This window comes from Vanellus vanellus (genome assembly GCF_965231255.1).
Source record: "Vanellus vanellus genome assembly, chromosome: Z".
NCBI classification, from domain to species: domain Eukaryota; kingdom Metazoa; phylum Chordata; class Aves; order Charadriiformes; family Charadriidae; genus Vanellus; species Vanellus vanellus.
Window position 1 is genome coordinate 20,387,428 of NC_138908.1, and position 144,179 is coordinate 20,531,606.

The window sequence follows — 144,179 nt, forward strand, 5'->3', positions numbered from 1 at the left end:
AATGTCTCTTGCTCTCTTCTTCACTACTAAGGTAAATTGATTATCAACTGTCTGTCAAGCATAGCACTCTTCTGACAAGAATCCTCACTCAACTGTAAGCATAGGATAAGTGTTGGAGGCTACTTACTGCAAATGACAGTGTTGAATTTTATGTTATTATAGATTATTATATTACTGAATATCCTGCATGGTGCATATTTTTACCACTCCAAAGAATTTACTCTTGAAAACCTAAGAAATTTGTCTTGCTAGTGCATTCTAATGGTTTTAAACTGATCTAGCCTGGATTCTTTCCTTCTTCGTTTGCTTTCATTGCAGTATCAGAGAAACATTTTAAAGTCTTAAATCCGTTGCTTAAATTGGACAGTGTCCAAAGACTAAGCAAGACATAATTTATTTTGGAATATTTTACTTTTTTTTTCTACCTCTTTACTTCACTATTGACATAATGGATTTTAGTTTTGCCACTGCCTTCAATCTAAATGCTATTAGGTTTTAAAAGTGATGTGTAAAAATCAATAGTATTCACTTACAGTTCCAGATAAGCAAAATTTAGCAGTCCCTGTACTTTTTCTTTTGCATCCTCTTGAAAAAATTAGAATGAATCAATTGGGATTATATTGGAATGCAACCAGAATAACTAGATTGCAAAGGACACTGCTTTCAAGACATACATTTTTAGTAATATACAGACTTGTAAGAAGATGACTTCCATATCATTCCACAGGGTACATAAATATATTGTATGAATTTGCAAGTTAATACCTTCTGCTGTAACCTAATATTTCCAAGCCCCAAAAATCTCTCTGCAGAAAATCAATAAGGCCTCAGTGTCTAAAAAAAAGGTATTTATCTAATAATTTAATATATTTATTTCAAATTCTGGAGGCTTCTATTAGTTGCTAATTCAGAAAGTATTTCTACGATGTTCTGGTGCTTGTCCTTTTCTTGGATAATGTTTTAGTGGTAAAATGTTAAGTGAATGATCTAGCAGTGTAAATTAAAATGACATCTATTACATTATTACATCTAAATTACATTAAAATAACATCTAAAAATTACATCTAAAATAACATTAAAATAAATTAAAATAACATCTAAAAGCATATTCTAAAGTGATTGAAAACTTTACTTGTATTGCTGAGATGAGAGTGTTAAATCATAGATGCAGATGTCTTTCCAGGGGTTGTTTTTTTTTTTTTAATCTACAGTTTTAGATTTATAGAAATCCACTGAAAGTACTGAAATATTACCAGAAACTTTTTTTGTTTTTAAAGCAAGAATTTTGCAGATTTTTTTTCCTAGTTTATTAATCCAAAGAATGTTATGAAAACTTTCTTACTGGTGCTGTGTATTATCAAGAAAAGTATGGAGCGTTATAGAGTATCAGCAGCATGTACTTTTGCTTCATCTGTTTTAAAATGTGAATCACACTCACATTGAGGAGGGATCTCTTGCACAGAGTAATCTACCTTTTACTTGCATGTAACCAGGACTCCAAATAGGAATTTCTGGGACTGAAGTCAAGGGCACAGTTCCCATTGGCACTGGTGGGTGGTGGACTCTACCCAGGGTGTTACGCAAGATCACATGAATACCTCAGAACCAAAGGCTGAAGTGTATGTTAGTGAGAAGCATTCTTTGACAACAAAATATACACTGGAGAATGTTGACTTATGAGATGATCCTAAAACTGAAAAAGCAGTAATGTAAAAATGTTTCATTTCACTGAATATCTGCATATTTAAATATGGTTTACTCACAGTGGGCTTTCACTGTATTGTATTCTGGTGACAAGTTTTTGTGATTTCTTAACACTAAAAAATTTCTCCTTTGGTTTTATATTATCGAGCGATTTTTTAACATGCTAAAAATGATAACCCTTACCCTGCTGAGCCTGAAAAATGCAAGCAGTCCTACTGAAGTCAACAGGATAATTCATGTAGAAGAAAGCTATTCATATGCTTGAGAGTGCTCAGCTCTTAATTTTTTTGCATGACTTCTTCTCAATAATGAGAATGCATATAACTTTACAATTGACTCGCAGTCATTCCGCATGGTAGAGAAATGTATGTCCTCCAGATCTCAAAACCTGATTATACCTGATGACTATTTCACATTTTCATTCCATGACAAAACAAAATAATCACATATATTCCTGGAGAAAAATAATTTTACATGAATAAAAATAATTAACTTTCAAGTGAAGGGTGGATTAAATTATTAGAGAAGTGAGTGAACATACATATTTTTTCATAATTCCCCTGAAGGTTAATCCTACACACACTATTTCTTTTTTTAATGTAAACCTGCGCAAAGGTAAAAAGAAGTTGACTGACAGCACATTGTCTTGTCCTGGCCTTTGTTCCTGGACTGCTGAGTTTACACTTACTTGTGTGCTTCTACTACTTACTGTTTTGGAACATTTTTCATTGTATGTGTATTTGTAATTAGGCCTTTACAACTGTATCTTTTGGGTGCTTACATCTAAATATAAAATAACTCTAATAAATTAATTCAATTTCCATACACTCCAATGCTTGATGGCATTTCAACTTTCAACAGTTTCTCCATTGACTTTAAAAGGGTTTTAGATTAGGACATTAATTCATTTCTTTCAGATCAAGCTATTTCAATATTAACTTACTTAGTTCCATCTTCCTGTTTTTTACTATAGGAGTACAGCTGCAACTATTGATTGTATACTTTTTCTAAACTTAACTTATAGGTCTACCATTTTCTGTTAGAGCTGGCAAGCAACATAACAATATAAATATCATCCACTTAAAGAAAATGAAGCTTTTTCTTGGTGGTCCCTGTTTTTTCAATAGTATAGAATTTATAGATTGACATAGTACTGAAGGCAAGAGTGAATTTTGGCCTATATTCCCAATTACAAGGCCATGGAAATCTTTTAGGAAAAGTTTAGACAAGCATCTGCTTGAGTTCACATAGGTATAGTCTTGAAACAGTGGGAAATTATGATCTCTAAGGGCTTCTTAGAGGATTATTTTTTAATGTAACTGTTTCTAATTGTCAGATGCCTACAATACATGTATTGACAATTTAAAATTGATTATTTCAAGGTGTAATTATTTTATGATTTCAAGCAATTACACGAGTATAGGTCACAAAAATAAGGAACAAATTTATCACAAGTGAAAAAGCAGTGTTAGGCAAAGTTGGATAAAATGCTGTATATTTTGCTAAAAAGGCTAAAAAGCTGAAGGGGTGAAATGTTTCCTTTGAATAGTGGTACTGTTCAGATGGAGAATAAAAGAATGTTCAGTTCTTTTATCCTTTGACTGAATGTTAAAAATACACTATTAAAATACACTATTTAATTTTGCAATATTGTTTGTAGACACAAAAAATATTTCCCCTTGCTGTAATTGCTGAGCTTTTACGTTTGTTTGTTTGTTTCAATGCTCTAAATGACTGAGAAAGTAGTCTAAGCGTTGATATAAAAAGTTTTACAGTGAGGTCAGAATGGATAGCATATTAACAGAATAGGAAGAATAAGAAAAGACTTCATAATTTCTACAAATTCTTATGATTCTACAATTGAGAATTCACTCTATGGAAATAGAATTTGTGTAGAGTATATGGAAATTTATATAATTTGAATGATAATAGCAGAGATAAAGCTAAATATACATTTTTCAGTATACAATGTAGCATATACCACAAGCAGTGGTACAGCCTACGGCTTGACAGGAACATGTAATAAATTTTATATAGATTCCAAATTATATCTCTACAAGTCTCTAGTCCATGAAATTACTGTAATAGAAATAGCAGTAGAAAAATTGCAGTGGTAAGATAACTCAGAACATTTAAATTGATATTACTGAAAAATACAGCATTATTTACAGATAATTATAAATGTTACTAAAACTACAACTGGAAGGAAAATTGTGAAATTATTTCTGCAGGATTTATGTCAGGAATAAACAGCTGTAAAGTGGATCAGATCATAAAATTTGGAGGATGCACCGCCCCAGGAGAGAACCACATAAATGTGTACTGGACATATTAGAAAATATTAAAATAGAAGGATGTTACCTCTGAAACCTTGTCACGGCTCAGGGTGGTCCTTTGAACCCTTTCCACTCTTTTTCTTTGATATCTGTTTTCAGCTACAGACATGCTCTGATAGAATCCAAGCCTTATTCTTCATTACTTGTCTTCTGGAGTCTGGAGGGATTGTTCAGGCATAAGGATAGTTCATTACGTTTCATTCAGGAGCATAGAGTATTCAGTCTAGCTTGTGTGGTTATTCATATAGTTCCTTGTTTAGATTTTGCAAACTTCAGTGACGCCTTGATAACTTAGATCCTTACACTTTTTCTTTTTTTCCTTCTGGCATTTCTGATTCTGATTCTACATCAGATGATGTAGAATGCATACATTTCATGCTGCCAGAGCTTTTATTAACTACACTAGGAACAGATAAGCCACCCTTTTCTCACAACAAAAGTGTGTGGGTCCAGACCCTTTAAAGCATTTCCTTCCTCCTCTCTCCCTCCTCCTGGCAGAAGATATTTCCCATATTTTCTTTCTCCTAACACTTATTTTCATTATTCCTTAAGTTCAACAACTCCAAGAATCTTAGAGAGGCACATCCTCATAGATAGCTTCTATGTCCTACTGTCCGTGGAGTGGTCATTCATACTCTTGTTTGCCACTTAAGGTACACAGTGGCACTAGGATTGAACGCCCTTACACAGTGTGGATTCTACCTAAAACTATGCCACATGGTATTCTTTTGCCACATGGAAAAACAAAGATATGGACTTATGGCCAATTTGAATGGAAAAAAAATAATTTCAATGCAGTGTTTTGAAAAAAGTAAACTGCTTACTCTTTGAAAAGAGTGAATTTTTTTGAGTCAGATATACAGAGATAAATCTTCAGTGGTATGTTGGCTTCCTGTTCCAAACATAATATGAAGGAATTTCCAGTTTGCTTAAGATAAATGTCATCATTCACCCTTTTACCTTACACTGCCACTTCACTTTTTCAAAACAAAAAATAACTAAAAACCCAAGATCGATCTATGTTTTAAATGTATCTTAGAAATGTATACCAATCTGATTGTTTAGATGGTCTAACGATAAAACTTCCTGGACAACACTGCACCTTGTAAGACCAAATCACATAGCAGTTGAAATGCCAGATGAACTTCAAGACAAATGTAGAGTGAAAAAAACAATCCTAGTGTCACATACAAAATGGTGGGCTGATCATAATTGCGCAGGAGTTGGATCTCCGTTTATAAAACATCTGTGCAAAACTTCAGCTTAATGTTCTATAAAGGCCAAAAAAAGAAAAATGGATGTTAAGAAACCAGTTTGAGCATAGGAAAAAACATGGACCTGTTGGAGTGGGTGCAGAGGAAGGCCACAAAGGTGATCAGAGGGTGGGAGCACCTCTCCTGTGAGGACAGGCTGAAACAGTTGGGGTTTTTCAGGCTGGAGAAGAGAAGGCTCCAGGGAGATCTTATTGCGGCCTTCCAGTACCTAAAGGGGGCCTACAGGAGAGCTGGGAAAGGACTTTTTACTAGGGCATGTAGAGATAAGATGAGACGGAATGGCTTCAAACTGGAAGTAGGTAGATTTAGATTAGATATTAGGAAGAAATTTTTCACTTTGAGGGTGGTGAGGCACTGGAACAGGTTGCCCAGGGAAGTTGTGGATGCCCCATCCCTGGAGGTGTTTAAGGCCAGGTTGGATGGGTCTTTGAGCAACCTGGTCTAGTGGGAGGTGTCCCTGCTTATGGTACGGGGGTTGGAACTAGATGATCTTCAAGGTCCCTTCTAACCTAAACCATTCTATGATTCTATGACTCTAAGAATTACTTGAAAAGTGACATGATATAAAACAGGGGGATCTTTCTGATCCCCTTATCTCAGACAAGATGTACTAGACCTAGAAGAGATTCAGAGAAGGGTAACAAGGATGACCAAAACATGGAATAGCTTCTTTACAAGGAACAATTGAATAAGGTAGGATTTTTCAGTCTGGAAAAAAAAAAAGGCAGTTTAATAAGGGTTATGGCAGAGGTTGCAAAATCACTGGCAGCATAAATTCAGCAGGACTTCTAACAAAAGAGCCAAGGCCGGGAGAAGCCAAGTTCAAAACAAGCAAAATCCGTCAGACAGCAGCTAAGTTTTATGTGAATCTCCTCACTGCAGGATGCTGTCAATACAAAAACTCAACATTAGTCCCCCAGCGGTGCAGGGGGAAGGGGAACAGAGGTTGCAGTCAGTTCATCATACTTGGTCTCTGCTGCTCCTTCCTCCTCAGGGGGACGATTCCTCACACTCTTCCCTGGCTCCAGCGTGGGGTACCTCCCACCGGAGACAGTCCACCACAAACTTCTCCAATGTGGGTCCTTCCTACAAGCTGCAGTGTGTGTCCTTTCCACAGGGTGCAGTCCTTCAGGAACAGACTGTTCCAGCGTGGGTGTCCCATGGGACCACAGGTCCTGCCAGGAGCCTGCTCCAGTGTGGGCTTCCCATGAGGTCACAGCCTTCTTCAGGTATCTACCTGCTGCAGTATGGGGTCCTCCATGGGCTGCAGGTGGATATCTGCTCCACCGTGGACCTCCATGGGCTACAAGGGGAGAGCCTGCCTCACCATGGTCTTCGCCATGGGCTACAGGGGAATCTCTGCTCCAGCACCTGGAACACCTCCTCCCTCTCCTTCTTCACTGACCTTGGTGTCTGTAGAGCTGTTTCTCTCACATATTCTCACTCCTCTCTCCCATCTGCTGTTGCACGGTGTTTTTTTTCCCCCTTCTTAAATATGTTCTCACATAGGTGCCACCACTGTCACTGATGGGCTCAGCCTTTGCTAGCACTGGGTCCATCTTGGAGCTAGGTGGCATTGGCTCTATTGGACATGGGGGCAGCTTCTGGCATCTTCTCACAGAAGTCACCCCTGTAGCCCTCCCTCTACCAAAACCTTGCCACGCAAACCCAATACATAAACAGAAAAAACAAAGGAGTTCCCTGACCTGAAAGTAATCAGTGACTAGGAACGTACATGGGGGCAGTTTCATATGTGACTATGTTCTTACTAACTCCTTGGCATTGTTGGTTCAGGTCCTTTGAACAAATAAGGAGGTAGCTGGGGAATACTGGTTGCTTTTGTTTTCCTGTAAAGGCCAAGGGTGTGTTTCCAAAGATGCTGCAGGTTTCCGGTCTTGCTGGTTCCCATGGAAATCCCTCAGTATGGCTTTAAGTCAGTCTGGTGTTATCTTTTTGTTAGCTTACCTTTTTGTTAGTTTTTTTTTCAGATGGCATTTCTATGAATACAAAGCATCTGCAATGTATTTTATCAAAGTAATTTTCCTCACAGAATGGGGAATTTTTGTAAAAGTGAACTTTTTTTAAGATGAAAATGTGAAGCATGTGATGGTACCTCTGGACAGTGACACATCTTTGTCTTCAGAAAGTAAAGGAGGGAAAATTAAAAAATATAAAGCTAGTCAATTCAGGGATCCACTAGCTGCTTCAAGCCAGTAACATTCCAATGCCTCATATAAACCAGGATACATTTTACCTTTGCAACCTTTACAGAGGGAATACAACTAAGGATTAAATGTGATCCATAGAACTAGAAATTTGCTTATGCGATTTTGGATTGACAAAAAAATCTATCTTCAATTTAATGGATTAAAATAATACCTGGGACACTCCCCCTCCCTCAAAAAAAACCCAAAAGTATAGTAAGTTACGTACAGCAACCTATTTGTAAATAAAAAGCTCACATTGTATTTATCTCTGTACCCTTCCCACACAATCCAATTTTTTTAGAAAAAATTGCCAGAATTTCCAGATTACAAATGTAAGGATTTTCAAAGAATAGCAGTTCATAGAAATGTCCTTGATCTTGTCACAGTAATCATCATCCCCCGAGCTTAGCATTTTACTGACTATACTATTAATTTTCATGAATAAAGAAGACAAGTTCTGTGGAAATAGCCATGTTTTCAGCACATCATTAGTAAGTTTCAGAAGAAAATTATATAATAGCAGTAACACAGAGCACATAAGGAGACTTTTATTGAATTAATGTAAAGTCAATGATGTTAAGGAAGCCAAGCAATTAGTACCTCATCCCTTATGCTCCATCTGACGGTATAAATGATTTCTATTTCTGGATGGAGCAGGAAATCTTGTTTTGCCCTGCAAATCCATGTGAATCCAATTTCCAGAAATTTAATACTCATATCTTAAAAAGATACATAGGTCTTCTTTAGGGTTAATGCTCAAATAAAACAAAAGTTCAAAGCTTTCTAATTCATAACCAGTGGAAGAAACTCTTAAAAAATCAATAGCATAGATAGAAACATAAATAAAGCCATGAGAATCTCCTTTCAAATGCGAGTTAGCAGCAAAGTCATTTTTTTAGGGTCACATTCTGCCTTGACTTCCTATCTGTGAAATCCGGTTCATTGATCTCGACTTTCAGAGAAAATATAAAATACAGTGATCAATCGAGTGCAATACAAATCTGAATATGAATTTTATTACTAGTTATTTCCAACAGGAAAGCAAGACTTAGGTGATGATGGATATGATTTGCTTCTCTTTAACATTTAATGAGACATAAGCATTCCCAATCATTTTGATAAGAGCCAGTATAATGGCACACAAATCAGTGAATTCTCTAACTTCTACTATACAAAAACCACTTGGTCTAGGCAGCACAGCCACAATTCTGCCATGTATCTCTGTATCTGATTGATTCCTCAATTTCAGAAAAAAATATTTAGGGCCAATGGGCAGAATGCTATTGATTCTGTGGACACCTAGAAAGCCAAAAAGAGGAAAATGGAAAACCTGTAGAATCTGTTCTCCTTGTTTAGTAGAGTGGCAGACTTGAGAATCTTTATCATCTTCCATTAATCAAACAACTGGTTTTATAGAAAGGACAAAATGGAAATGTACTCACACTGTGTAGAAGGCTGGAAAATGACTCCTAGAACGTAAAGAAGGAACACAAGTGGCATAGCTTTTGGTATGTAAGGGTAAAGGACAAAAGGAACCCTTGTGATTTTGGATAGTCAAAATCAGGTTACACAAAGAATTAATGGCAGATACAGACTCCAAAAGATTTCTAAGGAAAGGTGGCACACAGGAGGCTTTTGTGTTGAAATGGAGAAAGCCCTTGATGTGTGCAAAAATCTGTCTTACAGAGATTACGAAATATGTGATCTCCTAATAAGTAACAAGATATTCTTCATAATGTCAGGTGACATGGAAAGAAAAATAATTTGCTTTGGGAAAGACCTGCAGTGATTCAGCAAACTAATTAATGAATCCCTTCATCTGAGTACAGTTCTGCTCCCCCACGTGCTTTCCATTGAAATGATGTCCTACTATATTTGGTGACCTGTGACCATACTCAATACAATAGCACACAAATTAACTTGGTGCTAATATGAAACATTTTGTCTCATCTCTCAGACCGAGAGAGTTTCATGGGAAGCAGACAGAATACAGATAGTGGTGTGATTTCCTTTGGAAAACACTGAAAGCCATCATCTGACATGTGGGGAAGGGTAACAGCTCTAAGAGATGGTGAGAGGGAGGCAGAAGTGTCTACAGAAAAAAAAAAGTGTATTCTGCATTTTTACCAGCTGCTTCTAATAAACCTTCCTTTTTCTGTTTTGTTTTTCACATAACCTATTCTGGAAATGATTAGGGGGCAGAGTGGGTGAGTCAGTTACTGAGGAACAGCAGTTAGAACAATGGTTGGAAAATGTAAATTTTGTGTTGCAGAAGAGTCGCATTGTTAGTACTCTTTGTGTGCTAAGAATTAGTGCTTTGTGACTAATTCACCGTTGATTTTATAAGGTAGAATTCAAACAATTCATAAACTAGAGAACAGGATTCGGGGGCAAGAAGGGTAAAAATCTAGATTCAGGTAAAGGACTATTCATTGCTCCTCTTCAAGGGAAAGGCTTAGGAAGAACTACAAATACTGGTGAAGCCAGATTGTGAATCATTTAGCAGCTGGCATAAAAAAACAAGTAAAATTTATAGTGTAGTTTTTGATATATTAGCAAATGCAGCATTTTAAAAACCCTGGAACTTGACTAATTGCTATTATGAAAGGAAGTGGAAATATTGTGGAACAGCTTGGAACACATAAATAGTTTATTTGTACTCCCTGACTCTTACATTAAGAGAGCAAAATAAACACAAAGATGCAGTGCCTGAAAAATATTGAAGATGTTTACATCATAGCATTGTTTCTTCTGTTTTGTTTGATTTTTTTTTTTTTTTTAATTCAACTTGCAGAGTTATGGAGACATTTCTAAAACATATTGGGAACAGAAAATGTGGTAAAGAGAATATCAGGAAGTTTATACTACTGAAAAAAAAAGTTACACTAAAAAACCCCCTCTTTATATTAATAAAAGAAAGCTCCATTTGTAAAAGTCTGGATCAGCTTTAAATCAAGTTAATTACACTTGGAATCATAGAAAGAAAATAAAGAAAGAGCTTTAGAACAAAATCAATATATTTATTTCTAAATATTCCAACACAAGGATCTAGTGTTACTTTCAACAGTTACCGGGAAGCTTAACTTTGAAAGCGCTTATGGGACAGAAAACCTTTTCAAATACCTCTTAAAAATTTTGCAGAAATCTTTCTATCCATTTTTCTTTTCCCTAAACTTTGAGCTTTGACTATCACTTTTACCTAAATGAAAAAATACATAACTTCTGTTCAACCTCTTGGATTACCATTGGTTGAAGCAGGTCTGATTAAATGCTTAAAACAACCAAAATCCTCTCTATACATGACACAGCCTCTGATCAACAATCAGATCACTTATCACTATCTCAAACTTGAGAATTCTAACATTTTGCCGAAGCGCCTCTGTTTCTGTACCTCATCACGTGCTTCTCATGCACATGGCCTTTCCAGGCCTTTCGCTTCACTTGACTCACAATTTTTCGTTCTACAGTTTAATGGGCTAATTACCCAGTTGTACTAAAATAGATTTTGATGCTGTTGAGGCATGGCACCAGTGAAGATCTACATGTCCTCTTTCTGCTTTTTTGGTGCAACTCTGATTTTCACCAGTTTTTAAAAGCTCATGAGCCAGCAATCTGAGATCGCAGCCCAGAAGGCCAACCGTATCCTGCGCTGCATCAAAAGAAGGGTGGCCAACAGCTCAAAGGAAGCGATTCTGCCCCTCTACTCCACTCTTGTGAGACCCCACCTGGAGTACTGCATCCAGCTCTGGAGTTCCCAACATAAGAAGGACATGGACCTGCTAGAGCGTGTCCAGAGGAGAGCCACGAGGATGATCCGAGGGCTGGAGCACCTCTCTTATGAGGAGAGGCTGAAAGAGTTGGGGCTGTTCAGTCTGGAGAAGAGAAGGCTCCGAGGAGATCTTATTGCGGCCTTCCAGTCCCTAAAGGGGGCCTACAGGAGAGCTGGTGAAGGACTTTTTACTAGGGCATGTAGTGATAGGACGAGGGGGAATGTCATTAAACTGGAAGAGGGCAGGTTTAGTTTAAACATTAGGAAGAAGTTTTTCACTTTGAGGGTGGTAAGGCACTGGAACAGGTTGCCCAGAGAGGTTGTTGAGGCCCCATCCCTGGAGGTGTTCAAGGCCAGGCTGGACGTGGCCTTGGGCAATGTGGTCTAGTGGGAGGTGTCCCTGCCTATGGCAGGGAGGTTGGAACTCGATGATCTTAAAGTTCGTTTCCAACCTAAACCATTCTATGATTCTATGATTGTTGTCCATTAGTTTAGAAGGGATCAGCCTGAGTACAGCACTTTTTCGCATCTCTCCCTCATGTAAGAGTACTCCCCCCAAGGTTATAGGGAATTCTTCTGAAGAAAAATTGAGAACAGCAAACTGCTGAGAAGTCAGCTCAACCAACAACTTCTGGATTATGGAGAGAAAGTAGTATATGTAATATTTGTATGTGGGTCAGATGACATAAACAGCTGAAGCCTGTTTTTGCTTTTTTATATGAAGTAATGACATTCCATCAACTGCTTAATGTTGTATGATGTATGAGGATGACGTATTACAGGGATTCTCAAACTGCACATGCTTTTTGCCACCATCATTAGCAATGACAGCACTATAACAGCAATTGCCGAAGTTCCTGCTTCTTTGCTGGACCCCAGTCATGCACGGCAGAAGGCAAGCTCCACCTTTCTCTCACATGGTGTTAACAAGTCTAGGTTCCTTGCTGTGCTTTCTATATTCAGAAGAGGACTATAAAAGGCTCCTTGTGGTCCTGAAATTTTGCAACCTACAAGTGTACCTCAACCCCAATCTGCAATGCTAAGTCCAGCCAGGTAGGGCTTTCTCCTTCACAAACAGTGAGTGCTGCCAAACTGCATGAACTTTAGAACAAATGAAAAGTACGCAGTGTTGTTTGTTTTCTCTGTTTGTAGGCACACATTTACAGCAGCCAGGAACAGATCCCCTCCACTGCCTCTCCGCATAGGGCTAAAAGTTGCCTAAGTGCTGGCTCATGACTGTAGTTTACTATGTTGCAGTAATTTAGCACACACTGGGAGCTCTTAGTCTAGAACAAAAAACGTAAGCTAAAGGTTAGTCAAACAGAATTTAGATGATCCATAACAAAGAATTAATTTACTGCAGCAACTTATATTACTGCCTGTTTAGCTCTATTTTTAGGTGTTGAGATCTTCTTAGGTACATGGATTAAGTTACAGGATCCTGAATGGCAGGAATTTGAAAGGACTGTGATCAAGATACCACAGCAAGAGCAATCATTCTAAATGAGCTTGACTGGCTCAAGTTGTGAGACAGTGGAAAAAAGACTGATATTTAGAACTGAATATGAGTTTAAAACATTGGATGGAAGGAGGATACACATGATTATTTCTTCCACATGTGTGAAAAGAACACACATCTTCACAAAATAGAAGAGCTGCTGTTAAGGGAAATCTGAACTGTAATACTTAAACGCCAGAAGCTATGCCTGTGGGTTTTTTTTTAGTGCAAGTTCTTAACTTACTAGTATCTAGTATTTTAACATGCCATGGCGGAATAAGTTAATCAGAAAAACACTCCATAAATGGAATTGTGTAGGCTTCTGGAAACAGCTGTTGTAATCTCAGTGCAAAATGATGAATATAAAAATGAAAGGTGAAATTTCAGACAGAATGAAATACCTTGTCAACTTTATGATAAAGTACTTTTTAAATATAAAATGCTTTGGAAAGTTAACAGGCGTGGTATCTTGCAAGCTCTGTTATTTTGCTTTATGTGCAGGAATTTTCAAAGGATTCCATGAAGGCAATAATGCTCAGCCTAGGATTAAACAGTGGAAGTACTTTTTCCTTCACTTGGAACAGCATTCATGCATGTACATTGCAAGGTACATCACATTATAAAGTTGAAGCCACAGCATTTCTTTCCTATTTTATGTACTTGACATACAGCATGGTATGTCTGAGTTGTTCTTAATGATTAAGAGTAGAAACACATTTTGCATGTAGCAATTACCCACTTTCTTCGCCACTGCAGCCTAACAGACTGTAATTCTAACCACCCCAACCAGAGATGTACTTTTTGCTTAAAATTCTGAGACGTGGAAGACATCTTTCCCTTTTGCCTTATGTTCTTCACATAAATCCTACAATTACAGGTTGTTAAGTAATCTGTTGAGCTGAACTAAACACCAATGAATTGGAATTTTTTTTTAAGTCAGAAATCGTAACTTAACTGGAAAAATACTCTACAGCTTTTACATAAAAATAAGTCTCCACTTGTTGTTAGGTTACAACAGCCTGTTTAGAAAAGGTCAGGAAAGGCACTATTATTATTAGTGAGCATGTATCCATTTCTGATTACAGTTGATAGAAAATTTGAGGACAGATTCTACAAGATAAATGTGGAATCACAGGAACACAAGACTTGTTTTTGTCTCTGCTCAGTTGCTTGTAAGAGTGGAATGCTTAAGTGTCTGACAGGACACTGCCATACTAATTGGGACTAAGTACATGCTCACTCCTTTTCAATAAAACCACCTTTTACAGAGGGGAAACTTAATACAAAAGAGCACAAACCTCTCTGCATTGTCCCAAGACTACCTCCTGTATGATGCTAGAGATGACCAGGTGAATTGTTGGAAGAAAGATGTTATGAAGGTGAATGTGTGCTCCCTGTGGTAGACAAGGAGTTATACATTTCTGCAAATGAATGACAATGACAGTTACTGAGGTCTGCCTTATATATCAGCACATCACAAAATACTGGATGGATGGATACAGGATGATTATCAATGGGCTTAAATTACAAGATCACAGTTAAACATAAGCAAAATCTTTCTTAATGGGAGTAACAGCACAGATTGCCTGTGGAGGTTTTTTGGCAAAGATAATTGAATGTCTACTGAGACTAGGAAATGTACACTTTAAGAAAAGAAGACTGAGCAAATTACTTCTTAAAGTCTCTTGCAGCTATATTGTTTTTAATTCTTTGTTCTGCAAGGATTTCTAGAAGGTTCTGGAAAGATGCAAAATTTCCCTACAAAAATGATTTGGGCAAGCAATACTCAAGACCTGTCAGAAGTTCCAATGCTTATCCTTTGCATCTTTTCTCCTCCATATATATGATGGCTGTAAAACAAGTTGTTGATAAACTTTTAAAGCTATTTTTAAAATAGCTTTAAAATGAAAAAAAAAAAAACCCACAACTTTTACTTAAAACCCGAGACACTCAGTGACCTAAATGTTCCTCTCTGCTGATCGAAGAACAATAAAAGGGCCTGAAGATCTTTTCTTTTGCAGAAGTGTTGGCACGAAGCCTATTATATAGCACGGATAAGTCTATTTTTTGACATTTACATGGTAGGTGTCGCAGCCGTCAAGCGAGAGCGAGGGTTCTGATTTCCCCGTTTCCTTCAGGGACACGGAGGGAACGCCCGAGGCCTGACCGAGGCAGGCAGTGAGTGTAACCTCACCCATCGGTACCTACAGCGCCAACCAACCAGCCTTACACCTACCAAACGTGGGGACTACAAGATGGGCAACAGCATTGAGGACAAAACTACCAAATGTGAGCAATTCAACGTCAAAGGATATTGGCGTTTTGGGGTCTGGTGCCCCGCAGGGAATTAAGGAGACCTCTATTTCCAGGCGCACCGCGACTGTGGTCTGCAACTGACTCAGCCGCGCCCGGGCACAGGGCAGTCTCTGGCAGCCACACCTTCCCATTTTATGCAGCTACCTTTGCCCCTGCTAAGGAGAGCGGCAAAGCGCATCAGCTCACCGAGGCTTAAGGCAAGGGAGGCGAGCTGCTGAGGCGGCGTGGCTCGCGGGCACAGCCCGCCGCCGCCTCCTTTCAACCAGCTCTCGAACTTTTGAGGGGAAACAGCGGGGTCGGCACGGCGGGGATCGGCAGTCAGCTGCCGCCCGGTGCCCAAAGCGCACCCAAGCACCGTCCCCCGGCCGGACTCCTTCGGGCCCTTCCGCCCGGCGCTGGGTGACCCTCACCCGCCCCTCAACGCTGAGGAGGACCGAGCGGCGACGGCAACCACCGCCCGCACCGCGCCTCATCCCCGCCCCCCCGCGCTGCCACGCCCAGCCCCTTCCTCACTGGCTATCTCCTCTGCCCACCAGCGAGCCCCGCCCCCCCGAGGCCTGGCGTTCTCTTCTCGTCTCTCGAGTGGTCGGTGTGCCCTGTCAATCTCTGGCGCGGAGGCCGCGACACGCCGATCGCTCCCGCCTCTCTCCGAGGTCCCGCCCATGCGCCCCCTTCCCATCCGGGCGGCGGCGCGGCCGACCCTCCTTCTCCCCGGGGCTCCTGCCGCGGTGGGAAGGGGCGGGCGCTCTGGGCTGCTGCTGCTGCTTCCCCGCCGCCTCGGAACGGCTCTCCAGCTGGCCTCATCTCGCAGCTTCCGCGGTAGGGCAGGGGCAGGGACCCGTGCCCAGAAGTGGAGGAGCTCGCCGCCGATTCTGCCAGCCGGGCGCCGAGCCTCCCTCCCCGTCGCACGGCGGAGCCGGCTCTCCTCAGCCCTTCCGCGGAGCCGGTGGGTAGCTGGCCCCGAGCCGCCGTTCGGAGGGGCGTCTATTGTGGTGGCCGAGGCCTTCCCCCAGTAGCCGCGGGGTGGTGGCGGGGAGGGGTGGGGGGCAGCTCCGCTCATTCCTCCCGGTGTGCGGCGGGAGGGCGCCGGGGGGGGCTGCGCGCCCCTCCGCTGGGGCCAGCCGGGCCGCGCGGGCCGCGGTGGTGCCGGCAGCGCGGAGCCGGGGCTTGGCGGGTGTCGGGGGCCCCCTCGCTTTCCCCTAGTTTCTCCCCCGGGTGGCAAAAGCTGTCGCTGCGAGACCTGCGGCCGCCCGCCCCTGCGGAAGACGCGCTGCCGCCGGGTGGTTCGGCTGCCTGAGCAAGTCGCCAGTTTCGGTGGTGTTGGCTGGGGTTAGTCCGACCCAGAGCTGGGCTGTTCTGTTTTTTTGTTTTTTTTTTTTTAGGAACAAGTAAGTTCGTTTTCCTGTTCTGTTAGAAGCGGGTTGCTTGGAATGCGTTCGTACTGCCTTCGTTAGTAGCAGGTTAGAGGCAAACTTTTAAAAAGTTATTTACAAACGCACTCTGAATATAGTGGTTTTAAGTTGGATTCATTAAAATGTCGGAGTGATATTTCAGGCGATTTTGCTGTGAAAGTTTTAAAGAGCTTATTTTCAGGCTTCCCTGGTGACTGCTGACAAACCCTTAATGGGTGTTAAAGTGACATGCTGTGGGTAAAAAGAGTTGGAATATAATCGAAGATTTTTTTTCTTAATGCATTTAGTATGTAAGATATTTTGTAAGTACGTACGTGGTTACGAATATATACTGTGTAAAATTATCATTTATTTTGCATGTTCTTAAGCATGATCATAAGTGAAGCACCCGGTTAAGCGTATTAAGTGTTGCTACCTGGGTTATGACTACTTGTGGGGATAAACAACTTATCTGCACTGTAGACTTACATCTTTTCTGGACACTAATAAATGCGTAGCAGATGCATTTTACCCTGAGCTGCGTTGGGATCTCAAAATCCAGGATGGGAGTAATGCAATTTTCCTTTAAGAGGGAAAAGATAAGATAGAGGTTTCTTTGTTAACTATGTTTTAGGAGATTCCTTCTACTGACCTCAACATCCTTTTGTCAGTTTCTTTTGAATGGAGAAGTTTCAACAAGTGAAACAGTATTTGCAATGGAAATAAGTGGTATTTTGTTGTGCTGGCCTGAAATAGAGAAATTACCTGGCAAACACCAGACTAGTTAATCAGCTGAGAATGACTTTCAGCTAGTCATATGAATCTTTTTTGTCTTGCTACTGTACTTTTGAATCAGATGTATTTGCTTATAAAATGTAAATGAATTTCAGAATCTAGAATGCCAGTTCTGATACAGTGATATATCACACTTTCCGTAGGTTTTTTCCTACATGAAAAAGATAAAGATAAAAAAGATAAAAGATATTCAGGCTTAGTTAGGAGATTCAACCTGTTTGTTTAGAAGACTTGCAGGCCCTGTCTTAATAACCTGTCTGAAGTTATTCTTCCCTAAAAAAAGAAAAACGTCACTGAACCTGCAAAAGAGTTTTTCCTCATCCAGTTTACTTTTGTAAAATTAAGAAGACTGAATTTATTTTCTGTGGTAATCTTTTACTTTTTAATAGCCTAACTAGATTAAATACATTTTTAAAGCTGATGCAGTGTATCAAAACTTGTAGTGTCCCAACTGAATCTGCAAAGTGTGTCCTATGAAAATAGGATTGTTTATGCTTCAGTAATGACTATGCTAAGTGGTTATATGATTAAAAGTATCGAAGTTACATGTATTTGTAACATCTTTTTTCTCAAAGTTTTTGTTAATAAAATATTAGGAAGTCTATTGATGCTGAAGATAATATTCGTTTAGTTATGACTTTGAGACAACAATATCAAATGTGAGGAACAGGGAAGTGGCAGTGGCTGCTTTTCTCCAGTATCTTATAATTGCAAAAAACAACTTTCTGAAGAGCAGGGTACTGATCAGCTGTACTAACTGTATCTAACTTTTCTTATTAGGTCACACCAGCTAAATCTTTTTGTTCAGCCTGTTGTAAACAAAATATATAGCTACTTCGTGTTCTTTAGGTTTTTCTTTTTACTTTTAGCAGATTGTTTTGGAATGGCATACACAAAAGTAATAATGTAGTTAAAGGCACACACAAACCACAGGAGGAACAAAGTTGTAGAGGAATTTGGAATGCTACTTCTTCACAGTTTAAGCTCACTGATTCAACTGGAAACTAGTTGCAAGGGTTTTCAGTCAATTCTATGTACCCCACCTACAGTTGTATGAGCAAAAGAGCTGACACAGTGCTTAGGGGAAGATTGGGACAATGGGACAATGTATGGGACAATGTTTTTCTGCAGCAAGCTGTGGTTAGATGATCTTAGACTGGTTGTGATATCTGGGGGTTATTTAGCAATGAAAATGGGATGGATGTACCTCCTAAGGAGCAACTAATGTACGCTGGAAGAGTAGGCAAAAGTATAAGAATTACAACATGTTGTTTGCTTTGTTTCTGGGTCTTTAACATTCTTTCAAAAGTGTTTTGGGAATTCTATTTAATTGTTTTCCCTGATCTATTAAAAGGTCAAAAAGGAACTTTTGTCTAATTGTCGCATAATTTCTGGTAATTTGAATTTTTTTTTTTTTTTTTTTTTTTTGCTATGCATGCATTTTAATGCTTCCTTGATGCTGCTGCAGAACCAAAACGGTGAAATCAAGCCTGCTGCTGAGCTGGTTTTTGAGAGTAGTTCTGAGTAACCTCCTAGACTGAGGTACTAGGGGTTTATGGTCCACAGCTGAAATAGTTCAGTGAAGAAAAATGTGTGTGTTTAAGTTAAATAGTTGTGTAAATAAAAGCAGACTAGTCAGAAAGTAGTTAAAAGCTAGGCTGATGATCACAGATAAAGACAGTGACCAGAACATCTATCCCTTCCTGTGACCTTAGGTAAGCCACTTATAATTTAATGTCTCCTCTTCAGCATAGGGAGAATGTAGAAGAGGAGATACTGCACACCAGTCTATGCTGTAGAATTGGTTTGGATTTTGGTTACTTGGAGAGCTTTCTGAAAGCAGTACTTTCAAAGGAAGTTCTGAAACTCTTAGGAAGTGGTAAAGTACTCAGCTATGTTCCAAAAACATAGATGAATTTATATTGATCAGACTTAGCTCACCTGTTGTATTTATTTCTAAAGTTTGATAGATAATATGTTCATTACCTTAAAAGAATGAGTGTCAGGAGTTGCACACACACCACCCGAGTCTTTCACTGCTGGGACCAGGGTACTTTCACAGCTGATGGGTGACCCTTCTGACTCCTCACACTCACACACACTTACTCTCTGGCGTGCTCCCTCCTTCTTCAGGCTCGACCCTAGATTTTCCACAGCATCAGATTTTATAAAAACAAGTAACTTAATTGAAAGGTACAGCAGCAGGGTCAGCCTGGGTTGGGTGCCTCCAGAGAGGGACCTCGAATGAAGAAACCCCTGGGCCATGACACCCCTGTGATCTATACACCCACCCCTCACGCACACTTCACATGTCCTTTAGTCCAATGGTCATTTTTGGTCTGGGGTCTTCTAACACCTTCTTGGGGTCTTTTTCTGTGTCCAGGCAGGCTGGCCGTTGACTGCTCTCACCTTGTTGATTTTCAGTCTCTGCTGATGGTTGTCACCTCCTTATCTTCTGGTTTATCCTTCTTGAGCACCTGTGCTCCCTGGCAGAACTTGGGGAGTGGAAAAGTCCCAGACTCAGGGAAAACACTACCAAAACCTCAGTGTGTTATCAACATTTTTCTTACACTAAAAGACTAAACACAGCACTGTACCAGCTGCTAGGAAAATTACTAAGAAAATTAACTCTATTGTGGCCTAAAGGCTGCAGCAAATCTAGCTACTCATGCTAAGTAGAGCTAAGCACACAGCATAAATCACACCATATTGTAACCCTAAGTAATTTATTCTAATTAAAATTTACTTATTTAAGCTAAACAACTAATATCTGTCAACACTAAGAGAAGGTGCAGAGAGTATTTGTAAACAGTAAAAATGCAATGCATTCAGAATATTGCAAATGTGTTTACTAGTGCATTCTCCTAGGATGTTTATTGAACTGCATTATCCTTCATCTGATGCATACAGTGTTTTTGTTTGAACACATATCACTGTACTTATACCTCATCCACTATTCTCTCGTTAATTCCTTTATGTGGTGTTTTTGAGTATAGCTACATATAAAGGCTCAGCGTATATTTTAGGAAAGCTTTTTAATACAGGATAGATAACAACCACTTTCGACAGTTCAAAGAGACGTATTTTATACGTAAGTGTATCCTGTAGGTATGGAAAGATGACTTTTTTTTGCTATTTGTGTGTCTAGTATCATATTGTTGCCTTGTGCAGTGGAGTTAGGAATGGGAGGAGACATATTAGTAAGTCAGAACTGTCTTTGCAAAAATGTTCACTCGAGGAACTGTAGATCACAGAAGTCCATGACAGACACACAAGTAAGATTTGCATACTTTGAGTAGATTTATTACTTAATCTGACTTCATGTAGAACATCACTAATGTAATTGCAACAGTGTTCTCCTGTGCTTTATGATCTTCCCTGTAAGTTTACTAACCTGTTTAACTTTTAGTGTACCAAGACTTTTTAATAACTGTTTTACTTAGCTAAAATCTGGTGTAATTTAATCTTATTTTCCTAGAAAGGATTTTTTTCCCAGATTACATGGATGTAATTGCCTGTATGGGAACTTATACTCCTCAGCAACCACATGTTTAAATTATGTTATTTTTGATTAAGACAGGATGTGGAGTATTACAATGGAGGGTAATGTCCTCTTCAGTAGTACAAAAATACAGAGATGTTTTATGACAGGCAGGGCCTAGATTCCAGTTTAAAGTACATGGTTTGTCACGCTTTCTTGTAGTCTCTGTGGTTTTTCATTGAGTAATTGTTGAGGTGTCATGCTCTTTATTCAGTAAACCGTATACAATAACAAAGTAGATGGAACAGTTTCAAACAGAAGCATAGTTAACGGGGTGGGGTGATGTTTGGGCGGCCGTTAGCCTATGGGGGTCATTGAGAACAAGCCTGCTGTCTTTTAAGAGATGTGCTAAACCTGTTGTGAAACAGCAGTCATTGAGATTGTTGGGCTCTTGGGAAGGTCACTCTTGCTTTGCCACTGTCTCTTGTTGACTCATCGTCTGTTCAGTAGCAAGTTACTGTTAAGCGTGTGAATGTTCTACTCCATTAGTGAGTCTAATGGCTTTGTAGAGGTGTTTGAGCACCCAAGGCTGGTCTGAAGTAAGCCACAGGAGCAGCAGGTATCTGTGGCCAGATACAGCAGGAGAAGAGAATCATCATGTTGATGCTTATATTGTCTAATTGCATTTTTGAAAACAAAATTTCAGACTTCGCTTGCATTTCTGTATGTAAAGACATGAAAGACCTTTCATGTTTCAGCAGCTCTTTAATGTAATGTTATAAAGCAATCTTACAAAGGTATTCAGTGTTGCTTTAGAGGAGTTCCACTAGCTTAAAATGAAGTACATAATTAATTTCAGATATTGCTGATACTGTTGATGTCAGTTTAAATGTAGATAATGTCCATATAAATACAGGTATCTTAAATTCTGCAGTAATCTTGGGAAGATGAAGTAATATTGTAGAGATTGCAGTAAGGGACATGATTGCTCTAAGGGCCATGGGAGACATGTTTCACTTTAGCCTAGACAGTTAGTATTTTCTTACTTGTGCCTTGCAAACACTGGCTTCTGAAAAGAAGGAAATTCAGTATAAAACATTCTTCCTTTCTCTTTCTGTGGAAGATTGCCTCAAACAATTGCTACTCATTAATTTCTTAGAGTATTCCAGGAGCAGGTTGCTCAATGTATCATATCATGAAAGTTTTTACTTCTGTTTAACGTTTGCTGCCAATTGACAGACATCTCTAAATCTGGAGAGATAACAAATGGTGAAACTCAAATTTACAGGTAACAGTAAATAGGCCGTGACGAATTTTACTAGCAGACAACAGGAAGGCAGAATGGCTAAATTTACTCTTAAGCTTTTGCCAGACTGAGAGGTAAATATCTTGGCTTTCCAGAAATGCTCCTTTAGTGTTTGCTTTAGTGTTTTTTTTTTTTAATTTTCTGACTGAATTCTAAGTAAAATCTATTGATTGTACCTGGAATTTTCTTCTGAAAAACAAAACAAAAACAAAAAACAAACCCACAACCAAACCAACATCTGTTTTTTTTTTAAGGAAATAAGGTATTTTTGATCTGCAGTTCTCTTATCTGCTGCCTATACAAATCTGGAACTTGTTGGGCAGTTTTAGCCAAGCTTAGATTTTTATGCCTCTGAAGGTATGTTCCTATAAGCTTCATAAAAACCAATTTAGATAGAGTAGATATGTATTAACTATCCACAGTGAAGGATGTTCTCTGTTCTGTGTGGTAGTAGCTTGAGAGCTGTTTAGCTTGCAGCGTGTAGTAACTGGTCAAGCAATGGTGCATGTCTTCTCTTTGCTGAGTGAGAATTGAAGGTAAGAGTTTTATTGTGGAAGAAACTAAGAGTTTTGCAAAAAGAGAGCTCAAGATGTAACAGAGGGAGGCCTCGGAATACTGTGGAAACATGGGAGAGATCCAGCAAGCTGAAGTTACTGCCATGAGGTTTTGCGGGTGTTGAACACTGCTCTGTAGAGAGTTAAGCTTAGCTAATGTAGTTGCTTTCGAGAAACAGTCAGTTTAGTCTGGATCTTAGTCTCCTGAAGTAGTAAATTAAGACTTTACTACACAGTGCCCACGTGAAGATACTGACATTTTTCTCATTTTAGTTCATGATAATTTTGTTTCAAATTAAAATTGGTGTAATTAGTTAATTGCCATCAGATCTTGGCAAAACTGATGTCAGTAGCATACAGGTTATTTTGTTCTGAGAACTTTTCATTTACACTAGATGACTTAATATTCAGTATTGTTTGGTTTTGTATAAAACTTTGGGAGACTTGTTTTTTTCCACAGCATTTCATAGGAGGTCATTGGTTTAAGTCTGTTTTATGTTAGATGACTAATGATGAATTTAAGATCTTAGCTGTGGCTATCACTTTTTCTTTAAATTCATGTCACTATGCATGTCACTTATGTGTTCAGTATGACGGTGGCAAGCTTGATTCAAATTGGTGTGGTGTCCAAGGCTTTTTTATCTATAACACTTTATTCCATATTAAATCTATAAAACAAGAAAAAACTTTATGGAAGGTTTTTGTGGAATATAATGTTGTAGTTTAGTTTTAATAAAGACATTTTAGGTAGACAGTACAGTGAAATCCATGCATGTGAGGGGAGAGTTGCAAGTATATCTGATAGTAAAGTATTTGGAATTCGTTGCCGTAGAAGGTACCTATCTAACTTACGCAGACTATTAAAACAACAGACTCATTTGATTGCCATGTAGTTTGTTATTGTCAGAAAAACTTGACAGATTCATAGTTGCAAAACTTACTCTGCAGACATTTTCCAGTACTGTGGGTTATCCCTTTCCTTACATGCAGAGTTGGCAGGATCATCTATGGTTAACATCTGTTGTAAGGTTGTATATTTTCAGTGGCAGAAACATTGTCAAATTAAGTCTGAAGTCTTTCATGCTAGTTTCTGCCTCAAACAGAAATAGAAATAGTTTGGATTAAACCACTTGGCTGATTTGGAAAATAAACATTGGGAAAGACCTACCAATATGGGGGGAGTGGGGAAAAAAAAAAAAAACCAAACCCAAAAACGGAACAAAACCAAAGAAAAACTCTCACCAACTACCTCACTTGCTAATGAGTCCTGATACTGTTAAGTTAAAGCATGTATTGGAGATCTGGTGGGGTGGTTTTTTAGTCTCTTTGTTGTTACTTAGTCAAGTTTTGCTGAGGTCTAAGGCTTTTGGAAACACTATTTATAACAGTCCAACAGAGCTGACTGTTTGGAAGAAATTCTACAAAAATTAAGTCCTGACTGTGTTCAAGTATGGGCTGCATGAATGGAAGAAAACTTCTCTGGAACCTGCTTGTTCACATTGATGTAAGATAGCTGTACTGCTGGGCACTGGGATTTAACACAAAGTGACTGTCCGGCTTGTGATTTCTGCGTTTTCTTTGCTTCTACCCGGGAAAAGGAGGAAACACATGACTTCGGCAGTAAGTGGGTGACTGGGCCTGTGACTTGGGCTTTGTTTGAGCTGCAGTACAAAAGAGTTATTTCCCACTTTTCAGATTCCAGTTCGTGTATCCAGACTGGCCACGTACGGAAGAGCACTCTTTGAGCTGCAGTTCAGTATAGTTGTAGTTGGACTAAAGTAGAAGGAGAGATACAGGAGGAAAAACCCCCAAGTGATTCAGGTACAGTTGAGAGGGCAAGTGAATTTTGGTAAGGTCAGAATGAGAAAAGGCAGAGCTACTAAAGCATGCTCTCAGTAGTTCTGTTGTGTCAAAACCTGTGAAACTTAAGTTTGTGCCTCTGGAGGTCTGGCCTAATAAAAAGGAATAATGTTCAATGCTACTGGTAATAGATGACTGTCTTGCGGGATCAAATCATGATCTGCCAGGCATGAGCATGTGATGTCTTATTTCCTAGGCTTGTTTTTCAGGAGTGTAATACGGTAGTTAATGTCTGATGTGACTGCAGTTGCAAGTTGAAAAATTCCAGAGTTAAAATCATTTAACTTGAATTTGACTCCCCTCTTAAGTTCTTACGGTAGAATATGACCATGTAATTAAAGATAAGAGTGACGAGGAATTGGTCTCAGTGAATTAAATTGACTTTTCATTTTGAAAACTGTTATTCACAATCACTATGGAATGCTAGAGCACACTACGTACTTTATCCTTTCAAAAACCTAACCTGAAAACAGAATTAGTATCTTTTGGACTCTTAGAAAATGTTTCTTTTTTTTTTTTTCCCACATAGCACTGGAGTGCTTCACCATTGTGCTTAATTTTGTCTTCAGACATAGTTAGGGTGTGAGATGAAATGTAATGCTATCCTTGCTTTGTTTTCTAACTTTTAGATATGTTCAACTTTACAGTTTCTTTAGCCTAGCTTTAAGCTAATCTATACCTTTCAGTTCTGCTATAACAGTTGAGTGCTGATGGTACAATGCTTGATGTAGAAAACTGAAACATCCATTATGTAGCATTAGCTTTCTGTCAGCTGTGGAAAATATAGCCCATTTAAATGTGCGAGGGGGTGGTGTTGGAAAAGTGAAATCTCAAATTACTGGAATGCTACTTAACCATGAATTACCTCCTTTCTCTGCTCTTTGGTAAATAAGCTTTGATACTATCATTATTAGATTTTTTAATTATTCCTTTTATTCCTGTTAATTATTCCTAATATCACTTCTTTCTGAAAACTGACTTTCAACTGTTCCTTTAAAATGATGATTATGTGATCATTCAAGAAGGATACATGCACAAAAAATTTTAACAAAGTAAATGCATTCACTTGCGTGGAATTCTAAGGTGAAGTTGGTGGGATTTTGTGGTGAAATCCTACAATGAAGTGTGACTTGTGGATTAGGGCCAAACTTTTCTTCTAGGTCAGTGAGAAAATATAAATGTTTAAGCACTGAACAGAAAATAGGAGTCTTCAGTTGATGTTCTTTTAAAGTGTACAGAGATGAAGAGATTGCTTAGGGATCTTAATTGTTACATAACTATTCCAGTCTGTCATTTGGGTAAAAATTATGTTGAGTTAGGGTGACCCTGAGGACTGTACATGTCTTCTGATGTGACAGTAGTTTGACCGGAACTGGCAGTTGGGTTGTGGAGAAGGCTGCATGATTGTTGGTTAGGTAGTAGTCTTTCCAGTGACAAAATTAAATGTACAGATCAGATACTAAAGTCTGGATATTGATAGCCCTCAGATTTCTTCAAGTGACTTTAAACCTTGGTACAAGAAAAATTACGGTAGCTTAACTGGAATGGACTTTTTAAACAACCTTCAATATAGATAAGGTATATTTTTGGTTAGGTTTTGTATGGAGGAAGATTTAATTAAAATGTGTTAATAAATAAAGCTGTTTTTTCTGTTAGATTTCATGTATTAAACAAGGATTATACTTGGCCATGTGCAGTTTGTTGATGAACTTTCCCTAGCAGAATAGTTATATACATGCAAGTTTAAAAGCTCCTTCTAGAATCTTTAACTAATTACATTCACTAAAAATAGTGTGTGGCAGTGGATACTGTAAGAGGGAAATGTAATTTCGGATTTTTTTTTTTTATATGCAACTTGACAGGAAAACTTGATTTCTTAGAAGGCTTGGCTGTGTAAATTTTTGTTCGTGAGAATGCCACTCAGACTCACCTTGACACTTTGAGTTAGGCTGCTTATTTGAATGAATCTCATTTGTACGTGTTTGTGGACTGAGACTGTGTGTGTGTAGACTTGTGTTCAATTACATAAAACTTTGTTGTGTGGGGAGAATCTTACAAGTAAATAAATAGATTTTTTTTGTTAAAAATTCATCTTTTTGGGGAATGCTGATAATCTCACATGCATGCCAAAAAATGGATGGTGCCTGAACAGTACAGTGGTCTGAGGCAGTCACAGAAAGTGATCAGAAGAATCTGTGGAAGACTTTTAAACTTTTTAGTAAAAAAAGACAAAAGTGATAATGTAGAAGGTACTTGAGATATAAACACGGCATTGTTGGAAATGCTGGTAATGCAAACAAAATTTAAGTGCGCTTGTGATCTGTTAGTTGCCTTGGAGTGCTGAAGAGCACAAATCAAAATAAAAATGCTTTGAGGCCATGTATACTGAGAAACAAATTGCACAGCTGAGCTCCTGCATGATCTGTTATAAGGCAATTTCAAAGGCAAATGAAATCTGTTTGCCTTCTTAAGTAAACGTGTATCTTCTGAAGTGCGAAGAGTCTGGTCCACATGTGATCAAGAAGTAATAGTTACTGTGGTGGTTTTTCTTCTTTGCTACTGAAACTCTAGGAACCATTTCCCACTGATTAATATATTGCATACTTTTTCTTTGTGGGATCAGGTCTTCAGTATTTTGAAAGGCAAGCTTTCTAGGAAGAAATATGAATGTGTTTTTTTTCTTACATGAAGCTGAAAAAGTTCATCCTTGTTTCTTGGATTAGTTCACATGTGCTGCAAAGTATTACTGTTTGTTTTTTTTGGGGGGGTGGGGTGGGATGGGGAAGAATGGTGTTGCTTCTGAGGATCTGTATATTCCTTTTAGAGTATTTTTAAGGTAGTTGTTTACCTGAGTCAAATCAGAATGATAAGTACCTAAGGAATGGGAAAATGAAGCATTCTTAAATGAATTACCTAACATCTGAAAGTACGATGAATCTTGAGGTGTGCTAGAAGTGGTAGAAAGGAAAGAGCAGATAATGTCAAACTGTATTTTGTATTTTATGTTAAAAGATTTTAAAATCTAGAAAATCGGGCTGCGTTAGACTTGCAAAAGTTAGACTGAAATTCCCCATATATGTCAAGTGGATTATGTTGTTGTGAACAAAATGTGATACTGATGAATGTGTCTTCATTAAGTTGAGGTTACATTTAGAGAACATCTAAGAAATGTGACATGATACAGTAATGAACAACTTCAATACAGGTTATTGATAGCTGGAGAGAGAAATTGTCAAAAATTTGTTTGGAAGTTTTTTGTTGTGGTTTTTTTTTTTTTTTCAAAGCTCATGTCATGAGTAAATAGCCTCTGTGGAAGTTCTATGTACTGAATATTTCAGCACTCTCATTTTGACTTTAGTTGTGACTAATGATTTTGTCTTTTTTTTATGCTTCTGAAATCTGAAAAAAAATGAGATGATATTCTTAAGCCAAAATCAGATTGGTTATGTTTAATTGAGTTATGCAATGAACCTTTTAACAATCTGTTTTTATTTTGGCGTTTCTACATGAAAGTATTTTTCTTCTCAGGCTCAAATTAGTGAGAAAAGGAAATAACCATCAAAGTGGTGTGATACCAATATCATAAGCATCTATTTGTATGAAAAATAAAGCTATAGACAAATTTATTTGTAATATAAATTGTTGGAATAGCTACTCTACTTTTTTGGATCACATGAAGGTCATGTGAAGGTTTGAATTTTTCTCACTAGACTAAATTGAAAGTAATTAAATATTTAATGATTGAAGAGTGGATTTATTTTTCATTTTAAATAAACTATGACTCTCTCTAAATTTATATAAAATTTAGTAATATTTTCCAATTTAAATTCTATCCCAAGAGGTTTTTGGGGTTAGAAACTGCTGTCCTAAGCTTTCCAGGGCTCTTCCATTGTGAAGCTTTTTCCTCTGGATTTGAAATTTGATGGGTGTCGTCTTTTCCTGGAGACATCTATATGAAAATGAATAAAGATGGTGCAGTCATCTTAGAGCTAGGCTAGAAAGAACAGCTTAATTTTTCCATGAGGTATACAAACATTACCAGAAATAGCTGATTAGATATTTGAATTGTGTATTGATTACCTCACAACAAAGCTGTCATTCTGAGCATGATTTCAGATTTGTAGTATGAATTGCTGTTTTTCTACTGTTAAATACTTGTAAAGGAGTTTTGCTGAATAAAATTCTGTGTTACTCTATCTGTGGTCCAAATGTATTTGTAACATTCAAATGAATATTGGAAATTGAACGTAACTGTTCTCCATCTGAAATAAGAGATACTTAGTAGGTGAATTATTGCATAAAAACTATGTGTAATGTTAGAGGAAAGCTGTTGGGAATATGTGGCAGAGGCTCTAGAAACTTTCTCTGAACTCTTCTAGAAGATGTGAGGAGAAACTTTGCTGCTAGATTAATGTCAGTGCCAAATACCATGAGACCTTGACAGTTGAAGTATGTGAACAAAGAAGCTTGAGGGGTGAGGAAAAACTGAAGGTGTATGAAAATGGTAGGAGCCTGGGTGAACTTTTAAATGTTTTGTGCTTAAGCCAGAGGTGTGTCTTTTCTGTCTTTCCTTTTGTTTCATGGAATCTTGTCTTTTCCTCCCTAGCTCTTGTGCTACTGTATGCTTTTTCTAAAGCTAGAGAAAAATGTTAGTATACTGATAGTAGCAGTGATATAGGATGTTTCAATTAAACTCTGAAAGGTAATGCATATGACACCTAAGGGAGGAGTTATGATTGCATGTTTGATTTAATTTTGTCACTTCTGGACAGTGGAATGTTCTCTTAATAGGTTTATTTAAGAGTAAATCTGGAAGGTGGAAAAGGAAAGAAGTAGCTAGTAAGTTTCTACTTGAAAGGCGACTTGCACAGTAGTATGTAAACACTGTTATGACATACCTTGGAGTAAGTAAACTTGCATGAATTACAATGCTGCTGCAGGCTTAGCCATTTGGGAGAAAGGTGCTTAAATGAGGTTGGTTGTGTGTTTTTTTTTTTTTGTTTGTTTGTTTTTTTTTTACCTGGCCTTATATAGAGTCCTAGAAAGTCTTTATTACTGCAGAGTAGGGTTCTTATTATGTGGCTTATAGTCTTTGGTAGTGTTAGTTGGGATGTTTTCCACTGAGATTTAGAGATGTGTAAATATATCTGTAATCTGGGGATGTTTAAAATGTTTTCTGGGTGTCACTTCTTCCTGTGTACCAATCTCTGTTTTAGAATTTGAATTTTATCAGCCTGCCACTTTCTGGCAATGATTTGATTTTGACACTAAAGCAAACTTTGAATGGGATGTTCTTTTGTCAGTGTGTCTGTACAAGAAATTAGAAATACTTGTGTGATAATAGAACTCAACAGTGCGTTAAAATTGCTGAGCCCAACTGGGGTTTTGAGATATTTTTCGCACCAGTAGATGTGAAAGAAACTGTGTGTGTGTGTGTGTATGATCTTTGGTAGTGGAACAACCTGAAGAACTGGCCATTGTTTCCAGGGCACTTGAAAAAGGATAACTTTAATATGAATAGATGATTTGATCAGATTTTTATAGCCTTGTGTAATTATCCTTTTTTTCTTATAGCTGGTGTTGCACTGCTCTACTAGGTTTTGAAAACTGAATCAAGGAGGAAAAAATTAAGAGGATTTAAATAAAGAGTAAAGATTGTTTTGGTTGACAGATTTTCTGTAGCAGCATATGGTTACTTGATATATAATATGTTCTTTTGGGTGATGTGTGAACTTGAAACAATAGCAGCAAAGCTGTTGAATAGACAGAGTGTATAATGGAACAGAAGGCAGAATAGAGCCTGAATATGTCTTTCTAACTCACCCATTTATTTACCATATATATAATATTGCTGTATTTTTCTTCAGAGCGTTTGAACAGTTTTCTTTAAAAGCTTAGGCAAATACACTTTAGGTATAAATTGTTCAGAGATCATAATCTATTCATTAGAGGAAGAAAAATACTGACATTTTCGCACAGTGAATTCATTTGAAAGTGAGATATGTGCTTAATTTCAATTTCTGTATGTCTAGTTCTGTATGTATTCTTAGACTTTTCAGTGTTCTGAGTCCTTCAGGTTTATACAACCATGCAACCTGAATTTAAATAAAAAATAGTTTGAGTATAGTGATGAATTGAAACATCATTTTTTACACACCCGTATAGTTCCATTAAGACTCATTCAGTTGCTCTCTAGAATTTTATGCAGCAGAGACAGTGCAAAGCAAACTTTTAAACACATTGGATTTTCTCAGTTGGAATCTCCTTGTTCTGCATTCTGTAGAGTAAAAATGTCCCTTCAAGGAAATAGTTGTCTGTCCTCTTCAAATATCACAAAATTGCTCATCTAACCTCTCAACAGTAGAGGTCTTTAGGGAATTGTTGGTTTAGTCCTTGCCTTGGCTTTGTTGACGGAGTACTAATTCAGAAAGAACATTACTGAAGTTGTGAGGTCAAGTGCACAGATGTTTGGATGTGATAATACCTGTAGGTGAATGACAAGCATGTTCATTTAATGGAGTACGAGAATTGAGCAAAACCTCCTTGGGTTTGAGAATTGAGCTGGGATTAACTACTCAGCAGAGTTAGCAGTTTAGCTACACCAGTGTGATGGTGAATCCAAGCTAGTAAGTTTTGCTTTTGATTTCTTACCTCAAATGTGGTAAAGTCAGTACTGGCAGAAATAGTTAGTTCTCTGTGGACCCAACGAATGGAGTTTTCCTCACGTGCTTCTTGATTGCAAGATGATTTTGTTTCAAGATGGTATTACTGTAGTCTTGTGACTAAGTTTATATTTATTTGGTTAACGTGACTGTACGTTCTGCATTTAAGTTGTATATTGACACAGAGCAGTAGCCTGGCTGTCTTTTGCTGTTGACTTTAATTTATGTTTCTGTGACTGAGTCTGAGCTTCCTTTTACTCTTCTGCAGATGTTAGGTGTATGACTACTGTCAGTCAACTGAAGCATGTATCTTAGCTATTGTCTTCACTGTTCATGCTTGTCTTTACCATTCCTCTACTTGCTTTGGGAATGTCTATTAAATTCCATCAAATAAATAAAGCCTCTATTAGCTGATGTTAGTTTTGCACCTCAGTTACTCTGACTGCTTCCTTACAGGTCTTCCTGTAAGGAAGTTTCACCTTTTATCCTCAATCTGTATGTATTGTAGATCTAATTTCTAAGATCTAATTACCTTTCCTGCCACGTAATACCACTTTGACTTTTTTCATAGCTTCCTTTGCTTTCTCTTCCTCTTCATACTTAACATAGTCATTCACTCCTGTGACGTTGCTTTGTTAACTTGACTTTGGTGGTGTGTTTGCCAGCGCATGGATATTTAATCATATATTTTTTGAGCAAGAATGCTTATTTAAATCCTAACAATATTCCCCGATGTCTGGCTGAAGCTTATGGGTCAAGTGTGCTCGTTTATGTAGGCAGAGTTGAAAAATGAAAACTAAACAGAAAATCAAGCTGTGAAAAGAGGATGGGGAAAGCACGTTTTTTCAGGCAGATTTCATGTGAGGATAACATAGCCCACATAAGTAGCACATAGCAAGACAAGGATTATGCAAGTCATTGAGAATGCTTACATTGTACATGTTATTTTATGACTTAAGATGAAACACACTGTTGAATAGTGTCAGACTTCTCAGTCCTAAAAATTATGTTGAGTCTTTGAAACAAATTTGCTGAATCTTCCTTAACAGTCTAGGAAAACTAATACAATTCCCATAACTTGTATTTTACTTTCATTCTGTATCAGAAGTTTTTGCATGCCCAAGTAATTACAAATACTATATCTATATATCTATATCTTTGCCTTTTAGTGCTTTTTGTCTAGAAAGTGGGGATTATGGTAAAGAAAAGACATTGCCATCAGCAATATAACTGTCATAGGTAAGTGCAGTGTAAATAAATAAAAACCCTATGAATGACTTTTGTATTTCTAAGGTAAATACTTCATAAAATGTTGTACAGGAACTTCAATATGAAGAAAATCTAAGGGTTCTCCGTATTTCAAATTAGCTGCAGGTTATTTTATGAGGAAATGTTGTAAGAGAACACTTGTATCCTGGAGAGACTGTGACAGGAATGCTTGTGTGTCTTCCTTCTGACATGTAGTGTGTGAAAAATATATGGGGCTCCTCATGTTTGTTTAGCTTGAATCTGATAAAAGATGCTAATGTCAGTATATATAAAAAAGCTGTCTGTAATGTAATTGCAATATATGTTGGTTCAACAGGAGAAGAGGAAAGGGTGTAAGTTACCATAGAATAGATTTGTCTGTATAATAGATGCACTTTTGGAAACTGAAATTTATGCTGTTTATAATGTATATGGTTTCATGCATTGTTGCCTTAAATTTCAGTAAAACACTCAATAAAACATTACATAAATATAGAATCATAGAATGGTGTAGGTTGGAAGGGACCTTGAAGATCATCGAGTTCCAACCTCCCTGCCATAGGCAGGGATGCCTCCCACTAGACCAGGTTGCCCAAGGCCACGTCCAGCCTGGTCTTGAACACCTCCAGGGATGGGGCCTCAACAACCTCTCTGGGCAACCTGTTCCAGTGCCTTACCACCCTCAAAGTGAAAAACTTCTTCCTAATGGTCAATCTGAACCTGCCCTCTTCTAGTTTTAAAGCCATTCCCCCTTGTCCTATCACTACATGCTCTAGTAAAAAGTCCTTCCCCAGCTCTCCTGTAGGCCCCCTTTAGGGACTGGAAGGCTGCAATAAGGTCTCCCTGGAGCCTTCTCTTCTCCAGGCTGAACAGCCCCAACTGTTTCAGCCTGTCCTCATAGGAGAGGTGCTCCAGCCCTCGGATCATCCTTGTTGCTCTGCTCTGGACATGCTCTAGCAGGTCCATGTCCTTCTTATGTTGGGGATGCCAGAGCTGGATGCAGTACTCCAGGTGGGGTCTCACAAGAGTGGAGTAGAGGGGCAGAATCGCTTCCTTTGAGCTGTTGGCCACCCTTCTTTTGATGCAGCGCAGGATACGGTTGGCCTTCTGGTCTGCGATTGCACATTGCTGGCTCCTGTTGAGTTTGTTGTCAATTAGCACTCCCAGGCCCTTCTCCTTAGGGCTGCTCTCTAGCCATTTTCTGCCGAGCCTGTATTTGTTCTTGGGATTGCCCTGACCCAGATGTAGGACCTTGGCCTTGTTGAGCTGCATGATGTTGTCTCGGGCCCACCTCTGCAGCCTGTCCAGGTCCCTCTGGATGGCATCCTTCCCCTCCTGTGTGTCTGCCTTGCCAAAGAGCTTGGTATCATCGGCCAGCTTGCTGAGGGTGCACTAGACCCCACTGTCCATGTTGCCAACAAAGATATTGAACAGTACAGGTCCCAGTACCGACGACCCCTGAGGAGCACCACTCGTCATTGGTCTCCAGTTGGACATCGGGCTGTTGACCGCAACTCTTTGAGTGTGACCGTCCATCCAGCTCTTTATCTACCGAGTGGTCCATTACAAGAGGACCACTCGGTGGATAAAGAGGGACAAGAGGGATGGCTCCCACGGTGGGGAGCTCGACCAGAACAGGCTGACTGGGGGACTCAGATGGGATATTGGGCGGATCGGAGCCTTGAGAGATGGGTACTAGGGTAGAATGCTGCAATTTTTGGGCACCCGTTTGTGCCCCATTGACTATTAACGCTGGTCACTGCCTCCCCCACCCACTCATCCCATCCCAGTTTGTGTGGTTTTAGGAAGCGTTTGAGCAGCCCGATGGTCCGTTCCACAATCCCGTTTGCTTGTGGATAGTATGGACTGTGGAACACTCCCAAATTCCTTCCTGAGCTGTCCACTCTTGGACCATTTTGGCGATCAAGTGTGAGCCATTATCCGACCAGATGGTTTGTGGTTTGGGAATGGGGGAGCTACCCTGATCATGGGGGGAAGCTGGGGGGGTCTCCCTATTCAAATTTGCATCATCTTGGATAGGCAGTATTTTAGCAGTCCCTTCTGTCACAGAAAAAATCTTGCAATAGTGTTCTCTTTGAGCATACCATTTCCTTACGGAGGCCTGCTGAGCCACCCCGTTGGGGGTGGGGTCCCTGTTACAACTGCTTTGATCACCTTGAACGGGCCCGAAGAACTATGGGTTGTTTCAGAATAGTTCATTCAGCCTCCCATAAAGCTAAGCTAATCACAAACAACCCCTTTTCACAAGTAATGTATCGTTTTTTGTTGTCCTTGAAACTGCGTGAGTAAACCTATAGGTTTTCTGGCACCAGTATAGATTAGGGGCGGACCTGCTGGGAAGTAGCTCGGAGGAGAAGGATCTGGGGGTCATGGTAGACAGTAAATTATCCATGGCCCAGCAATGTGCCCTTGTTGCCAAAAAGGCCAATGGAATCCTGGGCTGCATAGGAAAGAGTGTGGCCAGTAGGTCGAGGGAGGTCATTCTCCCCCTCTACTCTGCACTGGTGAGGCCACAACTGGAATACTGTGTCCAGTTTTGGGCTCCCCAGTTCAAGAGGGACAGGGAACTGCTGGAGCGAGTCCAGCGAAGGGCAACTAAGATGATTAAGGGATTGGAGCATCTTCCTTATGAGGAAAGGCTGAGAGAGCTGGGACTCTTTAGCCTGGAGAAGAGAAGGCTGAGGGGAGACCTTATTATGGCGTACAAGTATCTAAAGGGTGGGTTGAAGGAGGATGGAGCCAGGCTCTTTTCAGTGGTTCCCAGTGACAGGACAAGGGGTAATGGGCACAAGTTAGAACACAGGAAGTTCCGTTCAAATACACGGAAAAGCTTCTTTACGGTGAGGGTGACAGAGCACTGGCACAGGCTGCCCAGGGAGGTTGTGGAGTCCCCTTCTCTGGAGATTTTCAAGACCCGCCTGGATGCAGTCCTGAGTAATCCTGCTTTGGCAGGGGAGTTGGACTAGATGATCTCTAGGGGTCCCTTCCAACTCTGAAAAATTCTGTGATTCTGTGAAAATCCGATGGGCTGGACGGACCTGTCGGGCCCCTTTTGTGACAGATGAATGGAGAGCCCTGTCCAGGCAAATCCCCATTCATTCTGAATCGGATCAGTGGGATGGATTTGCCCTAAAGCTTGATAGGCATTTGCTTCAAAAACTAGTAGTTGCAAGGCTTCAGCATGAACTGGGGCCCGTTCCCACTGAGCCCTTTTCCTCAGTAAGTCATATAATAGTCTGGCAACAATTGAAAAGTTTGGGATGTGTTTTCTCCAAAACATGAGCAGCTCCAGAGCGTGTTGTAAATCCTTTTTGGATTCCGGCGTTTTAATGGACTCTAACGAGGATAGGGTATCCGGGGGAATGCAGGTCATGCCCCCTCCACCAGAGTCCTAAAAATTTTACCTCGCTGGAGGGAGCTTGGATTTTTTCGGGTGGGATTGTCAGTCCTGTCTGTTCCAAATGGGCAGTGATATCGCGTTGCGTTTTTTCAATGCCCTCTACCTGGCTCCCTCCCACAAGCACGTCATCTATATACTGGTAAATTTTAATTCCTGCTTGTATGGGAATGGTTTCAAGTTCTTGATGGGCTAGTGTGGGGGAGTGTTTGTATCTCAGAGGCAGCCGAGTAAACGTATATTGTTGCCCCTCCCACGTGAAGGCAAAGCGCTCCTGGTCCTCAGGTCTCAGCGGAACCATAAAAAACTTGCCTTTGACATCGATGGTTGCCATCACCGGGTGGGATTGTTCCTGAATGGTTGCGATTAACTCAGCGATGTTTGGCACAGCAGCCGTTAATGGGCCCGTATTGTTATTGAGGCGCCGATAATCTACGGTCAATCTCCATTTACCATTAGGTTTTCTCACGGGCCATACGGGAGAATTGACGGGGGACTGTGCCGGGACTATGACCCCCAGCTCCTTCAGATCCTCTAACACGGGGGTGATGCCCTCCCTCGCTCCCAGGGGTGACGGGTAGGGTTTCACGCTAGTCAAGCGGGAAGGGGGGAGGGGAGGCGCCGCTTGTAGCAGGCGCACTGACACACTGAAACTCTCGGTTAGACTTCTAACCTGAGGAACACCGAACGACCATGAGTTCCCTTGGGTGTCCTGCCACTGTCTTCCCTTCAGAACACCCATTCCCAGGAGATTCATTTGAAAGGGCCCTGTAGCCGCCATGGTGTCCACCGGACTTTCCTCTCCTGGTAGCCACGAGGTTACCGGAGTCACAGGCACAGATTGGGTTTTCCCTAAGGCATTTAGTACTTTTAGCTGTTTAGAAAGGGTTGAGATACTGCACTGTTCCGCTTCAGTCTTTAATTGCCGTAATTTGGGCCCCTGTATCAATTAAAAAGGTCACAGGCCTTTTCCTTGGCCTTACTGCAACCGTAATTAATAAGTCTTCCTTATTATTGCAGGTGAGTCACCTAATAAACATCCACCCTCTGCCTCCCCCTTCACCCTGAGAGGGTGGAGGATTTAGTTTTCTGCCACCTTCTCGTTTCTCTTGAACCCTTCCCCTGTGTTGTGTCCTCAGTTAGTGCTGAAGGTGGGTTCAGTCTGGGTGGGGGTCTTTGTCCAGACCACCTCTGCACCAGGAGCTCTAACTTTTTGGTCTGGAGCCCGTCCATTAAGTCTCGGGGCACACCCTTTCGCAGTTCCATTTGCCACAATTCTGCCGGATCAGAGGTCTCTCTTTTTTGGTTAGATCAGGGCTTCTTCCAGAAAAAAGCAATGATTTATTTGCTGGCTCCTCTGCCTGCACGGCTCTAGTTTCTGTGGTAGGTCCGACCCACTGGCCCATATTTCCTCCTGTAATTTATCAATTCCTGAGCTACTTTCCCTCAGGTCCATACCTTCCCCCCTCCTCCGCCGCTGCTGCTCAGGGGTTACCATCCCCCCTAGGGCAGCTGCAATTTGCTCTTCCCGAGATACATTTTGAATCCTCCCCTGCAATTGGATCACAATAGGTTTTAGTGAGTTGGGGAGTCCTCTTATCAGGAATGTTACTTGCTCGGGATCTACTGGTAATAACATTGGGGAGCTTAGGTTTGGTCTGAGTTCCTGATCATACATCATTTGTAGGCAAGCCGCCTTCTGTACACTCTCCAATAGGTGATCGACAACCATTTATAGCTAGAGGATCCCCCCTCTCCAATGGGTTCAGGCCCTCTGCCCAATATGTGGCTCTCTGGGTCAGAGACCATGGGGCTTGGCGGTTGCCCGTTGTGAGGAAGACGCCGAGGCCCCAGTATCCCTCTGCTTCTTTTTCTGATAACATGATTCCATCTCCCCTGACAGGGATATCCTCCACACCTATTTGGTTTTGGATTCCCTTGCTGTCCTAGTGAAATCTTTCCATTGTTTGGCCAATTCAGTGGCGGTAAAGGGGATTTCTGGGGGCAACCTGGGGGCAGTTGTCGCTATCGTCCTCGTGTATGCTGTTTTTACTAGTGGCTACATATGGGGGGGGGGTCATCTATGGCATCTTTTTATCTTTTTAAATCCTCCTGATAAATTAGGCGTACCCCTTTTCCCTCTGGCATCACCTTTGTCTCACCAAGGGTGTCTGCCTCTCTCAGGAACTGAAATTTTAGCTCCTCTTTCAATATTAAATTTTGGCGCTTCTCTTCCTCTAGCGCCTGCTTGGTTTCCAAGTAATTGTTCCTGCAACAGTGCTACTGCAGCTTGTATTGAGGCAACCACCGCCTCTGCTTGGTGGGGCGCCTGCCTCCTGTCCTCCACTGCAGCTGCCAAGCATGCTCCTAGCACAGCACAAATGATAGCTTTCCCTTTTCCCTTTCTAACTCTAGCTTCTTTATGCAAGACCACTATTCAGTCTGCAGTACTTTGCAGTTGGAACCAATGGTCCCGTGCCCAATCTTGTCCTGAGAGTGAGGGGCGAGAGCGAAACGTTTCCAAAAAATCATACAATTTTTTCTGTTTCTTCAGAAAAATCACCCGCCTTCTGGGTGGCCATGTCCTACAAAGGAGAGTTCGTCCCACGAGGGTCAAACAAAGAAAAATCCAAGGTTCCCCTGTACACTCCCAGGAGGCCAAACCATAACTTACTAATAAACAACAAATGGCCTACAAAGGGGATATCTTCCTGAGGAGGTCACACCATAAAATTCAGGTTTTCCCTATACTTCCTCAGGAGGCCAAACTATAAACTAGTGTATAAGTTTTAACGGAAAAATCTCAACGTTCACTCCTTCCTTACACTTCTTTTTGTCTCCAGCTGCTTCCCTCCTGGGAGAGCAGAACCGCGGATCAGAACTCTGCACTCACTTCGCACTTGTCAGTATGTCTCATTCACACCCAGTCACTCAGCACACCAGAAGGTTGTATGACACTCTTGTCTCAAGGGAACCTGTCCGTGATGCCATTTTAAATGTCCCGATCCAGTGTCAGGAAGGTTTCGTTATAATCCCAAGGACGAGATTAAGAAGCTGAAGTCGGTCAAATGTGGTACAACCTTTTACTTAATTCTCTTAACAGAACTGCGGAAGAGTGGTAAAAAGGGAGGCAAAGGGGAAAGGAAAGGGAGGTAAGGAAGAAAACAGAAAGAGGGAGAAAGTTCACTACTGCCACCCTGAGTCCAATGGTTTTCTGCTGACTCTGTCTGAAGTTGTATAGTCTGGGTTCTGGGGAAGCGTGCAGCAGGGAGGCGAGGAGAACAAAGAGAGAGAGGCTGAAGAAGCCTGCCAAAAGCCTTATGTAGGGATCTTGCTCATGTGCAGATCGACTGGAAGCACTGGTCCCTACAAGCCTTTTCCTACTCTTTTTTTACCGTGGTCCCTGCACAGGCACATGAGGTCATCCACTTCCAAAACAGTGAAGAAGATGGTCCTCCTGGAAGATGTCAGCATGGTGGCAATGTTGAGACAAAATCGCATCTGGTATTGGTTCTCTACACTGTCCCAGGTAGCCAGTTCTTGCCTTTCCTTCTGGAAAGGGCCCGCCTCTTCCCTATTCTTTCTTTTCTTGCTGACATACTTAAAGAAGGATTTTTTTTGTTTGTCTTAATGTCTCTGGCCAGATTTAGTTCTATCTGGGCTTTAGCTTGTCTAACCTGGTCCCTGGCTGCTCAAACAATTCCTCTGTATTCCTCCCAGGCTACCCACCCCTGTTTCCACTCCCTCTAGGCCTCCTTTTTGCTTTTGATCCTGTCCAGGAGCTCCTTGTTCATCCATGCAGGTCTTCTGGCTTTTCTGCCTGCCTTCCTCTTTATAGGGATGCATCGCTCCTGAGCTTGGAGGAGGTGATCCTTGAATATTAACCAACTTTCTTGGGTCCTTCTTCCCTCTAGCGCTTCATCCCATGGCACCATACCAAGTAGATTCTTCAAGAGGCCAAAGTCAGCTCTCCCAAATCCAGGGTGGTCAGTTTGCACACTTTCCTTGCTGCCTCGAGGATCTCAAACTCGACCATTTCATGGTCACTACAGCCCAGGCTACCCTTGAGTTTAACACTGTCCACCAGCCTCTCCTTGTTGGTAAGAACAAGGTTCAGCATAGCTCCTCTCCTTGTTGGCTTCTCAGCCACTTGGAGAAGGAAGTTGACGTCAATGCAATCCAAGAACCTCCTGGATTGCCTATGCCTGGCTGTGTTACCCTTCCAACAGATGTCGGGGTGGAAAACATGTAAGAAAGGGTGAGAGAAGAGTGAGAATATGAGAAACAGCTCTGCAATCACCAAGGTCAGTGAAGAAGGAGGGGAAGAGGTGCTCCAGGCACTGGAGCAGAGATTCCCCTGCAGCCCCTGGAGAAGACTGTGGTGATGCTGGTTGTCATGTCCTGAAGGCAGCTGCAGCCTGTGGAGAAGCGCCCACACAGGAACAGGTTTTCTGGCAGGACCTGCAGCCTGTGGAGAAGAGCCCACACTGGAGCAGGTTTGCTGGCAGGACGTGTGCCCCATGGGGGACCCATGCTAGAGCAGTCTGTTCCTGAAGGCCTGTGCCCCATGGTGAGGACTCGACGCTGGAGACACTGGAGTAGGGGAACAGTGTGAGGAGGCAGGAGGAGCAGAGAGGAGTGGTTACGGACTGACCACAACCCCCTTTCCCTGTCCCCTTTGACGCTCAGGGGAAGTGGAGGAGGTAGCGGAGTGGCAAGTGAAAGAGTGAAGTTGAGCCTGAGAAGAGGGGTGGGGTAAAGTGTTTTTAGCTTTGTCTTTGTTTCTCACCATCTTGCCCGATTTTAACTGGCAATAAATTAATCTTGCTCAAGTCAAGTCTGTTTTGCTTGTGACTGTACTTGGTGAGTGATGTCCCTGTCTTGACCTTAAGCCATGAGCTTTTTTGTCTTACTTTATTCCCATTGTCCTTTTGAGAAGGGGGAGTGAGAGAGTGGCTGGATGGGCATCTCACCAAAGATTTAAAAAAAAAAAAAAAAAAGGGGGGGGGGGGGGGGGGCAAAAAGATTTCTCATAAATTAGCTCAGTTTTTGAAGCTAATTAAAACTTAAACTACTGTAACTTCAGTGTCAAAGCGAATATGAGAATTAAAAAACACTGGCAATAGTTTGTTTGACAGCATTCTGTTCCAAATTGACCATTTCAATTAATAAATTATACATTATCAATTGCTTAAAAGAGCATCTGATTTGATTTAAGTGTGTAGTGCTATATAATAAGACATTTTCAGTGTCTGAGCCTGTGTGTGTATTGAGTAATCAGGAAAAAGCTCACTTGATGAAGACTGTAGTATTAGTATAAATTGACTTGAGAAAGTCTGTTGCCATTACTGCCTATTTAAGCTAGTATCTAAAATATTACTGTTAAATTGTAGAAAAAAGTATTTGGGCATGCAGATAGGATATTTTTAAAATGAAGATTATAAACATATTGCAAGTCTTCATCTCTGGTAACTTTATATTGTTCAGGGGTGGGCTTGGTTATTATTTGGACTTTACAAATTAAAGATCTTCCTATGATTATAGATAGATTAAAAATATGTTGTGCAAATTAATTTCTCACTGGCAAGGTTTCAGTGTCGTGTTAACTACTAGGCTTCATCTGGACAAGCACACAGAGCTGCTAATATGCTTTGCATAAATACTAAATAATCTGTCCTTGAGCTCCCAGCTTGGCTTCTCTGGTACTGTTTTATTGCTACATGAACTGAAACTGTGAGATTGGAAACTCCCCCGGTGATGATGGCTCACAACTGATTTCTTAGAGATGACCATTGCCTTGCTGCTGCTGCTGAATTTCTGGTGCCAGTTGTCCTCATGTTGCCTGCATGTTATTTTGTGCTCCTGATGCATCATGACTGACTTCTCAGCACACTCAGAACCCAGCCTGTTACAGCTGTTTTCTGCTCAGTTAGCAAGGCTGTGCTGTGCTCAGGTGATAGTTAAATACAAAGACAAAATGGGGGAATCTGAAATAAATGACAAAACTAGAACTGTGTTTTCCTTCTAAAATGAAGTTGTGAATACAATTTTAAACTCATTTGACATGTGATTAGATATTGTATATGTGTCAACAGGTAAGCTATGGAAAACTTCTAAGCTAAGAATCCTATTAACTCTGAAATCGGATTTGGATTTCTTCAGGTTTGCCTACATACCCAGTCCCTGCTGTAGTCAGACTACTCTGTTGTGGAGCCCATTGCTATCGTTGGTATGAACTATTAGTGCCTTTCACTGTTCCAAGATATATCTTTCAGCACTTGGTAGTATGAAGATTTTGGTATGTGGAACATAGTGCCAGGAAGTTTGGCCTTCCACTGCTACTAAGATTACCAAAGTATTGTGTTAGTAACTGTCTCTTTGCTGGTGGCAGTACTATGCTGTGCTTAAGTGCACTGCTTCTATTTGCCATGAACCCTGTGTATTAGTAATAAAAATTCTAGGATGGTTTATCTCGTTATTTGTCACCGGAGAACTGGTAAGATATGGAACATAAATCTTTTTTCTTTGGTAGTTAAAATATTTATGCATTCTGCTGTGTCAAATGTACTGACCTTCTTTCTAAGTACTAAATGGTGCCCTTGAATTCCTACCTCAACACACTCCACTTCTAGTTTTCTTATTTCTTCCCTAGCTTTTGTAGCACAGTGGGTGAGGAAAAATTACCTGTTGCTTCCCATTGAGTCTATTCCTCCAAGATCTGTCGTTTGGAAAGTGACTTTAAGGGTATCGAGTGGTGGTGCTTGAACCTGCGAGATTGTTGTAGCCAAATACATTTGTCTTTTTTTCTCTTAAATGCCTCTGTCTATACCATACCACACTACTGCTTTCATTACTCACTGCTGAAGTCCTTTTCCCTTGCAATAAGCAAGTATACTTGGACTGGAACCTGCATTTGCATTTTTTGATTGTTCTCAGAACAAGTCGGTTTTTTTCCCATTTCATAGTAGGGTGCTCATATTTCTTTGCTAAACAAATTTCCACGTGCTTCACTGTTGAGGTGATAGGTTAGTCAGCTGTTGGTTAGTGATTTTTAAATATTGTCTAGTTATGACCATGCTATGAATATTCATGATTCAGCAGATGCAATTATTTGTGTGGTTGTTCATATTCTTTGGTATCTTTTCTCTACTGGATCTTTGATTTTTAAAATGTTGTAATAAGCTATGATGTGAGTAATAATTTTACTTTGTGAGAAATGGATTTAAGAGATGAAAGTGTCTTCAGTTCAAAGTGTTTAAAATAAGCTTCTGATGACTATCTTTAGGCTGTAGCACATGAAATATGTATTTTTATTTTTTTTTTTTTCAGAGGACGTTTTCTTGTATGGCAGTGGATTCCCAACACTGAAGCAAATGTAGCAAAATAATTTTGAACAGATATTTAACTCATCCTGAAATGTTGGCTATGTAGTAGCCAACTATCTTCTGAATTCTTGGTTTTTAAACCCCTATTGTCAAACAGAAAACAATAACCACTATTCTTATGGGCAAGATGAAAATGAAAGGTTTCTTTATTGCAGTAGTAAGTTGTCGTGGTTTAGGCCAAAATCCACTACTGGAGACCTGAGGGACTGACAGATGCTCCCCTCTACCCCTCTTCAAAGAGAGAGGCAGAGGAGGAAAAAGAGACTGAGTTTAGAAGAAACTAAACTACTTCAATGAAATATTAATAATAAAATAAAATGAAATAATGAAAAATATACAAAACCGTGTCAAGCTCCTGAGGTGACAGTCACGTCATGGGCTGGCACTGGGGCAGTCCCAGGCGGGACTCAGTGACGGACGGGAACTGGATTCCGGATCCGGATTCTGGATCAGGACCACAGGCAGATGAACAGAGTCCTCCTCAGACGTCGGCCATTGAAGGAAGAGAGAGGACCCTTTGATCCCTCAGCTTTTATACTGAGCATGAGGCAAATGGGATGGGATACCCTGTGGGTCAGTTCTGGGTCACCTGTCCTGTCCGCTCCTCCCTGCAGGTGGGACCCCACTATGCTTTTCCGCTTCCGACCCTCCAATGGGGCAAATAACAAAGTTGGTTGGCCTTGGGGGTTATAGCAATAAGTATAAGCATGAGCTTCTCTGCATACCATGGCTGGGCATCAGCTATAAACAATTGGTCTTATTCTGAGAGTGAACACTGTCTGCGCAATATGCAGATAATTTCAGTAGTTAGAAGAGGCCCAGCTAAGAAGCAAAGTTACTGAACAAAATTGATTCTGTTTTACCTCAAACCAGGACATAAGTTAACATTATGTTTTTGCTGAAATCCATGTTGGAATTAGTGTCTGGGCAATGATGCTAAATGGTGGGCAGTGGGAGTGGGGAAGCAAATTTATGACGTAACTAAGTGGGGCAGGGGAGAATAAGTAAATATATTTTATTTTCAAATTCTAGGAGTTACTGAGAGAACTGAAGTGTCATTGCCATGAGTTTATAAGTTGTGCATCCTTGAAATTATCATAGAATCATAGAATGGTTTAGGTTGGAAGGGACCTTGAAGATCATCGAATTCCAAGCCCCCTGCCATAGGCAGGGATGCCTCCCACTAGACCAGGTTGCCCAAGGCCACGTCCAGCCTGGCCCTAAACACCTCCAGGGATGGGGCCTCAACAACCTCTCTGGGCAACCTGTTCCAGTGCCTTACCACCCTCAAAGTGAAAAACCTCTTCCTAATGTTAAACTGAACCTGCCCTCTTCTAGTTTTAAAGCCATTCCCCCTCGTCCTATCTGTACATGCCCTAGTAAAAAGTCCTTCACCAGCTCTCCTGTAGGCCCCCTTTAGGGACTGGAAGGCTGCAATAAGGTCTCCCTGGAGCCTTCTCTTCTCCAGGCTGAACAGCCCCAACTGTTTCAGCCTGTCCTCATAGGAGAGGTGCTCCAACCCTCGGATCATCCTCGTGGCTCTCTGGATGCGCTCCAGCAGGTCCATGTCCTTCTTATGTTGGGGATGCCAGAGCTGGATGCAGTACTCCAGGTGGGGTCTCACGAGAGTGGAGTAGAGGGGCAGAATCACTTCCTTTGAGCTGTTGGCCACCCTTCTTTTGATGCAGCGCAGGATACGTTTGGCCTTCTGGTCTGCGATTGCACATTGCTGGCTCCTGTTGAGTTTGTTGTCAATCAGCACTCCCAGGCCCTTCTCCTTAGGGCTGCTCTCTAGCCATTTTCTGCCGAGCCTGTATTTGTTCTTGGGATTGCCCTGACCGTCCATCTAGTTCTTTATCCACCGAGTAGTCGGTTTGTCAAATCCTTGTCTCTCCAATTTAGAGACCAGGATGTTGTGTGGGATGGTGTTGTTATATTTCAGAAAAGATAATGGAATAGTTTTACATTTTAGTATCTTTCTATAACTTCAGTTACCATGCAGCTTGAGCATTTCCTTAGGTGAACAGATACTACTGGGGAGGGAACCAGAAATAAATGCGTTCTTTTTCATAGGTGGCATAAGATGCAATAAGAGTCTAAATGCCAATTTTAAGTGTGTTTACTTGTGGCTTTATAGGGTTGTTCTGGGTTGTTATTTTTTTTTTTTTTTAATGTCGGTTGCATTAAGCCTTGATATTTTTTAGCTCACTTCAGTCACACAAGTATCTCTTGCCCTTATGTGCTAGGATCAGAGGCTTTAACCTTACAGTAGTGCTTTTCATAAAGACCTGTAAAGCAAACGTAATTCATTATAGCTTAATTGTATGACTTGTTGAAGGGAGAGGTCATTTTGTAGAAGAATCTTACTGTCTTGCATAACTTTGTTCTTTTTTAACAGAATTCCTATAAATACTAGGAAATATTGCTGGTGGTGTGCATTCTGGGGATATATTCTTACTACAGACACTACCAAGGCTTTGCGAATGGGATGAACACGCTGCTGTTGACTGCTTACTGACAGTAACCAGCTGGGCACGTCACTGCTGATGTTTTCATACTCACATTTTCCCATTGGAGTTTGGCCGTACTGATCTTTAAAAAAGAGGAAGATATCAAAGTGGAGTACCGTAAACTTGACATGGATAATAAAAAGAAAGACAAGGACAAGCCAGATGAAAGAATGGGACGGCCTAGTGGGAGGTCAGGTCATAATCCACGTGGAACTGGTTCTTCAAATTCTGGAGTGCTAATGGTTGGACCTAACTTCAGAGTTGGCAAAAAAATTGGATGCGGTAACTTTGGAGAGCTACGATTAGGTAAGATCCTTGTTTATTTCAGTTTACATTTTTCAAGGCCATTGTATGCAGTCTAGGCATGAAAATGTCTACATGAATACGACATATTGGTCTTCAAACTACTTTCAAGCTTCAGATAGGTTAAATTTGTCTTGCACGTCTTTTGTGGCTTGACCCTGGTCAGTGCAAGCCCTATCATGTATTAAGAATCTCTGTGGCAGGAAACTATGAGACTAAAAATGTTTCATAACTGACTGAATTCAGGACAGCACTGCACACAGTCATCTCTTCTAAGATGCTGGAAATTATTTCATGGTTATTGTATTTTGCTAACTTTCCTGGCTTCCTGAAGCATTTTATTCAGACAGATTTGGGGCTAAGTGAATGTGAAACACATTCTCCTCCTGTGGGTGTGGCTGATAGTACTATGGTCTTGGAGATCTCTTGGAGACAGTGTAGCAGGCACTAGAGTGTTTTTAGTCGCAGCAAACCCTTGGATTCCTTGGTTTCCTTTCCATCATCATCAGCGTAGTAAAGGCTATAAACAGTGAGCTGCTGTTAGACAGGGGAAGTGAGAACCCATCTGTAGAGAGAATCTGGAGATTCAGTCCCTTAGTTCCCTGCTGAACAGATTGATGAAAATCAAAAGATGAAGGGACAGACTGAGAAGGACTTGTGGAATTTTTAAGAACTTGGGTAGCAAAGCTGGAAATATTACCACTTACTAAAATATACATTAAATGATAGGTGTGTGCTTTTGGAAGACAAATATTTAGTTTGGGGGACTTAAATTTCCATGATGACAGCATGATTAGCCAAGGTTTTCAAGATCTGGGAATTCTGTGTGTGTTAACAAATACAACTTGACCTTTAATGGCAAGAATTTATCCGAGTATTCCTGGAAGGCTTGAGTTAATGCATGCTGTCAAGGTTTAAAGAGAAATGGGTTCAAAAGTAGGGTATTTGATAGTAGGGTGGGCTGTGTAGCTGTTGTGTTTCTGTTGATCATCTACCTCTTGTAGAACTACTATTCATTTTCCTTCAGACAATATTTTTAATATAATGCTTGCATAAAATATAACGTTTATATATACATGTTTATACCATGCTTAAAATATAACATTTTTAATATAGTGCTTCTGGGGGCCTTATATCTAGTCTGAGTCAGAATGTAAACAAGCTTAGGCTATTAATACTGTAGAGGGATGAAAGATAACATTGCTGGAGCTCTGACTGAGGTTACTGAATTTAACACAGGCTCAATAAGAGGTACTCTTGTTATTCCTATTAATAGTTAAACAGGATTGATGTATTTTGACCTTTGCAGTGTTATATATGTGCCTCTGCAGTTCGCAAGTCAAGCTGAAACTGTCTTCAACTTGTTCTAAACTTTCTAAACTGGCTTTGAATGATATTTTTTCTTTTAAATCTCTCCATGAACAAAATTAAACTGGTGTAATTCACATCTACTACTGAAAGCAATTGTAAACTATATTAAAGTTAAATTTTTTTCCTGTCTGTTATCTTGGAGTGGTCACAACTTACAGAGTGGATTATCTATTTCAGATCAATATCAGATTAACTCACTTTCTTGCAGCAGATACAGAGTGAAATCATCTATTTCATTCTAAATGCAATATTAAAGTAGTTAAGACTTAAAGTCTGATAGTACAGAAATAAAATAGGACAAACAAGTAAAAGAAGTAGGAGGAAGATAATAGTGTAGTGTACTGTCCTGTCAGCCACCAGGGCGAGTGCGGGCTTTGTCTGTTTAACATCTACTTTTTTGGCATATGTAGCAGATATTTCAGATCCTTGTTTATTGTTATTTCTGGGGTAAGATGCCTTAAATGTTTGTTACTGAAAGCAGGAGTTAAGATTGGTATTACATGTTCTGGTTTAAATTTGTTATCTTTATGTACTACAGTAGCAAGTAACTGAAAGCGGGCATCCCTCCTACAAAGATGTGCACAAGCACTTAATTTATTTTATGTACTGCTGCAAACTGGAGTATATTTTGAGCATGTGTCTTAGGGTCAAATCTTAAAGACTTAATGGAGGAATAAAGTTGTTAGAGTGGTGAAGTTGCACTTCAGGTGATAAAAATTCAGTTATAAATCAGTAGCCATTGTAGATCTAGTGGCTTGTGGATCAAATGGCCATATCTACCAAATGAGTGTCTGATATGCAACCATTAACTTGCAAAAGAACTAAATTGTTTTGAATATTGAGCTGTTAAGATTAAGGCTTGTCCAAGTTACAGTTAAGATAAACCCATGGGGTAGTAAAAGAGAGCTTGTTGCTGCTGCATGTGATGCATTACAAAAAACCTGTTCTGTGCTTAGAGACAGATCAGCAATGATGTCAAATCTGCTATCCTCAAGAGACAATTGTCTTGAATCACCACATAAAGTTCTGAAGTTTCTTCGGAATGTCCCTTCTGATGTTTCTTCAAAATGATTAAACCTGTCACTACTGCATTTGTTTACTGGAACACAATATCCAGTCTCTTAACTGTAACGGGATTTGTTAGCTACTCCAGTAGCTGACTTATATGTCTAATAGACTCAATGAGCAGGGCCCCTGCAAGAGTTCCTTTTAATGTCTTCTAGATTGTGACAGAATGCAAAGATACAGAAGCAACTTCAAACAAAGTTCACTTTTTGTCAAAAATGTAATTCAAATGATCACAAGATAAGAAATAACTACTTAAGGTGCCAGAATTTCCACTTTAGTCCCTGGATAGGTCTTAGAATTATCCATTCTTTTGGTGGGCATGCTGCCCATACTGATTCTGTGTTTATTATTGTACAGCCTTCAAGTAACTTGCTTTTTGTAAAGTTGATCCCTTAGCAGACGTGATTTTAATACATCTTTTTTCAGCTTTGCAAGAGTACTCTATTTTTAAAAATAAGGGTTAGAGTTGAGTTCATAGTCTTTGACTATAAATGTAACAGTCTTTGCAGGGAACCTTTTTGTCTTGATCCATGTCTTCTACCTGTTTGATTTCTTTAACAAAACTGAGCTAAACATGAGAAATTCAGACCTGAGTAATATTACAGAAAAAAAAGTAGGTTTGTCCTTAAAAATAATACACACAACTCATTTGAAGACTGTAGAAGAAAAGAAAAAGTGTCAGAAATTACTTTTTCTTTTATCTGCTATTTTTTAATTTTACACCTATAAAGCTTGTTTAATATTTTAGTCATTGCATACAATTTGAAGTAATGCTAGTTGAAATATCCTTATCCAGTTACAGAATCACTTTTAAAGCAGCAGATATATTTTCCAAATGGTTTAAGAATTTCTCAGTAATATTCTTGCCCTGTTTGTCCTGTCTTTAAGCTTAGTGAATTACAGACTTGAGGGGGAAAAAATAGTCCTAGTTAATTCTAACTTTAGTTAGTGCCTGGTGTTCCAAAACCATATGATAATTTTAAAATAAATTTTAAATAGTTTTCAGCAATAAATGTGAAAATGTAGAATATCACATAGTGATTTACCGATTTTCAAACTTTTCTAGTGAATAAAAATTTTGCAAACTTGGTGAAATAAGTGGAATTCTCTCTCAGTGAAACTACCACTTCTCACACAATTCAAGAGTAAAGTTGTCTTTGGAGTATGGTTTCAGACTAATAAAGCCACATTTTTTAAGTCAATACCAGAACACCTAGCACCTTAGATCAAAAATGTTTCATAGATTTTCTTTAGGTTTAAATGACATTTTACTTGAACAGGAAAACCAATGTCTCACATTCTTGTTTTTGTTCTTTTTTTCAAGGAAAAAATTTATACACAAATGAATATATGGCAATTAAGCTGGTAAGTTCATTTACTTATTTTTAAAGTATTTGGGATGAGAAGCTAATTAGAATTTTCCTTGTATAGATAGTGGTTTGATTTCCTTAATTGAAATCCTTAATAGTCCTGTATGTTTTCAACTGGGTAGATGAAAGCAGTTAGTGATAGATGTAATTATATGCTTTGGCTGTATTGAGTAAACCCAGTGTTAATTGTTGTCAGTGTTCTCAGAGCTAACCTATATTTGTAAAGTTGATGATAATTGGCTGTTACTTCAAGGGTACTCTCAGCAGTCTTCGTAGTAGATTGCTTTTTTGTGCAACAAGTAGAAGAACACCAAATTTAATATGAATCTGACACTCTGACAATCTGTTGTGTTTGCAGTGATGTTGTAACAAAAATGTATCCTTCACTTACAAACATGGTACACTTGGATATTTTTTTAGTATGTCATTGTTCTGCTTTTTTCCGAATCTTTCATCAGAACTGCTCAGATTACTTTGTGTTTTGCTTCTGGATACTTTTAACTTCTTGGTAAATGACTGTTTTTGCAACCAAAGTATTTCAAGATTGAACACCTGAATTTACTTTTTGTCATTGAAGGAATTTTAGGACTCCCATTAATTTCTTGCGGCTGCAGTAGGGCAGAAGTTTTTTCCATAGCATAGTATGGTGAATTTCTAGTTCCATAAAGTGAAAGTTCATCTATGGAAACAGAAATACATGGCTCTAGATGGGGAATCTCAAAAGCATTACAAATATATAAAATAACCCCTGAAAAATATTTCTATCACTACTTTACTAGGCTACTACTTCAACCCATTTTAACTGTCAAAGATGCTGTTCGGTGGCAACTTCTACTTTGTTTCCAAATTACTCAATCCTACAGCTGTTCATTTACAGCTGTGCAAAAAGCTTGAAATATCATTATTGAATAACTTACTTTTGAAGTCAATAAAGAACCAGTGTAGTAAAGTATGTCTGTAATTTACTACTAGTGCTTAAAGAACTCTGAATATGTAGTTAATTTTTCGAGTTGTCCTCTTACATTAGTGGTACGAAAAGCTATAGTGTCTTTGCAGTAAACAACAGGTGGAAGGAATCGTTGTGGAAATCAACACTGGAGTTTGCATCGTCATTGTAAGATGAAAATACATATATTAGCAGGCAGAACTAGTGAGTTCTTTTAATATGGTTCTCATTTTTTTACTTTCAGCTCTTTTGAATTTGTTTCCAAATTGGAAGGGACTTGGGTCACAAGGTTCAGTCTGTTAAAAGCAGCTGCATCAAAACGTAGGATTTAATTGAATTTTGCATTTTTGCTGTTTTTCTCCTATTGGAGACAGTGACGGGACTTTATTCTAACAGTTCGGTTGGTTGTACTTGTTTGTGGTATACCATCCTTTCCTTTTTAAAATGCAAGCCTAAGATTTTTTTTCCCTATCTCTGGCAGTAATTCCTTTTTTGTTTTGAGAGCAGTCATTAATCTTATGCTCAGTCTTTGTTTTGTTATCCTAAATGAGGGATTACTGTTTTGCACCTGTTGTAGTTCAAGTTTAGCCCTCGTGAATGGGATTACCTGAATTATGTATGTATTGTAGTTTGAGCAGTAACCCGTGGCAGGTACAGTTGTGGTAATATCTCTCCTGGAGTATCCTAAAATTGTATTTGTATTCCTCACGGTAACATTCCATTGTTGACGTACCATTTTGTTGTGAGCAGCAAGACATCTCCTATGCCACATGTTTTGTGTATAGATGGTAACATAAACTCTAGTGCAGGAGGATTGGGTGCATTTCTCTCAAGACCATGAGTTATAACAGCTGCATTTGCATAGCAGCTTGCAGGAGTGTTTCTGATGTAAAAGTAAATGGATTTTATAACTACTGTTTTGACTTAAACTTTTTATTGTGGTGAATTAATATTTCCCTCATGGACAAAATTACATGTTCCTGTTTATGATGCTTATGGCAACTTTAGGACTTAGTTATGTAGGTAAATAGTTTAAATACTTAATTTTTCTGTGTGAGGCCTGAGGGTCATACAAGGTATGCATTTAAATGTATAAAGTTTATATGTAAATGCATATTTATTCTCGTAAAATGGCAACGGTTCCAGGATTTTATGCTTAATCTGGTTTATTTCATTATGGCCTGTTCTGGTTGGGCAGATACTCAAGTTTAAAAGGTACAATGGACTTTTTTGAGAACTGGAATGAAACTCTTAGGAAATGGGCTTTATTGGTTGTGCACTGTTTAGTGGTGTTTCTGTTTGTATGTTTCTGCTGGTCTATTAGTATAAAAACTGGTATATTGTGATCAGGTAGTTTTTCAGCAATAACCATGTGGTACACAAACTGTACCTTTCCTGCTCACCTCTTCATTTGTTGTTAGATTTATTTTTATTACGTGAGCCTCTATTTCCCTTAAATCTCCTATTCCCTTTTCAACTCTTCCCTCTCCTTCATTCTTCTTTCCTTTCCCTTTGACAAATTTCTCCATTGCCTGAACTTATCTTCTCTGCACGATGCTTAACCACTAACCAAATACCAACTAAAGGAATTTCTGCTTGAGCTGCTTCTGGAAATAAATCAATTTTTGTTTCTGTCTTTGTGTGAAAGATAGGAAATTATGAGGTAGTCACTGCTGGTTTTAATATGTAATCTTTAATTCATTGATTTATGTTAAGATTTTAATCCTTAATATAAGTGGGGTGTGTACGGAAAGAAGTTGTGGTTGAGTCCAAGGCTGGAATGCTTTTTTTCTCCTCTTTTTTTATTAAAGAATTATTGCAGTCTAGAATGATACCATTTCAGAACCTCTCTAGAAGGCTGTAGTAAATGCAAATCAAGTGCAAATCTGTTTAATAGACTGATCTTTTCCTGTAATGAGTCCTACCTCTAAGAATTTTTTTCCTGAAAATAGCTTTTATTCGCTGTTGCTTAAGAAAATATGAAGCAGAAACATACTGAGTAGGAGTTCTCACTAGACTACCAAAACCATGAAGACTGGGCAATTTCTGAATGTTTACATTGTGCTTTGGGTTAACATCAGAGTTCTTGAAAATTTCTACTACTGTGGTTAGAGCAAGTAAACTGTTTGTCTTCAAGCCTTTTTGAAGGGAAGTGGTGTATCCTGAAAGTTGTATAGTCGTTTACTCCATGTATTTGGCACAAAAGTAATAGAAAAAAAACCCCCAAAACATTATGAACTTGAAACAAATTTCACATTTCAGGTGTCTTTATCTTTTTGTTTGAATGTGTAAGGATCCCACAAACGAAGGAGGGGAAAAAAACTTGGTTTAAAAGAACCTCTCTGAACTAAGGAGCTGCTGTTTCTGCTGTTCAAGTAACTGGTGCTTAGTGAACTGCACATTAATACTTCGATGGTGGCAAGACCCCAATTCTGTCATTGAGAGACAAGTGCTTTTCTGCAGGCAAAAGAAGCTATCTCTATTTTAATATAGAAGCTCTGATATAGACTTGAATGTGAAAGCAGTATAGTGAAGGCCATTCACAGAACACTGCAGAAATCCTTGAACAGTTCTTTCAGGATACTCAAGTGAAGACCTGAGCTTTTTAAAGTAAACAAAATACACTAATTTATTTTGGTAAGAGGACAAGTTGGCTTCAAAGTCTTCTGGGATTAACATGATGTTTGGACAGTTATGTGTTCCCAAGCTTATTTTTAGATGCTGAAATGTACAGAAATACTAATGAAAATAAAGAACCATGATTTGGCATTTCTTTTTTATTCTTGAATATGCTTTTTAGACTTATTCATAAAAGTGTAGTTACACTGGTGTATTCTTCACTCTCATGTTATGGGGGAAGATTACATTTAACATACCTTTGTTTTGATTTAGTTTTATCCGTCTTTTCTCATTAATCAGTAGTTCACTGCATAGTGCAAAGTGGGATTTGTAGGAACAAAAATTTTATGTGAAGCGCTTATTGTGCTTGCCCTCTCACAATTTTTATTGGATGAAAAATGGTATTTCCTTTGTATGTTTGTAGTTATTGAACAGTCAGGAAGATATCTAAGCCTCTTTATAAAAATAGGACAATTCCAGAAGACTGTCAGCCAATAAATGGAGTACAAGTACATATTACCACATTTCTTTCATTGTTACTGGGGGGAGTAAAAATCTTTAATTGTCTGTCTGCTAGACAGGTTTTAACTTCAGTCTTTGTCTTGCGGGCAGTCAGGTAGACTTGTTTGTTTGAGAACATTTGCTTTCTGCAGGCTTATCAGGACTGTTTTCTGCTGATGACAGGAAAAAGTAGCATTCATTTGAAAAAGTTTAGATGCGTATGTCAAAAATAGGGAGCTCTCTCCCCAGAAGATTTTTTTTTTTCCTGGTCTATTTATGTAAATTTAATGCATACAAGCTATTTTTCATCCTTATTACGGGAGCATCTTATAACATTGCGTGGTGATTAAGTTGTTAATTTGCTATCAATTAAGGCAAAACTGTATAATTGAAGAAAATCAAACCGCCCATAAGCCAGTGTCTTTTCTTAGTGTATTCAGCAGACATGCAGAGTGTGATAGAATAAAATGTTTTCCTCCTAGCAGGCAGAATTACAAGATTTAATTAGAGACTGTGTAGAGAGGTATATTTTGTAACAAACAGACTTGTATAATGCTACTGCAGGCAAACCAGTATTGAAATTTGTGTGGTTTTGTAAAAGGTTAAAATGTTTTAATAATATGCTTCACAGTGAATTTACTTATACCTCTGAAAGCTGAGTACTGAAGGTTGGTGGTTGCACTGATTTGCTAAGGACCATGTTTACAGTAAAGTGTTTTATTAAAGGATATCTGTCTTTAATACTTGACAATCAATTTCATGTGTTCTCCTCATAAACTGTAAGTAGTGCCCAGTTGGCCCAGTTAGTCTTGCTTAGTAATTCAGTTTGTGTTAGTAATTCAGTTTGTGAAAGATCATCGCCTTAGTTCTTGGTCACTTCTTTGCAAAGAATTCCGATGTAAAGCTTGCATGAGCGCTCTGGAGCGTAAAAAGCATATATTAAATTATATTTGTTTGGGGTTTTTTTCCATAGAAACTGTTACATTGTACTCTTCTTACTGTTGGTCCTCAACCCTTGGCATCCTGGCAAAATCAAATACTTAAATATACCCTGACAGGGGCTTTGGCTATAGCAGTAATTTGAAACATTTGGGTGTTGGGGGGAGGTGGGTTGAGGAAGAGGACTGTTTCTCCTGATTACATAATGGATCATGGTTTCTATGGCCTGGATGTGCCACTGGGAAACAACACAGGTTAATAAACTGTTAGCTTATGGAGAAGATGGTGTGAGGAAAGAGATGAGCACCTTGCCCAAACTTTTCCTGAAAACTGACATCCAGCTGTATCAGTTATTGCTGATAAGTGTATTGATGATCTTACTAATTACGTGCTGCAGTTCTGTTAGGAGCAGTCTGTGTAGGAATACTGCACAGTTAATGTCCAAATTATCACTGTTAATGTCCAAATTCACTGATGCATTGGAAGATGTTACATATTGCAAGAAACTGAGCTTATCTTGTACAAGATGCTGTAGGAAATTACTTTAAGAATCTTATGGTAAAGTAGCTGCGCTTTGCAGAGGGAAATACTCAAGAAGTTAGGGCTTTCATTTAGGCTGCTTGTGTGTTCCTGTCCTTGATCTCGTGTCACTTCATTCTATGAGACCTTGCCACATTAGTACGTAGAACACAGAATGAAAATTTCATTAATTTATGTAAGTTATGTTGGGAAAAGAAAGATTTGAACTACAAGCTTATTCTAGTGCTTTTTTTGTTGTTTCGAATTTATGGTTTAGAATAGTGCTATTTAATTTCTACTAGGCTGTTACTATTTGGTGGAAGGACTTGGTATCTTTTTGTCAAGATCCTAGGGTAAAACTTTTTTTTTGATAAATATGTTTATCATGTATAACAGGTTTGTGGACATTCTTTTTGATCTGTTAAGCTGCATATCAATGCCACCTTTTGAGGCCTGCAAACCACATCACCCACATGCTTTGAAGATACTATTTTTAACTATTCCGTTGTGGGTCTGTGATTGGGTTTGCCTCTTTAGCCCCAGTCCCATGGATGTAAATGTCCCTATATTCTGTAGTCTTACCTGACCAGTTTAGATTTCTTAGTTTCTTAATTACCAGTCATTTCAGAAGAAACATTTGAACTTTCCATGTGGCTTGGAAGCAGTAGGTTAGTGTGTATTAGTTTTTAAGCTTTGGCAGAGAGGCTTTATTTTAAATGTTGTTTTTGTTTTTAAATCAGGAGCCAATGAAGTCGAGAGCACCACAGCTGCATTTGGAATACAGATTCTACAAGCAGCTAGGATCTGGAGGTAAAAAGCAGTGTCATGCATTTTACTCTGATTTAATCCAGGATCAATTTTTCATAGCAGTTTTCTGATTTAGGGGTATAAATCTATTTAATGAAGTGCCCTAGTTACTTGAAGCAGAAAAAAGCCCCATGAGTCAGTGGATTAATGTATAAATTTTCTAGTATTGTAAGACTTTTTTGTTCCACTCTTTTAAGTGTCTATGAAATTCTAAGACTATGTAATAAGTCTTAAATATCACGGAATTTGTGTGCATATAGGTATATCTTAAACTAAGCAGTCTTAGAGTATTCCCAGTGTGTTCTCTTTCAATAAACACTATAAATGACCAAATTGATAATCTACTACTTACATATTTCTATTTAAAGTTGCTATGATACTTAAATAGTTTCAGTTTTACTTCACTGCCATTGATACAGAATATATTGCTGCTTCCTAGTTTTAAGTCTCTTACACTTCTTAAAGTTTAGCTTTAAATGCAGTTTAAGATTTGAATTTCTCATTTCACTTTCCTGGGTGCTTTTACACCCAGAAACACTCTTATGATAGTCCCCTCTCATGAGGTGACCTTTTGCTTTTATAGGTGAGCAATACCTAAAACTTCTTGCATTTTTGTGCCTTTCACAAAACTGTATATAGTCAGTTAGTGAGATGTGACGCTTCTTAAACTAAGGAAGTGAGTACAAATCTTCCCTATATCAGGTGTGCCCTAGGAAAAAATCTTAGGATATCTTTTCCTTGAAAATCTTCCTTTAATTCCTAGAACAGTTTTTCCTAGGTCATATAGTTTGTTACTTTTTCCATTTTTTACTAATGTAGATGCTTATTGTATAAAATGGACTACTAATAGTTGCCTTGTACATGCACACTTGCTTGTTTTTTTTTCTATCAAAGGCAGGTTGGATTTTGTGATTTTAAAGTTACACTTAAACTATGATAAAATACTATTTAAGATGAGAAGTCATCTCTGAAAGTCAGGGCATACAAAATGAACATGCCCATACTGCTTTCATTTTGTTGCATTGAATGCATGTGCTATATACTTCTTAAATACTTCTTTCCCTTTCAAAAGTTCAGGATCATGTTGTGCATCAAAAGTTCATGGATGCACAGACTGGATAGTGTTTCTCTAATTAGGTAGCTTTCAAAATTTTGTGCTGCTCTTTAAAGACTCTTTCCAGGGAAATTTACTCTCCAATACATTCAATTCATATAGAACTTTTTTTTAATGCTGTAGTATGAATGGTGTGCAAACAGGAGTCTTTACAGATAACTCTTTGCAAGACATGACATTGCCTGTTACTGTTCAGAGATGGAAAAGCAAGTTGTGGAATGTCTAGTCAAAATGTTGGGTCTTATGTGCTTGCTAATTGGAAGGAGTCATCAGAGTATAATGTCTGTCTTTTTCTAAGTTGCTGTAAATTGTCAGGGTACACTGCACTAGCATTGTGAAGTAGCTAACAAGTGGAACACAGATCTTAATTGCTTAACTACTGAGACATGGCAACCCACAAGTTAGGTATAGTACCCAGATGTGAAAACCAAGGTGTAACTGTCTAAAATGGCCAAGGAGCTGTGTAGTGGAGGTAAGAATAAAGCTGTAATTACTAGTTCAGACTGCAGAACATAGACAATGCTTCTTAGAGGTAGGAAGTGTTGTGGAAATATTTACTGGGAAAAATGTCTTAGCAAATGTAACTTTGCTTACCTTTTTGTTTATGGAATAAGACTGGGGGACTCTGTTTAATGTAAGAATGTAGGCAAGTCAAAGTTAGTCTGCTTTACTTCAGATACCATTCAGTCTTTGTAACCCTTTTTGTTGGTTGCAACAACTTTATTGCTTTCTTGCCTTACTGAAGTACTGTAAGGGAGAATGATCTCTCTGATTCTTTGCATGAAGATGAGGAGACCTTTGGGATGAAAACAAGAAGATAAAGCTGATGAGTTACTAGCCGTCTTTAATATTTGTGAAGAACCTCATAGACTTCCTGTTTTCCAAAATTAAAGTCTCTGCCAGCAGGCGTAGAACCCTATAAGCTCCTTTTTGAGTCTTGACTGACTTTTCTCAGGCATCCCAGTTGAGACTCATTTTAATGGGTTTTATGATAAAGACTCATGAAGAAAGTAATATTCATGCTCCCATCTTCAGAGAGACGTTAAAAAAAAAAAAAATTGCTGATTCCTTGTCTTTCTGCAATGCTCTCCCTTTTCCCGTCTTTGCAGGAGTTGGTGCCCTCAAGCCCAGGAAGTTATACAGCCTATGATTCTTTTAGGAAAAAAAAGTTGCAGTGCAGAGTTATATAATTTCTGTCCTCATGTGATGTTGAGGCAGTTGGTTTTACTTTACTGATTTTTTGTGACATATGTGTTTACTGTCAAGTGTAAATTTAAGAAATTTTGTCACATGAACAGTTGGAAAACAGTGGTGGAAAGTTGATTGAACAAATGATAAATTCAGGAAGCAGCTGATCCTTCCTACGTAGAATAGGAGATAGTAAAAATCTTATACCAGACCTATTCATACAGATAGTGTTGCTTTATGGGAAGTGGTTGTACTTTTGTCAGAGTAAATTGAAGGAAGTGTATCTTCATTGTGCAAGTGGCAGAACAGTCCATGTAGGACATATAAAAATAGCTGTTACTGATGGAAGAAATTTGAGGCATAGTACTTTTGAGCAGATGGGAGGTTTCTCTGGTAAGTAATTACTCACTGTACTAGCAGTTCCAGTTGTCTGGAGCCTTCTGGCTTCTAAGCCTCTAAAAATCCATGTTTGCAGGCTTTCTTAATCATGATGAAGTAGTCTTTTCCTTAGCTGTTTTTGTTTATTCAGACAAAACTACTTGTAATTTGGCTGAAAGCTTTATATTTCTGTGTGGACTGCTTATTTTTCATCTAATTGTATTAAATAGCCTTTCCACTTGTTCTCCTCACGTATACATGCATACATGTGTATTTATAGCAAATGACTACTAAAAAATGGTTTCATAAGCAACTGGTGAAAAGCCAATACTATTCCCTTTCTTTTCCAATTTTGTAAGCAGAGCCATTATTTCCTGTAATCAAAACTTTTTTTCACCAATAAGAACTATTAATTCCACAGATTATGCTACAGACAGACTCACTCATGCTTAGTGTGAAATAACCTGAAACTTAAGGGATAAAAGACCTGTAGCCCCTGATATCCTGGTTTATTTGGGGAATAGCACGGGGAGGAGAGAGAGGCAGTGACATGTGAATGACTAGTTCTGGAAGAAAATGAGTTTATTTTCCTGAAATATCTTCCTGAAAGTAAAGAAAATGTTGTTGGGCAACAGATTATCTTACCTTCCAACCCTTTTTTAACAGAACATTTCAGTGCTTCCTGTGATCTTGAGCGCCCTTGATCGTAGGAGTAGCATTTTGAAATCGTGTTTTCTTGGTATTCCTTTATCTCCACCAAGTACTTGTCTACTACAAATCTACTTACATATTCTTATAATTTCCCTTTTTATTTCTTTTCTAATGACATTGAGTCTTAGATTTTTTTTTTATTATTAATTTCTGTTCTAAGAGTTTTGGTATTCTGCTTCTAAATGCCATGAAGATGGAAGACATGCTTGAGTGGAAAAAGGGAAAAAATAGACATGAAATGTGATAGATGTGCAGTTTTTGTACACAAGACTTTTGAACTGAGAGTATTCATTCTGTGTATTTCATACAATCATAGAATAGTTTGGGTTGGAAGGGACCTTTAAAGGTCACCTAGTCCAACCTCGCCTGCAATGAACAGGGACATCTTCAACTAGATCAGGTTGCTCAGAGTCCTGTCCAACCTGACCCTGAATGTTTCCAGGGATGGGGGCATCTATTACCTCTCTGGACTACCTGTTCCAGTGTTTTGCCACCCTCATTGTAAAAAATTTCTTTCTTATATCTGGTCTAAATCTTCCCCCCTTTTAGTTTATAGCCATCAGCCCTTGTCCTATTGCACAGGCTCTGCCAAAAAGTTTGTTCCCATTTTTCCTGTAGGCCCCCTTTAAGTACTGAGAGGCCTCAATAAAGCCTCCTCAGAGCCTTCTCTTGTCCAGCCCCAAGTCACTCAGCCTTTCCTTACAGGAGATATCCTCCAGCCCTCTGACTATTTTTTTTGTGGCCCTCCTCTGGACCTGCTCCAACAGGTCCAACATGTCTTTCCTGTGCTGAGGGCTCCAGAGCTGAACACAGGGGTCTGTCCGCAGAGTGGAGTAGAGGAGCGGAATCACCTCCCTCGAGCTGCTGGCCGGTTGCCCTGACCCACATGCACAACCCTGCCTTTTTGAACCTTATGAAGGTCACACAGGCCTGCTTCGCAAGCTTATCCAGGTCCCTCTGGATGTCATCCCATCCCTCAGGCATGTCAACTGCACCACTCAGCTTGGTGCCATCCGCAAACTTGCTGAAGGTGCACTCAATCCCACTGTCTATGTCATTGATAACGATATTGAACAGTAATCGTCCCAATATGGACCCCTGAGGGACACCACTTGCCACCAGTTTCCATCTGGACATTGAGCCATTGACCACTACCCTGTGGATGCGACCACCCAACCAATTCCTCATCCACCAAACAGTGCACCCATCACATTCCTATCTCCCCAATTTAGACAGAAGAATGTTATGGGGGTACCACGTCAAATGCTTTACAAAAGTCCAGATAGACAACATCCGTACCTCTTCCCTTGTCCACTGATGGAGCCACTCTATCATAGAAGGCCACAAGGTTGGTCAGGCATCATTATTTAGCTTTCATTTAAGTTTTATATACCAGTAGAGATTTTTATGAAAACTGCTGTCTCTTTTCTGCCAAAACTTTGTTCCTCAGTAACTCTGAGTATGCTGTCCTTATGAAGTTTGAGGTCATTTAGTCAGTATGCAGAAATTTCTGGTCAACTTAATGAGCAACCTACAGATCATATTTTTTTCTTAATATTCAAGTATGAATGATAATAAAAACAGATACATTATCATAAGTGCAGTACTACAGATAAAACTATAGCTGAATTCTTGCCTGAAATTACACTAAGGCTTTTGGAATGAATAGAAGATAGTGTTGTATTTTTAATTGATTTTTTTTTTATTCATCTTTTACACTTTTACATCAGTCTTTTGGCTCATGATAAGAAGATGAGCTGTGGATGTATTTCATGTCTTATGCCCATAATTTAAGCGCACCTAAATTCAGTGTACTTCCCTACTAGGAGGGACTGGAGGAGGGTGGAATCAGTAACTGCTGGCTCAATTTGAATATTGAGTAGTAAAGCTGAGAACTTTTTTAATGTGTGATTTTTATTTTTTTTTTTTAATTTTAAAAGCCTTATTGGTGAGTGCTTTTTAAAAATGCTTTATTTCTTTGACGCTTAGCTATTTACAGTATGGTTCTATTCACTTTGGCAATAAGGAGTCTATTTACATATTAAAGTAGTTATGTATTGCCTGATTTTTCTAACCTCTCTTAACAAATCTGTGGGTCATTAATCATGATGGCTGGGAGTTCTTTACAAGTGAATGAGGACTCTCTTGCACTTAGCTATATGAGAAGTGGAACAAAAGAATGGACGACGGCTCCTGCTGCTTAGCTTGCTTTAGTAGAGCTTGTGTCTGCAATGCTGCTGTTTTACTAAGAACAGACCGTTACTCTACTACCTGTCTATAGCAACAAGGGGTATCTATTACAGATTCACAGAATTTTCAGAGTTGGAAGGGACCTCTAGAGATCATCTAGTCCAACTCCCCTGCCAAAGCAGGATTGCCCAGAGCACATTACTCAGGACTGCATCCAGGCGGGGCTTGAAAATCTCCAGAGAAGGGGACTCCACACCCTCCCTGGGCAGCCTGTGCCAGTGCTCTGGCACCCTCACCGTAAAGAAGTTTTTCCATGTATTTGAACTGAACATCCTATGTTCTAACTTGTGCCCATTGCCCCTCGTCCTGTCACTGGGAACCATTGAAAAGAGCCTAGCTCCACCCTCCTTCAACCCACCCTTTAGATACTTGTATGCCATAATAAGGTCTCCCCTCAGCCTTCTCTTCTCCAGGCTAAAGAGTCCCAGCTCTCTCAGCCTTTCCTCATAAGGCAGATGCTCCAATCCCTTAATCATCTTAGTTGCCCTTCGCTGGACTCGCTCCAGCAGTTCCCTGTCCCTCTTGAACTGGGAAGCCCAAAACTGGACACAGTATTCCAGTTGTGGCCTCACCAGTGCAGAGTAGAGGGGGAGAATGACCTCCCTCGACCTACTGGCCACACTCTTTCCTATGCAGCCCAGGATTCCATTGGCCTTTTTGGCAACAAGGGCACATTGCTGCAATCTTCTTTACAGAGAATTGAAGAAAGGTTTGGAAGGGCTGATTCTTGAGAGCAATCTTCATCTTCTATATCTGGCAACTCCATACGATATGACTTCTAACTGTAGCCCAGATTGGATGATATACTTGAGACAGAATGTGGACAGTGCTGCGGTAAACAGACTGTATTGTTAGACTGTAGCTTTTCATTTGAGGCTATTTTTGAAAGAGACAAAGATCTGTTCAGCTGTGAATTATCCTACTTCTGAGACTGCTGTATTAACATTTCAGAGAAGGCAGGTGCTCAGTATTGTTAATGGTATTTTATTTTTCTTAACTTTTGTACTTCTGTTCTCTTAATGGAAGTCTAGTTAACACTTCCACTCTTAAAACTGTCACTTTTCTTACAGGGTGACTATTGGCCAGTGCACGTGTAAGATATACCTGGAAAACGATAATGTATTTTAAAAGGTTATGGCCAGTGTAAAATGAATGCTAAGTGTTGCATTCTTTTCTGTGGTTTGGTACAAATAATCATGTGGTAATTGTGCTCTGCATTGGTATCTAAAAATACATTTTTCTGTTTCGAGGTCATGAGAGCCTGCCTTAAACATAACAGAATCATGCTACTTGGACAGTGGTAATGAAAAATTTACCATTGGGTTAGTGCTTGAAGAAGACTGCAGTGCTGGCATAATGTGATTCTGGAAGATACACAAATGTTACCAGATCACTTATGTATGTATTGGCTAGTCAGTGTAAGAGCATGTCTGTATGTAATCTTGCGAAGATGCAGCCAGGGAAGTAGGAAGCATTTGTGCATGGTGGTCAACTGCTGCTGTAGAGGAGTGGAGTCTGCTCACTACTCTGGTAATCAGGCTCAGTGGGATATTTATTTTAGCATTTGGAGCATGTCGGGGTTCTCCAGATTGACTGTGGCTTGGTTTGAGAATGTAGCAAAGTCAATTTGAAATATGCTGAATTTCTCTTTTTGTGGTGCAGAGTGCCTTAAGACTTGAGTTTGAACACTTCTTTGTTATAAGGTGCATTATACACAGTTTAATGTTGACTGGTAGAGTAGACATTGCTGTTTATAGCTTTTTCCTTGTTTTCTGTGTTGAAAAGGTGTTTGATAGGCTGAAGGCCAACAATGAAGTTCGGTACTTCAGTGTTCAGTGCTTTTTCTGTAGGTGAAGACAAAAATATTTACAGTAATGAAAATGTGGGTCTTCATCTAATTTCAGTTCAGACCAGCCTGAGTGTGTGTGTGAGAGAGATGAGTGCTCAATGACACCTTTTCAGTTTCTTTATGCAACTCTATTCATGATATAGAATGCATGAGCCTGATATTGGTACTGGAAGGGAGGCTGTCTTTTGTATTTAAGATAGTGATAGGTGATTATTTTTAATGTTTCACTGTGAACCACTAAAAATACTACTTTTATGTGGGAGAAGGCAATGTGGTTTCAGATAGCTGTTGAGATCACCTCTAGCTCATCCCTTGGGCCATCATCGCCCTACCTTCCACTTCAGCCTGCGGAAGAAAATGCAGCACAGTATGGTTTCATCACAGTCTGTCAGCATCTGTGCTCTGCTTTAACTCTTCCCAAGACAAAATTATCATCACTTTATTATGATCTCTTAATACCTTTCTCAATTGGTAGACTAACTTATTTACTAGACTGATATTCTACCATATCATGAGGAAGTATCTCAATAACTAGTCTGCTTGATTGTAGTTCTAGAAGTAAATTGTAGCTAGATTAATGTGAAAAGTGATCATTTTTGTTCATGGATCTTATAGAAACAATCTAAATAACTTATTCTATATTTTTCAAAATATTTTGGGATTGGCATCCTGCACTTCCTGTTATTCTAGGATAAAAATTATGGAAGTCACCAGTGTTTGAAGTGAGTTTGAAAAGAAGATTTTTGCAAGTGTACTTTGAGATACATGTGCAAACTTATTAATTAATTGAATTTTCCCAGTACTTAATTAAAGCAGTAATAATTTACTGGACCTTCAAATTTTGGTATATAATTTCTAAAAGAAGTGCATTATGGTAAGAGTGAAAGTTGAAAACAAAATGCCTGACTGTTAGCTACAGAGTTACTTGCTAACTCAGTTCAGGGTAGTCTTAGTTTTGCATATGTAGACAATGTTTTATGAGTTCTTGTGTGTGTGCCTTTCAGTTGTCTCACTTCATAACCTCTCCATATATCTTGTTAACAGTCATTCAGTACAAATGCAAAGTTAATTTTTTTTAGTAACTTCACATGAATGCTGTGTTGAGCTGTAGTCTTAGCTGATAATTTGCTCTTAAATTTGCTTTCAGTTTTTTTTTTTTGTACTGCTGTCCTGCTTTATTACTTTTGTTCTACTTAGACCAGGGTTATTATGTAGGAGAATAAACAATGAGCAGTTAGTTTAAGTGTTTTTTAATCTCTGTTAAATAGTGAAAATACAGGGCATGTGAACTTAGAAAATCATGCTGTATGCTTAATTTAAAAATTTATTGTTAAAAGCACTTAAACTGAATCAAAGAATGTGTCTGTTGACTGAAGAGGTGTCTGTTCATATGCACTGTTAATCTGTGTACTGATGACAGCTACAGTTTTGTTGTGAGTTATTTGGGGAAAAAGCTGACTCAGTTTCAAGTTCTATTGCTGCCAATATACTTTAACAGGAAGGTTGAACAGCTCAATTATTAATGTGAATGTCCTAATTTTTACATTTAAGTGCATGATGGTGAAAATTACAAATTTAAGTATAGTACAACAAAAACTAAGAAATGTTGCTGGCAGTTTTTCTTGTTTTATGTCAGTCCTTTCTAGCATTTGGCTTATGGAAACGTACAGAATTCTCTCAATTTATATTTAAAGTAATTTTTTCCCCTAGAGGAAGTGCAGGAGATCTAGTAAGAATAGCAGCTGCATAAATTTAAATGTAACTTATAGGTACATATGTTAGTGTTTCTGAGAAACTATAATTACTAACCATAATAATCCTGGAGGTATACAAAAATTTGAATGAGTCTTGGAATATGACACCACACACAAATTTCGGAGATTAATCAGTGTTTTTTGTATGAAATGTAATAGGTGTAAGTGTGAAGGAGGCTTGATGGTACGGTTCACAGAACATTGTGAATGTTAGATATTTGATTTAAAGGCTTACAATAAAAACGCATGTCTAATTCTATTTTAGCAATGCAAATAGCTAGTTTTTAGATCTATTTTAATGGAAAAATCTTACTGTTATATTACTATTTCTTATATTTGCAAACATTCTTATAGTTGTAAATAAGACGTGTATTCTTAAGTGTTGTGGTGCATGCCACCAATATGGCATTTTAGCAGTGCTGAAGGCATATTGCTTAGATAGTGTTTCATTCCATGTTTAGAGTTTTACAGTGCATAGATGGTCATGGTTTCAGCAGTCATGAATTCCAATGTTTCTGGAGATTATATGGCCTTCTGTGTATGCTGCTTTAGTTTTGTGTCTGCATGGTTTTGTGTAGGTGCTTTGGTTCAAGTCAAAAACCACATCTGGCACTATCCTCGATTTTGTAATTGCTTACTTTCAGCAGATTCAGATCCTGTAGTCTTAGTAGGGAATGTTTGTGTGCAATTGTTGAATTGCATCCTTGACAGAGTACTAGCATGAATGTGCCATGGAAGATGGGTATTACTGCAAATCTTCGATCTAGTCAGTTTAGGGTGTTTTGTTTGTGTCCAATAAATTGCCACATGTGAAAATGAAAACTGCACATAAAAGGCGGTGGGGTATAGGAAGCTGAATGTGGAACACCTTGTTCTGCAAGTGCCATCTTCTGTATTTTACTGGCGTTTATGGATCTGATTTAACAGACAACCTAAGCAATAAGATACAACACACATCACATCAGTAGGTGTGTTTTTGGACTGGCTTGGAGGAAACTCTAAAAGGAAAATAATATAAGAAACTGAAAAGCACTGAGAAGCTGCTTATTTTACAAATTTAGGTTGTATTTTATAGAGGTATTTGGCCAAGATATGGCTCAAAATTAAGTCAGACTGGGAACACAAGGTAAAGTACAAGTGGTATTGCCATTGACCTGTGTGCTAGATATTTCTTTGACAGTCAGCCTCTGCTACTTGTTTATCAAATTAATATTTATTTTTTTCTGAATGCAATAATTGAGACTATGTAGTATCTGTGTTAAAGCAAGCAGCTAGAATTTTTCCTTTAAGATATAGATCTGTGTTCATGCTAGTCATTGTGTATATTACGTTAGATAATTGCAGTGAACAGCATGTAGCCTCAGGCTTAAATCAGGTTTGATGCTGAAGTTCTTGAAAAAGATAGTAGCCAAGGTGGATAATGGTCATAAACTCGTGTGGTGGGTTGATCTTGACTGGACATCAGGTGCCCACTGAGCTGCTCTGTCACTCCTCTCCTCAGCTGGACAGGGGAGAGAAAATATATCAAAAGGCTCATGGGTCAAGATAAGGACAGGGAGATAACTCACTGATTACTGTCACAGAAAAAACAGCCTTGACTTGGGAAAAAATTAATTTCACTTATTGCCAATCAAATCTCAGTAGGGTAATGAGAAAATGAAAACTAAATCTTAAAAACACCCCACCCCACTCCACTCCACCCCTTCTGGCTTCTTCCCGGGCTCAGCTTTACTCCTGATTTTCTCTACCTCCTCCCCTGAGTGGTACAGAGGGATGGGGAATGGGGTTTGTGGTCAGTTCATCACACACTGTCTCTGCTGCTCCTTCCTCCTCAGGGGGAGGACTCTTCACACTCTTCCCCTGCTCCAGCGTGGGGTCCATCCCACAGGAGACAGTCCTCCATGAACTTGTCCAACGTGAGTCCTTCCCATGGGATGCAGTTTTTCATTAACTACTCCAGCATGGGTCCCTTCCACGGGTTGCAGTCCTTCAGCAACAGACTGTTCCAGTGTAGGTCTCTTGTGGGGTCCCAAGTCCTGCCAGCAAACCTGCTCCAGTGTGGGCTCCTCTTCTCCATGGGGCCACAGGTCCTGTCAGGAGCCTGCTCCAGTGTGAGCTTCCCATGTCATCACAGCCTCCTTTAGGCATCCACCTGCTGCAGTGTGGAGTTCTCCATGGGCTGCAGGTGAATATCTGCTCCATCGTGGTCCTCCATGGGCTGCAGAGGGGCAGCCTGCCTTGCCATGGTCTTCTCCACTGGAGAGGAATCTGGACGGCTGATGCCTGGAGCACCTCCTCCCCCTTCTTCACTGACCTTGGTGTCTGCAGAGCTATTTCTCTCACATATTCTCGTGCCTCTCTCCCAGCTGCAGTTGCACAGTTGTTTTTTTTCCCCCCCTTCTTAAATATGTTCTCACAGAGGTGCCACCACTGTCACTGATGGGCTCAGCCTCGGCCAGCATCGGGTCCATCTTGGAGCTGGATGGCATTGGCTCTATTGGGCATGGGGGCAGCTTCTGGCATGTTCTCACAGAAGCCACCTCTGTAGCTCCTCCTGCTACGAAAATCTTGCCATGCAAACCCAGTACAACTACAAGTAACTTCTACTTGATTTTCTATATTTTAAAGACGTTTGACAGATACAGTTGTAATCCACCAATAATGTTTTCTTTATTCTAATGTTTTTATCTTGTCATCATTATAGATGAAGTCAGACCTTTAAAAACTTGTCAGCTTTGAAAACTTTCTGGTCATCATGTACCTGAACATGATAGACTAAAGCATTTGAGAGATGAACCAGTCTTGACAGATGACAGAAGTGGTGCTATTAGTAAGTCTGACTTACTAATAATAAAATAATGGAGGGATTGCACTGTATACAGTTATGGAAAAATGACTAATCAGAGGGTATGTGCCCCTTGTTTGATATTTTGATGGTGATTTTGATGATATTTTGATAATATTTATTTTGATTATCTTTATGATGCAAAATTTTTGTCACAGCATGATAACTTATATGGAGTACTTAATACATTCTTCTTGATCTGATATGCACAAGGTGGTAGTCTTCTGTCATTAGCTTTTTCAAGAAATTCTTCTTGAAAATAAGCTCCTACAAGGCGTAGAAGTGTCAGCTCTGTTGTTTTCTCATTTGCTTGTGCTAGCATTAGTAACATATTCAATATGTGGTTTCTTCGTAGGAATTGTTTTTAAGCTGCTTGAAGGTTTTGTGAGGGGTAGTTCAGTGAAAACTAGACAATATAATCCATAAATCCACTTACCTGAGCACACATCAGCTGCAATAAGCCAAAAGTGAGTGAACAGATGAATACACTGCTGTCATCTCTGTATTCCCACTCTTCTGCCAGGATCTCTCTTGTGTGTACCATATGTGACACAACTGTCTGAGTGAGGGCTCCAGTGTCAAACCGTACATTTAATATTAGCAAAGCTTTGTTTCCTATTTTTAGATAAAAAATAAATTCTCATATCTTTTCCAGCACAGCGGTGGATAGTCTTGTGAACTTTTTGGGTGTGTGCGCTCTATTTTGGAGACCACTGGTCTCCAGATATTTTAGGTGGCTAATGAAAATTAACTTTTTTAGAAAAAGAAACTGGAATTCAGGCAGTATTCAAGTAGCCAATTTCACGTCGAGACTGTCTTGATTTTTGCTATGAGTAAAATGGGATTGAAAGTGATACTGGTTTAAAATGGATTTACAATTTTCTGACAGGGCAGTCATATAAAGCATTGTAGACTTTAGCAAATTGAGTCAATTCAAATGGAAGTGTTTTACTTGTGAGCATGTATATCTAAGGATAAGCAAATGTGACTCTCATCTGAAAATAAGGATATTGTATTCAGAGTTATAAACCTAGAAAGGAATTAGATGCTTTAAAGTAATTTAGTGGGAGTATGCAGTAGTATTTTTTTGGCCTCAGGTAAGTTTCTTTGTTGGCAGAACAGTACGAAGTTACTTGTAACTTTATAGAGATATTAGTGTGACAAGCATTGAATTCTGCACATAATTTGGGCGGGGTACTTCTTTTTACAAAGGATTTTTTTAAATGGGTCAGAAAATCTGTCAAACTAATGGAAAGGTTTTGAATAGTAATCAAAGTATATTATTGAGCAAGATACCTAAGTACAGTGACTTACATCCCAGTCTTTCTGTGAAATTTAGTGTCATGCAAGTTCCCAGTATTTCCTTCTTACACCAAAGGGCTTCAATGGTTGAAGCCAGACTAATTAAAAACGGAAATAAAATACATGCTGTTAATTGGTAGTAGGTGTTGGAATATCCTGTCAACAAAAGGGTGAATTCTTCATTTCCTAGAAATGAGTTTCTTTGTTTTTCTAACTTACCTCATTTTTTTTTTTTTAAAGATTTATAGAAAAGAGCTTACATTTGTATCTCTTGTGGGGGGAAAAAAACAGATACTCTTTATTAGTAACATATTAGTTCCTGACTTTTCTTGTAGAGATCTAAAGACCTGAAGAAATAATGCAGATAACAGAATCGTGTTAGGTTATTGTTTTTACATAAAAGCATTAAGACTGTTTTGATTAAAAAACAAAACACACCCCCAAACTTCTAGCACTTTGAACTGTTGATATGAATTGATTTTATAAATGTAGGGAATTTTAGATGTAGTACTCCATATCTGCCTTGCAGAAGTGAGGAACAAGATGTTAAACATAATTTTGGGATATTCTGGAGTTTTCGTGTGATCAGATTGTAGGTGTAAATACTATTCTTGCCATATTAAATAAAATGTTGATCACAGCTGAAACGCTACCTCTCTGCCCTGTATGTATACTGAACAGGAGTTGCTGCGGTGCTTTCATCATATGATGTGATAGAATAAAATGTTAAAGGGTTTTTCTGACATATCCTATAAACGCACTTCTGAAATTGGCAACTCTGTCTACAAATCTGACAAATGCGACAATCTCATTAATACCTTTCTACAAATGTTTCGTCTCTTGCTAGCATGTAGTCATGCAAACAAGTTTTATAAATCCAGACAAAGCCCAGAACTCTTCTGGTTTCTGTATTTTTGAAGTGTATTAAATATTTTAAAATGTTACAAAGTGACACAGAGCAGATGCAGTGGTAGTAGAGGAGACTAACTTATCCTGAGAATATTTTGGAGTTGATGTCTTTAAATGTGCAAATATAAGAATAGAGATTCTCAGAATATGTCTCAGGCCATTAAAAGTGGTGCTCTTTCTTCCAAATTCCCAGTGCTTTTCTTTCTCTATGTGCTCAGGTGGTTTTCTTCTTTTTGGACTTAAATCTCTCTACATCTGTTGGATAACATTAAGATATTTAAAAAAAATAAATAGAAGCTGTAGTCTTCAGAAAATTGAAGAGTTAAACTGGATTTTTAGGGGTTATGTTTTCATTACTCTCACTTGTAGGAAAAGATTAGTGAAAGTGCTGCATTTTTTTTTTTTTATTTTGCTAAAGCAGTTAGCTTTGTTTTGTGTGGGGTGGTTTTTTTTGGTTTTTTTTTTTTTTCTTTGTTTTGTGTGGATCTTTTTTTTTTTTTGGTGTTTTTTTGGGTGTTGTGGGTGTGTGTTTTGTTTTGTTGTTTTTTTTTTTTTTTTTTTTTTTCCCCAGAGCTGTAGTGGATACAATTACAATCTGTGCCCTGAGTACAAGTAGCAATGTAGTAAGGTATGAAAAACTTGAGACTTGATGTACCTCAAAAAACCACGCAGAGTTAGGGATGTTTTAATTTTTAAGCTAACATTTATTTTATCTACAGAGAAGGAAGGCGAAATCCAGTGTTTCATTAGGGTATTCTGAAAATAGATTTTACAGTTCTGTATAATACAGTGTTGTAACAATGGACACTATAGAAGGTCCCATGGAAGACAAAGTATGTTTTTAGAGTACTGAATATTTAGAGAAAATGAGATACAGAGGATACATACTGAAGACAAAAAATTATCTGGAATATGTAGCTTCCTTAAGTGAACAGAATTTATTCTGCTGAATAAGGAAGAGATCCTGTGCATATGAAGAAGTGTGAGATGAATATTTTTTCTAAGTAAAAAAAATGACACAACTAAAACTTATAAATTTTTGTTTGTTATATAAAATTTTAAATGTGAAATTGTGTTTTATTCAAAGATCTTTTTCTTTTAAATAATTTTAATGATTTGACAGTAAGAATAGAATTTAATGGATTCATTCTGGACATCAATTTCTGAAAAAATTTAAGAGTGGTGTCTGGTGTGATACTTCAGAAGTGAAATCAGCATGAATCTTTGTCATAGGTTCCCTTTGAGACTTCTTAAAAACTACCTTTGTCATCTGTTCTTACAATTACATGTAAAAAATCCTGGTCCTTCTTGGTTTTAGTTAATAAATCTCAATCTACCATACACTTTACTAGAAATCTAAATTAAAAAAAAGCAACAACTTCCTGCTCTGTGGTGTTTAGATTTTTAATGGACTAACTCACACTTAAGAAAAATGTTTTCTTTTATGTGCTGTCTAAACAGAAACCAAAAATAATGGAGGAAGAGAAGCCTTACAGTGTAAATTTAAGTAAAAAATGCTTGTATTTGGGGAAAAAAAATACCAACAAGTGATGACTATAACAATTTGTCATCTATAGTATTTTATGTTGATGGTGCATCTAAAATTTGACTTAATGTCTCATTAAACTTGAGGATTCATTAATCTCTTTTTTGGATTTTTAGGTGATTTCTATAGATAACAAGGTGGTTTTATTCCTGAATGTAGGTTTATCATAGCCTTAATTTAAAAAGTTTAAATGCCTATTTTATTTGAAAATGAGCCTATTTAGACCTCTCTTCATACCTTTTTAAAAATCTATTTCAATTTACTGTTATAAAACCTAACAGATAGTTTCTGAATTTTATTTTATATAAAAAGCTTTAGATCTTTCACAAGTCAAACATGTAATATTCATAAAATATTTAATTAAACTGGTATTACCTTTATTACTCCTGTTTTATCTTTTAGCTGTAGCTTTTATGAGGTTTTATTGTTGGTTTTCTGTGGAAAAATGTATTTTTAACTTCAGATCAACTTGAAATCTGGTAGGAATTTTATTGGTATGTTCATTAATCTTACTTAACCGCTTATTATTTTGTATCTTCATTTTACAGATGGAATACCTCAGGTTTACTATTTTGGCCCATGTGGCAAATATAATGCTATGGTGCTAGAACTACTTGGACCTAGTCTGGAAGATTTATTTGACTTGTGTGGTAGGACATTTTCTCTTAAAACCGTTCTTATGATAGCCATACAGTTGGTAAGTAGAATAGATGTTAATTTGAGTGTTTATTAGAATAACTAAGTCTTCAATGGATTAAATCCCTGTTTCACTTAAGAGATTTGCACTTCCTGTGTTTTAAATTGGTGTTGGTGGTTTCTAAAGAGCCTGTGATGAAGTTTTATCAGGAAGACTGTCTTATGTCATTTTCATTTACTTTGTTCTAGTTTTTCAAGAATCATTGCATTATTGTAGCTTCATTGTGTCTTCTGAGTTCTCATAATCATGACCTGAAATCATGAATTTTAGTTTGACATACTCAATTAAAAAGAAAACCTTAATGAAATAAAAATAATTTTAATCCATGAGAGCAGTTGGATGACAGGACTCCGAAATCCATAAATATCTTTCCTGGGCATTCTTGGAAACAAAGCAAGCAAACAAAAAAACTCCCTAAACCCTTCCACAAATATGAAAATAGTGTAAAATTATTCAATGAAGGATTTTTACTTTTTTTTTTTTTACAATTTTCTGATTTGGTTTCTGCCTGAGGGTTGGTAGAAGTAGAAAGATGGAGAAAGATAAATAAGGCTTTGCATGTTTACCTTGATACAGTGTATTTTAAATAAGTCATTATGAAATACTAATATTACTGAAGCTCAACTTCCCTCAATAGTTATATTTTTAACTATGAAGGGTAAAAACTGTTTAAAACACAGCTGTAATTGGATGACAGGCCTGTAGCTAAAACATATAGACATTTCAGCTTATTAAATCCAAAATGACAAAGTTCATTTTTTTAAAAATGCTGAAATCATCACAGATCCAAAGATCATCTTTATTTAATACTTGCTGTTGCTTTCTGAATATATAAATTTTGATAAAGTGATCTAGCTCGAATGCAGGTTATATGCACATTAGTGAACTTTCAGTGCTTCTCTCATCTATATCTTTAATATGTAATAGATCTACATGGAACTTTGCTGCTCACTGCTGGATGATGCAATTTCTGGTTATAGATTTAATGTGCAGAAAACATACTTGGTGCCAGCTATTCTTAAGAAGATAAATTCTGTTATATACTGATTCATGTCTAATGTCCAGTGTGAAAATTTACAATACATGATGTGATGTATCTGCTTAGGGGATGTGCTAAATTTTTCATTGACTTTAACTGGGGATACCTTGTTAAGAGCAATAGCCCTTTGGTTTTAAAGTGTTAGAAGGGACGATTTCCTCCAAATATAAAGTCAATGTAAGATATTTAGCTTCTACCACAATTTAATGTGGCAACCTGAAGCTTAAACTAAACTTTCTGTCGTTTTTTTTTCCCTTTTGTTAAAGATTTCTCGTATGGAATATGTCCATTCAAAGAACTTGATATACAGAGATGTAAAACCTGAGAACTTCTTAATAGGACGACCTGGAAACAAAACCCAGCAAATTATTCATATTATAGATTTTGGTTTGGCAAAGGAGTATATAGATCCAGAAAATAAGAAGCACATACCATATCGAGAACACAAGAGCCTTACAGGAACAGCTAGATACATGAGTATAAATACACATTTAGGAAAAGGTACGTGTGCTTTTTAAGTGCAGAAACAAGAATTCAACAGCTGTCATTTGTCTGAAATCATCTTGTTTTCAAGTTGTAATTTTTCTTGTCTATAGTCATTAGGAACTGCAAGGTTTGTGTACTGTGTAAAATTATAGTTTGTCCTTATGGAAATAGTATTTATGGGAATAAGGTTCTCTGGGTCTCTAATCATCATGGTCATGCCTCAGCAAATAGTTATGTTATTTTTGTTAGATAACCATAAAAGAAAGATGAGGTGTATCTTTCTGTATCATAACATCTTCGCGTTAGAAGTATACCATGGTGGGGTGGGCAGGAAATAGATAAGCTTATTAAAAATATCAAACTGAATAGATTGCAACAACATAAGTTTTCAGTGCTACCTTGCCAGTTTTTTGATCCCTTTGAAATGCACCATGTAGTGGAACAAAAATAACTTATATTTGGTGCTGATTTCTTGATTATTTTTTTTTTTTAATGCTTATACTGCTAATGAGGCTTTGTTAGAGTAATTAAAGGTTATGCTAGTATTGTAAATATGATGAGCTAAAGATATGCCAGGATATATATGGAGGTAAGTTGTTATAAATTTAGCTGGAAAAAGGTCTGTGAACTCTCAAAACAGTTTTCGTTTAGTCCAGTTATATATAAGTCTTCTAATGAAAACAGGTTTGACACCTTTGAATTTGTGTAAAGCAGTTGCATGTCATTGCATGGTAATCACTAATTAGGTTGCTCTTTGAATTGGTCATAAAATTGTTGCACAATGCTTACAGTTCAAAGGTACTTCCTGTTAATATGGCAAATGAGAAATCATTCACATTTTCCAGATAGTAATAGGTGTTTTAGCAATAAAATCAGACCATAATAGCTTGTGGTTAGCAGCTGTAGCTGATGAAATGTTAATGTGTAGAATCATAGGATCATTCAGGTTGGAAAAGACCTTTAAGATCAAGTCAAATCGTAAACTTAATACTGCCAAGTCCACCACTAAACCATGTCCCTAAGTGCCACACCTACATATCTTTTAAGTAGCTCCAGGAATGGTGACTCAGCCACTTCCCCGGGCAGCCTGTTCAAGTGCTTGAGAACCCTTTCTTTGAAGAAATTTTTCCTAATATCCAATCTAAACCTCCCCTGATGCAACTAGAGGCCCCTTCCTCATACTATCACTTGTTACGTGGGAGAAGAGGTCGACCCCCACCTGGCTACAACCTCCTTTCAGGCAGTTGTAGGGAGCGATAAGGTCTCCCCTCAGCTTCTTTTTCTCCAGGCTAAACAACCCCAGTTCCCTCCACCACTCCTTCTAAGACTTGTGCTCTAGAACCATGACCAGCTTCATTGCTCTTCTTTGGAGGCAGTCCAGCACCTCAAATGTAGTTAAATGTAACGTATTTTTTTATAATAAGGTCATAATAGATTTTCTTTAAAGGATAATAATAAAGCATGTGTGTTCAGATGTTACTTTGTCTGTAGGCAAATTTTTTTTTTACTTCGTCAGTATGACGCTCTTCTGCCTCTTTCTGCTTTTCTTTTGGTGCCTGCCTTAGTCTCAAAATAAATGGGGATGAAAGACTTGTCTAACTTTCTTGACTTCTAAACTGGCTTCATATGTCTTTTCTACGAAAGTGTAGGGAAAGTATATATACAATTACTGTTTAGTACATTGCATGGCAAATGCAGATCTGTGTTTGCAAAATATTGTTCAGCAGCACTTCAGAAGAGCAAACTTGGGAAGTTTGCAGCATCTCCAGGCAAGGTAAAGAATGTGGAGCTTTTTAAAATTAAACAAAACCTGCAAGTCTTCAAAACAGACAGGAGGAAGACTTAAGCAAGTACATTTAATTGATGACAAGAAGATGATATTTTTCTATGTTCACATTTCAAAAGGGTATTGATTTCACATGGCCAAACATGACTTTATAATATAAAATCAGTTTTGAATTGTATTTCATGACTTGGATGTCTGCATCCTCTGGCTTCTTTGTTTCTTCACAAGCAAATCTGAAGGATTTAATTTTATGATGTTCAAGCCAATTCTGCCATTCATTCCAGATTTTGGCATGAGTTGATCTTCCTTTCTCCACACAGATTCCTAAAACAACCTCAAATTTCTCCATTAAGTAGGGACAAAAAAGCAGATGTAACTGTGGCTCTGTTATGTATCCATATATAAGATAATCTGTGCATATAAGGTCCCCAGATTTATTAGAAGTGTCTGATTCAGGGATTTCTGACCACACAATTGCTGAAAGACAATCCCAGTCATTTGAGTTTTAAATTTGCGTACTGTACTCCTAAATTTAAATAACTTTTTACATATTTACACACTGCATATTTTTTTAGGGAAATGGAAAAAGTGCTGCTTAATGTGTAACTGTTGTGCCTTTGTATCTGATACCTGATTTTGGAGGCAGCCTTCTGAGTTGTTTTTAAAATCTTATTTACAGTCCCACATCCTAGAAACATCTTCCCGGGGTGACTACCTTCTTTATATACATGCTTTTATGGGGAAGTTCTGAAAATGAGACAAAATAATAGTTGCTTCCCTTTTTAAAGGAGGGAGATTGGGCTCCTGTGCTTGTCTTTTCAGTGTTTTGGAACTGCTTCTGTAGAAAGTGTAGAATTCACTAAAGTAAGTAAAAGACATTTGAGATAGTTTCTACTGAGTATATGAAGCACTGGTATAGTTCTTTGTACTTATACATCAGGAATGCACAAATTTCAACAACGCTTTTTGTCAAAGAAACGCATTTGATGTCTAGAATATAAACAAGTCTTGTGAAAAGCAATTGAGACTCTGGGCTCTGTGAGCATCCTGGAATACGGTTTGCTTGGCTAAGCTTAGTAAGTGGGTTCATAGCTAATAGAGCAGCTAGTAAACAGTTACCCAGTTTGCTTTTTTTTTTTTTTTTAAGACTAAAGCTTTTGTACATGAAAAAGTTAAAAACATATAAAATTTAACTGTCATGTTGTAGTTGAGAATGTAGGTGAGAAATGTCTTCCTTCTGCTGGCAAGTTGAATCTTCATAGTTTGAGGGAAAATTTTTTTTCATTGTTGTTGCATCCTTCCTTTTCTGAAAATATAAACAAGTTCTGGAAGCATCCTTCTTTCAAATAAGCAATTTGTGAACCAGGTTGACATGGAGAAAATAGCTGAGGAGTAGAAGGGCCTAAGTTTTGAACTTTAAGTACTTAAATATCACTGGTTTCCATATTTAGATCCTAAGACATTCTGTCCTTCTCAATTTTTTTCAATACTTGAAGTATGTCAGTGTCTTTGTATACTTTTCTACTCAGCTCTTCACTGATGAGCAAGATTTTTTTTAAGCAAAAATAATCTTTATAAAACAGTATGAATAGTGATTCCTTTGAAAGATATACTAATGTGCACTTTTGCATAGTTAGTGTCTGTAAAGTCCAGTAGTGGACTGCTAATTGCAGAATGGTTGAAACTGGCAAGGACCTCTGGAGGTCGTCTTATGCTCAAGCAGGGCCAACCTAGAGATGGCTGTCCAGGACTGTGTCCAGACGACTTTTGAGTATATCCAAGGAGAGGGTCTCCAAACCTCATTCGGCAACCTGTGCCAGTAGTACATGTTCCTGTAGAATATACAGAGCAGAAAACTTTCCTTCCTTTCTCACCACGTCAAGTTGTTACTGGTTTAGTAGTTGCAGTTGGAAGTTTGTCAGATGGATAAAAGGTTTATTAATTAACTTTTATTTAGTATTTATTAGAGCTAATGGCAATGAGCTTAAACTAATTTTTTTTTCTTGTTACTGTTTTACAGTTTTGTAAGAGTAGGAATCCTTTTCTTTTTTCAGTTAAATTTATTTCCACAGTGGCATTGAAACCATATCTGAGAAGTAGCCCACTAGAACACTTTTTCACCTTTCCCCCATGTTAGAAATGAAATACAGTATGCCAGCTTTATTTCAGCAGTTCCTTTCGTGTTTGAAAATAGAAGGAGACTCCTATCTGTATAATACAGCAGTATTTACTATAGTGTTATGATGTTCTAGTTATGGCCACAATGATGACAAATTTGTCATGACTGCAGTTCTTGTCATCATTGATGTCAGTGGGTTTTGAAATTCATGATAAGAAGTGTTCTCTTAATTAAAGCAGCATAATAGCATATTCCAGGTAATTTAAATATAATGAAAGTCCTCCCACCCCACTTACCCATCCAAAAATGCATTGTGTATGAAGCTGGCCTTAATTCTGTATGCATTCAAATAATATGTCCAAAAAATACCTGAACTGTTGTAAACTTGTCATGTTTGCTAGATTTATTATTCTTCACCAAGTAATGACTGAAACTACATTGTTACTAAGACATATTAGAGCCAAAGAGCTTTAAGATTAGATTAAATGATTTTTCATTTAAAGAGTAACAACATAAATACTAGTATTTCCTGATAGTATCATGAATATTTAACACCAGGAATGCTTTTAAAAACTCGATAGCAGTGTTTAGGCTTCCTAAACATAACTTTTATAACACATGTTACTCAAGTTAAGGAAGCATTCACTTTATTTTTCAGGCATGGTGTATAAAGTTGGTGTCAGCTTAAGATGATACAACCAACTTTAAAATTAAATAAGCTTTTTTAGTTGTTAAATATGAGACTGTATCTCCCTGTATCATTTAAGAAAATAAACTAATGTGTAAATTACTTGGTAATTACTTGAAGAACACAACTGAATTTTGAGGGGATTACATGTCTGTTATTAGCGCAGAAACAGTAAATGACACTTTCTTCTTCAAGGGAGGCTTTTCCACTCCTTAGGTAGAATCTTGATCCCTGGTTGGACAGGTTTATTTTTGTCGAATAGTAACTTGTTTAATATGTATGAAAGTTCTGACAAATTTAACTTGTGTGTCATGATTAGTTCTGTACCCTTCAGCGTAATACAAAGCCGTGAGGAAGTGTGGGTAAGTGTATGTACTGGCTCTGCCAGCAAAGGTGGCTGTGACAAAGCTAATACTCTTTTCAGTAGCTTGTCTCACTTTACTGTAGTAAGTCTCCTTTTTGCAGGAGACTCTCAAATATATGGATAATTCTTAAATGCAGGTGGGAAAAAAAGTGTGGAATGCCTTTATGAAATCTTTGCAGTGATGTTGCTAAACCATGCAAAGGAGTATCAACCTCATGTACTAATTCTGCTTCAGTTCAATCTCAGAGCAGTGTTTATTTCTGACCTCATTATTTGGAGGCATTTCTTGGGTGACAGGGAACTATTTGTCATGATCTTTTGAGTCTAACAGACATTGAACAGTATGAATGTGGCTCTTGCTTTCATAGCCTCTTGTTTATGCAGAGTTGTTTTTTTCTGTCTGTTCTGTGATTCCCCTCCAAAAATGTAGTATTTCTTTAAATTGTTCCAGTGAGACATAGAGAACACTGAAGCTCTTCAAGCTCTGCTGTCCCTTTGGTTGCAGAGGCAGTGGCATATAGGATACATTCAGCACTGAAATACTGTAGTAAGAAAATTTTTAGGGTAATATCTTTAGTCAATAGATAACTTACCTAGCAACTTCAATAGTTTGACAGCAAAACTAATTCATGTATTATTGCTTCTTGACTATCCAAGGTGTCATCTGACCCTTCTAAAAAAAAAATGCATGTTTTCAGTAAAGAGGGAGACTCAGGTTCACACTCTATAATAGGTTGATTTCAAGTATGCATTGATTGAACTGTAGCTTGTTCTCCCTTAGTACGTATGATTAAGAAAGTATGTTGTCCTTTGATCAAAAATACGTTTCAGGATCCATAGTGTTTAAAACTGTCATAACAAGTGCATAGTAACTAGAAAAACTTTAAATGTTTATGTATGCTTATTCGAAACTTGCACAAAATTACCAAGACTTACTCTTTTGAGGTTTATATAGAAGGTGAATTATAGTTACTGAATATTGTGTAGCCAATTATTTCAATAATATTTTGTTCCAGAAACATATATTTGATCAAATGTTTCCAGTAGTTTTATCCCAAGCTGGGAGTTTGTATCTGTTATATTCTGATTGGGAGCTTAAAGACAAAAATCTGTGTCTGTAGAAATTGTACAATTTTCTGTATCTCCTGGAAATCTGAATTAGTAATTATTTTGGGCTTTTCCTAAATTCAGAAAAACAGCATACTGAATTGTTGTCTAAGTTATTTGGCTGCAGGAAGTGTAATCACATGAAGTTGTAATTGCTATAATATGACTGTCTCTAATGATCTCTGGGGAACAGCCAATATCCTTGGTTGTATTGGTCTTTTCTTGGTAGTGCTTAATTATTGAAGAGGCAGAGGTTAGTTATCTTACAGTGAGTGCCTGAGACTCTTTTGGAAATGAAACAATTCTGGTCTTCAGTGCTAATTGAAAAGTCAAATGAAGGCAATTTGTTTAAGCAGTATTTATCTTCAAACAAAACCAATCCCCCCCCTCCCCCCTTACCTTTATAGTAGATCTACTGTGCTTACCAGAGCTGTCATACATTCTAGATTTAAAATTTGTTTTCTTGGAGCATACTTTTTTGTATTCTGACCCAGCAAAAAATAATTCTGCATTGGATCAATTCTAATGCTTTTCTTATAAGAACAATAAACGTTTGGACCTAAAATTGTATTAGCCTAAATCCTGGAGTTTTTCCAGAAACTCAAAAGAAAAAACTGTTTTCTGCAGTTACAGGCTGTGCTTTGTGGTGATGGCCCTCCAGGAGTCCTCACAACTTTCACTTGTCACTGAGCCAGTGGTGGAGGATGAAGTAATTTTCCAGACCTAGGACCCTCATAGGAATAGGAAGTTCACTAGTCTCCTTCTCCTATCCACTCAATTATCACTGGATCTCAGGGTCAAAATTATAGCTGTCCTAGATAAATATCCTTTTCTGTATAAACTAACCTTATAAATCATAAATTACATGAAAAAAATCTTCTGATACAAACTGAGCTAAAGAAATCTTTGGTCTTTTAATTAAAGGTATAACTGAAAATAGGATTTTTTCGATAAAGTCCACATTATTCTTAAGCACACATTGCATGCCATACTGTTATGATAAAATTGGCGTGCAACTTCATTTCTATGAACCAGAGTCATTAACTTCATGTTTCATGATTTTGTTCAGGAAGAGATGTTATTCTTTCCCTCAAGTTATATTATGGTATGGAATTATATCATTTTAGTAAGATTACAAACTCCAGGTGATGACTTCTAAATTTTTTTTTTTGCTGAATTTTATAGACTGACAGTTCAGGAAATGTAGATTGTCACTTTCCATCTCCTTTGTGATTACAGTAATGAGTCTGTGTATCAAACCATGTAATCATCCTGATAACTAATACTGCGTTTCCTGATCCAGACAGATATTATGTTTCTCCTGTTTCAGCATTCCTATACAAACAGTAAAACTTTCTTTGGAGGGGTAATGCAGTGCCAATCATGGATGCTTACTGAAGACAATGTCGTTTTTTTGACCTGTTACAGTTACTTTATTATGTATGCTAAAAAAAGATAATTTCTGGAGATAGCCTGCTGAATGAGGTTCTAGTTCTTTTTGAAATCAACCTATTTGAATCGAGATGATTGATTTATCTATAGCTTATGAACTAAATAACAGGTATTAGTTTCTTACTAATTTAGCTAGCTTCAGGTAACCTTGAGAGACAGGAGACTGTGTGCCCTAAAGCTTTATTGTGTGTTTGTCATCTTATGATTGTATTACCCTTTAGGCAACAGATTGTCTCTATCTCATTAAATTGTGATGCACTAGGATCGGCATACATCAGCAGCCCTTCCTCCAGCTGATGCTTGAAATCTTCTTGTGTTCCTATACTAGTCCACGGCTAGGTGTTTTTTCCAGTTTTCAGAGGCCCTTCTTCCCACAATAGGAATATAATCTTTGGTTTGCCTGTTTCTCAGGCTTATCTTGAAGAATTCCACACATAGGAAAGGATATTTTACTACTAACTTTTAATTACTCCAAAGTGCCCAGTGAAGAACTCAAATGGATTCTACACAGGAAAACCCTTCCCCCAAAATTAAAACAAACAAACCCCCTTTCCCCTGAGAGATTCTTGAGGGCATTGTGAATTCAGATGGTGTATCCTAGAACTAGTTCCCACAGAAATATCTCCAATGGTCCAAAGCTCGTTTACAAAAAAAAAAAAAAAAAAAAAAACAAACCAAAAACAAACAAAAAACCCAAACAAAAACAAAAAACCCCAAACCTCTTAATTAGAAATCATTTCAGGGTAAAGATTGAAAGTTTCTCCTTTCATAGAGAGGACTTTCAGTGAAGGAGCAATTACGTCAATAAGATTTTTTTTTTTAGTAGTCTTATTTTTTAAAAGAAGAGGTTCACTTTTCATCAGCATAACCTGTAGAAGTTAATGTAAAAGAGTGGAATTATTGCCCTTTAGCGAAGACCAAATAGAACTTTCCAATACATTTCTGTGGGCCATACCTTAGTGTTGCCCATAGATAGGCCATCTGTTGTGCACATGTAACATTTTTGTATGCTTTGCCACCATCTTACCACTGATCTGGGTTACATAGAACAAACACTGCACTCCACAAAACACTTGTCATGGGCAGTGCCCATGAAGTGCTCGTTATCTCCAAGTCCACCCTATCTCATGAAGATCACCGGATTTCTGCATGCCACTGGAGTCAGCTTTTCCAGCATGTACTGAAACCTGTCAGGCACAGAACTCTACTGGTTATTCCTGCTTTCTCCTTGACCTACGTGGTTGCATCAGGATAGCATGTGGTCAGCATGCTGGGTTGGCAGAGAAGTTCAAGTAAGACCAGATTTTCTGGAGGGCACCCTCTGAGAAAGGTGGCAGCAGTGAATAGCAAGAATGGTGGAGTGGACACAAACAAGAGGAGTGTTGGCAAGGGAAATGGAAACATGGAAACAAGTGAAGGAGAAATGACTGTGAAAGAGCCTTGTATGGCTGGCAGATGTGTGAAGAAGTAAGGGGCTAGGTGTAGCCCATGGTCTGAATTACCATGCATTTTTTTTGGTATTTTCTTATTCTTTTGCTAGTATGTGTTTACTCAGTGTTCAAATGAGAAAATATGGGGGAAAAAAGACAGAGTAATAAGTAAATTGTTCTCTTTATATGAAGATTAAAAATTGTTTTTCAGATGCAGTGTATTTGTGGCAATATTTTGTGTTGATCAGATCAAAGCCAGCTGGTTTTGTCAACTTTCCTGTGTTCAAAATCTAACAAACGTTTTTTCATTTACTTTTCTGCTCCATTTCTATTGCTCTCAGAGCATAGTGATTTTGCCTTTGTGAAAATACTGATTAGAAACAGTGTTAATATTTTGGTTTTCTGCCTTATGTCACAGAGGAAATCAAAGTTATAGGTAAATACTACCTGTTACTACAAAACATAATACACTGTGTAACAGCTGTTTCAACAGCAGCACGGAATGAAGTCAGGTGAAAATGTAAAAATCTATTTTCTACTCACCATTTAAAGACTTTTACTATTCTGTATTGCATCGTTTTTCTAAGAATAATGGATTTTACTTAAAATTAATATGAAATATACTTTGAAAACTGAGTGCACTGCATTTTGCTTATTACTTCCATTTTTCTTTAAGCTTCTGTGAACTTTTTGAAGGACTGCCCCTGCACTACTATGCGTGGAAAAACTGTAGGCATGCCAGACATTGTCTTCTGTAATTCAGCTTTCAAGTCAGCTAAACTTCAGAGCAGGCTCTATGTACATGCCTCTTCATGCTGCTTTCTGATCAAATAATAAGACTTCTGAGCCTTCTTCAGTTCACCTTTGGCTTACTCAGAAATTCCATAACAGATCCCTGAGAAACATACCATCTTTTCCATGATTTTATAGGGGGAAAATTAGTTCAATTAAAGCTTTTTAAAATTGTTTCAAGTTCACAACTAATGGAGTGAAAAATATCAGAATTAAAATGCAGTTATATATGTATGTAAAGCGTAAAAATAGATTTTAAAATAAGAAGAATTTCTTATACTAAGATAATTTGTTTAAAGTACTGTTGAGATGAATATACCTGCAGTCTGTATCTGCTTTTTTTTTTCAGCTGTGTTCTTAATGGAGTCCATAGTACGCAAGCAGCCCCCCACATGCTTAGTTTGTTTTCGAGTGCTTTATACCTCCCAATTATTTTACATAATTTGTAAGCTAACTTTAAATATAACATAAAATTATGCAGATTGAATGTTCTAACAGTGTTTGAATTTTGTTTCAGAGCAAAGTAGAAGAGATGATTTGGAAGCTTTAGGTCATATGTTTATGTATTTTCTGAGAGGAAGCCTTCCGTGGCAAGGTTTAAAGGTAGTGATTTTGATATCTTCCTCTGTTTTCCAGATCATTAGCTTTTCTTGCCACTATCTTTTTCTTTTTGAAAGTGTCTTTTGAAAGTATAATTTCAGAGGCTTATTTTGTTCTTCTATCATAGGCTGATACATTAAAAGAACGTTACCAGAAAATTGGAGACACAAAACGAGCAACCCCAATAGAAGTATTGTGTGAAAACTTCCCAGGTAATGTCTACTGTTGATAAAGTTGGGTATAATTGAGAAAAAGAAACTAGCATAGATAATTGTTTAACATCAGGTTTTAAAAATAAAATAATGCTTCCAAATATATGTATTAGGTACTATGGTGATAAGTACAAGAACTATCCTTTGAAGCAGCTCCAAGATAATGCTGGTGTTCTTCAAAGATAGATTCTTCTAAAGGATATAATAACAAAATATTATGATACATATTCTTATGGTGATCAACTAGTATATACTTCACACAAAATTTGCAAGCTTTTTCATCTCAAATCTGATCTCATATCCCCTTTTAAAACAAGTGGCATTAGGAACAGCTTGACATAATATTTAAAATAGCTTGGAAGTAGTTTCAGACGTCACTTCTAGTTCTCCTTAAGTGCACAGGGACTCAATGAGGTATTGGAAAATTGGAAAGGAGCAAATATAACATTTCTTAAAAGTTGGACTAACCAGGTTGGGACAGAGGGCACACACATGATGTGGACATGATTTTACCACAGTAAAATTAAACAGCTTGAAAAATAATCATGATATTATTGATGGGCAAAATGGATTTGCTGAGAATAGCCTATAACAAACTGATTTCATTTCTTCTTATGAAAGGAAATATTGTCCACAGCAGGCCGTGTGGACAGGAGGCAGATGTTGTGTGTCATGAAATCTTAGTACTTTTGCTTTTGGTGCTCCTTAAAATACCCTCACAAATAATCTTAAAAGCATAATCAAGAAGAATCTACTATGGGAAGAGTGTAACTGAAGTAATTAAGTACAATTTTGCCGAATTTGAGACATGAATCGGTATTCCACAGAGATCTGTTCTGTACTTTTGAGTGCCTTGCATAATTGAGAATGTTTATTAAACTTGCAAATGATAAGTTTGAATTTTGTAGGCTCGACAGTGGGGTTAGAATGAAAAGATCCTGACAGATTACAAAATACAGTCTTAAAAATATAAGGTTCAAGAAATCATATTCAAGGAAGTATATGAAGATAGGATCAAACCCAAATTAAGAATTATTGGGTACGGACAGGTTCCTTAGGTAATGTCTCAAACTCGGTCACAAAGTAAATGCAAGTGAACAGTGTCGTGCTTCTATATTTTTAAAAACAAGCTCAAAAACCCCTATGCTAAATTGGATTATATAAACAGGATATAGCCTGAAAGACACATGAATTACCATTTCCACTCTACTTCATCCTGTAAAGCCTCAGCTGAAGCAGTATGTTCAGAATGTATCCTATTCTGAGGGTATCTTATAAAGAAGTGGCAGTGCTTATATGCCATATTTTCTAGACCTGTCAGCAAAGACTGAAGGCACGAAGGTTTGTTTAGTCAAGATTTTGAGGGAAAGAAGTTCTCCTGTACCTTTTGGCAGCTACAAACGTGAAAGAAATCAGTTTGCTACAGCCACGGCATCCAGGACAAAGTAGTGGACATAATCCAAAACAGTTAAGTTTAGACTTGAGCTCCTGTGTTTCAACTATAGTGAAAAGCATGAAGGGATTGTCATTGCCAGTGAGACTATGGTGTTCTTTCATTGAGGTTGTGTGAAAACAAACCAGTCCACAAGGCTGTAACTGATTTGCTATGGGATAGGGTAGTGTACTAGATGGCCTTTTGAAGTTCTTTCCAACTCTGTGGTTAAAATTAGTCCATTATCAAATTCTTTCTTACATTTTTCATTTCACTTTTTTCTGTGTATTTTAAAAAATATATAATCAAGTGAAATTGACCTCTGTTACAGAACTTAAAGCAAATGTCTGAACTTATGTTTGGTGAATTGACAGAAGTTTAAATGTGCGGGGGGGGAGGGGGAATCTGCTGGAATATAAATTTTCTGTATCCAGTAATGAATGCGTGTCTTGTGTGTTGATTTTTATTTAGTTGCTAGACTCCTTTAAAAAATAAATACCTAATTTAAGGTATATATGGTGCAATTCCTGGAAATAATTGTGCATGAGTAGTTCGATATATCTAGTGTACTGTTTCCACCAAATTAATCAAGTACATGCTTGTTAACAGAATTGGATCTGAAAATGGAACAGAGAAAAGGCATTTTGACCTTGGAGAACACAGGACATAAACCTCTTTGGTAGTGCAAATGTACATTTTTCATAATAAATATATTCTTGTAAGTGGAAGTTTTCGCATGTAAAGTATCCAAAGATTTTCTACCTTTCCCTCCTGTCCTCCTTGACACTTAAGACGTAGAATAGTATGAAAAGTGCATCCACCATCATTTCACTTCTCTTCAGCCAGCCTGTAGAATGAGATAGCTGATTGATGTTCCATAAGGCAAGAGAATGCTGTAGTGTCAGTGAAAGATACTTTGGTCTTTGCCACATGTGAAACACCTTTTTTTTTAATCCCCTGTTCTGTGGAATTTTACTGTCTTCAAATGTGCAACACTACTGCTCTTTCAAGCCTTGTCCAAAATATAACCAAGGATTTAAAGGAATTTCCAATTCAAGTGCATGATAAGGGTGGTATTTGATTTTTTTTGGAGTCAGCCAGTCGTAACAGATTCAGCTACATTAAATGGATCAGTTCCAGCCTGCATACCCCTGAAGACAGGCCTTGCATGCTTTGGGTTCCAGTTTACATTGGAAAAGTATGGTTAAAGAGGTCCCTAGCAATGTGTCAGCATTTCTCTCCACCTTCTTCAAAGACTGATCTCCTTGCCTAGTATTACTGAAGTCTTGCTTGTCCGCTGAGCTGGACCTTAGGTGCCAAGGAATTCCTCCTATCCACTGCTCCATCGGCTCATGCCTAAACCATAGTACTTAATACTCTTTTTTTGTCATAACTGAGTCATTTGGGATGTCTCAGCAGCGTTGTCCTGTGGTGCATTCTTGACAGCACCAACATGACACTGCCTCACAACTTTTTGCTCTCAAGCTGGTCTCAAACCTTCACTTCTCTCTTCCTACCCCACTATCTCTAAATGAGCTACACTAAGTTAAACTCTGTCTTAGCACTGCCTCTGTACTTCTCGGCCATCCTCTGTCAGAAGATACGCTTCTTACAGCACCTTGTTTGTACCTCAAAATGTCAGCTTCTCCAGACTTACTGGAATGTGATGTGTGGGTCGGGGTGAGTGTGTAGCGATACTGTTGTGCTGCTTCTGACATACATACTTCATAGGATTAGTGAGTGCTCGTGGCATCTACTTGTAACCTTATTTGTCCTCTGAATTTCTGGTCATATAGAGGTGCCTTTTCTTGTTCTTTGGGACCATGTAAACAGCCATTTTGGCTTGAGAGTGAGGAGTCACTACGTTTCTCAGAATGGCTTGCCCATGGGTGGTTTCCCACTCTTTCATGAGTTACACAGATTCCTAAACAAGTTAGAATTTAGAATTTAGAGCTTTGTCTACCTGGAACTCGTGTCCCAGGACTCAGGTCAAGTGCTTCACCTGATCCATACCAGATTGTGAGAAGTTATTGTGGTACTCTATTCCAAACCAATGCGGTGTGATATTTTTTTTTTTTCTTTCTTTCTATAACAGGAAGGTGTGGATGGATGCAGTCTGAATGAATCACAATTTCAGTATGGTTAGGTTGTTTCTCTCTTCACTCTTCCAGTACTTTAATTTGTTTTTATAATACCTGCTGGAGTGGAAGGACCTGTAGAACTTGGTCTTTTGTGAAAGCTTATTAACACTTATCTCTACTCACCATCTGCTGTTTTCTTAGGCTGTTGTATTTCCACATGCCCCTCATTTCACTGATTCCAGAAAGAGTTATTTCAAATGTAGTCACGTCTGAGCAGTTTCTCAATGGGATTTGAAGCTTGTGCTTCAGATGTTCATGGGTTTTCCCTTTCAGCCCTTGGATTCTTGTAGTCTTCTGTTCATAAGCTTGTCCATGTTCCTTATGGCTGTTCTCTCAGAAGCCTTTCATGGCTTATACCCATTATGAAGAATGGGACTTCAGTATGCTCTTCTCACCTGCCAAGAGGTTTGTGCTGGAACTCTTGTCTTTACTAGAAGGTTCTGGCTGCTAGTGTGCAGTCTGTACTTCATACCCTTTAATGACTAGGAAAGCTCTTTCCTTTTATCTTTACAGGTCCAGGCCCTTTCAGAAATCTCCCTGGTTGTCTCCACTACTGGGAGAATCTTATAATTTCCATGTAACACCTACCCAAATGAATCTCCATTTGTATGCTGACATGGTATTTAAACAGCGGTATTAAACTGACACTGGTCAGAAGTCGTTCTACAAGAGCTCAGGTAACCTTAGTACTTCTCTGCAGTGTTTCTGTTCAGGATATTTGCCACTTCTGCTCAAAACCTTCTCATAACATGATGCCTGAAGCATTCAGCGCTGCTGCAGCCTTCCATAGTCATACTACAGGTATAGCTCACCAGAGCCTATACAGAATGGTTTTTGTCAGGACAGTTGGAGTTGCCCACTTCAGAACATACATGTGGATCCTCTCTTAAAAGAAGGTTATGTTCCAGTAACAGGTGTTCTTTGAGACATAGTCCACCCTGTACATCTTTACCTTTCCATAGACTTGTCTTTGTAAAAATAATTGCAAAAAACTTGAAAAGTAGAGGTGTTTCTTTCCCCACTTTTTTGACACACTGTGCATCAGGATTGGAAAATTGAATGGAAGATCTCAACAGGTAATGCAAAGGGAAAATTAGTGGGAGGTAACTTGGTAGGATATATTTAGAATATGGCTGTGTATCTTGAAGATTATTATTACTATTGATAAGTTTTCTTTCTGGTAATTCACAGATTCATGGTGAACAACTGTTTAGGTTTTATACTGAGAGGTAGAAGTTGCTTTAAAATGTAATAATAACTACTGTTTTTTGAGTGCGATTAAAACAGGTATGACAATTATGTACATTTCTTATTTATACAGCGGAAATGGCTACATATCTACATTATGTAAGAAGGCTAGATTTTTTTGAAAAGCCGGACTATGACTACTTAAGAAAGCTCTTCACAGACTTACTTGATCGGAAAGGCTATATGTTTGATTATGAATATGATTGGATTGGCAAACAGTTGGTGAGTATAATTAAGCTACTAGTCATATACTGTTTTTTTTTGTGTGTGAACAATTTTGAGTCAGTGTTAGTCTTGAGTTTCAGAATGCGTTTGCATCTCATGGTTGCTGTTAGAGTTGTAAACAGCTGCTATTACAAATCCATTTTTGGATCCATTTTCAAACATTATCTTTTGGCTCGGTATGTTTCATATTGAGTCTTTTTCCAAACATGCACTCTTAATATCAAAGTAAATATTTGTTCCATCCAAAATGAGGTTGTAGGAATTCAGACTGGTTTTTGAGTTGGAGTTTAAAACTTTGCATGTGATTGTCATTATTGCACATATTTTCTTGCTTTGGGGACTTTATTTCTCCTAGTATTTTTAAATTGTAGAGCAATTGCTTCTCTGCATCTGAAGTATACTCCAGATGTTTATTAGTTCATTATAAAGAAACTGTCTACTTTATATGCAGTTCTAATGAAATGTGATGCAGAATATCAGTTTCCATCACAGTACATCTAAAGTTGCATAAAATACTGCATTTATATTCTTTAAAGAAGGGGTAAAAGATTAATTTTTTAGCACTGCTAATTTTTTCTTGCTGCTTTTTAGTAAGTAGGGAAGGGGTTGTGTGTGTAAGTTGGATAATTTCAGATTATATGTTTTACCCTGAAGTTCCTTGTGTGACTGTGTGAAAGAATCATAGTATTTGATTGATAAATCTTTTTTCAGTGTTTAGCATTAAAAATTACTTGAAGCCTTTCTTCGGACTTTCATCAGAATGTCCGAACTGCTAACTGCAGAAAATAACAGTGTAAAGGCTTTCAGAAAGTTAATGTCTGATAATACTCAGGATTGCTATTTCTTGAAATTGTATCAGTCTTGGTTTGCCATTTTTTCTTTCAGGTATTACTAAATACCTAATGAAGCTTTTGCTTTAATTTGATAACTTGAGTTATGGGAAACTGTCAGATTTAAAGATTAATTTCTATTACAAACCAGTAACTCTTGGTAAGACTTAGAAATTTATGTTTTTTTACCAGTTGCTACATATTATTTATATTTGTAGCCTACTCCAGTGGGTTCAATACATTCAGATCCTGCACTGTCTTCAAACAGAGAAGCGTATCAGCACAGAGATAAAATGCAACAGTCCAAAAATCAGGTAAACTGCTGATGTAAGCTTAGCAGCATTACTTTGTCTTTTGTCTGATGAATTATGCTATGTTGTTGCTTCTATTAGAACTCCAAAATAAGGAGGTTTTCTTTTTCCTTTGATTTAAGTAGGTCACTCTTAATATATTTCTACATCTGTAGACCTTAAAATGTTCTAAAAGGTTGCTTTAAACCAGGATAATGACCAAGGGGGTAAAAACATTAGGAATTTAGATCTGTGTCCATTTACCTAAGCTAAGTTACAGGGGTTGTGTTGCTGTACTTTCTTTCTTACTAGGAATTCTGAGTTTTAGCTACTTCTTCATGAAAATGTATGTGTAAGCATATGAAAGTATGCAGAGAATATCGATATACAATCTGTACATAAATTGAGTATGTAGTGCATCTGCGCTTTAAAAAAATAAAATATATTAATGCATGAATTTTTTATTTTTGGAATTTATTTCTTCTTTTGCATATATTCCTAATCCATTCAAAAATGATAGACAACAGACCATAGGGCAGCTTGGGATTCACAGCAAGCCAATCCACACCATTTGAGGGCTCACCTAGCAACTGCCAGACATGGTGGCTCGGTACAGGTATTTTCTGCTTCTTTGCATGACTTAATTGGTCATTTTGCATTGTGTAATACTAGTTTCCTGTAGTGCATGATATGATTACTGTTTTCATATTAAGCTCATTTTCCAGTGTCAGAATGTTCCTATTATTCCCTACTTCACAATTGCCAAATTGAAATTAAAACACGTGCAGAAAACCATGGGTCTTCTTGTATGTAGAATTTCTGCTACGTGTTTCTTAGTGAAAGCCTAAAACAATGGAACTATCTTTTTTGAGGGAACATACACTTACATCAGTGCAAGCAACTGAAGTTTAGACATTTGATGTGTTATTTCATAGAACCATAGAATGGTTTAGGTTGGAAGACACCTTGAGGATCATCTATTTCCAACCTCCCTGGCATGGGCAGAGACACCTCCCTCTAGACCAGGTTGCTCAAAGCCCCATACAACCTCGCCTCAAACACTTCCAGGGATGGGGCATCTACAACTTCTCTGGGCAACCTGTTCCGGTTCCTCACCACCCTCAGAGTAAAGGATTTCTTCCTAATATCTATTCTAAATCTGCCCTCTTCCAGTTTGAAGCCATTCCCCCTCATCCTATCACTACATGCCCTTGTAAAAAGTCCCTCTCCAGCTTTCTTGTAGGTGCCCTTCAGATACTGGAAGGCTGCTGTAAGGTCTCCCGGAGCCTTCTCCAGGATGAACAACCCCAGCTCACTCAGCCTGTCCTCATAGGAGAGTTGCTCCAGCTCTCTGATCACCTTCATGGCCCTCCTCTGCATTTGCTCCAACAGGTCCGTGCCCTTCTTATGTTGGGAACTCCAGAGCTGGATGCAGTACTCCAGGTGGGGTCTCATGAGAGCAGAGGGGCAGAATCACCTCCTTCAACCTGCTGACCACGCTTCTTTTGATGCAGCCCAGGATATGGTTGGCCTTCTGGGCTGCAGTTGCACATTGCTGGCTCATGTTGAGCTTGTCGTCAATCAGCACCCCCAGGTCCTTCTCCTCAGGGCTGCTCTCCAGCCATTCCCCGCCGAGTCTGTATTTGTGCTTGGGATTGCCCCGACCCAGATGTAGGACCTTGCACTTGGCCTTGTTGAACTTCATGAGGTCTGCATGTGCCCACCTCTGCAGCCTGTCCATGTCCCTCTGGATGGCATCCCTCCCCTCCAGCTTGTTGACTGCTCCACACAGCTTGGTGTCATTGGCAAACTTGGTGAGGGTGCACTCAATCCCACTGTCCATGTCACCAAGAAAGATGTTAAATAGTATAGGTCCCAGTACCGACCTCTGAGGAACACCACTCATCACTGCTCACCATGTGGACATCAAGCTGTTGACCACAATCACCCTTTTAGTATGGCCATCCAACCAGTGCCTTATCCACCAAGTGGTCAAATCCACGTCTCCAGTTTAGAAACCAGGATGTCATGCGGGACAGTGTCAAATGCTTTGCACAAGTCCATATGGATGACGCCTGTTGCTCTCCCCTTAGCCACCAATGCTCTAATCCTGTCATGGAAGGTCACCAAATTTGTCAGGCGAGATTTGCCTGTAGTGAAGCCATGTTGGCCTCTTTATTTATCATGTGCCTTATCAGAGTTTCCAAGAAGATCTGCTCCATGACCTTGTCAGGCACGGAGGTGAGACTGATGGGCCTGTAGTTCCCCAGGTCTTCTTTTTTTTTTTCCTTTTTAAAAATGAGGGTTATGTTACAACTTTTCCAGTCAGTGGGAACTTCACCAGACCACCATGACTTCTCAAATATAATGGAAAGTAGCTTAGAAGCTTCATCCGCCAGTTACCTTAACACAGATAGATTTTATCAGGTCCCATGGACTTGTATACCTTCAGGTTCCTTAGATGGTCTCGTACTTGATCTTCAGCTACAGTTGGCTGTTCTTGATTCCCTCAGCCCCTGTCTTTGCCTTCTGCAACTGGGGCGGTGTGGTTAGAGCCCTTGCCAGTGAAGGCTGAGGCAAAAAAGTCATTGAGTACCTCAGCCTTCTCCATATCCTGGGTAACCAGGTCTCCTGTTTCCTTCTGGAGAGGGCCCATATCTTCCCTAGTCTTTCTTTTATCATTGACATACTTACAGAAGGTTTTCTTGTTGCCCCTGGTGTCCCTGGCCAGATTTAATTCTGTCTGGGCTTTAGCTTGCCTAACTTGGTCCCTGGCTGCTGGGACAATTTCCTCTGTATTCCTCCTAGGCTACCTGTTCTTGCTTCCACCCGCTGTAGGCTTCCATTTTGCTTGTGTGTGTTCAGGAGCTCCTTGTTCATCCATGCAGGCCTCCTGGCTTTGTAGCCTGACTACTTCTTTGTTGGGATGCATTGCTCCTCAGCTTGGAGGAGGTGATCCTTGAATACTCACCAGTTTTCCTGGGCCCCTCTCCTTTCCAGTGCTTTATCAAAGCAGATTGCTCAAAGGGCTGAAGTCTGGGGTTGAGTTTGCTGCACACCCTCCTTGCTGGCCTAAGGATCCTGAAATCTACTGTCTCATGGTCACTGCAGCCAAGGCTGCCCTTGATAGTGACATTCCCCACTAGCTCCTCCTTGTTGGTAAGGACATGGTCCAGCATAGCTCCTCTATCACCTGGAGAAGGAAGTTGTCATCGACACATTCCAAGAACTTCCTGGATTGTTGTGCTGCGCTATGCTGTCCTTCCACCAGATATCAGTGTGGTTGAAGTCCCCCATTAGGACCAGGGCCTGTGAATGCAACGGTGTTCCTATCTGTATATAGAGGGCCTCATCTGTTCTGTCATCCTTGTCAGGTGGCCTGTAGCAGATGCCCACTGTATGGTCGCCTGCCCCTGTGTTCCCTTTAATTCTGACCCATAAGCTCTTGGTTGGCTCTTCATCCTTTCCCAGGTGAGCTCCAGACACTCCATCTTGTCACTGGCATAGAAGGCAACACCCCCTCCTCATCTCCCCTGCCTGTCTTTCCTAAAGAGCTTGTGTCCCTCTATTCCAGCACTCCAGTTGTAGCAGCCATCCCACCATGTCTCCGTGATGCCAATGAGATCATTTGTTTGTATTAGCAGTGAAAACACTATTGACTGAATTCAGTGTTGTTAAAACTATGGTTTTTGTTCCTTAAGGAAACTTCAAATGAAAGTGTTAAGTAGTGATTTTTGCTTAAACACTATAATTTTTGTTCAAGCAAGAGTTGACTAGAAGAATGTTTTCCAGGGCAGTACTTCATGGTTATCAGTGGAAAAATTAGTAGAAACCAACAATTTTACCTTTGTTATTAGTTTATTTCATCTTCAAAGATTCTTTTTTCCTGGTTTGCTCTTAATTTTACTTTTTGGTGTCTTGCTCTTTGAATATATTTGGGGGCAAGATGGTTGGGATAATACATAAGGGAGTCTAAATTTAATAGAGAAGGATTCAAAATGCCAGCTGCAAAGTCTATATAAGGCTTTGAGCTTTCAGTCTGAAATGAAAATAATTTAGATTTGTAAAGTGCTATCTGGGGGAAAAAATATTTTTTGTCTGCTGAATTTTTGATTCTGACAGTCCAACTTACATATATTTCTTCTGCTGTTTTATTTTGGAAAAAAATTGTTAATGCTTGAAGAAAGAATGAGAAGTTCAGGGTAAAGAAAACAGTGCTATAGTCTTATCAGTGTGATAATTCTGAATCTCCTTTAAATACTTTGAAACTCAATTCAGACTTATTTTAGAAACTACTGTCATGTGTCATATAAGAAAAGCTAGTAGATGATAATTATCACTATGCTTCAAGAAAAGTTTAAAAATTGTTCTATGCTTTCCATTAACAAATACTTTGAAAACTTTTCCTGTATATTTAACTTGAATTGCAATAATTCTCTCAATAACATCAGTTTTAAAGGTAGTAATTTATCTTTTGAGAAGAGTATGGTAATATGGAATCAAAATTGGATTTGAAATACTATCTTCCAAAATTATTGCATTTCTTAATTATTATTTTTAAATTATTTTTTAGGTTAGAAAAATACATCTTAGTTAACAGTTAGCAGAACTTTCAAATTGTATACCACATTACTCTTTTGGCAATCATAGCACTTCAGAAACCTTTTATTCTTTCTCAGGCAAAATGTAACAATCACAAGAGATTTTATTCCATTGTAATATATGTTAAATACCCTTTGAGGGCTGGGAGGACACTTTCTAGGAAATAGTTGTATTCCTTTCTGTTAATATAATGCTCTTCCTCTTTTTTTTCTCAAAGGATATGGGCATTCTGAGTTCAGATCACTTAGATCAGTTGAAACTAAACAGTTGCCATGTAAAAAGAGCAGTGTGCAAAACTGCACCCATTTGCTCTGTGTCTTTGAAGATAAAGTGTTGTACAGAAGGGTATTTTCAAGCCAACATAACTGAGTTGCTTTTTAATGTGGAGTGGTCATGTTTCCTCATCAAAGGCACTTATAAAACTAGCTCATATCTTCAGTTTTGTTTTGAAGTTTGAGCCCTTAACTGTTGTCAAATACCCCTTACTAACTAGATCATGTTATTAAGTTGAACGACTAGCTAGCTAGTTTAGCTGGATTCCTAACTCCCCCCAAGAAGACAAGTTCTAAAAGTTCCATAGATAATTGTTCAAAGGAAAGTTGAATCTAAGGTATGAAATTAAAGTGTATTTATTTTTTTTTATATTAGTGAGTCATTGCTGATCTTTGAGATAAGTCTTATGCCAAATTACCCTTTTTTTTTCTGCAAGGTACGAAAATCTGAAGGTTGCTGGTGTTGTTTATCTGTAATACTACCGCTGATGTAATCTCTGAGGTCCTTTTTGTAGAAGCTTATTAAAATGTGTTAGTGATTCCTCACTGCTACATATTAAATTCAAGTGGACTGAATGTTGGTATGTGTGTATATATGTATGTTCATACATATTTTCATACTGTTAGTAACGATGTTACTAATAGTCATTCTGGGGTTTTTATTAATTGAAGTTATCCTAGACTCTCTAGGCCTATATTAGAGATACCCTAATGTGCTTAATCACATCTAATTGTACTTTGTAGCATCAGTTCATGTTTAAAGTTCAAATACTATTAGCAAATTGAGTTGTAAAGAGAGGACCTCCAGAAATAGTTCACATCTCTTCTTCCACTTTTGTCCATTTAGAATAAAATAAAAAGACTGTAGTATAGCGGTCTGTCTTTCTAGTTTGTGTAGCCTTATTAATGAGAGTAACTCGTACCTCCCAGAAATTCATTCAGCAACTTCCTGTGTCTTAATTTTTGTAAGTTAGCCTCAGTTCCCAGAAGTGTCAGTTGTACAACACTGCTTATGCACTCATAAAGACTGTACTAGTTTGTTCATTCCTTTTTTTCATCACTTGTTATCTGATCTCCTTCTTATCCTTTCTTTTTCTGTTTTCTCATTTGGGAATCCTTCAAAAGGAGGTTAGATTAAAAGATCAGGTTAAAGACTTCCCAGTGAAGTGCCATAGGTCTTAGAAGGTGCTTAGGAACTGCTTGAAAGGTTAAATATTTGATATAAGTAGTTTTGAGTTACAAGACCTCTCTCCTTCAAGTCAAGACAGCAACGTATTAGTTTAAACAAATCTTTCTAAGCTTTTGTGACTTAAAAAGGTAGTGTGAATTTTCTTCATTCTTTTGTCTTAACTGGAAGCTTTTTGAAGGTGAAATGTAGTGTTCTGTAGTATCACTAATGAATTGTTTAGGCATGCAGGCTGGCTTTATTTTTTGAAGAGTGGAGAATTCAGTTACTGAATTTAGTAATGAAGTGAAGGATTATTTTCTGTCTTTTTCAAATTTTTGCAATTCCTTATTGTGATTATAAGCATGAAAATCGGCAAAATTTGTTTTATGAGAGACTTTCTGTTTTTTTGAACTTATCAATTAAACGATTAGTTTACACACTAATCCAAAACAAAGCATGGGGGTAGCATGAGCATTTACTGTTACCATTTGGGGAACTGGTATTCAGGTTTAACTTTGTCTTCTTATAACTGGCATTTGTCAAGCTTCTAAAGGACCACATATCTAAGAAACTAATCTGTTTCACAATTGTTGTGTCTCATTATTAGGTAGTTGGTGTAGTATTTTGTTTGCTTGTCTTATGGCATAGGGGATAGCAAGAAACAGCCATGTACGTGCTTCTTTATATACGTGCTCTTCAAATTAAACTCAAAGAACTGATTAATTTTGAAGGAACTAAATTTCATCCAGGATAAGATCTGTTATCAAAATGCTTAAAGATGTTTTAGATTTTGAGTTTAGTGGTTAATCTCCCATTTGTATATAAGTGAGTAGCCTAAGTTAGTCTTCATCATTGCAACACTTGTAATTTGAAACAGTTTAAGATATTAGTTTTCAGAAGTCTAATTCTGTGACTATTCATGGAAAAATGTTCATGTGCTTTTTGTTAACAGAATTGTTAGGTGCAAAACCATAACTTCAATATCCACATTTCTTCACTACAATTGTATAGAAGTCTATTAAGAAATGAATTGTGCCTCCCATCTTTCATCAGACTACTATGGAAATCCAGTCCAACTCATGTCATAAGTAGAGAAATGAAATTAAAAGTTTCTCTTTAAACAGTGTTAGTTTTGTGTATTGTTTTTCTCTCCTAAACTTTTAGCTTTTTATGTGGACACACTATAACGAACCTTTTTTGTGCCTTACTTGTGGTACATCCTGGGTACAGAATTCGGTGCACCATACTGTCAGTGCATAAGCTGTCTTCCAGATGACTTATTCTTGTTCAATTTTGTTACATTCCCATATCTTTCCACCTGTGTTTTGCTGATTTTTGAGGTGATTTGGATTGTAGTGTGAGAGAGGGAAGTGCATTTACCCTGCATTGTCAGTCTTTTACCAAATGCACTTTTTGGTCAGATTGGAAAACGTTTTACTGATGTCACAGGGAATTAGCTTCTGGCATTGTAGGTTATTTTAGCAAAGTGCAGAACTTATGATTGGAAGATCATACAGTTGTAGCCTTACTGATACTGGAACTGAAGCACTCCTGCCTGTCTCTTGCACTCCTTTAAATGAGTCTTTGTTGGGGTTTTTTTTTTTTTTTTAAAGGTACGTATTTTCCTCTGTTGCAAGTGTATTGAAAGTTGTTCTTCATCTTACTGAGACCATTCCTAGAGTGGTTTTCAGCAGCAGTAGAGTGAAACTCGAGGCATTTGTGATTCTGGAGAAGCATGACTGATGCTGTTTTTCAATCTATTGATACCCTTTGGTTCACTTGTGTTTTTGGAGGTCACAACTCCTTCTAGAAAGATGAACTTTGTTTTCCTCCCATCTAAACTAAGCCATGCAACAGGCAGTTATACTTGATCATATTTGTTTCTGTATTTGGTGGATGTGTGTGGTGTATGTATATGGGAAGGACTGAGGTCTGTTTCTCCTTGATCTTTATCTCTTTGGTAGAGATCAACCAGATTGAGGCAGGACAGTCTTCTGCAATCTGGTGTGAAGGTTTCTACAAAGTTTGTGTTGAAGTTTCTTCGAGACAACAGTCATCCTAAAATAATAAAAAATCACCTTAGGACAAATGCTGCCTTAAAAAGAAAGACTCCTCCCACTAAAGGAAACCACTGTCAAGGAATAGTATTCAGTTTTGAAGTCACTTTGAAGAATTTAAAGAATCAACAAACAGGCTGTTATAGCTTCTCTGCTTCCTCTTTTTTAAGCATATAAACGAGTTGGGAAACCCTGAAATAAGCTTTGTTCTTTGTTACCATATGGCAGCACATTAACCCAAGCAGAAGATCATTATTGCTCCTGTAAAGCTGAAGTCAGCTTAGATTAGTATGACTTTTAACTGTGATTAAAAAAAACCCCAAAAAACGCTATCATAAACCAGGAGGCTTTTTGTTTTTATGACTTGCTCAAATTTTGCAGGTGTTCTTTTAACAATTGCCAGAAGAGGCTCCAAGGAGACCAGAAGACAGTTGTTGACAAAGGCTGATAGGAGCCATCCATGAATCTTGAACCAGAGTAGCAAATCTTTCTATGCTGATCTGCCTTGCTTCTCCAAAATAGATTTCCTTTAACTGCAATAGAAGCACAGGTTATAAAAACGTGCTTAGATACAGTTTTGTTCCCATCAAAATGTTTTCACTTTCTCCTAACTTTTCTATCCATCAAAAGGGAAAGATGGATTTTTTTCAACCTATTGTTGAAAAATAATATTCATAACTAGATTATTAATGTGGGAAGGTTTCTTAGTTATCAACTTTAATGTTTTCCAGTTCAAATGAAGAATCTGTACATGCTTGAGTTTGATCCCTTTTTTCTTCTCTTTTCCTACAAAAAGGAAATGAAAACATTTATGACTTTTACTCAAATATCAAACACACTGCCCAATTCTAGCATCTATGGAGCTTTCACATGGCATTCTCCTTCACAATTCTTTCCCAGGAGTGCCTGTTCAATCATTCATTTCCACCTTCTTGGACAGAAGATTCAAAAATAGTTCTTGCAATACCTGTGCAAACTGTCACCTGTTCTTTATGACAGTCAGGAGTGCTAAGGTGCATGGGTTTGCTTCCCATCCAGAAAGAGGCATATACCTGTCTTGTTGTTTCTTGATGTACCCTACCATTACTTAAGTAAACTGAAGACAAAGGCTTCTGTTTCTGATCAACCATTGTTACTAAACCTTGAGCACAGGTCTGAGGATCTCTTTAGAAAAGTTCATTTTAAGTCTGGGCCATGGACCAGAAATCCTGAATGATTAGGACTGTAGTCAAGGTAGACTACAATCTTAGTTGTGTGGCATTGCTTTATTAGTGCAGGCTATAGTTATGATTAGCTATGTGGTAATGATTTGGATCCTCTGGATCCAAAACTCATTTGGTGGACAAGCTGAGTAAATTTTTTACCCTTACATTTTCAAAAACAATCCTCTCTTGTTTAGCAAGTACTTCCCATGCAAACACCATGTGTTCCTGCCCTGCATATCACTGTTGCAACTGGAAATTTCACAAGAAGCAATGAAATTATCTGCACAGTAAGATGGTGAGATGATTGGGATCATAGTATTTCCCCTTACCAGTAAATGTGGACAATGATGACAACAAATATTAACATACTAGTAAAAAAAAATTACTAACCCAGGGTGTGTAGTTTTAGATGCCTGACCCACTGTCTTATGACTTGTTAAAGTACAATTCCTACCTATTTCTGTTACTGAATGTTTAGTGCTTATGCCATCCCCGATGATCTGAAACTAAGCTTAAGCCACCCGGTTGAAACTCCACTGACTTACCCATTATCACAGAAATAAAGTCTAATCTCCCAGAAGTTCTCCAGTTATAGTGACCAAAATTTAAGTAGTTGAATTCTTGCGGTCTCGGACACCTTTCTGTTTGTGGTGTTATTGGGCTAGGGGGGTTGTTTTTGGTAGTCCTTACTATTTTAGTGAAACTCAAAAAAAGAAGAAAACTCAGCCCAATGTAGGCACGTGGCATGGAAAATAGCTTAAGTTCAGCAAACTTCTGAAGCCCTGTACTTAGTTACAATAGGAACCACAAAGCAAACCTCAATAGGCAATGCTATTAGCTCTGGTTATAAATAGATGAGACATAGCTGCTACATTAAGAGTAGAGCTTGAAAGGGTGAGGGGAATTAGTAACATTATGATGATGACTTTCCTTCCTTCTGCTCATTTCTACTTTAATCTCTGACCTTCAGGCAACAGCTGGCAAGAATCTTGAACTATGAGCCACTACTAGTCCACCTTCCTAGAGCTGATGATGTTTTACAGATGTTTTTTGCAGGCTCTTACATTATTTGGCCAGCTAACCATCTTCCTGGCAGGTTCTGTGAGGTGAATGAGGGAGGGGCCTCTGGAATAGCTCTATTTGTCATACAGGAAAGCTGACAGGAGTGGAGAGAATATTGAGTTACATTTGGTTTAAAGTCAAAACAAACATTCCCAGAGAACCAGAGCTGTCCCAGTGGCTCAAGAAATTTACAAAGGTAGTTTGAGAGTAAATTAATGGGAATGAAGTTGAATAATTTTTTTTTTCTTTTGATGGTAGTAAGCATTCCTGTGCCCTAAGAGTGTAAACCAAACACCACCTACTCTCTTAGGTCTAGAGAATGTCTTAGTTTTCCCCTCTTCTGGTGAGTACTCTTTGAGAGACAACTGAACCAGGTCATGCCAAGAAGGAAACTTAAGGAGCTTAAATACCCTATATCTCTGCTTCTTTAGTGTAAGACTGACTGAACTGATATCAGAAAAGGGGTTAGTGCCTTCCCTTGTGGCTCTGAAGAGACAAGAGGGAGATCAGCAACCCCGATTGACAGAATTGCTTTGCCTAGTCCTCTCTAGTTTGTCATGTAGATGTCGGTTCCATTAGTACATAAGAAAGAAAAATGGTAGGAGTGCAGGGATGCAGAAATAAAACCTGGAAAAGATACTGTTATTGGAATAAAAAGAATTCTAGAATTAACAAAAATTACTGTTTTTTGAAGTTGTATTGTAACTTTAGGAATTGACAAATGTGTATCTGGCACTAGTGTAATTTCAGGTATTTCTGGTGATTTCAGGTAGTAAGCTCAACAAATGGAGAACTGAACACAGATGACCCAACTGCAGGCCGTTCAAATGCACCTATCACAGCTCCTGCAGAAGTAGAAGTAATGGATGAAACTAAGTATGTCCATCTTTTTATATTCTTTGGATCTTGTGTGCTCAGCTACTTCAAAATTTTTCTTGTGTAGTTATTAAAAAAATACTGTGTAAACTGAATAGCCACTGGTGAGGGACAAAACTATAGTGCTATACTTAATTTTGGCTTTAAATATTTAAATAAGACTTTCTACAGCTTGTGCTTTTTAGGCTAAGCCCTCAATAATGTATATTTCGATACTAGAGAAGTGCATGCATTTTTGATATTTCAACTAATTTTGAAATATTTATTTTAACATAGTGTTCTATCAAAAGTTATATATGAAGGATGTAAAATTCTTCCTCTGTGTGGTATTCTGATTCTCGTCTTTCCCTTACTCTCTTTCTGTGTAGCTGCCAGAAAGTGTTGAACATGTGGTGAGTTCTACAGCACAGGCAGGCAGAAATAGCCCCAGGGTCTTTGTTCTTGTTATTTGGTTTAAAACTTAATTTCAGAGAACTTTAAAATGACAATTGCATGTCGAAATCACAAAACATGTTTTAATATTATGAAACAATTAACTCTTTCTACAAACAACCACCTTCAGGAGCTATTTTGCCTGCTTCAAGTCTTGCTTGCTTTTAAGTTGTGTAGTCTGTGGTGTCCTTTATTTAATCCTTTTTAGTGGGTAGTAGAATTTTTTTTTCTTACTTGCTATCCTGTTTTAGAGGGGAAAACCTTCTTTTCAGATGTTGTGTCATTCAGCTAGTATTTTAACATCTAGAAAATAACTCACTTATAAGAACAAGTAATAAATACTAGCAAATGTTTGAACTTGGCCTGTTATTTCTCTAAATGTAGTATTTACCAGAGTATTAGTCTTTGACAACCTCCTAACTAGTTACTAAAACTTAACTTCAGGGCTCCTTAAAGTTACAGTGTAATGAAACGGGAAAATATTAAGGTCTGTTAACATGGTTTGGACAACTAATATATAGATATTTGAGTAGTAAACTCAGACTTGCAAAGTAGTACAGAAAAATATTCTTGATAGCTAAAGGCAGTGTAACTTTCAACATGGTTTCTTTTGTAATTGTGCTTGGAATAGGATTTTACAAGGATATGGATCTTGTTAAACATCAAATAGAGGCACTCAAGTATGAAGGATATGTTAGTATCGGAAAAATCCAGTAAGCATTCCTTAAGTTTTGTAGGGCCCATTTTCCTAACTTTTAGATAAGGGGAAATTTCTCAAAGTACATTTTTTTCTTGAAGTGAATGTTCTGCAGGTTCTGCTTTTGTTATGTAAAATTTATGTGCATGTGTAGTTAAAAATTGTGAATGGAGGTGTCTGTTGCGCCACACTAACTTTTTGTGAGCACTGAGAAGACCAGTTCTTTATCTGGCATCTTTGCAGAATACTGTATTATTTTTTCTGGCAAGAATTCAGTTTTCTTTCTATATAAGACAAAAAAAGAGCCCAAAGAGCAAAGATGTTGATAGGCTGCATGTAGAGAAATTACTCTCCCTTTGGATCAGTGCAGTGATAACCTTCCTTATGCATAGCTTATGCACACACAGAAAAAGCTTAAACTTCTATAAAGTTTTGAGTAGTGCTCAGCACAATTAAACTTATGCTTAGTTATCTACAGAAATTACAAAAATTCTCAGAAGCCAAGCTGCTCCAGCTGCTTTGAAAATGTAGAAGTTAATTTCCTCTGACATGAATAATTGATGGACAAATATGCTATCCTTGACCTTTCTGGCCTAGCCTTTACTCGTTTTATTACAGACAAAATACATAGTCTCAATATCCTACTCTTTAGATTAATCTTCTTTTTCAATGTGAAACACACAAATTAGTTTTCCAGCGGTGTCTATTTAAACCACAGTTTCCTCATTGACTTTTTTTTTTTTTGGGGGGGTGGGGGGTGGGTGTAGAAGTTTTTTTATGTTTTGGCAATAATTAAAGCAACAGACATGTGCATACCACCACCCACACTCCCTCCCCAGTATCGCTATTAGATGTCAATGTATAGGTACACATCTCTTCTCAGTAACAATACTTTAGGAGGTTCAGGTAATTCTATGTTTTAAAATTATAGTTACACGTTTATTATCAAAAGCTATTGTGAGATGTTTAAGGATTCGTTTATAGATTTTACACTGCTGAAGAGTGTAAGGAAATGCAAGTATCAGTATCTTTCATGTCTGTGATACATTTTTTTGTTTTAAGGAGACATTTTATCAAAAGGCTCTCACTTTGTACCCCTTTCATAATCTTTTCTCTATCTGAAAATATGAACAAAGTTAACCTCTCTTGCTGGTATCTTCTGTTTTGTAACATTTCCTCATACTCTTAAGGAGACAAACAAATATTTTTTAGAAATGCTTCGTTTTTTGTTCTAGATTTTTTCATCATTTTAGAAGCTCAGCGTGACTGTATTTTGGTTTACAAGACTGAGGAAAGGGTGCGCTATCATGTTTGATTTTAACTATGAACATAAATATTGTTTAGCTGAATATTAGACCTTCTGTTCCCATTTCAGTGGGATGCTGTAAATCAGAAAGGATAAGGATTTTTTTCAGTAAGCATTTTATTGTTTTGGGACATCATCCAACGCTTTCATTGTTTGGTATATGTTGATGTACTCACATGCAGTATATATTCTAAATTTTATGCCTTGTCGTCTTCGTGCTCCTCAGTTGTTGCTGTGCAGCAACCATGTGCAGCAAGCATAACTTGGCAGTGGGTGTTTGGTTTTAGGTTTTTTGGTGGGGGTTTTGATTTTTTGGTGGAGTTTTGGGTGTTTGGTTTTTTTGTTTGTTTGAGGTTTTTTGGGGGGTTGTTTGGGTTTGGGTTTTTTTTGTGGGTTTGTAGTTTGTTGTGGGTTTTTTTTGTTGTTGTTTTTTGTTTTTTTTTCTTGAAAGTAACAAACGAAACAGGGCTGAAAGCTGCTTACTGGAGTTGTAAAGTAGGGAGAAAGCTAACCTTTTTGGTTAACTAGTCACCTTTTTGCCCTAGCACTTGTAGGTCTTATCTTCTTTAGATGGTCTTGTAGTTATCACTGAGCAGTTAGCCTTTCTTTCCTTAACTCTTTGCTAGCCATCAAAATAGTTGCTTCTATGATGAAGCTTGTGTAATTTGGATAACTGAAAGGCTCTGCCTGGGGAGGACAGAGAAAGGCAAACAGGAAAAGATTATATGGTGTTTCCTTTTTGCATATTGCACTCTTTTTGACACTTAAACACCTGTTAATAATCCTGCAGTAAAGTGCTGCCACATGCTAGATGACAAATATAAAAACATAGCTATCTAAACACAAATGAGAACTGAACATGCTTTAGCATGTTGTGTCAAGGGACTGCTCAAATGGTAGAGGGAAGGGTATTTAATAGAAAAAAGGTATGATAAAGTTTTAAGTTGGACAAGAAATTTTTTTAACCATAATACTGAGATTGCTACAGGAAAAGTTGTTTCTTGGGTTTCATAAATTGGTATTATACTGCCTGCTATAAAAATATTTTATACCCTACAGAAAAAGAGGCTAGCAGTCATTAAATGCCGCCTTTAAAAAGAAAAAAGTTGCTTTCCTAGAATTGGAAATTTGCAAAGCATATCTATTCTTATGTATTTTGCATGTGTATGAGAAATTTGTGGTTTAATACTTAATAATAAGGCTCCTATCTGTAGTGTTAAATATGGCTTCAAGCAATGTGATATATATAAAAGTGATAATGACACCCTCTAGTGACAGTATTCTTAAGAACATGTCTGCATTTCTATTATAAATTATACTCTTCAAGACATACACTATGGATCTCTAATTTCAGGGTTATATTTCTTTCATAAAATTTATTATCTGGCAATGTAGTCTGACCTGTCTTATTTGCATGTAACCATGAATATATTTTAAAATGGCATTTATTTGGCCTTAGAAGGTTTTCCAGGTCTAGCACTTCTAAGCTGATAAATATATGGTTTGGTAAGTGCAAGCCAGTCCTGTGGTTTACAATGCTCTATGGAATTTGCATTCCTTTAACGCTTTTAGTTATGTTATATATTAATAAGGGATTTATTCTCCCAGACCAGGTAACAGTCTCCAGCATGTAGTGAAATTTCCTGAACTAAAATACAGTTGAATAGTTCTTGTAATGTAAAAGAAAAAACAAACAAACAAACAACCTGTTAATAGAAATTATACTCTTTGTAATAGTATTATGCCAAGTCCAGAAGACCAGAAGATGAAAATAGCAGTGCTTTATGTTGGTTAAAGATAGAACTCTTGAATTCCCCATTGTATGATGCCCTTCTTTTCTGGTTGACAGAGAAGTATCAAACTTAAATAGGCTATGGAGAAGGAATAAAGGACGGTGTGAGATGTGTAGCAATGATGGGTTAACATTTTCTGGGAATGAAAGCATGAAAACCTAAAGTGTCCTTGAATTACACAGAGGATCCAAGCAGTCCTAGACATTTAAGAAGTTTGATCTGCTGTTCCTTGAGACATACTCTATATAAGTAAAACATAGTTAAAGAGTGAAGAATTAAAATTCTAGGATCATTATTCTAGAAATTACCCGTCTGACACACTTTAATCTTCCTACAGTTAATTATGTAACTAAAATTATGAATCGAGACAAATTTTTTTCTGTAAGCTTTCTTTGAGGCCTCCTAACCTGAAACAGGTACAAAAGTGCTTTACCATCACACTCCAGGGTGGGATTTCCTCATTTATACCGGATCATAGGATAATAATTCACATTGAAAGGGAGGGACTGCTGTAAAGTGTTTTGTTTTGATATGGTGTTTGTTGTATATACATATATAAAATACTTGGGAAAAGATTAGAGTGAAAGAAGGATTATACTAAATTGGACAGCATACATCTGAATATAAATTCAAAGCTTAAGAGATAATGGATGTTAGTGGTTGTAGACAGATGCTAAGAAAAAGGGTTGGTAGTTATGGGGGAATTTCAGTTGCAATTGGTGGCTAGTAGCCTTCTAAAAAATTATGCCTCTTTTAGAAGTACTTTAAAGCTAATAAGTACAGTATGATATTTCTGCTAGCTGTAAAAAATATTTATCTGTGTAGTTTCCCCTATTGAATTTTAATTTGGGGCTTCCACTCCATCAATAACCTATGTTTTTTTCTACTGAAAGTTATGTAACTCTCAGAGCAGCTCTGGTCTGCCTCTGCCCACTGCTACTTTTTCAGTGACTGAGCGAAAGGGTGCCCTTGGATATTTTGAAAAGGTAACTTCTGTCTCCCCTTACTTTGGATGTTGTTCTCACACCTTGTAGAACCTTATTTTTAGATCCTTATTCTCCCTGGTTATCGAATGCTTTCCCCATTTCCCATACTCCAAACTAAATCCTCAGGATTCCTTTTGAATTTTAGTGACATAAGATGCTTGGTGAACTTAAGGACTTACTGATAGTATCGATGCAGTACATTTATGTTTTCACTTCTGTTGTACTTCGTAGTTTAAGAAGGACTCTTGAGTGTATAGCACTGCAAGTGCTATACTCAATAACCAAACTGCAGAACTCCATGGGGCAAGCTGTGTTAAGGTAGACAGCTTGCATCTTCACTTTTGACTGCAAACTGTGAATACTTTACTAACGGGAAGCTTTAATTTTAAAGGTGGTGGTCAGAGCTGGGAGTTGCTTAAAATAAGGCTAACATTACACACAAACAAAAACATTTTCTTTGTGTATTTGTTGCTTTCCTGTTTAGTTTGTTTTCAAAAATACTTCCTGGACTTCTGCAGTCCTCCTCTGTATTATGTCTCTAAATCCCTCCAATTCTTTTTCCTTTTGTAGTGTTTGTTTTTTTTTTTTAGTTACTTTAAGATTGTCTCTTTTTGCTCAGTGAAATTTGCAGTATTTGTCAGTTTTAGTTTCCTTCATGTAGTATGCAATAAAGCAGAAGAAAGAATATTAGTATACTGCAATATCATCATATCATAGAATTATAGAATCATAGAATGGTTTAGGTTGGAAAGGACCTTGAAGATTATCGAGTTCCAACCCCCCTGCCATAGGCAAGGACACCATATATATACATATGAGATATATATACTTATATATACTTATTATAATATACTAATATAGTATATATAGGATATACTTAGATCTGTGATTTTTTCACTGTAATAATATCATCACAACACTGAATCAGAACATTAATTACATTGTTCATGAACATCTTCTAAAATATTTTGGGGAATAGCCTTGGGGAAGCTTTTTTCCGAGTCCTAGTTGACAAAGGAAGCTCAAATTGTTTTCTTGTATTAGCAACAGCAGTGTCTTAAGTGCACTGTTCAGGTGACCCAATCAAGTGTCACAAAAAGTTCAAGCTTGTATTTGGCATATTACCAACTAATTATGAAAGAGTACTCAGGTAATGGAACATTCCTTATTCTTATAAATACATTTTTAGGTCGGCCTATAATGCCCATGCTTTTGATACCCTCACATAATACTCTAAACTTATTCGTTATTTTGTTGCAGCTTTTTTCATTTGATACTTTTTTCCAAAAAAAGGTGAAAGGTGCCAAAAATATCTCTACTTCAGTTTCTTTCACTAATAATTCAATAATCTGCAATAGAGCTTAATGTGTTCCTTGTGGTGCTGGCTATACCTGAACTACATACTTCACGTGAAACAAATAGAGTAAACAGAGTTTAGTTTTCTGATTTCTTTTTATATCATATGTAATTCATGTCACATCTACAGGTGCTGCTGTTTTTTCAAGCAGAGGACAAGGAAAACCATTCAGCGCCACAAGTGACTAGAACCAAGCAGAATACGGGAAATTGCTTATTTGTTCAAATGCTGTCTTGTGATTTTAAAGAAAAAAACCACAACCCTTCGTAATGACCACACATTTTCCAAGGACTCCCTTAAAAATGTTATGCCTGTGTGCTTTCATTTGGTTCTCCTGGATCTATCTTTTGTTTCTATTTTGAAAGCTTTAAGGTTTTGTCAAATATGAGTGCTTCTTTGACTATCAACAAACGGACCAATGAAGTGGTACAAATGAACAGTATCCTCAGCAAAACTAAACCTGAAAAGTACTTCTCCTGTCCTAGAAGATACTAGCAGTGTCTTAGCTGAAGACAGACATCATAAATCTGTTATTTGAGTTTTTAACACTTTATCAAAAGCAGTTTTCAAAAATGCACAACCATATAGAAAAATAATCAAATTTCTTTAACACATGCATTGATTTTTTTTCTTTTCTTCCAGTATTACTGGTGATACTCTAGTCAAATTGTATCAGCATTAAACCCTCTCTGTGATATTGTACAGTCGCTGTCTAGAGATACAGAGAAGGCTGATTTAACTGTTGACCATTGTCTAAATGTTGGTGATATTAATGAACAGAAAGTATTTCCAGTAGGCTCTGGGTTTGAAAACCCGCTTTTGTTACACCTATGGTGGAATTGCAGTACAGTAGAAATGACAAGAGTGTTTGTACAAAGAATACAGAAGTTTGTATAATTTAAGTTGTGTTCCAGTAATGTTAGTAAGATTGAAATACCTTCAAAAGAGGATCTACAGAGGAATTATAAAAGGAGAAATAAATGTGATTCTCATTAAAGTGGAATAAGTATTAAAGCCTGTGTGTTCACAATGCAACAGAATATGGCAACAAAATATGGGTGTGCCATGTAATGTTAATCTGTTTGTAAATTATTTTACTCTTTAATTTAGAAAACAAATGAAGTGGAAGTGAGTTAGACTTCTCCCTTCTATGAGTGCTAGCCCATAGCACCCCAAAACTCCCAAGATTTCTTTTTTCCCTGGAAGTTTCTTGTCATTCAGTCTAATGTCACTGCTATAAAAGGATGGCAAGGATGTATCAGGTACTTCCCCACAGTCCAATGAAGTGCCTGCAATGTGAAGAAACCAGCAGTTTTGTAGATAAGGCAGCCCATTTTATATTTTCGTCTTCAGAATGTATATGCTTCTTTTAAAGCCATAATGACAGAGGTGTGCTTTTGTCATGTTTAGCTGCCAGTTATTGAAGAAGGGGTGTGAAAGATGGAAGGGACTAGGCAGATTTGTTGACCAAAACTCGATCTCCATTTTTTGTAATTCTTCTAGAGCTAATTAGCATTTTTTTTTCTATCCACACATGCCTTTTGGCATATGTATTTATTTTTGCTCTTTTTTGTTGTAGCATTTAAAATGTGCATTAAAATAAATGCACACCTTTGAATTCATTATTACATTTACAAGGACTTTAATTGTATTTTGTAATTTATTTTTCCTTTAACAGCCAAAATTGTATTTCATTGTTTGGATTATGTGCTCATATGTATACTTTGATCTTTGTCATTATTACTTTTCATGATCTTAAGTTTTTATTTTAAAAAAACCTGAACTTGGTCTACAAAAACATACTGTATAACAGGTCGTAAGTTTCTACTCCACCAGTTTGTGGTTTTGGTTATCTCAAACTCATGAACTTATTTCTTTGTTTTTGTTTGAGCTTAAAAGGTTACTTGACCATACTCATATGAAAACACATTGTTCTTTGTAGTACTTGACCAAATTTGTTGCTTTGTAAGATTTGTAAGTCCATGTGGTATATGTATTTCGCACACAACTGATTAGTTTTATTTTCAGAGGCTTTTGACCTGTACAGTGTTTGTATTATCTGAACTCCATACATGTAACAAGGAAGTGTGTATATTATGGACTTAAGATATTTGAATATATAAAAGTTGTTTATTTGCTGAAATGACCAGTATCTAGGCACTTTCTTTTCAGCAATATTTTTTTGAAGTGCTTGATTTTAATGCTGAAAAAGGTTTTCCTGTAGCAAAATGGTCAGTACTAATGCAGATATGTTCAGGTTATGCCAATATGATTTGCATTTATATCATTTTTTTTTCCTGTCTAAATTAATGAAGTCAACATAGGCTGGATGTTAAAAAATGCAATACATCCCTGTTTAAATGTAAGACAAAAAATAAAGATAGTTTTCTAAAACTTGCCTTTTTTCTCCCTTTCCTACAGTCTTGGATTAAATAATGGAAGCTGTTATTTTAAGAATTGCTGAACAGTTTTAATCTTTTTGGACAGTAAGGAATTTGAAAGCATGAAACTCGAAATTCTACCTCAATTTTGCAGTTATGTTTGCTTATTTAACAGGTGTTATTGTTATGCTTTAATACACCTAATGATAACAATGGAGTGAAGAGACTTTAATGCACATGTTTCTAACTGGGGAATCTATTTGGGGTCTCCATGGATTAATCTGTGCTACCTAGAATAAAAGCCATTACAGATACCGTGACATATGCAATAAATGTATCTTAAAAATTATGTAAGTATCTAGAAAAGGAAGAATTATGATTAGTTCTTCAGTCACAACCTTTTGTTTGGTAGAGGTGATTATTCCTAGCTGTAGAGCATTTGTTATGGTATAAAAAGGGTCATATTTACATGAGAACAATGTTAATAGACAAAATTGGTTGCTAGACTTCTAGTTAAGATTCCTAGCACTTTGTTTCATAAGCAGATGTTTTCATTTGCCTGTGCTGTTACAGATCTACAGAACTACTGCACATAAACATTTTTTCAAGTTCATGTTTTCTTTTTATTCCAACTAAAGTTTTCTTCAGAACTTCTTTTTGAGACTTGGAATTCTAACACCTGTTAGCTTAAAACTACACCCCCCTTTTTTCAGTAGCTTTTTAGGAGCTTTTTATAGCTTTTTTTTTTTAAGCATATTTCGAACACGATTTCAGGATCAGTTATGTCAGAATTAAGCCACTGTACAGCTTCAATGATTGTCTTCTCAGAAGATATACTATTTAATTTGATAATATATTCCTCTTTCTTATGATGAGTGATAGTAACTGAGGTTGTGTAGTTTTAAGGATGTATACAGTTGTCAGGTGCTCAATTTTTATTTTTCTTGTAAGATAGGCTGTTCCATACCTTATTGCCATGTCTGTTTGAACCTTACTCAAAATACAGCTTTACTGAATATCTGTGGGGCTTCCAACTTGCCTCTGAAATATTATCCTGTTGTCATTAAAGGCTACAGAATCTAAAATACTGTTTAAAAAAAAAAAAAAAAAGAACAGAACAAACAAAACCCCAAACCACTTGCTATGTTGTGATTTAACCCCAGCTGGCAATGAAGCACCACACAGCTGCATGATCGCTCCACCGCTGCCCAGGTGTCATGGGGGAGAGAATTGAAAGGGTAGAAGTGAGAAAACTTGTGGGTTGAGATAAAGACAGTTTAATAGGCACAGCAAAAGCTGTGCAAGCATAGCAAAACAAGGAAAGCAGGGTTTCCAGTTACTTGGGAAGACAAATGCCATAACACTGAACATCCCCCCCTTCCTTCTTCTTCCCCACTTTATATACTGAGCATGATGTCATATGGTGTGGAATATCCCTTTGGTCAGCTGAGCTCAGCTGTCCCAGCTGTGTCCCCTCCCAGCTTCTTGTGCACCCCCAGCCTACTCGCTGGTGGGGTGGCGTGAGAAGCAGAAAAAGCCTTGGCTCTGTGTAAGCGCTGCTCAGTAATAACTAAAGCAACCCTGTGTTATCAACACTGTTTTCACCACAAATCTAAAACATAGCCCTGTACCAGCTACTAGGAGGAAAATTAACTATCCCAGACAAAACCAGCACAGACTAGTTTGAGATGTAAGTTATTTTTCAGACTACATTTCAATGTTCTTGTGTACTGAAGAGCACTTGAGCGTTTAGCTAGCCCTGAATGCTTAGCTAGCCCTTGGGTTTTGAAATGGACAACCAAAATCTGGAATACCAAGAAACTGCTTTGTAAAGTTTTGAGAGATTAGGCTACAGTCATGTTTGTGGCAGAGACTAGTGTTTAATTTTTAGAAAGGTTTTTTGTACACTGCAGATCTCTACCTCAGAACTCTGAGCTTTTCTGTTGTCTGGAACAAGGAAGTCATTTAGACATGGCCTTTGGTGATAATCAAAAATTCCATGAATATTTGAAGCACTTGATGGACAAAGCAAATGATAAGGAAGCAAGAATTGAGTGAGTTGTGATCATTGTACCTGACTATTTTAGATGTTGATCCCTAAACTACCTTTTGCTTCCCTCTGAAAAAGCTTGAGAATTTAAGAGTTGATAGTCCGAGATTTACAAAACCTCTGTGCTCTACTTTTTATTCCAGGCTTCAGAAACTCACCTTAAGTTCATGATATTGAACTGAAAATACAGTGCTGAAAATGTAGGTTTGGGTATTTTATTAGTGAATAGAGGGCTGAGCCTTCTAGATTTTCAAGAGCGTTCAGGAACATTGAATACGAGTGCTGCAATGGATGGCTATAAAGCCTTCAGAAGGGATAGGCAAGGAATGAGAGGTGGTGGGGTAGCCCTATATGTTAGGAAATGTTTTGATTGTCTGGAGCTTTACGATGCTGATGAAAGGGTCAAGTGTTCATGGGTGAGAATCAGGGGAGAGGCCAAGAAGGCAGATACCATGGTGGGAGTCTGTTGTAGACCACCCAACAAGGATGGAGAGGCAGATGAAATACTCTGTCAGCGGCTAGGAGAACTCTCATGATCGGTAGGTAGTCCTTGTTCTCATGGGGCATTTCAACTTGCCACATGTCTGCTGGAAATAAAATACAGCAGAGGGGGAACAGTCTAGGAGGTTCCTGGAGTGTGTTGAGAGTGAATTCCTGCACAGCTGGGGAGGGAGCCAACTAGGGGAGGTGCCCTGCTGGGCCTGTTGTTTGTGAACAGAGAAAGACTTATGGGTGTTGTGATGGTTGGAGGCCATCTCAAGATGTTTTTGCAATGGGGACAAGGGGGACTCCCAATGAAGATGACCCTGACCCCATCATTGCAGCTCGATGCAAGGTGGCAGTTGGCAAAGGGCGTGGCCTGCCTTCTCAAGCCAGCTTTTCTTCTCAAGGACCAAGGTCTCAGCTGGGTCCACAGCATCAAGCTTCGGTGTAGTGGCATGTGTTGTACTCTGTTGCTTGAAGCATTGTGCTGAAGTGTAGCAGTCCTCCATGTGCCAAAGGCTCTGGCTGCCTTCCTGGACCACACTGAGCACAGCCCCTTGCCTGGCTGCCTCTGGGCCATTTTGGCTAAGTGCCTGCCCACTGGTCTTGCAGGACAAAGACACCAAGGGTGCCCTGCATCTCTCGGGAGCCGCCACTTTTCAGCTGTTCCTGAATGCAATAGAAGTGCAGTTTTCTCCTTGACCTGTGTTTGTGTCGCGTGAGTGCTGGTCTCGGCTGTGAGCCTTGTCCTGCAGCTGTGCTGTCCCCAATGGCGTGTGTGCCCATGCCACAGGCCTGGCAGCGCCCTGGCAGGGCTGGGAGGGTTGGTTGGTTGCCCAAGACTAGCCTGGGTCAAGGTGTCTCAGCAGCCGGAGTGCAAGGCGTGTTCAGCTGCTGCCTCCTGGCCACTCACGCTCAGCCCCAAGGATGCACGAAGAGCTGCTTCCAGGACCTGGTGCTTCGCACACCCACGTTTCTTCCCATCCAGGTCTCCGTAGGCACTTGCATGGTCCAGCGGGGGTGGGGACAAAGCCCTGCTCCACATCACATACTCGCCCCCCTTTCTGCTCCACACTCCCAGCTCTGCCCTGAGGGAGGACAGGCTCCCACTTGAGAGGCTGCTTGAGCAAGAGGTGTGATGGGCAGGGTTGGGGGTTTGTGGGGTGGCTCCTTCTCTGGACATTGCATGGCCCTGGCCATGTGTTGCCCTGAATAGCTGCCTTCTGGCCTCCTGCATTTCCCTCTGGGTTCTCCAGCTGTGTACAGAAATGCATTTCCTAAGCATCATGGGTCAAGGGAGATAAAAATCTCTGTCCAGTTCCCGCCTATTTCATCTCTAGTCTAAGAAGGACTGTGATTTCAGTAGCACTCCTTCTGTCCTGGGAAGTCCCTGTACCCAGGTGATGCTCCCAGATTTCAGCAGTCTCCTGTGGCTGCTCTGTAGGAGCAACTGGAATTAAAAGGCTATGTAGATTTTGCAAATGATACAAATGGGAGATACAGAAAAACCCCATTTCTTTGAGTAGATTCCTATGATTTTATCTTATCTTTTAAATTCAGGAAGCAAATGGACAAATTCAATGATTTTCTGTCAAGACTTCTGAGTTAACACCCTCTCTACTGGCTCAAGTGTTTTTTTCTGTAAAAGCCAGGTTTGATGTAGAACTAGAGGGAATCAGTGCTTCCGTTCCCTTCAGAATTTGGATCAGTCCCTAGGAGCTTTATGAAACCCTGGCCTAAATATTTGGATGATAAAGACGAGACAACTAAGCCTTAGGAGCCTCTGGGCAGAGCTAAGTGATGGGAGTTTGGGCAGAACAAGGACTGTTTCTTCCAAGTGCTGGAGCACCCCTGAAGGCCTGGTCCAGGCAGATGCAAGTTGCAAATCAGCGTCCTTTGCTGTTACCCTGCAGTGCTGTTCAACTCAATAGCCCAGGAGAGAAGGGCTGTGTCTGTGGGCTGGGAAAACATGGCTGGTCAAACCAAGAGGATACAACTAGGCACAGGTTTGTAGCAGCCATTGCAATAGTAACTAGTACAAGATCTGTATAAAAGTAATATCTACTACTGAGAACTAGTACAGGTAGTTGCCTGGTGTATTAGCTTTACTGAAGTTCTTCATGCAAATGTGACCAGCTAGAAGAAATATTGAGGAACAAGGCCTTCGCCACGGTCTGCACGAACATGTCTTCTCTGGTCCATCTTTCCTGCAAGCTTGGAGACCCTTTTCATTGTTTATAGATGCTAATTGTCACAAGACGCCTTTTTGTCTCATCCTGGAGGAACAGGAGAAGTTGAGTCTGCCACTTCAATGAGCTCATCCAGAGCAGAAGCAGATGATGATCCTGCTCTCCTCACCAACAGGCTTAGGCTGTGGCCCTGCTGGTCACTCAAAGTAACTGGTTGCTGTGCAAGCCTGCCCAGAAGTTTGAGGTCTCTGGGGAATTAGCCTTAGAATATCGACATCTTTCAAAAGAATGGTCATTTTATAAGTAAGTGGGCCATTTTTTTCTGAGAACTATAAGGAGACTGTGTCCTGCTGACTGAAATTGTCTCCACGTGCTGCAACTGCAAGGCTGAGGCTGAAACCCAAACAGAAGCACTACAGCCTACCTGTGCTAACTTCTCTACCCAAACAGATGTCCCAAGGACTAAAATAGCTGTCCAAACCTTAGGTTGGGTGGACCTCCAGCATCTAGAAGTCCTCCTAGCACCTGAAGGCAGCAGCAGATGTCATAGCTGGGAGTACGCCCATCTAGAACTTTTTAAACAAGAAGCTAAATTACCAGCAGAGCTCAACAGGCAGCAAAAGCATCTGAGAATGTGAGCAGGAGATCTATACATTAGAACCAATGCCACCAGACCAGCATGTGAAATATCAGTAATTGGGGATTCCTTACTGGGAGGCACCAAAGCACCCGTTTGCCATCCAGACAACTTCTCTAGGGAAGCCTACCAGGAGGAGATTGCCTTCATGATGTCACTGAGAGGCTGCTGAGCCTGGTGGACCCTACAGATTACCATTGCTCCTATTATTCCATATAGGGTCCAATGATACTGCGATTAGGCAACTTAGAACCATCAAAAGAGACTATCCATCCCTTGGAGAAAAATTAAAAAGAACAGGAGCAGAGGTGGTCCTCCCAGTCAGAGAAAGGGATTTAAGAAGGAAGAGAAGAATTGAAAAGGTGAACCTGCCTGTGTGGCTGGTGCTATCCTCAATGTTTTCACTTCTATAATCTTTTCATTTCCACATGCAAGAAATCAGGTGAGGAAAGTGGGTGACCAGCACGGCTCAGGAAGAGGAAGGACAAACTAAAGTGTAAGGAGGAAATCCACAGGCAGTAGAACCAGACACATCTACCCTGCCTGGGAAGAATACAAGGATCCTGCCTGGATGTGCAAGGATGGGATCGGGAAAGCTAAGGCACAGTTGGAGCTGAGTTTGGCAAGGGATGCAAAGAAGAAGAAAAAGAAGAAGAAGGACTTTTACAAGTACATTGGCCAGAAAAGGAAGATTTAAAAAATGTACAGAGCAGCCCAGCAGAGAAAGACTTGAGGATACCGGTGGATGACAAATTGGACATGAGCCAGCAATGTGCGCTTGCAGCTCAGAAAGCCAATCGCATCCTGGGCTGCATAAAAAGAAGAATGGGCAGCAGGTCAAGAGAGGGAGATTCTTTCCCTCTGCTCCACTTTTGTGAAACCCCACCTGAAGAACTGCATCCAGCTCTGGCACCCCCAGTACCAGGAGGACATGGACCTAATAGAGTGGGTTCAGAGGAGGGCCACGAAAATGATCAGAGGACTGGAACACCTGTGCAGTGAAGAAACGCTGCAAGTTGGGGTTGTTAAGCCTGGAGAAGAGAGGCTCTGGGGACACTTTACTGTGACCTTTCAATACCTAAAGGGGGCTTATAAGAAAGAGAGAGAGACATCTTACCAGAGCATGTAATGACAGGACAAGGGGCAAAGGTTTTAAACTGAAAGACGGTAGGTTTAGATTTGCCATAGGGAAGACTTTTTTTAATAATTAAGGTGGTGAGACACTGGAAGAGGTTGCCCATAGTTGTGGAGGCCACATCTTTGGAAGTGTTCAAGGCCAGGTTGGATGGGGCTTTGAGCAACCTGGTCTGGTGAAAGATGTCCCTGCCGTTGGTACAAGACTTGGACTAGATGATCTGCAAAGGTCCCTTCCAGCCAAAACATCCTATGCTTCTATGAAAGGTAGGGCTCAAACTTCTATTTCACAGCTGATGGTAGTTCAGAGTCTGTGCTGCTGGGATTCTTCCTTTCCAGTTTGCAATAGCAGTTAGTTAGGTCTTCCAGAAAAAGAAATAGAAAATTCCAATCTGAATCCCGGGGTGTTTATATTAATGATAAAATAATTTTAGACATTGTGTTTTCACATATCTTGTAGTTATTCTTTTAGGAAATATATATGTCTTTTATATTTATTTTCTTGCTGCATTTATTTTTTTGTGTCTTTTGTTGTTTTAGTTCACCTTTTTAAGAATATATGCTATAACTTTTGAAACAATTGAAATAGCTGTTGAGAAAGACTATTTTGACACAAAAATGACAGGTGAGATTTCAGATTTTGTAAAAGCCATATTGTTTTACAAAGCAATTACCAACTGCTTTTTAGAAAAACAGCTGCCAATTTTGAGGAAACTGTCAATATGCCAGATAGTTCCTCTTAGCAGATGTATTAACACAGGGTGAAATTTGCTGTACAGATGGGTAATGCAAAGCTTTTTCTTTAGTGTCACAGAGGCCAGATTCATGCCATATCTCATTTTGACTACAAGGCACTCAATCTGCGGAGGGATTTTCTCAGTGCGTACAAATCTGATGTGTTACAGGGAGAATACAGCGTAACAGATCCAGGTTTGTTTTGTGGATACATGTAAAAACTAACAAGCTAGCACTTCCCAAAAGACAAATGCAACAATTGATACCAAGTCTTGTTCTAGATGTTTGGTTTTCTCAAAGGACCATTGTATATACAATGGTTTTAAAAAATATGCTCTAGATCAAATGTTTCTGAGTAGTATTGATACATTTTACTTGATAGCTATGGATCATTAAATTAAATCAAATTCAATGGAGACCAACAGTAGGCTTTTCTGACTTGACTTAAAACAATTCCAAGAAAAGGTAATACCAAAAATACAAATTCAGCATTGATACTTGGACATTTTTACCATTTTTTGACATAACTTAAGAAATCAGCTGTTAAAATGTGTGATTATTTTACTTCAGTGCCAGAATTGTTCGTGCCCATATTAAAGAAAAATGTTTTATTTTAGCGAAAATCTGTGCAGTAATTTCTGCTTTCTTTTGCTGTTACTCAGTTTGCCTCATTGATCAGCTTGGTCAGTCCCAAAGTTAGCAATTGCTTAGATGAGATTAATTTGAGCAGCATGGAAGTGACCCATTTCATCTTTCAGCTGTTAAAGAGCACTAGTGAATAATTGATTGAATATTAAGTATGATGGACCTTTTTAGACTTGTTTGCCCTGCTATTAGAGAAACTTGTATTAGTGGTGGTATTCCAAAGATTGCTAGAGTGCTAGACTCTTTCTCCTAACAGAGATATGTGCTCCTCGCTTCTTATGAAGAAAAAATATTTATAAACCCCAATAAAGTCTAAAGACGGTTCCTCAGTCAAGACAGCATTCTGGAGAAGAGTCTCTGTGAGGAAGCCATATTCTTGAATTAGTACTTACCACATGTGCTCTGTATTGCATTACACATCCTAAATGCACTGCACAAAATTACAGGTGAAAGTACAACCTTAACTTTAACCTGACGAGAATGTTTAATGAGGCATTAAGATAACTGAGGTAAATCCAATTGTTTAAAATTATTATTCTTCATAAAAATACAAAATTTCTATCTGAAAGTGTTACCTAATTACGAAGTGTATCATGTCTGCATAGCAGATGATTTGGTAGCCAGATTGCATGTCAGTTCTGAGATCTGAATTATATTCTGTAATTCCAGTAGCTGAGAGAGTCATGACTTCATAATATGGGCTGTAATACAGGAAGGCAATTCATTCCTCTCCTACATTGCTGTCATATTTTAGAGATGAATGCATCAAACACTTTTTGGTTTGTGATTGAAGCCAGATTTTAAAATTCATGTATGTCTGGACACATAACACAGCTATTGGTGCTTCAAAGGCAAAAACCCTGCATTAAGCTTGAGTGTGATTGTTGTGTAACACTTGTGAGTTAAGCATACTGTCTGTAAAGGAATATGAGGGGAAAAATTAAGAGGCAGTAGGTTAAAAGCCTGCTAGACTTCGAGATATTTGAAACAAGAAAAAATCCAGTCCTTATATATGTAGTTTTCAAACCCAATATGGTATGATTTTCCAGTGTTCATCTGAATGATCCATAAAATGAAGCCATTTCAATACTGTATTTTCAGAACTAGTATTAAAGGCTAACCATTTTTGAGTGATTCCTATTGATAGGTAATTTTGTGTTCTGGTGAAGATAATTTTATTCAGGCCTTTGGCTGCAAAGATTTTCTTTATAATATGCCTGTCATAAATGAACTTGGATGAATTATTGGCACATTGAACATGTATGATCCATGCAACTATAACAGTTGATGTAGAAGTTGTTTTAAGAGTCATAAGCAACTGCTGTACTTTTAATACAAAAGGATATTAGAAATACTGCACAATGATACTTGATTTCATTTTGGAATTGCTATCTTGCAGGTCACCCATGCGAACGATATCATATAGAACTCAGTGGTCTGCATTCTTCCAGAGTCAAATAACTTTGAAAGGACATATTCTAGCGAAGAGTTATTACACTAATTCCTGTGTTGAATTTGGTCCATGAGTCAGAATTTAACTTTGCCAAGAAGCATTTCAGAAGCAGCCAAACTGTTTTGTCATGTGGCTGTTTCTCTAGTCCAGTCTAGTAGCACACTGTAACCATTCTGTAATACTGCTTCTCAATTTTGAAGTCTACAAATAAAATATAAAACAGTAAATATCCATGTCCTGGATATATGACATTCATATTAGCATTGACTTTGACAGTTAGCACGCTAGCAGGTTTTTAGATGCCACTTTTGAAGGATTACCTGGATTTCTCCAAGGCTTTCAACATGTTTGCCCACAGCCTCCTCCTAGAGAAACTGATGTTACTGCCTAGCCAAGTGGTCTGTGCAGTGGGTGGGGAACGGGCTGACAGGCTGCACCCAGAGGGTGGTGGCAAATAGCTCCTTTTCAAACTGGCAACCTGTCACATGTGGGGTTCCCCAGGATCGATACTGGCCCAACGTTGTTTAATATCTTCAGAAGTGATCTGGATGATGGGGTCAAGTGTACCCTGATGAAGTTTGCTGATGACACCAAACTGAGTGGGGAAGTGGACACTTTGGAAGGGAGAGCCACTCTGCAGGAAGACCTGGATAGGCTGGAAGAGTGGGCTAGCAATAACCTTATGAAGTTCCACAAGGACAAATGTAAGGTCTTGCACCTGGGAAAACATAATCCAGGAGTGCAGCACAGGGTGGGACCTACCTGGCTGGGGACCATCTCTGTGAGAAGGGACCTGGGGGTCCAGGTGGACAACAAACTCAATATGAGTGAAGAGTGTGCTGCTGTGGCAAAGAAAGCCAACGGGATGCTGGATTGCATCAGCAACGGCCTCACCAGCAGAGACAAAGAAGTCATTGCCCCACTCTGCTTAGCACTTGTCAGGCCACACCTGGAATATTGTGTTCGGTTTTGGTCCCCATTATACAAAAAAGATGTGGGCAGGCGTGAGAGGGTCCAGAGAAGGGCCACAAAGAGATCAAAGGACTGGGATGCCTGCCACATGAGGACAGGCTGAGAGAATTTGGTTTGTTCAGCCTTGAGAAAAGAAGGATTAGGGGAGATGTTATCACCATGTTCCAGTGTTTAAATTGTGGCTACAAAGAAGATGGAGACTCCATTTTTACAGGGAATCACATGGAAGAGATGAGGGGTGATATGTACAAGTTACTCCTGGGGAGATTCTGATTGGACACAACAGGAATATTTTTCACAATGAGAACAGTCAGCCATTGGAATAATCTCCCCAGGGAAGTGGTAGATTCCCCAACATTGGACACTTTTAAGATTCAGCTGGACAGGGTGCTGGAACATCTTGTCTAGACCATGCCCTTGCCAAGAAAGGTTGGACCAGATGATCCTTGAGGTCCCTTCCAACCTGGTATTCTATGATTCTATGACTTAGTAATAGAGCTAATCGCTCAAAACTTGATTATGGGCTGCCAGTACTATGTATTCAGTAGTTTGAGCTGTATGCCCTACATTTTGACCTATCGTAATTATAGATTGCATATGAGCGCAATAATGGGCAATGGTTTCTGCAACTAGTTGCAATTTGTGTATCTCCTGTCAAAATAATAGTTATGACTCCGCCCTCATCGCCATATGATGTTGGGGTTTTTTTTGGTCAGTGTACTACAGTGTATTAAATTGACATTGCTGGATTTCATGGGCTACAGCTGACATGCTTTGGTTGGATTGCTGTTAGTGTTGAGGTTGTTTCTATCAAGTTCTATATTTTCACAAACGTAGTATTTGCCTCAGCTGGTTTCTATCCTTGTACAAGTGTAACACCTTGACAGAAAGCATTTGTATAACCACCTTCACCAGACGCTCACATGTTTCCCTCTCTTTCCCAACCTCAAGGCACAGCAGGTAGATTTCCAGTCTCTTGACAGAGTCAATTCCCTGTGGGAAGGGAGGAGTATGGAGGTAAGGTTTGCTGTGAGACAGGATTATTGCCATGGAGCTATTGAAGGATAGAAGTCCTGGACCAAAATATTTTGTACTACTTGTGCAGACACAAGTGACATTGCTGCTGAATTATTTTTTCCGTGGCATTGTGTTCCCCACCCCCCGAATTCCTGCTATGGTTGCTCAACTATTTTATTTCAGTTGTGCTGCAATGCTTCCACATAAAGCGGACATTTGAAAGTTCTTATTATATGTGCTCTGTAACTGAAATCATTAGTTATTTCCAAACAAAATATGCTTTATCAGGAACTGTAACCAGGAATGGAATAAGTGCTTCAGAAAATGCTCCATTTTGCGGCTAAAATGTGTTGCTTAAAACTCCCTCAAACAGCACACACGCGCACACAAAAACCCAACCCAACTACTGTTCAATATGTTAAACTGCTGCAAATGTTGCCACCCTATGAATGTTCAATAGATGTCTCGTATAACTGGTCTACGAAAGAGACTGCAAATTTGTTTTTTAAGAACTAATAAATATTCACATGTTTTACATTTTTTTGAAATTATATTATTTTAAATTTTACAATAGAGCATTTTCTGTGAGCACGGAAGCATACTTACAGAGCACAAATAACAACATCTGCATATTTATAAATACATTTATCTGCTTGAATAAAAAAAGCAACTGATGTTTTTAACTAGAAAAACATCCTTAAAATTTCAGTAGCTGTCTTTTCATGGTAGAAATATCTATTTTTCTGAGCTTTCCAATAACTTTGGAAGTCTTATGTACAAATACATAATACAGAAATTAGCACAGTAGCTATAGGTACTGATGACCAGGTAGAAACTGAGGCACTACTGTCCAGATAAAGCTGAATTAGGAATCGATCACATCTCCCATTGTGGAATTAGACTTGTGCAGCTATTCTTACTGATCTGGTTTAATAGGAAAAAGAAGTTTAGGACCTTATAAAATCATAGAAGGTAAAATTATTTTGCCAATAGGATAAGAATGCATGAATTAAACTCAGGCACAGGCAGGCTTGAGCCTGGTTGTTTTGGTTTGGGATTTTTTTCAGCTGTATTGGTCAGCAAGATCTGAATCTGTGTATTTGGTATTTTTATCCTGTAGGCAGGGCAGTGCTCCTGATAAACTATATGCCTGACTTAAAAGAGAGAAAAGGGATTTGGGAAGAAAAAGCAATTTTGGCAAACGCTCTATTATAGGTGGTTACAAGAAGGAATTTAAAATGCATGCCACAACTGAGAAACATTTAATATTAAGTTTTCTTTTATGTGAAGCTGGTATGACTTTCATTGTCTGAAATAGCAGGAAATATTATTTCTACAGTAACTATACTACACTTCTAGCCCTATGGTTGTTAAGCAGAAAGCTTAGCATGAATAAATATAGATAGAAATTGTCAGGTCACATTTCAGTGAGAGTTCATGTTAAGCAGTAATATAAATGTAAGAGCTTACAATGAAATGAAATTCATAATGTAAAGGTCAAACCTGCCTATAAGAGTCTTTTAAGAAAAGCTTTCGGACTGAAAAGATTCCAATTTTGTTTTAATAGATGGTAACATAGTACGACAAAAGTGGGGCATTTCTGCTGGATGACATGTGATATAAATTAGGGCCTGATTCAGCAGAAAAACTGCATCTGCTTCCATATGGATGATCTTATCATGCAACAAAAACTGTCTGTCTTTTTAAACATGAATGCTGCTCTTAGATCAAAACAAAATAAAACAAAAGCATAGGTAAGTAGCCAGCTGTTATAATTTTTAACTTTAAAGTACTCGTGCACGGAACTTTATGGTTGCTGAAGTGTTTTAGTCATTTAAATTCAAAAATTACTTATTAGCTTAAGTAAAATGTTAGTTTGTGGTCATCATCAACGCTGTGTTTGTGCCTTACCTTCAGCAAGCACACTAATGGGAGAGCAGTGCAGCGCTGAGCCATCATAACTTATGAAAGCAGGTGCAGAGCTAAAGGCACAAAATCAGTTTGTATGGAAACTCAGCAGATCATTTCTAATCAGTGTTTCACGTAAAGACACAAGGTTGTCTGACTCAACAGCTGTGAAGCTTCTAATGAAGTATATTTAAATTAAGATGGCTTATCAGAAACCACAAGGAGTATCAGCATAGGCAGGTGATTACAAGCATATTTCTAATGAATTTTTGCAACTTTTTTCAAATGTAGTTTTGCCAGATATGCTTAGTTCAAATTAAGGGTGAAAACAAATAGTTTTGAAAGTCAGAATACAAGAACAGCCATGTTGCAGCGGACTGAATGTATGTTTAATGGAGTACTCTATCACTATCAGTGATCACTATCAGACACCTAAGAAAGAATATGAAAAAATGAAAGCTTATAAGTAATACTACCCCTAGTAGTCAGCTCTTTCAGCATTCCGCTGTCCAGGAACTTTCTCAGTTACACGCAGTATTTATCAGTTTAGTAAACTCAGTGAATTTTATTTTTGCTTCCATTAAGTTGCCTGATTGCTTTCTGAACTCAAAGTCCTACACATGTCCAGAGCATCTTTGTCACTAACTTTCATGTTCTACACTGGGTTAACTGTTGTGTACCTCTTTTAGATGTTAGAGGTTTGGTAAATCTTGCTATTAATGTTCCTAGATTAGTTCATCAGAGCTTATCCAAAACTTAGTCTCTTTTTTTGATGTTTTTCTGTTGTTTCTGTTTTGGGTTTGTTTTGTTTTGTTCTGTTTTTTAACTTCTGAAAATGTGCATTAGCCCTACTGTATGAAAGAACTTGTAATTCTGTGCAATAAATGCAGAACTTCAGGGGCTGATACTCAGAACACAAGATCATAAATTGCTAATACTTGACCAGGATGGTTTTGTTTGCTGTAAAACATCCAGCTCTGCTTACCACAGGTTCACTTCCAGCATCATAACAGCGAAAGCTCTAAGGTACACTAGCGTGCTGATGCTGCTAGGATGTTAGAAGCTTGCCTTCAGCTGGCACAGAACAACTTTAGCAGTGAGTGGTCACAATGCTAGAGCCTGATTTCACAGATCTCCCTTCCATTGCTGTAGCATGGCAGTAGTAAGGAAATTCAGAAACAGCTGCAACATTAATTGAATCGGCCAGTTCCAATTGTAGCCTTGGTTGCACTGGCACATTAACTAGTCCTAATATAGAGTCTTGGTTGCACTAGCATGTTAACTAACCCTAATAGACTGCTGCATCCTTTTTCGTGTTTATTTTTGTTCTAGTTTTTTGTTGTTGTTGTCGTTGATAATTCCTTGCAGCCTTTCACGATGTCAAGGAAAATAATCTGGAATGGACAATTGCTATCATTATTCTAATTGCAATGCCTGTTTTGGCATCTTGCATATTTCATATGTACTTAGTTTCTCATTTTTCACATCTGCTCATACTATGCAAACCAGTTAGATTTGTCCTCAACTGGTCATGTTTTGAAACTTTCCACAAACAGTGAAGGTCTCGATTTCTGAGCAACAAATAATTGAGAAGTTGTAGTCTGTTCAGTTGCCTTCTAATTATATACATCTTTAAAAGTACTTGAGGCAGAAATTAAAAATGTCAGTGTGACATCAGCTGTGATCTTGGAACACATGAAAGGAGCAATGCTAATGCTGCAGCATATGCCCCACATTTGAGGGGAGTTTGGTTTTGTTCGTAATATTCATTCCCTATTTAGCCACAGGCCTCCTAAATTAAACTTTTATTCCAGACTCTTTCTTTTTTTGCCATTGTGACTTCTTGGCTTAAGTCTTGAAAAGCTCTTTAAGAGTAATTTTTTTTGCTGATTATCTGACATGTATATCCCCTAATTGCTTTTAAACAACAATGTATATTTATACTGTAATTAGAGAACGTACTATTAACTACTCCTATGTGTCTGTAACTGATTCTAACTTTATTTCTTTCATTTTGTCTGTCTTTGTGATGCTATTTTCCCTCAGGCTTCCGCTTCTATTTCAGTATTCATTTTAGCCTCTGTATTCATTGACACAAAGGCTTGTCTTTACTTGCAATGTGAAGTGCAATGCTACAGCATTAATACTTACAATGGAAATACTGTCTTCTGACACTATGCGTACAAACTCTCAGTAATAACAGACAGAATACAAGTTTCTTGCCCACTCCCTTAACATAATAACTTATAGTTTATGAACTATAAGTTTTAATGTTTACTGCAACATTAGGGACATGAAAACAAAATTCTGGAATCATAATAGCTGGCTTCAGTAAACTCAGTCTTCAATCATATCTACAATTGGCTACTTTAAGTTTCTGGTTATAAAACTTCGGAGAGCACCTGGTAATGCTGTAACTTCATAAAGGTTGTATTGGCTGCTTGCTTATTATATATCTGATGTTCACTATGTATGGTCCTTCCATGGATAATGCTTGTAACAGTCTGGCTGGTGATGGGTCAAAGTTGCAGGTGTATGCAAAATGATCGGTTTAGATCACCCTTTCTTCAAGAGGAAGATACACTTCATTGCAAGCTGTCCATGCAGAAATGATGCATGGAGGAAAGAGTCACTGAGCTCACTTAGATAATCTGACTGTTTCACAGGCAAACCAAGAAAACAAAGCATCTCCTTCCCCACATAACTTGTTTGGTAGAAAAACAGCTGCTTTCTTTCCCATATCTCTATATTTGGCATTAGGCAAAAACAGTAAAAATGCTTTTAAACAGGCTTCAGCCCAAAAATCTTTATTTAACTTTATTGTCTAAGGAGAGCCTTATCACATATTTCAGACAAATTCAGGGGTTTTGGGGAAGGTAAACTGGACTTCTACATTTTGGATATCCTGTTCTACCTGGCTTACAGGAATATTGTGAACAGCCTTGCCTGGAAATTTTTTTGGAGATAGTCACTTGATGAGTACTGTGGGTCCTTGTCTCTCTGACACCTGGAACTTGTGGTGTATGTATAACACCTCAAATTATGCCCCAATGCAACTGCAAAGTGTTTGCCTTTTATTTCTGGGTTGTGTGTGTGAGCAAGCTTATTTCAGAAAGTGACAAGAGACTCCTCATTGGACAGGAGGATGAAGTGTATTTATAGGTGTTTTGAGTGGCTTAGAATGTATGGACATAGACTATGGCCCACGGTGCACTGGGGCTGTTTCTGGTCTGTCTAGACCTTGAGGTGAGGCTTGTCTGGTTTAAATCGTCATGGGGTATTTGCTGCTTTTTGTTACACCCCTGACTCGGTAGATGGTCGTGTGTTGAGTTTCGGGTGCTCAGCACCGCTGAAGGAGCTTTGGCAACGGTGTCTGCATGCTGGAAGAGCTGCTCGGGCGTTGGAATCCACAGGACAAACACGGAGTTGAGCAGAAGAATCTTGCACCACTGCCACCTCTTTCTTGTGCTCCTCCTGCGTGCGTACGGATTGGGAAGTATGTGCGAGGAAGTATTGCAACTACTAGTTTTTCCACTTGATGGCACCATTGACTACGTGTTTGAATCGAGTTCTGGCGTTCTACGGCTGGACAGCTCTTGTTCAGCCTCGTTAAACATCAGTCGTGCAAAAGATTGATAGCAATGCAAATGTATTTATAACCACTAGAGATAGTCACCTTCCACCCCAATTAGCCTTTGAATTGATTTAGTGAGAAAAACATCTATTATGGAATAAAAGTCTTAGAGATTAGTGTTGCATTATTTCACTACGTTTGAAATAGCGGTAGGTAAAAGGGCCTTACAGGCATCAATAAACTTTAATATAATAAAGTGCTTTTAGGCTACATCAGAAGCAAATTAAAAGTCGAAGGTTTGTTTTCTGAGTAAAATATAACTACAAGTCTGTTGGGTTATGCTGGGCCTCTGTGACATTTACAAAATCTAGCTTATAACATTTTTCTTCTTGTTCTTTTATTTTTCCAAGGGAGTAGTTCATGAGAAGTTTCTTACAATAAAATAATTGATTAAAAAAATGTGCTCCTTTTTGCAAGCTAACAGAAATCAATTATGTTTTGCTGCTGTTTGATTTTTTTTTTTTTTTCTTTTTTCTCTTCTTCCCAAATGCAGTTTGCTGAAAAAAGCCTGGAGTGAGAGGGGTGGTAATGGTTCTCACTGTGGAGTGCAGGTCCTAGGTACACCCTCGTGACTGACTGGTACTGGTAGGAAAGGATCCAGGAAAGAGAATAGTTCTCTACTTGGCGTGGAGCAAAAAGAAATTATTATAAAGGGTTGGCATGCTTTAATGCTTCTAATTTAAAGACCTAATTTAGGTCACATGAAGTTTTCATTACAGGTGAGAAATGCTATTTCTTTAAAAAGAGAAATATTTTATAATATTGCACTGTTTTTGCTGCTTTGCAGCTATGATGTAAATTAGCTTTCTTGCTAAGGAGTACAATGTGAACAAACAGCTTTTGAAAACAGAACTGGAGCTGTAGCCGTGTGCTTCCCGATTAAGATCCCACCCCCCTTTCCTAGTGTAAAATCTGTGCAACTCTTTGTCTTCTATTTATGTATTCATTTGTGTTTATATAAAGGATGAAGCTTAATGAAGTCTGTGCAGTCACAGCAGGATAAACCACTGTGAGATGAGATGTAGCCCTGTGCTGTATGTGAGAGCACAGCCTTGGAGCTGTGAGTGTTCTTACTTTCTTCATTGTTCCTCAATCCATCTTTATTTAGTACGTAGCTTATATATTTAACACCATTTAAACATGAAAGGTAATTTCAGAATATATTTCTATCCTTTTTACTTTTAGGGAAAAATTATAAGTTACTGTGATTTTTATGACAATACAAAAATATTTTATGCAATTCAGCATGCTGGTTTTGAGGGCTGAAACCATAAAGATCACCTTCCACTCCCCACAGCAGCTACTGTGACTGTTTCAAAGCCTAGTCTGAAATTTACCTAAATTTGTAAAGAACACTGGTATCCAGATGGCAAAATATTTTTATTGATGCCAAACAAAAACAACCTCCTTAGTATCAAGTTGTAACTTTACTTGAGATATTTGTATTTGTAGTTTGCTTTCCAACATTTAAGCAACGAGTATGGGGACAAAGAAAAATGAAAAAATAAGAAAGAAACAAATTTGCAATGTTTGCCAAGCATATATTTGAAAGCACAACAGGGCTGAAAGTTTTGCTAAATCTAGATTGTCTTATAAAAATTGGGGGGGCAAAGCAAAGTGAATAACTCTACTTTTAGTTTCTTTTGTAGTCCTGTTTTGGATATCTATGGTGCACTGTAGCACTGATACCAGATAATACAATGATATCCCACTTAGTCATTGTGAAGCATGCTTGACAATCAATCAAAAATCAGTTGGAAGCAAAATCTCCTGAAGGCAGCCTAGATCTGATGGGATTTGTCTTTATGTGTGTGTACATAAGTGTGAGATATGCAAGGTTTAAACATAAGTGGCACGCATGCAAAACTACACTGGGATTTAAAACACATACTGTACATTCTGCAAAATGTTTGCTTCTGCATATCTCCAATTCCGAAGAAGTAACCAGTTCGATAAAAATAGTATCCAGGAAGCTAAAATTAGCATTGATTTTTAATTTACACAGAAGTTATTACAAATATATATCAGTGTCAATTAAAGCAGTTTCATTGCTTACAACATATAAGAAATCAAATTCCATAATTACATTTGCCATGCGGATGGTAACACTACTTCCAAGGTTCAAAGGTCACTCACAATTAGCATAAGATTTAAAATTAAATTACACTAAATATTGTTCACTTTTGCTGCTTGAAAATTTGACAGGAGAATATGAATGTTAAATATAAATAATATATCCTGGCAGAAAACCTTTTTCCCTAAGGTCTGCATTTTTAGATGTTTAATTTTGTATTCAGTTCAAAGAAAAAGGGTTGGGTCATACCTAGGTAACCAGATAGATCTTATTTACCATATAGACAAGGCTTTATGCAATGTTTGTAGTAGCCTGGGAACACAACAGTGCAGATAAGATTAATAAAAAGGCAAAGGTAATAATCTGGCACTGGTTAAACATTTCACAGGATAACAACAAAACAAGTCAGTTCAATCTGTAACTGTTGGGTTGTATTTATATTTGTTATTTTGTTTATCCATTTTTTCCCTAGAGAATTTTTTGGTTCAATTTTTTTTCTCAAATTGTATTATATTTTTAGTGATTAAAATATATGTGTTCTAAGTCCAACCAATGTTTTTCTAAGGAAGGAAATGTTAAATTATGGAAGGTGTTTCTATAAGGACATAATTTTAAAGTAGGTATTCTGATAATAGAAAGTAGATTCAAGGAAAAGATGCTGTTTCGATTTTCCCTGTAGATACAATTTGAACGGTTATAGAATGGTTTCCACAGCAATTTAATGATAAGAAGGCAGGAGCATGTCAATGTGGAACTTACCCTGACTGAATTTTGCCTTGTGTCTTGATTGGCAATCTCAGATGTGCTAAGAAGATCTGCACGGCCAGCTGAATATGGGATCTACGCCCTTATATAGCTGTGGAAAAAAGTGGAATAGACTTGGGCCTCTTGTTGGAAGGCATTGCTGATTCTTCTTGGAATGAGGGCAAGCTGTCAGCTATTCTCAGAGATGTGATGGCTCAGCCTCTCATTGTCTGCGAAACGGTTGCTTGATGCTAATGTCCTCTTTAATTGTTGTCTGGTTTCTGAGAGTTTGGGAGATGTTATAGTCTATGGTGTGTCCTGCATGTTGGTGAAAGTTATTTATGTCTAGTGGAAACTGGGGTATGGCTGGAAGTTAGTTGGGTTAAGGTCACCCTGACTGAAAAGGCAGTTTTCAGAAGGTGGAAATCTACAGCAGTTCACTTGAATGGAGAAGTTTTCAGACTGTACATGAGACCACAAAAAGTATCTCCCATGTCCAAACCTTTGATAGAGGGAGAAGTGTCACCAAACATGAAAACCATAAATTCCTCAAAAAGTTTTCCCATTCTTAACAGATGAGAATGGTGTGACAGATGTGCAGTATTTTACATATGCAAGATGTTAGAACATCTTTGTTTAAACTTAAAAATGCATAGGAATTTTCCATGTTACAGAACATAATCAAACAAGCCTTGAGCTAAGGAAACAAGGCAACATACCATTGCCCGGCTTAGCGTACTACAGATTTCTAGGGATATACATAAAGAGAACATTAGTGAATTCTGTAAGGATGAATCTACACTTTGCAAACAGGGTTAGTGTGCAAGGATCTGAGTGAAGCATACTTGTGACATGAAAAGAGCACAGATAAAAAAATATCATGCTTTTAGTCCAAGTTAATTTATTAATGAGAAACCAAACTATTTTGCAATTTTTTAAAAAAATAAAATGTGCGTTATTTAGGGTGGGAGGTGTTTTTTTATTTCCTATATAGAAAAGAAGAATCATTTGTAGAAAGTGTTTAAGCATGAGCAGTGAACTAGTGATTATCATACCCTAAATGGAAACTTTATTGTTTAAATTCTTGTGCATCAGAGTATGTCTTGTAACTGGCTGGTAGAAATCATTGTGAAGTGTTTCTGGATAAAACTTGTGGTAAAATTATCATGTGTTAATCCTAGTGGAGACAAGATTTCTACTGGGAAAGTAAATGAGTTTGAAGCAAAGGTGAAGCAAACTCTCAAGAAACACCATAAAGTTGCAGACTGATGATGATATTATATATGAAGATCACTTTGAGGCAACTTCAGGACTGTAGTCCAAAAATGGCAAAGATTTGTTTGTTAGAGAATCAAAGGCTATGTTGACTCTAGGAGATTATTCTAAAATGACAGAAATAGCATTGTAAACTTGTATGTATACTGATTGCTACACAGTACATCACTTGTCATGGCAGCTAAGGGGACACAATATGAATGACTCGAAAAGAATTGCTCAAGCACATGACTTTTAATGTTGGGTCAAGTGTGTGTGCACCCTTTTGCTGTGTGAAAAAAAAGTTTCAGACAGCAATAATGCTTTCAAAGTTCTACAGTAGTCACTTTATAAAAGCAAAGATCATTGAAGCTTCTCCTATTTCTTTTCTGTTTGACAGAAGATGTAGGAAAAAACAGATGTTGAGTTTTCAGCCTCAGAGGGAGAACGGGGTTACATGTAATGAAACTCTGTCAGGAGAAGGGACTTAAGAAAAGCAATACAGATGTGCTTTAAAGATTTATAAAACAAAGAGAGTTGAATCGGAGACTGATTTTTTTTTAATGATGATTACCATATACCTTTTTAGCAGAGAAAGAAGCAAAGTTATTTTTCTCTTTAAAGCTTTGGCTGACATGTAACACCCTTAGAATATTCTGGTTTAGATGGTATTGGTTAATCAGTAGTGTCCTCTGTGCCCTACCTCTTGAGAAACATGCAATTCTCTCTTGGTGCCTCTCCCCTCTTTCCTTTAGTATATTTTTTTGTTGTTGTTGTTGGTTTTTTTTGTTGTTGTTATGCTAAAAGGCGCTTGCTTACAAGCTCTGTCACCAGGTTTTCTTCAATGACCAGAGACAGGAGCTAGTCTGAAACTGGGAGTACATCCTAAAGCCACATGAACGCCTAAATTTTCTCATCTGAAAATGTTAAAACGTACCTCTAAGTGAGAACCGTGAATATTTATCCTTTGCAGACAATGCTAGAAAAATTGATGAAATTTGTGATTATAGTTGGTCTTTACAAAGCTAAAAATAGCATATAGCAATTTTGCAATTTTTCATTTTTATAGCAAAAATAGAACATACCTTCTTGGTTTTCATCCGGGAAAAGTTTTTTTTAGAACAGAAGAAGAATAAAAGTGTATTTAACAATAGGTTTGGTTTTACTAACTGCCACTTATAAGATTGGTTTGAATTTCTGGAAATAGTTTCACTGTTTGCACTAAAACTGCATGGAAGAATAATACTGAGGATTTAAGACCTCCCATTGTAGCCATATTTGTTTTTGAGGAGAACTAGAAAAAATTAGCCTGCCTCTAGTGCACACTTGAAAGTAAACAACCTCAATCCCCATAATATTTATTATCTTTTAAGTACAAGTACAGATTCTTTAGATATTTGCTGTCTTTTTTTGTAGCTTTATTGTTTTATAACTGAGACTGAAGTCTTCTAAACTATGAGAATTAAAAAATAGTAAAAAACCAAATGACTCAGAAATGAGATGGCGCTTTTTTTTCATATATTTTTTCTGATGCAGTCAGGGTAGGGCTGTAATGCATTCCAAAGATCTGTAGACTCCTAGTCAAATCCTGATTTTAAACTTTTTTCAGTTTATGTGACTCCTTACTGTACAAGTTCAAAACTCCTAATGAGTGGCTCACCACCATTCAAAGATCTCTTAGAAATACCTACTGAAAAAAAGGTGAAAAAAAAAAAAAAAAGAATACATTTTTTCTACATTGTGTTTTCAAATCTGGTTTAGGTTAACAGCAGTTACTCTGATGTACTTCAGTGTTATTATTGCTGTGAAACTGGTTTATAATTGACAGGGGTTCATATGACATAAGCCATTATCAGGACTGTCACATTTGTTGGCATTCTCAGAAGACACAATGTTTAAGATCAATATAGTGATTAAGCAAGGTTAAAATGAATCATGAGGATTTAGAGGATAAATTCAATGTCAAACTGAATGGGAGGATGGTGGTCCCCAACCGTAGGTATTTTGAGAATAATATCACCAAAAAGCAGGAGGCTTTGCAAGCAAATTCCATATCAGAACCATTTCTGATTATTCTTGTGGCCTATGGATAAGAAAAGGACTTCTGGAGTAACAAGAATTCTGATCCTAATTCATCCAATAATAGAAATTCCCATGACTTATATTAAACAAGGATAGCTGATCCCCAGTTGTGCATGTTCTTGGTTTCTAGCCCTTGTGTTTTGATTTTTCATATGCTTTTAGGTCTTGTATAATCTAAAATGTATCAGACCTTGGTATAAAATAGGTATCAGGAGATGCATCTGTTCACCTCTATAGACATAAGAGACGACCTTGGGAGTTACAGCTTCTTTGTATTGCTCAAGGTCACAGATAAACATCGAGCAATATAAATAGCGCACAATATGGCAATTGTATGAAGTTGCGTGATTAGGTCGCCGTGCAGATAAACATAAGCAGTACCTTTCCCAAGTATTATCTGCTGTTACAAGCATCGCCATCCCCATTTTGTAGATAGGAAACCAAAGCTGTGAGAGATTAAATCTCTCTGTAATTCTCTGATGTAGGCAAGACTTTAGATTCAAGCAGTGTATACTCAAAGCTTCAGCCAGCAGTTCTGCCTCCGCTTAGGTTACAGGATAATTTGTGGTTTAGTGGCACTCTTATCACACATTAACAGTTACAATGGCAGGCTGTAAATACACTGTAAAAATGCTTCTTTGGAAGAAAACAGTGTGATTATGTTTTAGGTTTTTTTTTGAAGACGGTCTTATGAGAGACGTGCTACCTTGGGTCACTGATTAATTTATAAATTAATTAATGAGAGTGTCACTCTCATTATGCCTCGCTGCTTACAAGCTGGTTAGCCATTGCCATCTTTATACCTTGAATACAGCGTAGTTAACAATGAGTTAATCTTTTTTTAGTTTTGTTTTGTTTTTAACTGGCTGTTTCAGTTTGTGGAAATGGAGAATTTGTTTCCATGGTAACTTTTAGGCTTCAAGGCTTGTGGGAAAAAGACTAGTAAATGTATGATTTAGATTATAGTTGCTGAGTTTTATTGTGTTTAAAATGTGGTTAAGTTGGGGCAATTTAGAATAGAGAGACTTGGAAGGTCTGGGTGAAATATTTTTCTAACATCTTTGTTATTCTGAGGTACAAATAATTCCAGTGAAAATTTGACTCAGACCAGTTGTGTTTTTTGTTTTTTGTTTTTTTTTTTTTTTTTTTTTTATGAAGTGAGCTTATTATGCAATAGTTGCATTTGTGGACTGAAATGGTATTTACATGCTGCTAATTCAGCAGAAAATTTATTTTGGGAAAACTGAACTTTTTATGGGTAATATTAACTTGAAGGTCTAATCAAATTCCTTGTATTTCTTGTTAGTACTTTTATATATAAGGTGTTTATTTCTTTATTACTAGTTCAATTGCCAGAAAAAAAAGCAAATAATCTTACAGCATTTCACCTCAAGGTAAAAGTAGTCAAAAGGAAGCTCTTGAAATTTGAAAATAGGTCTTCAGATTTAACCTACAGTCTTGTGATTTCAGTATTGTCAAATCCAAATGTGAACATGTTTTTGATTCAGCTTCACGCCATAGTCTGTATCTAAAAGTATGTGAGTGTGGTTACTATTGTCTTAAACTTGATTTTCTCTTCTGGGAGGCATTGTTAATACAAAAAACACTAGTGGTCGTCAAGGTCATGTATGTACAACTGGTCTTCAAGGCAGGCTTCAGTTCATCCTAGGAAACATCTTGCATCTCTAATGTTTTCATTTAAAAAAAAATAATTGCTGTCGTGGTTTGGCGTCAGCCAGCAACAGAGAACCACGCAGCCGCTCGCTCGACTCCCACAGCCGTGGGAAAAATCAGCAGAAAAGGGCAAAACTCGTGGGTTGAAATATTATAATTTAACAGAACAGACAAAGGGAAGAAAAAAAAGAAAAACAATAACACCGGTAAAGGAATATAAGAACGCAATTACAGTACCGCCGCGAAGCGCACCGACCGGACCCGCACGGCCGCAGCCCGCCCCCGAGTGGCGACTGACTCCCCCTCCCCGGCTAGCGCCTCTTATAGCCGGGCATGGGGCACGTGGGATGGAATACTTGACTCCCCTGCCGGCTCCTTGGGGAAATTAACCCCATCCCTGCCAGAACCAGGACAGCAATATTGAGAGCTGACGGGGTCTAGGGTCCAAAAAGTTAAGGAACCCATAGTATACATTGAGTATTGGTTATTTGTAACGTCCTTCAATGTAAGAAATTGTCTCTGACTTGATTGGACCCAAACACAGCATCTGAACTGTCATAGTGAAAGAAATGTTTGATTTTCTCTAGCTTACTTTTCTTTGGTTTGGCTAATTTTTAACAGTTTTTCTTTAGCTTTTAGAATAAAAACCTTGCATTTTAATGCATTTGTTCATGGTATGGAAAACATTTATTGTTCATAAAACTGAAGACCTTTCTTATGAAGAGTAAGAAACCATAACACAGTAAGATCTTGGAAGATAAACCATTCAGCTGAGAGGGATTTGGCACTGCCTGAAGCTGATGAGTCAATATAATTCAATTTTACTTGTCAATTTATTTGGATCCTCTCCACAGAGTCTCTTTGCTTACCCAGTTTTTTTTGTGGATGTGAATATGCATTTGAATCTACAGAATGGATAGCAAATCAGCCCACTTGTTGCTGAAATGTGCAAGATTAGGACGACTACTTAGATGGGATTAAGTGTGCCTAGTTGTATGTGCTTGAAAATGTGATGCTTTTTTTTTTTCTCAGCTTTGCCAGTTTAGAGAGAGATTAAATTGAGATATGTTTGCCATGTCTTTCTTGTGATCATTTTTTGTTGGTGTTGTCCTGCTTCTTTTCCAGCTTAAAAACCTGATCTATGTCTGTTAACAGTTCTTCACATAGTGCTACTCTTAAGACTTTCTTCTCCAAAATATGTTCTTTGAATATATCAAATATGTCAAGAACACCCAAACATGTAGTACTATGCGCATATTTTGATATCTAAACCCATGAACTATTATGCAAACTATTTTTTTTTGTTGGTTTTACTGCACATAATGCAGTTGGAGAGTGTTCTTTGTGTATCTTATGCAGTGATGGTGATGCTGCAGCTTGTAAATAAATTTTTGAAATAGAATGTCTGAGTTTGAATTAAAAGACAGGACAAACTAAATTAATAACTTGATCCCTTCAGGTAACGGCAGTAAAAGTTGTATCTTAGAGTAGGTGCCAGCTGTTACTTTGAGCACTCGAACAAAGTGGGAAACCAGGAACAGATGAGCAAAAAAGCTAATACCCGTACTTCTCCATCATTTCATTATGTACATGAGTGACTGTGTCCTGGTTTGAGGTAAAACAGAACCAATTTTCTGTTCAGTAACTTCACTTCTCATCTAGGACTCTTCTAACTACTGAAATTAACAGCATATTGTGCAGACACTCTTCGCTCTTAGAGTGATAAAACCTATGTTGACAGTTGATGCCCAGGCATGGTATGCAGAGAGGCTCTTGCTTAGACTTAGGGCTATAACACCCAAGGGCAGATAACGTGGTTATTTGCCCCATTGGAGGGTGCGAAGCGGAAAAGCGTAGAGGGGTCGCACCTGTGGGGAGGAGCAGACAGGACAGGTGACCCCAAACTGACCCACAGGGTATTCCATCCCATCTGCCTCATGCTCAGTAGAAAAGCTGAGGGATCAAAGGGTCAGCCCTCTTTCTTCAATGGCTGGCATCCCAGGAGGACTCTGTCAGTTTGCCTGCCTGTGATCCCAATCATGAATGCAGATTTGGAATCCAGTTCCCATTCGTTACTAAGTGCAGTCTGGGACTTCCCCAGTGCCAGCCAGTGATGTGATTGTCATCCTGGGAGCTTGATACAGTTTTGTATATATTTCATTATTTCCTTTCTATTTTATTAATAATATTTCATTAAAATAGTTTAGTTCCTTCTAAACTCATAATTCTCTCTCTCTCTCTCCTGCCTCTCTCTGAAGAGAGGTACAGGAGAGCATCTGTCATTCTGCCCAGTGGTCAGTTCGGCCCAAACCACAACAAACTATTAAAAGACCTAGAAGGTAGAAGGAAGCCATCTGTTTGTCAGTTCCCTTCATCCCCTCCAAAAATTGGTCAGTTTCAAACAAAATTGAAAGACATCAAGGCCTTTGACATGGTTCCCCATAACATCTTTCTATCTAAATTGGAGTGATATGGATGTGATGGGTGCACTGCTTGGCGGATGAGGAATTGGTTGGATGGTCACATCCAGAGGGTAGTGGTCAATGGCTCAATGTCCAGATGGAAACTGGTGGCAAGCAGTGTCCCTCAGGGGTCCATATTGAGATGAGTACTGTTTAATATCTTCATCAATGACATAGGCAGTGGGATCGAGTGCACCCTCAGCAAGTTTGCAGACAGCACCAAGCTGAGTGGTGCAGTTGACAGGCCTGAGGGATGGGATGCCATCCAGAGGGACCTGGATAAGCTTGTGAAGCAGGCCTGTGTGACCTTCATGAGGTTCACAAAGGCCAAGTGCAGGGTTGTGCACCTGGGTCAGGGCAACCCCCACTATCAATACAGGCTGGGGGATGAAGGGATTGAGAGTAGTCCTGCCCAGAAGAACTTGGGGTACTGGTGGATGAAAAGCTGGACATGAGCTGGCAATGTGCACTCGCAGCCCAGAAAGCCAACTGTATCCTGGGCTGCATCAAAAGAAGCATGGCCAGCAGGTCAAGGGAGGTGATTCTGCGCCTCTACTCCAGCCTGGAGAGACCCCACCTCAGTACTGTGTCCAGCTCTGGTCCTCTCAGCACAGGAAAGACATGGACCTGTTGGTCCCAGAGGAGGGCCACAAAAATGGACAGAGGGCTGGGGAAACTCTCCTGTGAAGACAGGCTGAGTGAGTTGGGGTTATTCAATTTGGAGAAGAGAAGGCACTGGGAAGACCTTATTGTGGCCCTTCAGTACTTAAAGGGGGCCTACAGGAAAGATGGGGACAAAGAATTTGGCAGGGCTTGTTGCAATAGTACAAGGGGTGATGGTTTTAAAGTAAAAGAGGGTAGATTTGGACAAGATATGAAGAAGAAATTTTTTATGATGAGGGAGGTGAAACACTGGAGCAGGTTGTCCAGAGAGGTGGTAGGTGTCTCATCCATGGAAACATTCAAGGTCAGGTTGGATGCAGGTCTGAACAACCTGATATAATTGAAAATGTCTCTGCTCATTTCAGGGGGTTTGGACTGGATGACCTTTAAAGGTCCTTTCCAATCCAAACTATTCTGTGGTTCTATTCTGTGATTCTTTGAAAGTTCGGTTCTCAAAGATAATTACATTCCTTCAAGATTCATGAAAATCAATGGAAAGAGAGCAGTGGCAGAAATAGCAGACAGAGCACAACCATTAGCTGTTCATTTGGCACCAGTCTCAGCAAACACGTGTGCCTCACTACTGGAGATAAAACATAAGGACTGGAAGGAAGATCAGGGCTGTTGGTAAAGAAAGATGAAAGAAAACGGTAGGAACCAAAGTCTCAAGAGTTTTGGTCTTTACAGGGTTACTTGTTGTTTTTCAGCTTAAGGTTAACCAATGGCCATTTAAAAATACTCTTTGCACAAAAACCCCCAATTGTCACATTCAAGTAGTATATCCACCTTTCCCCTCTTACCAAGTCCTTGATCCAAGATTTGGAGGGTTAAAGTTGGAGAGTTACCAAGAAAAACATCCTTTGTAGTTTGTAATTTGCATCTATATCTAAGGTGTTTGCATCTATGTCTTCAGGAGAGATCTATTGTGGTCTAATATGAAAGCTCTATGCTCTATTAAGTTTTAAGGTCTTCTGACATCCTACCTGATATACCCAGATGCATATCTACAAAAGAGTTTCTGCAGATAATTCTCACTCTTTTAGACACAGAAACTTGAATAAAGGCTGTGTCCCGGTTGGACAGAATAAAAAGTTGAGCCAGTAGTTAGGAATTCACAGGCATATACAGCCTCTGTCCAGAAAGAATATCAAACGATATCCATATACCTTACCGGCCTGGCACACAGTCATGTTTTTAATCTGGTTTTGAACGTTTAGATAACAGGAAGTTCTTGAATATTTTATAGTATAGTCACAGGTAGTGAAGAGAAATTAAGAAAAAAATTAGGTAGGGAAGTGAAATTTTACATGCTGTAATGAGAAGTGAAATGTAGTAAATCTTTAATATTTTTTTTTTTTTACAAATCAGAAACTTTGTTCTTTCAAGTTCTGTTCGAATTCTTTAGACTTGAGAAACAATTATTATTGTAAACATGGGCTTTGCTGTCCTCTTTGCTGTTTGAGTAGCTTTTCCTGCTTTGTTGTTCTCACGTATCATAAACATGGATGTTAATCATAAAAGAAGGGGAATAAAGGTAGTACACCCTAATAGCATAGACGAGAGTATGTCAACATTTGCAGGTCTCTGAATTTTCAGGTTTCTCCTGAGCCACTGCTATGTCTTTTATCCCTCTCATCTTTTTTTTTTCTCTCACCTCAGTATAACATTAACTCTTAAGGTGCTACTTTTCATTTTACAGTTCAAGGAGATAGATAAAGCAGCTGGAAGCATGAATGGTTAACAATTGTAACAATCATGTAACTGTCAAACTTGGTTCCTTTGTGTCATTTGCTTAATCCAGAAGCAAAAATACACATGCAATTAGGAAAAGGAGGCTGTGACAGTGATGGCTGTCACAGCTATGGCTAGTTATAGAGGCTTCCAACTTAGTTTTACATCAGTGAATAGTATTATTTTATGGTGATGGACAATACTGTTGGATAATGATTTTTGAGGTGGATAGTCATATATTAATTTATTGAACACTTGAGGGAAAATCAGAGGCAAACATCAGTTCTGCAGGTTTTTTTTTTTGTGCTGATGTTACATTTTTATTGATGGATTACATTTCTGGGAAAAAGCAGGTTTCAAGATAAGTAGTGCATTCTTTCAAATTGAAAAATATGAAATGTAGTAAGAGTTCCCGGGGACTTGACTGTGAATAATCAGTACTAGGAGCTTTGCCTGTATGTAAGACCCAGATTTGCTTCCCTGTAAGAGTCTATTGGTCCTTAGGGCCTAAAAGAAGCAAATGTTGACAGCAGTGATTAAATCAGTGTGGTGTTTTTTACTGCAGGCATTTTTTTTGCTTTGCAGAGGTATAATGGTCATGCTGTTGTGTGTGGTTTTTTTCTTATACATTAGATTTTCCATGTGAATGGGACTTCAAGCACTCAATTGACACAGCATTCCTCCAAGAAATTATGTAAGCAAGTTGGAATCTTCTTTGAACAATTGCAAAATGAAACCACTTTCTCAACAAAAACCTTGCTAACAGTAAACACTTTCGTGCTATTGTTGCAGGAAGAGTAATGGATCATGCTGTCCAAGTTTATGTCATGTTGGTGGCAGATGGCACAAAATAAACAACCTGCTGTTTTGATTTCTGCGTGCTTTGATTTTTTGTCCAAATAAGCAATAGGAGTAGCTTATGTTTAGGCCCCAAAGTACCTTGGACTGTGAGTGGAGAAGGCTGTGCTTGTTCTGCTGAAGTGAGTATTCTGGATGCTTGTTTTCCTACCAGAATCCACAAAATAACTATGCCCCTGGCTTAGCTGTGATATTTGATTCTCTGACCACTTGACAGTATATTCTGGCGTGTGTTGATAAAGCACTGTCATCTGTTACAAGGACACTTATTTTGCTTAGTTTGCCAGTTCACTCTGTTCTCCTCCTTCTTACTTCTCCCATCAATCAAGAAAAAAAAAATTACCTTTTATTCTTGTTCTTTCTACAATAACTATCAAATCTTTATTTTAAAATGTCTTTGGATCATCCTGTTCCATTCTTTTCTCTTTCTTCTCCTTTATTCCAAAATCAACTCATGGGAAAATTTAATTGTGCTTTTATTTGACTGCAGGATAAAAATTACTTTGCAAAAGCCGATTCTAATTGGTGCTGATGTGTTTGCTTTTTGAAATATCGAACAGCTGGATGTTTGATTGTTCAGAATCAGATTGGAAGCAATTTCTTTGATTTTCTTTGATTTCCAAAGACAGCAAGAGTTTACCTTCTTGAATGCCACTTGACTGCAAGTTTAAAAAAAAAAAAAAAGAAAAGAAGCTTGTGTGAGCATCAGGGCAAATTATATCCTCAATGCCCTACACTGGTATTACATTGCTAAGCACAACTTGTTCTGTCCTCAATAAATAAAAATATTTAATTCAAACACGTGTATGGAAATTTCCATTTGTAAGATTTAAGTCATGACCATTTAACTATTATAATCTGAACTGATTGTCCCAATCTTTGTAACCTGGTTCCATGGTAGGAGTTTGGATATTAGTTCACCACAATAAAATTGCCATTGCTATGGCTACACTGACTGGTGCCTTGATAGTAAAATGAACTTCATGTGAGAACAGGGGCTTAAACTTGTCTAATCACTGGCATTTTCACACGGTGTTGAAATCAGCTGGCAAAATACTCGAGCATGAGCAGGAAAGACTGCTGCTCCCGAATACTTTAATGTTAATCTCTCCACGGTAAGGTAAGTGGAAGATTTTTTAGGAATGATTTTCTAACAAGTTTAGAAACTTAGTAATGGTTGAACAGGGAGTAGATAATGAGCTGGTTTTTGTGTATGTAATAAGGAGTGACTGCATGCTTAACGGGGCAAAACTTTTTTCTTAATATGAATGAGCAAGACTTGAAATCCACTGACTCCCACTGACTTCAGCTGACCATTGATCAGGCCTTCACTGCAGCAGACACACTTCTACTGTTTGCCTGAGCTGCTGTCACAGGATACATAGTCCTTCTCAGCGAAGATCTAACACTCTCTGCTAGAGCAGGTTCAGCTCAGTTTTACTTCACTAGGATGATGAGATGTCAGATAAATGTGATGAATAGAGAAAATGAGAGAATTAGAATCTATCAGGAGTATGAGGGAAGGAAGACCATTAAAGTGCCACTTAGGAGGGTTCCTAGAGGAGACAGTTACTGTCTGAGTTGTTGACCTATCACTTGTTCTTGACTGTCATAGGAGATCTAGTATTTTCCTGTTGGTATTTGATATAGGAAACTGTACACAATAACCATTGAAGATGAAACAGAATTTAAGCAATTGTTTAATACATATGATTAACAATTACAGGCCAATTAGGTCAATTTAGCTTTACTTAGACTAAGTGAAAGCAAAATGAGCAGAGAGCATGAGGTACAAGAGAAGAGCTGGAGCTTTCCTCAGACGAGGGTTAGAAGAGACAGCTTCAGTGTGAAGTTAACATTATATTTTTTGGGTATTTGGTTTAGAAGATGACAGACTTGCATCTGATTACCTTGTATGGATATTGGACATGTTTTAAGACAGGAGAGAAGGATACAGCTTCTAAGAGAGTGATACTTCAAAAAGCCTGCTTAAGCAGCCTGAGAATGAGGGGAGATGGTTTCTCCAAATAAAGAATATGGTTAGCTCCTGCTGGTAAGAGCTTTGGTTGAAGGAGAAGGACTGGTAGAAAGGCTCTGGTAACTGTGTGTGTATGTTACATATTTGTGACTCTGAGGTTATGATGTACAATCCAGTGTGGTGTTATGCAAAGATAAGTGAGCTAATCAAAGTCCAAAAGCTGTATAGCTGCATCAATACTATTTAATCAGTACTATTGAACCAGATAATCCAGCTTCTCAGGGTGAATAAAACTGTACTTCTGTAAACTGAGCTACCATCTCTGCCTAGCAGTATTCTCTGCCTTGTAGGTACAGTAGGCTGGTGTGTGAATATACTTTTGCATGGTATACACTGGCCTGAAAAATCACATGCTCTTGATAAGGAGAAAAAGACCTTGTTGTGAAACTGAGGTTGAGAACTTAAATTGTGTTTTTCTAATTGATTCTACTGTAAGACTAACAAAGGATTGAGTGGAGTCCTCAGGGTGCTGAGAATAGAGAGAAGACAGAGGCACTTGTGGACCCCCTTTTTGTAGGTTCCTAGCTCTGAAGAGATGAGGAAGGAGAAACCATGGTGTGTTTTTTTTTTACTGCTGAACTGAAGAAAGGTTATCCCGTTCCATCAT

General features: G+C 38.3%; 1 protein-coding gene across 4 annotated transcripts; it reads left to right on the forward strand.

The window, feature by feature from the left end:
* The first annotated feature begins 45,764 nt into the window (after positions 1-45,764).
* CSNK1G3 (casein kinase 1 gamma 3) lies at positions 45,765-109,317 on the forward strand. 4 transcript variants are annotated; one of them, XM_082497900.1, is made up of 13 exons: positions 45,765-46,020; positions 49,781-49,821; positions 56,091-56,160; positions 72,552-72,700; positions 74,006-74,240; positions 84,481-84,566; positions 84,691-84,775; positions 89,670-89,818; positions 90,870-90,965; positions 91,462-91,557; positions 102,077-102,183; positions 102,552-102,575; positions 108,884-109,317. In XM_082497900.1, the coding sequence occupies exons 1-13, from the start codon at positions 45,843-45,845 to the stop codon at positions 108,936-108,938; spliced, it is 1,371 nt and encodes a 456-aa protein (XP_082354026.1). In that variant the 5' UTR covers positions 45,765-45,842; the 3' UTR covers positions 108,939-109,317. The 4 variants fall into 4 exon arrangements, with proteins under 4 accessions (XP_082354026.1, XP_082354027.1, XP_082354028.1 ...); XM_082497901.1 differs by lacking the exon at positions 102,552-102,575; XM_082497902.1 differs by lacking the exon at positions 91,462-91,557.
* Positions 109,318-144,179: the final 34,862 nt, after the last annotated feature.

Excerpts from the sequence above, each read along its gene's own strand:
- CSNK1G3 (XM_082497900.1), top strand. The coding sequence starts at position 45,843 with ATGGATAATAAAAAGAAAGACAAGGACAAGCCAGATGAAAGAATGGGA. Across the intron at positions 46,021-49,780 it reads CTTTGGAGAGCTACGATTAG|GAAAAAATTTATACACAAAT; the intron begins GTAAGATCCTTG and ends CTTTTTTTCAAG. Across the intron at positions 84,776-89,669 it reads ATTGTGTGAAAACTTCCCAG|CGGAAATGGCTACATATCTA; the intron begins GTAATGTCTACT and ends TTATTTATACAG.